The sequence below is a fragment of the Dermacentor albipictus genome, chromosome 1 (genome assembly GCF_038994185.2).
Source record: "Dermacentor albipictus isolate Rhodes 1998 colony chromosome 1, USDA_Dalb.pri_finalv2, whole genome shotgun sequence".
NCBI lineage: Eukaryota > Metazoa > Arthropoda > Arachnida > Ixodida > Ixodidae > Dermacentor > Dermacentor albipictus.
The window spans coordinates 77,062,238-77,189,540 of record NC_091821.1 but is presented as its reverse complement, the minus strand read 5'-3'; the positions used below and the strand labels follow the sequence as shown (position 1 = coordinate 77,189,540).

Sequence of the window (127,303 nt, the reverse complement as noted above, 5' to 3'; positions counted from 1 at the left end):
GCATTGAGTATCTGACAGAGTACGAAAAATATCTAACGACCAAACGTAACAGAAGTGCAGCGATTATGAAGAGTAGGGCACTGTGGAACTACAATAGGTACGAGGGATATGGAAGGGGGTAATGGTACCAGGCCTGACTTTTGCCAATGCGGTTCTATGTATTAGAACAGAGACCCGGCAACAGTTGGAAATTAGGCAACGTGGGGTGGGTAGGCTCGCTCTGGGAGCACATGGCAAGACACCAAATCTTGGAGTGCAGGGGGATCTGGGATGGTCTTCTTTCGAGGGCAGAGAGGCTAGTAGCAAGATAGCCTTTGAGGAGCGATTGAGAAAAATGGGGGAAATTCGGTGGGCTAGGAAGGTTTTCAGTTACTTATACACGAGGAATGTTGACACGAGGTGGAGGAAGCGAACTAGAAAATTGACAAGCAAATACTTGGGCAGTAGCGGGGGAACAAGTAAGGAATCATCTGTCAAGAAAAAGGTTAAGGAGGCAGAGAGGGGTATGTGGAGTACAGAGATGCAAACCAAATCGGCATTGGAGACATACAGGACGTTTAAGCAGGAAATAGCCAAAGAAAATATTTACGATAACTCTAAGGGAAGCTCATTGTTGTTCGAAGCCAGGACAGGTGTACTGAGGACAAAAACGTACCGAGCCAGATACCAGGAGATAGATTTGGTATGCGAGGCGTGTAGAGAGGAGGAGGAAACGGCGGAACACCTGATACTTGCTTGTAAACTTCACCCTGCAGTTGAATCTAACGGGGAACTATTCAAAGCCTTGGGTTTTAAAGACAGTGAAAGTAGAATAGACTTTGAACAGGTAGAAATAACTAATCGGAGGCTATCTGATTGGTGGACAATATCAACGCAGAAGTAAAGGAGTAAATACATAGGTATGCATGCATATAGAACGATTAAAGGCTAGGTGGCGCGCGTCGCCGCCGCCCGATTCAAAGGGTTGAGCCACAATCATCCATCCATCCAATCTCAGCTAGCTATAGAGGCTAGAAGGTTCTAGCCTCTGTAAGCTAGCTCTTCGAAGTGATTTGGCGGACGTGCTCGTTGAGTCTACAGTGTACTGTAGTTGAGTCAGTTCCAGTAGGTCGTGGTTGAGTCTAAGGACGTAGGCCAAGCGATGAAACCAAAGAAAGGGAAGGCCGCGGGGGACGCGTAGCAAGTGCAGTGCGACGAGTGCCTGCGCTGGTGCTCCCTCGACGAGACCAGTTTCCAGAGCTTAGCAGACGCGGAGGAGTCTAGCTTTACGTGCAGGCTGTGCGGAGGGGTCAGGGAAGCAGTCCAAAAACTGGAAGGAAATTGGACAGCCAAGTTCGAAGAGCTTAAAGCAGACCTGAGGGAGAAGCGGGAGAAGCGAGTAGCTTTGCAGGCGAAAGTCGCCGGGTTGGTCAAGGTGGAATCGGTCCAGGCCGCGCAATTAGTAAGAACCGTGGCCGAGCTTGGAGAAGAGAGGGAAAGGAGAGCAGAACTGCATAGGCGGCTCGATACGCTTGAGACGCGGGCAGCGGAGAATGATGGGTCGGGACACCAAGCCGGTGGCAAAAGCACAGAAAGTAGGGTAGACCCTACAGGCGAAGTGGGAGGCAGGGAGCGAGAGCAAGCGGGAGTCGGCTCGCCGCCGGTGACAGCGCAACACGCCCCGAGTGAGGCCACGCTGCAGCCACAGGGGCGCCAGCGAGCGCGAGGAGAGGAGGGGAACAAGCTAACCCCGAGGAATGAGCTCATAGCCAATGATAAGCATAACCTGGAAGTTATTAGGAGGGAGAGAAAGAATGCCCTAGTACTTATCGGTGGGGATTCAAATATGAGGAGGTGCAAAAGAGCTATAATGGAGCGTGCAAAGGGTGATAAGCGGGTAGCAGTCGGGGCGTTCCCAGGCAGGACAATGGACGCAGTACTGAGAGAAACAACAAGCGAGCTTTCTGAGAATGCTGCAGAGCGCAATTTGGTAGTGGTAGCGGCGGGGCTAAATGATGTGTTGAATGGTGAAGCTGCAAAAGTAGTGGAAAGATTAGCGGAGGGAGTTGACGATTTAAGGGCGATAGCACAGCAAGTCCAGATCGTGGTATGCAGAGTGCCGGAGGTGCAAGGAAGGAACGGAGCAATTGCCAAGGACGTTGTGGCTGTAAATTGTGAAATAAGAAAGCTAAGCGAGGAGAAAGGATTTGAAGTGGCAGACATAAACAGAGAAGTGCATAGAGCGGGCTTTGGCGGAGGCTTTACACGAGATGGCATCCACTTTAATGGAAGGCTAGGAGCCGAGATCGGCTGGCGCCTGGCAGGTCGGGCAGTAGCTTTTTTAGGGGGTCCACTGCGCCTCAGGGCGTAGGGGCAGGTAGAAACAGTGTAGAAAGTGCAACAATAGAGGCTGACGCCAATAAAATGGCCACTAGGAGGTCCAGGAAGAAAACTAAAAATAAATTTAACACCAGGATCACGTACATAAACATGCAAGGCGGTAGAAAGAGAGCGAGGTGGTTAGAAATAGAACAGCAGTTAAAGGACGAAGAAATGGGTGTATACGCGCTATGCGAAACACATCTCAGGGATCTAGAAGACCCACCGTGTATTGAAGGCTACGTCTGGGAAGGGAGCAATAGAACAACGGAGAGGAAGGGAGGAGGAGTAGGTATGCCCATACACCAAGGAACAAATTGGCAAAGAATAAAGTTAACTTGCAAAGAACATGTCTGGGTATCAGGTACAATTGCCGGTAAAAAGGCATGGCTAGAAGTATTTTATATAGGGACAGGGGACAAATGCAGGCAAGAGAGCAAAGATCTAGTGAAGTGTCTCGATGACGACATAAAGAAGTTTGGAGAAGGTGCCGATATTTGTCTGCTGGGTGACATGAATGGCCACATCGAGGATCTGGATGGATACACAGATTGTAATGGGAAGTTGATGCTAGACTTCTGTGAGCGACACAACCTAGTTATAGTAAATAGAGAAACTAAGTGTGAGGGACAAATCACGTAAGCGAAGCAAGCATTTTATTTCAGTCCACTGAGAATTAGGCTTTCACCTTTCCACTGTAAAGACGACTGAAAACGAACAAAATTACGCGCTTATAATTTTATTTTTGTGGTTACTGCCTTATATAGAAAACAGGGAAATTTTGAAGTACGACCTATTTGCAGCCTCGCGGATGTGGCTGGCGGTTATGAGGACGTAGGCGGGACTTCACTGCAGACTTGAGTCGTATCCGACTATAGAAATCTCTATTTTACACTTTGACTTATTTATTTGTTTTTTCCTGAGCTTCTTTCATGCGCGAGTCCATTTGATGTGGTTCCTTGTTGGTCCAGTAAAGGAGAGGTGTATCTCACAGGCGTACCTGTAAGATGCACCTTATTTCATTTTTCTTTTGCGGGTTTACGCGTCTTTATGGCGAACGATGGGTATTATTCACATTTGTACTAGTAAAGGTACTCCCCCCTCTTTTGCATAGAAAAATCACCTTGGGTTGGCCCTCCCTCTCCCCCCTTCCCGAAAAAAATCCTGGGTACGCGACTGAGCGAGATATAAGAAAGAAGAAGCGTGTGCTTGCTGCGGTAAAGCTAGGGAAACGATAGGGCAGGTTTTATTAGAATGTGACGATATCTGCCCAGCGGTTGACTAGGCATCTCTGGCCTCCTTGAAGCCCTCGAGTTAAGCGAGAGCAGGAGGAAAGTAGACATGTCCGCAGTAGAGATTAGTAAGCGGCGATTGGAAGATTGGTGGAAGAAAAGTAGGGAAACGACAAATGGGAGTCGTGCAAACACAAAGTTCACAATAGGGGTTCAGGAAGTTTGGTTATGGGAATACATGGTGGGTTTTTTTCCTTTCTTTTTTTATCATAGTAGGACAAACAGGCAATAAGAAGAGCTTGGTGGCGCAACCCACCTAAGGTGTTTTCCAAAGGGGAAGCTCATAGTGTGCATCATCCACCCATGGCGGGTGCGCACCAGTGCGATTAATCGAGGACGCCACAATATAATTTTATCTCGTGGAGTTTTCCTTCCTCCATGCTTTATCTTATTGTAAGATTAGCTTACCTTCCTCCATGACGAATGGTCACGCCAGCACTTCGCTACCGTCTTTGCAGCAAATGTTCACTGTCGTCGCTATATTGGCGCCGACAATACGAGACGGAATGGCGCCACGTACGCGTTTGCCACGCCAGCATGTGTGTTTGTGGTCTGCTCCCTAGACTAATCGAAACCGCAGTGTAGAAATTGTAATTTTCATGCTACACTAGTGCAGAGGTGAGCGCTAAATCTTTTTTCAAACAGGCGGAGCGAAATATTCAGGACCCTGTAGATGTGTTTCATGTGGAAGGTGCTATATTCTGCTACCCGTAAGAGAGCACGTCTCGGCATCAGGGAAGGAGGACAGGGAGATAGAGTAAAGTTAAATTAATCAAAGTATGGGGTTTTAAGTGCTAAAACTACGATTTTATTATGCGGCGCGTCGTAGTGGGGGACTCCGGAAATTTGGACCACCTGGAGTTCTTTAACGTGCACATAAATATAAGTACACGGGTGTTTTCGCATTTCGCCTCCATCGAAATGCGGCCGCCGTGGCCGGGATTCGATCCCGCAACCTCGTGTTCAGCAGACGAACACCATAGCCACTGGTGGGTTAAGAGGGAGATAGAAAAAGAGAGAAAGGAATGAGGTGAGGTAGGTGTCTCATTAAGGTTCAACTGGTTCACCTACAGCATTGTGCCGTGCCAGGAGACCGCAAGGAGCAGGTGGCCGGTGGGGCAACACAGTGGAAAGGGCAGCCGCAGCAGCAAACTCGAGGAAAGCTTGCAATGCTGCTACTGGGTATTAGCGGTAAAACCCAATTCGGGATCGGGATCAAATCCGCAACCTATACCAATGCCATAGCCGTAAAGCTACTGCGACGGACACAGAAGTGTTGATTTGATGGTCGACCGCTTCCATAGTGGTGGTGGAACCACTTCCCTTCTCCTCCGCTCCGCTGCCGCACTCGGCCAACACCTCCTAGTTCTCTAGCGGGCGTTGGTTCGGCACGGCCTCGACAGTGGCGCCGCCTATGTTGTCCTTGCCGTAGCAGACGACGGTAACGCGCGACCGTAGGAAATCCGCGGAAAAGTTCATTCCAGCCCTACGGAGCAGTTTCTGAGGCAAGATATTGCTTCGTCCGTCAGTAACTGGCCATAATAATGTCATGATGGAATTGCGAAAAAAAAAATAGAGAAAAGGACCATTATTGAAGGCGCAAAGCGCCCACACGTTGAGAGTTCGTGTTGCAGAAAACGACGCATGCACACCGTGTGCTCAAACACGCGCGCAATTACCTCAGTTTCAGGTTTTCACTGCGTGGAAGTATATGGAAGTGGATTCGTACATTCATTTACGTACCTGCAGGATCACTTTGTTCGGCCGGCGCGTGAGAGATTGCAACTGTCTGGGGTCAGCAACGCCTAGCAACACGGCCGCTTCTGCTCCGCGCCTTTTACAGATGTGTGTAGCTCATGCACGGGTTGTGGCGGCCATTAGCCACGCTTTCACACGTAGGCAGTAATAATTTGAACAACGTACTATCACATGAAATCGTTTTTTTTTATTCATTACAGTGCAAGTGGTTGGAATTTGATAGCAATAATGACGAACTTGATGGGACAACTGGACAGAGGTACCAAAGTAATGACCCCCGCCCCCCCAGTTATTAGCACCAGTAGCACTTTTGCTGGTGCTCATTTTATGTCTGTATACTACGTGCGTCTGTAATTCTTTTGCGTAGTAAGCTTTCGCAGGGAAGCAGTGTTGCTTTAACTGGAACACTCAGGCACGCAAGACAGAGGAAAAGAAGTTTATTCTTCAGTTTTACGTCCCAAAACCACGATCCGATTCTACGCACGCCGTAATGGAGACTCCGAATTAATTTTGAGTTGCTGGGGTTCGTACCCGCAATGGACGGGACACGGGCATCTTTGCATATCGCCCCCATCGAAATGCGGCCGTCGCGGCCGCGATTCGATTCCGCGACCTCCCGCGATCAATCCGTCTGCCGTACTTTCGTCGCACTGGGCCAGCAATGGCGGTCGGAGCGTGCTGGAAATTAAGAAAAATAAATAAATATACAAAAGCCCGACGCGTCCTTCTACGTGACCAGATTGGGCAATGAGGGAGCGGAGGAGGCTGGGGGACAAGAGGCGTGGAGGAGGAAAGGCCGGGGTACCATAGCCGAGGAGAGCCGTGACCACGGGACAGCGGGGTGGCAGAAAGATGCTACTTTTGGAAAATTGAGGGGCTTTAATTGGCGGAGGAAGGGCATGTCCTCTACTAGAAGGCGAAGGCGTTGATATGTAGTAACGTAATCGCTTCGTGATTGCGTAAGGAGGGCTGGGCAGTGGCATAGGATATGGTCAAGGGTCTCCGGGTAGGCGCATCTCCTACAGGCAAGAGATGAGATGCACCCTACGCTGCATTTTCGGTCGACGGGCCTTGCGCTGCCTGTCCCGAGACGTAGGAGCAGAATTTGCTCTTGCCTGTAAAGGCCTTGCGGTCAGCAGTTTGAGCAGTCGGTGCCGCGTTAACCCTTTGAGGGTCGAATTATTTTGAAGAAAACATTCCCGGGTGGTCAAATTATTTTATTGCAGATATTGAATGTACAAGATGTATAAAGTCGGGAATAAATAGTAAAAAAAATTAGGGAACAGTATTTTGGTGTCGGCATCACTCAGAACTGCAATATGTTCAATGGTATTTTAGAGTGTGGTACTCCTTGAAACACGAGTCTCCGCGCAGCCGCAGAGAGCGAGAATACCTCATGAGCGGCGGTGATAAACGAGCTAAGAGCCGTGCCAATCAAGATAGAAATCAACTTCCGCCGCCCCTGCGATAGCGTGCCGACAAAGATAAAAATCACGTTTCGCGCGCCTCCGTTGCGGCGGAACCGAAACCGCGAAAGCGCGTTGCCGCTGAGAGCGAGAATACCTCGTGAGCGGCGGTTATAAACAAGCTAAGACCAGCGCCAATCAAGATAGAAATCAACTTCCACAGCATTTGCAAGAGAGTGCCGACAAAGAGAAAAATGACGTTTCGCGCGCCTCCGTTGCGATCACGCGGCGAAACCGAAACCGCAAAAGGGGTGTGGCCGCAGTCTGCGCGACGCGCTGAAGCTTGAAGTCATGCAGTTCTGTTTATCTCCCCAAGAAGGTAGCACAAATTTCAAACGCTTCTTGTAAGACCTAAGAGGTGGCAGCACCTCTCAGTAGGCGTGCGTCGTCAATATGGCGCGAAATTTCAAACGGAGGGTCGAAACCGTACCCGTACGGCGAAGACCTTGCGGGACAGAAAACCGCTTCCGTACATGTACGGAAAAACGTCAAAGGGTTAAATCGGATGCCGCTAATGCTGTGGCGACTCTGACAGGGTCATGGTGCGCTACTTTGGCTGCTGCATCCGCCTCTTCGTTTCCGGCGATCCTCACGTGTGAGGGGAGCCAGTGCAGTGATAGGAGGGTGCCACTCCTTTGGATGGCTGAGAGCTTGGCCTGGAGCCGGTAACCGTGAATCCTGCTCGGTCAGGTTGAAGTAGTGCCTGAAGATGTGGTCTAGTGTCCGTGATGATGACCACGGGTACCTTCAGTGGATGTGCGGCGAGGTATATATATCTATAGTCTGCTGCCGTGGAGCTGGCAGCAAAAGGGAGGCGACCCGGCAGGGTCCCTCTAGTTGCAGGAAACGCAGGCTGCTGCTGCCGCGCCATTAATTTGCAGGGATTAGATTAGATTATGGGGTTTTACGTGCCAAAACCACTTTCTGATTATGAGGCACGCCGTAGTGGAGGACTCCGGAAATTTCGACCACCTGGGGTTCTTTAACGTGCACCTAAATCTAAGTACACGGGTGTTTTCGCATTTCGCCCCCAACGAAATGCGGCCGCCGTGGCCGGGATTCGATCCCGCGACCTCGTGCTCAGCAGCCTAACACCATAGCCACTGAGCAACCGCGGCGGGTGATTAGCAAGGAAGACAGACCTATCAGTAAAGAAGTGGAGTTGTCCATCTAGTTCATACAGCTTGGACATGGCTGCCTGCTGGAGTTCGCATGTGGGAGTCCTCTTCTTCGGCGTGCCTTCCAGCTGGATATGGACCTCGAGTGGCTGCTGGTGAGGTGGGGGTGGCGGTACTGCCGTGGGGGGCTGGCCTACCAACTCGTCATATAGTACGCAGATGCTGCCCATCCGGGAGGAGGGTCGGCTTAGCAGTCTGTGCACTAGGGCTTTGCCTTGAGGAGCGTGGTGCAGTCGGTATACTTGGAGGAGCCCCCGCTGCAGCACGAGCAGCGAGAGGGGCTAGGCTTGGAGCCAATCAAAAAAGCAGCCACCGGGGACTGGCGCGGTAGCCCAAGTAGTGTTCGAATGGCTGCCCTGTGATGCAGTGCCAGCTGCTTCTTGCGGGTTGGCGTCAGGTTTGCCAGTGGGAGAGCATAGAGGAACACGGAGGTGGTGGCAGCATGTTACAGTAGGAAGGCCCATCGTGATGTGCAGCCCTTCCCTCGTTGAAGCAGGCTGACTGCTGTGCTTAACCTGCATGCATTGATGGTAGCGGCCTTGACAGCACGTATCGATATAAGGCGGTGGTCAACCTAGAGCCCCAGGTAAGTGACCGCCCATTCCCACGAGATGGACGTACCTCCAAGCACCAGCTTCCCGACAGTGGCACGAGCGGCAGCTTTGAGGTGGATCAGCAGGGCCTGTCGTTCTAGGGGAGACTAGAAGCGCGACGCTCTGGAAGTAGTTAGCCACTGCCTCCAGGGAGCGTTGCAGTGATGACCGCATAGGCTGCAGGTTCCATCAGAGTCCGTGCGTGCATGGCGCAACATCATCTGCATAAACCAAGCACTGGATCGGAAATTCACCTCGGCCCAGCTGGGATTGCTGCGGGAAGTCCAGCGGGGAGTCCAGCCAATGCCGCGTTGAAGAGAAATGGACTCGGGACAGAGCCTTGAGGGACGCCCGTAGCCACCTTACAGGAAGTGCTCAGGGCCCGGGCGACTTTTACACGGAGTGTCCGTCCCGGCCGTCAGGAATGAGGTGAACTGGCGGAGCCCACGATGCCAAATTCATCTAGCGCACTCTCGATGACCACGTGTCGAACGCAATCTGGACACCCAGCTGGAGTATGAGAGTCTCCATTAGCTTGCAACACAAGGAGATCAGCGATACAGAGGCGATAACCGTGATAGCCGAGGTAGTAAGAGGTGACAGCCGTGGCTGGTCGCCCTGGCTTTCACAAGCGTGCGACCACCGCTGTCAGCCAGGTCTCCGGTAGCGAGCCAGTCTGTCAGATGACGTTCATTGCCTCCAGGAGAAAATGTCGAGAACCCTTGTCCAGGCTTCATAGCATATGAAACATGATGCCATCTGCTCCAGGAGCACTGCGGCACTTGGCTTTTGCCAATGCTGTGGCCAGCTCGTGTTCCTGACAAGGAACGGTAATCTAGCCGGTTGTCCATGCTGGATGGAAGCCACCAGGTTGCCGTGGAGAGCGGGGGACGAGATGCTATCGCAGGTTATGCTGCTAGGAGGGCCGTGAGCTGGTCAGCCAGTAGCTAGCTCGGTCAGGGGTGCCTTGCTGATGCCCATACAGATAGCCACTGAGAGCACTGGCTGTCATACCCTTAGGCCAGAGAGCAGGGACAGCAGAAGCCTCCATGCTCAAGGACTGCCACTGGCCTGGCTAATACTTACAAATTTCCTGCCAGCTCTGTTGACGGCGGTGGTTGGCATGTTGCCGGCAGGCAGCGTCGATGCGATTGTGTTCTGTGCAATGGTCTGACTGTCAAGTTCTTAATGCTCGCCTTTCAGCTCGGCGTCTGGCAGCTTGCAGGCTGAGGTGTCGAAAGTCAGGAATGGGCTCAACTTTGGGCATGAAAAAGCGGACGGTAGCAGCCTGAGCTGCCTCAGCCATGCATTGGAAAAAGTCTTGGTCATTTGGGACGCAGTCTGTCTCTTGAAGGTCCCCCAGTCAACTGTGCTGCATCGTCTGGTCCTCAGGTTGCTTCCCTCCTGTCAAGGTGATTGAGATGGGCAGGTGGTCCAAACCCCAGGAGTCTGGCTGCATGGCCCAGCTACAGTGGGTCCCTTCTGGTGACAGGCTGACGTCGAGTCGTGTAGGTCATGCATGCTGCCCTGAGCACGCAGGTGAACGATTCGGAGTTCAGGATCTGCAAGCCCTCGAGGTGAAACACCTCCTCTAGGTTCTTCCTTTGTTTGCAGCATCTGTGGCTTCCGCAGGCCGTATTGTGTGCATTCGCGTCGCCGCAAAGGATGTAGTCATGGCCAAGACACGTGGCCAGCTGCAGGAAGGTTGAAGGGTACCAACGTTGGTTAGGTCGCACGTAGATGGAGGCCACTGTTGTGTCGACCCGTCAGAACCTCATGGTCACGGCTTAGCATTCCAGTGGCTCTCCTGTCAGGTCAGCCACGTCGACCTCTGCTTGTGGCAGTTCGCAGTCTGCATAGATGGCACAGTGGCATAGAAGCTATCCAGACAGGGGGCAGCTATGCACGTAGCCAAGGTGCAGGATGTGGTGCTGGAATGCCCTATGTACCCAGGGAGTCGCAGGTTTTTCTAGCAGCCACATCGACCTCCTGCACAGCGATTACGTCAGTCTTTGCTGTAGATGCATTGAGAGGTCTGCTTGCCGCCACCGCAGCGAGAATGCGTTCCACTGGAGAACAGTGGGGTGATGGCGGCTGGTCCTGCTGGTGCTAGCCATGATGATGACTTGAGTTTGGCAGTCCACACGGAGGCAGATGTAGGATGAAACGGTTGAACACCTGACACTTTTCTGTAAAGGGCTTTGCCCTACAGTTCAAAGCAGTGGGGCTGATCTTTTCAAGGCATTGGGATTTAGGGACAGTGGAAGCAAAACAGAATTTAAGCTGGTAGAAATAACCAAACGGAGGTTATCCAATTGGTAGCTAAAATCAATGCAAGAGTGAAATTTCACTCTCCACTAATTACAAAATATATTACTAGTCACGGCTAAGGGGCGCAAGTTGCCGCCCGATTTATAGGGTTCAGCCTTATCCATTCATTCATCCATCCATTGCCGTACCCCAGCCCAGCCAAGCCAATTGGAACTTCAGCAGCATACGAAATGGAGATGCACTAGGTAGACACTCACAGAATGCGCCCCCTGGAGAGGTTAGTCTAGCGACAAGCTTGGCATGTTACTTCAGGTGAGAGGCAGGTCTATAGTCTCATTAAAGACCAACTAGCATTTATGCTCGCACTAAAGTCCACCCTTTTGCTCACAGTATGTGCCAATGGGATCACAATGAGGCCTGCTTAAAGATGTCAATTACAAGCGAACCTACAATGATGTCCAAATGAACCCAATTTAACAGGCTTTGACAGCACAATAACATCCACCCCATGTTAAAAAACAAGTTTTATTCAGTTTGTCTGCACCGATTTGAGCTTATGAGCTTTTGTACAAAATATATACACATTTTTTATTGATGCACAAGGACAAACCAGTTCGAACGAGTTTCAAACATCATTTTTAATGTCAAAAGCTGGCGAATTGGCTGAACATGTTAATTAGTTTACAAAAATTTAGAACGATCCCTGTACAACATAAAAATTGTATGGTGGCATAGGGAATCGAACTCTTGCTTACACATCTTCAACCCTTTTACTTCTGGGCACATTCCTCAGGCCCTGCAGAATATGCACTAGGAAGGAAAAGGCTTTGGAACGATAGCTATGATGACAGAGGTGTTATCAGTGCATTATGCCACCACGGAAAACTAAACTTGCCACCATACCAGAATGGAGGGCTCCAGCTGGAGCATTCACATTGACTGACCAATGCCTTATGCCCACTAAGAGCATGTGGAGAACAGGCATGTAGGCAGCACTGGCGGTTGATATTGAAGCATACAAAAGCATGCAAAGCGCACATGCTCCCTAAAACCATTCAACAGAGCTATCCTCAAGTGAAGAGTTTTTCAGCGAACCACATCACACGGTGTAGCATATACTGCAAGGAACGTGTTTTCAATATCGCGCTTCACTTGCTTCATCGCAAAAGTCTTTGAAAATTTATATGCAACTTTTAAATCCACATGGAAGACTTTGAAGGTACACTAAAAATTAGGTTAAGCTGTTTTAGCGATCTACTCTTATACAATACCAAGAATGTCCCTCTTACCACGACAGAAGGCTTGGTAAACTAGAAGACTCAAAAACAAAATACAGCTGGCAACAATGCCTTTAAGTTTCTACACCAGCTCCCCATGACACCACGGAGTCTGCTCGGGTCTAGTTTATTGGTAAAGCAGCATCACGTTCTAAAACTGGTACAGCGCAACATAGAAAGGAATAAACAAGCCGAGGCCGGCTCGTTTCTTCCTTTTTCGCTGTATCAGTTTTAGAATGCAATACCAACTTGCCCAATCCTCAACCCTAGTGAGTATCACATTACATTCTGAAGGTATTGAGGACTTCACCTTGCAAGTTGAGAACTACAGCCATAATAATATAAAAAAAAATACTTTGAAGTTTACGTCACCCAATGTATCAGCACTGGGGTTATAGCAGAAAAATTTTTAAGATTATTTAGACTTATTTTCCCTTCTAATAATCACCTCTACTACAAAGCTAATAAGTTTTTTAAGGACTACTTTATCAGTCTAAACTGATTCAAGGTCGCTTTAGAGTAAAAAAGTTGTGGTTTCACCCAAAAGGCGAAGCATAGATTGCGATAGCAAATTAGTAGACAGCTATACTAAGTAAGGATAGTAGTTTTGTCGGCCATATAAATTTGCAAACATTCTCTTACTAACTAAATTAACAAGTATGGTGTCACACGTGCGCAAGTAAACATGAACACATCTAACTCGATGCCTGTGGAAACTGTCATAATGCAGGAGGAAGCGTGGTAGTAGCAGAGCAAAGTGACCTTTGTGCCGCCTCTTGGCTTTAATGCAAACTAAGCATCGAAAGCACAGTGCATATGAAGCTACCAGCACTCGGTGCATTTTTTCCACATTGCAGATCGCTTTGAAGAAACACGGCAGTCCTCAACCTATGTGTGTGCACGTAAGTGCACACAGGCGTACAGACAGCACAAAATTATATAACATGGCCAGCGTTGCTCATAACAACATATGCTTTATTTCACTTGAGTGTCATCGAACTTGCGTAAGTAAAGTCCATATCAAATAAACAGCCTGTGACAACAGTCACCTGAATGAACTTTCATCCATTGTATTTGAACATTACAGGACTGCAGAACCATGGCAACATACCTGGAGTTACTGGCACTTGAAGGCAGCATAAGTAAAAAGGAACATATTAACAGATGCCAGGCACCTATAATATACTCCTGCTGAATGACTACAAGGACTACACAGGTGCCACAATATTGCTACATCTTCTACTGACTGCCAATTGTACCTGAAACAAAGTCATTAGCATATGTGCCTATTTTAGCCAAGTGGTGCCACATTAGTTTTCATGGCATTATTGATTACTAATGCAAAATTCAACCTTAAAAAAAATTCAAAGTCCGTGATATTGAATAAGACATTTTTTACATGAAACATGCACAGATGTGCTATAGCATAATGCGATCACCTAGTCAAGCAGAAATCGGCTAGCATCATACTTTTGTGCTTTGTGCTAAAGTGCTCAATGCTACCTGTCACCTTCCTAATGAGAAGGATAGATATGAATGACTGCATGAGGACTCACAAGAGCAATAATGAGTAAACTCATAAAGTTCAAAACAAACAAACAAGGACAAAAATCAAAGCAAGGGGGGGGGGTGCAACAAGAAAACCAAAATATCTTGCAAGTTAATTAAGGGGAAAGTAGAGGCCTAAATGCACCTACAACAAGCTCAATTGAACAGGATGCCCCTTCCCTCTTTAAATAAAATACAAAATGACTGAATCCCTGTCGTATGCAAACTAGTGGCAGCACTATTTATGGCATTATTGCTGCCATACTTCAAAATATTGGCTCTCCCCATATAAGAAGCTGCAGTTCGCCACTGGCATTAGGAACTGCTTACTGCTGCGCATTTTTGATACACAATAGTACATGTTGCAATTGACCTCATTTCTGCCACTGCTTACAAGTCCTCACAAAGCATGTTGCATACATTTCACCTATGTACGCTAAACACACCACCATGCGAAGCAGCTCTGTTCACAGGACCACCCAACATACTGCAATCTATAAAGGTTCCACACTATAAAGAACCAGGTTGATTGAGCACAAAGCTTTAGCTAAATTTTTAAGCCATGATTAACTCCGAGATGTTATGCAGAAAAACACAAGAGCTATAAAAATGGGCACATCACACTTTTGATTTTGCAATGCAATCTAGTTTTTCACTACCAACAGCCTCAGCCGAGTGTTCCTAGCAATGTCGCAGAAAGTTGTTGCAGGCATTATAAAGCAGCACTGCCTGTATTGCTACACCTCACGTTCTCTGGCATGTTCTGTCTTCCTTCTGGGCAAAAGTAATGTAACCTCTATTTCCAAAGAGTAACAAGCCAGCTTACCTACCTAGTCTGAAAATATTTTCCTTTAGACTCCCTTCAAACTAAGAGAGCAGGCGAATATCACAATGCTATCACAAACAGAGAAATAAGTTGTTCAAGGCATGCAAAAGCATCTTCCAATGGCAGAGAACATCTGTGGCACCAATTGCAAACACTTACAACAGCCGCCGTTAAGTGCACAGCTGACACAGTGTATCAATTGCACGCGACTCCTTACATTGCTAAAGGCAACATGAAACAGTGCTGCTTTCAAAAGCATCACTAACACAAAGCACTTGCTTTTTGCAAGTGCTTCAGCTATAGTGCTACAACAGAACGCTTGGCACCCCGAATTCTTGACTAGTCCTTGAAGATTGCAAAAGTATGGGCTGAAGAACATACCCTGGACACTCAGGCACAGTGTGTGGGACTATGTGACAGGGACTTTCAGCCACAATGTCAACAAATGAGCTGCTCTGAGCATGCTTTGTCATGTCACTTTGGGCAACAGGAAAGAATCCAGCCTCTGGGTCCTATACCGAGGCATTACACATCCACACCTGTAGCTAAAAAACTGCACTCTCATGCTAGCATTTGATTACAGCGACAGATTAAACAGTCAATTCCTCATGCAAGTACTTTACCACTTGTGCTCTTGATACAAGTGTTAGAAATTTTGTACTCTCGAAGTGATAAGCAAAAAAAAAAAGGACTAGTGACCCAAGCATAAGTTTTAAGAGTCCTGTCAACGACAGAATTGACAAGATCTCTGCACAATAATATCATGAGAATGACAGGGCTAATATGTGTGAAACTATATGTAACTCCTACAAGAAAATTTCTGCTTTAGAGACACCTCCAGCAATCTGCCCGCCCATGCTGCTTAAAGGACACTGAGGACAAATAGTATGTCAATGTGGAGTGTTAAAATACAATTCCAGAAACCCTGCAGCCCATGTTTTGCGCCAAGAAAACACTTAGTTTAAGAGAAAATTATGTCTGAAGGGTCTGCATTCCTCTAGCACAATTAAAATAGCCCGCCACAAATGAGGAGGTGCGATGCTGCATAAGCCATCACTACCCTTTACTACCGTTGGCGAGTAAAACGGTGCCTGACAGCCAAAGGCTACATTTTTTTTCCATAAAACTCAACAGCATAGCCAGAAACCAAGCGAAGATACAACTGACAGCATCTCAAAACATCACATGGAGGTGGCATTTTCTGTTCGCAGAAGTCTCGCTTGTCACCCGAAAATTTGCGCAGTGGCTCACTTGTTACCGTGTGACTGCATAACAGAACAGCAACCATTGCGCCCACTATGATTGGAATTTGCTCTTGCTACTTGCTGTCCTCTATGACAGCAAGAAATAAATAGTAAAATAAGCCACCGCTTCACCTCATCTCACACTAATACCACATCTCTGAAATGTGGTATTTAATGTGCCATGGCGGCCATGGCCACCAAATCACGAAAGTGTATTTAGATTTCTAGCTATCACATGGCGCTACAGCATTTGCCATTGGCAGCATGGAATGCATTTTTACTGCCAATGACAGCACATTAAAACTAGATCTAGTACCCTAATGTTAAAATGTTGGTGCCGCAGCACATATGAGATTTTATGACGGGTGTACGATTGATTTGATTCAGACAACAATGAAAGTGTGTTGCTAGTTTTTTTTTTTTCATCTTCGTCCTACAGCAATATGTGAGTGCAACAGGGTCCATCTGTCATGTCGCTTGTCACAGTCATTTGATAATCGCATGCATGTGGTTGCCTCTTTAGTGTGAGCTCTGCAAGCCAGCAAACAAGTACAGCACTATACAATACAGAAACTACCACCCAAAACATGAAAGCGCTGGCCACACGGATTCAAGTGAAAACAAAACTTGTTGACCACTCGTCGCATCGTTATCAAAGGTAACATCAATGAGTTTCCTTTTTCTAAGAATCGAACAGAAGTGGACAAGTATTTAAGGCAGAAAGCTGGGCTAGTTGGTCGTTACTCATATAAGGGGACATAGCACTAGCGCGTAAAAAATGACACGGACAGGAACATGAAAAAAAGACGCACCGAACGCTAGTGGACAAGTAGCAATTTCTTCCATCTTATAATGCAATGCAATTATCTTTTTATTAACTGGTTGAGTGCTAGTGACACAATTATAATGATGAGTTTAGGCATGATCAGACGAGTAGTACTTGATCATTCTGGTAAAGTCAAATCCTGTCCTACATTTATCTTAGTACGTATCTCACTAAAGCCCTGGTCTCGATTTTAGACTTTTGATGCGAAAGCATCAAATTGCCCATCGAGCAAGAAAGCTTCCATTTGTAGTAGCGAAATGGCACTTAAATTACCACTGGCTGCAATGCCATGTCACGGGTGCACCTCGACAGAGCAGTGCGGGCAAAAGGGAACACTTGCTGGCACGCTAGGTGTTGAGTAAGGGATGAGGGCATTGCCACGATGCCACATCACCCTCGCTCTCAGAAGCCAACACGCAGCCATATCTCTCTCTCTCTCTCATCCATACTGGGCATAGCTGCTACCTGCACCTACCGGCCTTGGTCGCTGCTGCTGCTTGTTGGCTCGGGCAGCACGCACCGCTACAGTATGCTACTCACAGTGTAAAACTTGAAGAACCGCTTAGGCGTTCAATTGGACATTAATGGTTTCGCATTCACAACTCGTAAGAAGTGCTTAGGTGTCCTGGGATTTTTTCAAGTAGGTATTATCACTTTAGCTTCACTTAGCATTTGCCTTTAATGTCCCTTTAAAGCACTGCATGGAAAGTAGAGATGCTGACAGTAAAGATATTCCAGTTTTTGACAGCCAAGATATACAGAATGCCCATGTACCACCATTAAACAACAAGGAGGCCACTGATAAAATGCTGTAAACAAATTCAGAAATTTCAAAAAATGAAGCAAGACAGACTGCTAAATACAGGATATTCTTTGAGGCTCGTGCTTTAGGTTTGGGTGCCTTGTACGCAACAGAAGGCAAGATAAATTACAGACAGAAAGGTCAGCTGGCACTAGGAAAGAAAAAAAGCAATTGTTCATACTGACTACCATACAAGGTGAACAGCTAACTTCTTTATGCAGCAAGAAAGTTCTGAAGCATTTCAATTTCACCGTGCACTTTGAAATAGAAGCTGTACAGTAAACAATAGTATAGGTAACCATCAGCTACTCACTGTGCAATTATTAAAGCATATCAAGCTAGTTTGTTTTTCTGCCAGAAAAACAAAAAGGCAATAGAGCAATTTTCTCACTAAATACACACGAACAAAAGCAAAGGCATCTGTTGCTCCTCACGTCTTCAATAAAAACACTGTCACATAGTCCACTTATTTTTGCTACAACGTATGCAAAAGATTTGGTCAGCCTAATAGAGGTTCAAAATAAGGATATGTTTACAGCTTAAAGGTCAGCCCTATTTGTCTGCTTGTTTGTTAACTGAATAAATCTAGTGACTCGGACACTCATTATCCACTTCAAATGTGTGCTCCTCATACAAAGTGGTGGGCTATTCTTTACAAGTAAGCAGCTAAAATCTCCGACTAAACTGCAGCTGCCGACCAAAACTGTTCGCCACACCGCCACTATTGCGGTACTTTCCCCAGGCACCACAGGGCATGACAACTGCCGTAGCATTGTCCTGGGAAGCAAAATGCATGGCCTGGTCAGTGACGAAACCTGCTGCCTCAGCTGGTGAACTGCAGCTGTTGATGGCATCCACAATCTCCTGGTCCGACATGGCACAATTCACACCATCAGTGGTGAGGATCACAAAGGCATCCTTGCCATGTTTAACCTGGGAGCAATGAAGAAATGAGAGTGGCATGCATATCAAGATGAATGTGAAGATCTATGCAATGATTGTGTTACTACACTACTTGTGCAAACTGACATTTATAAGATGCACATCGCCTTCCAAACCATGCCATGTTTCACTTTGCCATGTTTAACGTGGGAGCAATGAAGAAATGAGAGTGGCATGCATATCAAGACGCAAGGTAAAGAGCTATGCAATGATTATTACTGCACTGCTCATGCAAACTGACATTTATAAGATGCACATTCCCTTTCAAACCCAAACACTGGTTTTCATCATGCTCACACTGGTATGTGATAGGCGAAGTGCTGCAGCAGGAGAAGGATAAACATTAGCCTACTTTATGCAAGATAGTCAGGTCAACCCTTTTAGTAACATCCAATAGTACACTTGCATTAACATGAAGAGCAAATTTGCCACTGCATTTTAAAATAAAAATTAAGTGTGCCTTAGTTCACATTATTGGTGGGGTGAATGAGTGGAACAGTACGAAATAAAGTGCTTGCTCCACCTTCCTCCTATTCAACTTTCTTGATGTACAGTCACAAACTGACTTTTCGGGCACTTGGATATAACAAATCATTCAGACATTTCCCTGGCACTACTACTTGCCTCATATATTTATGTACAGTAGGATCTTACTATAATGCAGTTAAAGGGGAAGATGAAATAACCACCGTCGTCCACCGACGCACTCCAAAAGGGAGCACGGAGTAATGTGGATTGGGATGAGGACAAATAGAACGCTTTCCAAGGTCTGAAAACCGCGCCAGTCTTCGCGCACCAGTCTATACCAAGGAATTCATAGTTCAGGGCGACGCAAGCAACATGGGTATGGGCATGGTACTTAGGTCGGCGACGACAATGAGGAACATCCTATCCTCTATGCCAGCCGTAAACTAACTGAAAGAGAGGAAGCCTACGGCGCTTCAGAGAAGGAATGTGCTTGTTTAGTTTGGGCAGCACAGAAGTTGTGTTACTTGTACGGAGCGAGGTTCATCTTCGAGACCGACCAGTTCTCTGACATGGCTCAATCAAATGTCACACAAGAATGGCCGCTTGCTCCGATGGAGCCTCACGTTCCAACAGTAGAACTTTTCCGTTAGATATAAGAAAGGAAATTTGCATAGCAGTGCGGATGGCCCGAGCAGGCTAGTTTGAAACTCGTTCTGCATTTTGGGATCCATACTAACTTTTTTTTATTAAGCTAAGACAATCCCCTTTCATTTAGCAGGACTCCATCCAAGATTGCTACCTTGGTTGGCATGAAATTATTTCGAAATTTGCATAGCAAAATGCAGTATTTTTATTTACACTCATGTTTTCTTTGAAGTCTGGCAAATCTAAAGCCAGAGCCAAGATACTTCATCTCTACGCAGAGCCATGTTGTGGAGTTCACTTTGTTGCAGCCTGTCATTGTGAGATGTTTTAGGGTGTATTTCACCATTTTGCAGCTGGTTGCTGCAAGCCAAGTCATCCCCCTTGCCACCAGCCATTCTCTTCCTGCCCAGCGGTTATCAGCACTGGCCAATTGAGATTTTCTGCGCCATGGAGGAACTGTTACAATCAGCCAGCAGGGATAGCCTCTCCGGCTCCACTGCCACGAATAGTTTCCTGAAGCCAACAATGCGTTCCCTTCAGACAGCCACGCGGCGCCAGTAAGGCGAGACACGTTTGGTGGACCGAGTATTGTTTGTTGCTTCACTGTCACCTTCATGGACCAATAGGAGCAAGAAAACTCCTAGAAAAGGCTGTTCTAAGGAGTTTTCTCACGGACCCCAGTAACCGCCACGGTCATTTGACAAATGCTCTAGCTAGCTGCGTGGTCATCACAGGAACAAGGATGCGCCAGCTTGAGCCAAGCGTGACAACACCTGTCTATGAGGCTCCCTTCGTTTCTGTGTGTGTGCAGTGAAAAAGGTATAGGAAGGTTGGACGGCAGTGTCCCTGGCCTAGGGATCTAGGGCGGACAAAGGGGGTTTAAAGGGCCCCTGAAACGGTTCGGACAAAGTTTGTAAATGCGCAGGGTACAGCTAAAGTTAATCATTCGCACCACAATTTGTGTGAAACGTCTCATATTAAGAGAGCTACTGATTATTACAAGTTGCCCTCCTCCATAGTCGTGCATTTTCTCCTCAACTCGTTCGCCGAGTGATCGGGGCTAAGCTCCGCCTTCACTGGCTCTGCGTCATGATGGCACGTCGTGTCGTTGACTTCCGGTTCTCTAGGAGATAGCGCACAAAGCCTCTCGGAACTCTCCGTAAGTTCCTTGGCAGTCGACCCCAAGTGAGAGCTATAGAAGCAGTGTGCGTTGCGAGCATTCTGTCGCAGTGCCGAATGTGTCTGGTATTCCGGTAACCACAGGCTAGCTGGGCGTTTCGACAGAACAATGGAGGCATAAACTCAAGCTGATGAAGGCACTTTAAAGTAGACATACGTGAGCTGCCTGATTAGTCTCCACGGTCCAGTCACCCGTTGGCGCAGAGTCTAACCAGCTAAACAAAGAACTAATACTGCTCTAACCAAGCGTAAAACATTTTAAACATTTACAAAAACATTGTGTTAACGATTACAATCCTGCAAAAAATTTACACCAGCAGCAAAGAAGAATACATTTCGTTACTGCTACTATGTGTGATTGAGTTCTTTGCCACCAGGTGGCTGCACCGTGCAGACCATTCACATTTGCGCGTCTGCTCATCCTGTCAAATGACACGCAGGGGGACACGGCCAAGCCCTGTGCCCTTGCGCTTGCGTTTACCCTAATACCGGTCTTGCGTAACGCTATTGCATTAGTAATCTTCCGGAGTAAAGTGGCGGCCGCAAACGCGCAAATCCTGGCACCGATCGGATAGCGGCAGTCCGATGTGCTGCAGCCAGTCCGCTCGTCTGCTGCCTTGCAAAGGGACACGATGTCGCAGCTTAACATACTGCCAGTCGCTACATTTGCAGTCCACAACGCAACGAAGTCGAATCAGAGTGCTCGCGAAAAGACAGACCAACTCTGACCACGGAGCTCTAGTCAAAATGGAGCACGTTGTAACACAAGCAGACGACGCTTGCTGTGTGCCGGAAGTGCCCAAGTGTAGTGAGAAATTGTTCTTGTGCATTCTCTTTCTGCTACTTTCTTTCTATAGAAACAAATTAACTAACATTCCAACTATTACAAACATTATTTGTTCACCATAAAGGTGGCAAATTACAGATGACAGACCCTGGGCAGCCAATTGGATAGCTCACCCACATGACGTCAATTGGGTGATTTACATCGTATGGGTAGGGGTGGCTGAAAATTCAGCCGAGCAGTGTGCTGCAATCGGCAGCGATGTACATTTTTAAAACCTTATAATAAATTACACACTTTACATGGAGCACTTAGATGCATCAATTAATGATCAGAAAGACCTACTCTAACGACTCAGTACGCTTGTAGAAAATTGTCAAAATCGTTTCAGGGGCCCTTTAAGCAGGCACTTTTGGTTTCTCGGTGTGCTTCACTTAAGTCATGCTAGACTCACGAGATGCAACGTTCTCCACTTTCCATGTAGATACTCTAAATAAACCCAGCACTCCTTGTTTTCGATAAGAACAAGTTCCTCCCTTCAACAACACCCTTAGCGTGGATGAGTGAGATGACGACATGGGCCAGCTATTCCTTTTTACATGCCCGACCCCGACTCCTACACAGCCTACCATGCCGACACTTAATGAACCATCGGGATTAACCCAGTGATAAACACCGGGGCCGCACGTTTCAGCTTCGCTGGTTAACCATTTGTACGGAGTGCTTGGCCGGCGATTTTTGAGATGGTGCCTCACTAAGCAGCCGCATTCTCAAGACTGACTGACTAGCAACTGAGGTCCTGTTGGCACTATGCAGTTCCTTCATAGTGGCATCCCACGGGAGAAGTACGTTATCTTCAGTTATACATATATTGTTAGCCACCGGCAAAATGTGCATCTGTTTTAAGTGAACCTTATTTCAGTTACTGTCTGCATCTCTGCTTGACCTTTAGAGTCCTGAGCCCATAGACCGAAGCTTGGTATTTTGTTTGTGCGCAGTCTCAAACTTTGAAATGTCTCTTAATAGGTTACCTTGTGTAGCTTGTGCGAGAGTGGTAGCGGCATGTGGAAACACCCATCGCACGGCCGGTCTCTGTCTCCTCGCCCAGCTCTATCTGTCGCTAGGGCAACCCGCCCCAGAGCTCGAACATCTCAAATTTGTGATGGTCCAGCTTAGATGCAGTTTTCCACTCGTGGTAGGGCGTTTTAACCCGATATGCACTCGCACCCTACGCCATGTACTCAACCACATATAACGTAACGGCCTTGCAGTTCCCTTTCCATGTGAACAAGGCTGCCATGCGGGAGCCAAAATCTCATTTTTTAAAATAATCATATACCAAACTCTAGGGTCAGCTTAGATTCTAGGTTTTTAAAAAATGCGCCAGTTTTTAATTGAAATTGATAAATATGGTGCATAGCTATACGTGACAGTCCACGGGTAGCATACGCTGCAGGCTGCAGCGGTGGCGTAGAGGTAGAGTATCCACCTTGTGTGCAAGAAGTAGCACGTTCTGTGCTACCGGGGCTTAGCGGAGAGACGAGAACTACGAGACGGATTCCTAATTAATAAGAATATCGCTCGTAACATACAGGAATTCTATAGCATTAACGAGAGGGTGGCAGGTCTTGTGAAACCTAATAAGAGGTACAAATTGAAAGTCGTACAGGTCTACACCCCTACATCCAGTCATGATGACCAGGAAGTCGAAAGCTTCTATGAAGGCATGGAATCAGTGATGGGTAAAGTCAAAACGAAATACACTATGCTGATGGGCGACTTCAATGCCAGGGTAAGCAAGAAGCAGGCTGGAGACAAGTCAGTGGAGGAATATGGCATAGCCTTTAGGAATAGCAGAGGAGAGTTATTAGTAGAGTTTGCAGAACAGAATAATATGCGGGTAATGAATACCTTCTTACGTAAGTGGGATAGCCGAAAGTGGACGTGGAGGAGCTCGAATGGCGAGACTAGAAATGAAATAGACTTTATACCCTGCGCTAACCTGGCATCATAGAAGATATGGACACGCTAGGCAAGGTGTGCAGCAGTGACCATAGGATGGTAAGAACTCGAATTAGCCTAGACTTGAGGAGGAAACGAAAGAAACGGTACATAAGAAGCCGATCAATGAGTTAGCGGTAAAAGGGAAAATAGAAGAATTCCGGATCAAGCTACAGAACAGGTATTCGACTTTAACTCAGGAAGAGGACCTTGGTGTTGAAGCAATGAACGACAATCTCATGGGAATCGTTAAGGAGTGTGCAATAGAAGTAAGCGGTAACTCCTTTAGACAGGATACCAATAAGCTATCGCAGGAAACAAAAGATCTGATCAAGAAACACCAATGTATGAAAGCCTCTAACCCTACAGCTGGAATAGAACTGGCAGAACTTTCCAAGTTAATCAAAAAGTGTAAGACAGCTGAGATAAGGAAGTATAATATGGATAGAATTGAACATGTCTCAGGAACAGAGGAAGCCTAAAAGCAGTGAAGAAGAAACTAGGAATAGGCAAGAATCAGATGTATGCACTAACAGACAAAGCCGGCAATATCATTACTAATATGGATGAGATAGTTCAAGTGGCTGAGGACTTCTAGAGATTTATACAGTACCAGTGGCACCCACGACGATAATGGAAGAGAGAATAGTCTAGAGGAATTTGAAAAATCCCACAAGTAATGCCGGAAGAAATAAAGAAAGCCTTGGGAGCTATGCAAAGGGAGAAGGCACCTGGGGAGGATCAGGTAACTGCAGATTCATTGAAGGATGATGGGCAGATTGTTCTAGAAAAATTGGCCACCCTGTATACGCAATGCCTCACGACCTCGAGCGTACCGGAATTTTGGAAGAACACGAACATAATCCTAATCCATAAGAAAGGGGACGCCAAAGACTTGAAAAATTATAGACCAATCAGCTTACTGTCCTTTGCCTACAAAGTATTTACTAAGGTAATCGCAAATAGAATCAGGAACACCGACTTCTATCAACCAAAGGACCAGGTAGGATTTCATAAAGGATACTGAACAATAGACCATATTTACACTATCAATCAGGTGATAGCAAAATGTGCGGAATATAACCAACCCTTATATATAGCTTTCATTGGATATGGGAAAGCGTTTGATTCAGTCGAGACCTCAGCAGTCATGCAGGCATTACAGAAACATGGTGTAGACGAGCCGTATGTAAAAATACTGAAAGATATCTATAGCGGTTCCACAGTCACTGTAGTCCTGCATAAAGAAAGCAACAAAATCCCAATAAAGAAAGGCATCAGGCAGGGAGATACAATCTCTCCAATGCTATTCACAGCGTGTTTGCAGGAGGTATTCAGAGACCTGGTGTAGGAAGAATTGGGGATAAGAGTTAATGGAGAATACCTTATTAACTTGAGATTCGCTGATGGTATTGCCTTGCTTAGTAACTCAGGAGACCAATTGCAATGCATGCTCACTGACCTGGAGAGGCAAAGCAGAAGGGTGGGTCTAAAAATTAATCTGCAGAAAACTAAAGTAATGTTTAACAGTCTCGGAAGAGAACAGCAGTTTAGGATAGGTAGTGAAGCACTGGAAGTGGTAAGGGAATACTTCTACTTAGGGCAGGTAGTGACCACGGATCCGGATCATGGGACTGAAATAATCAGAAGAATAAGAATGGGCTGGGGTGCGCTTGGCAGGCATTCTCAGATCATGAACAGCAGGTTGCCACTATCCCTCAAGAGAAAAGTATATAACAGCTGTGTCTTACTGGTACTCATGTATGGGGCAGAAACCTGGAGGCTTATGAAAAGGGTTCTACTTAAATTGAGGACGCAAGGAGCTATGGAAAGAAGAATGATGGGTGTAACGTTAAGGGATAAGAAAAGAGCCGATTGGGTGAGGGAACACGAGTTAAAGGGACCCTGAAACGATTTTGGTTATTTTCTACAAATGCACTGAGTCGTTAGTGTAGGTCCTTTTGATCATTAATTGACACATCTAAGTGCTCTGCGTAAAGCGTGTAATTTATTATAAGGTTTTAAAAATGCACGTCGCTGCTGATCGCAGCACACTGCTCAGCGGAATTTTAAGCCGCCCCTACCCATATGACAGAAATCACCCATATGACGTCAGTGGGGCGAGCTATCCGATTGGCTGACCAGGGCACATGATCGATAATGTTTCCAACTTTATGGTAAATAAATGATCTTCGAAATAGTTGGAATGTTAGTTCATTTGTTTTTATAAAAAGAAAGTAACATAAAGAGAATGCAGAAGAACAATTTTTCAGTACACTTAAGCACTTCCGGCACACAGCAAGTGTCGTGTGCTTGTTTTACAACGTACTCCATTTTGACGAGAGCTCTGCGGTCAGAGTTGGTCTCAGTCTTTTCGCGAGCACTATGATTCGACTTAGTTGCCTTGTGGACTGAAAACGTAGCGCCTCGCAATATGTCAAGCTGCGACATCGTGTCCCTCTGCAAGGCAGCATACAAGCGAACTGGCTGCTGCGCATCGGACTGCCGCTATCCGATCGGCGCCAGGATTTGCACGTTTGTGGCCGTCACTTTACACCGGAAGATTACTAACGCAATGGCGTTTCACAAGTTCGGTATTAGGGCAAACGCAAGCGCAAGGGGACAGGGTCTGGCGGCTTGACTGTGCCGTAACAGGAGGAGCCATGGGATGAGAAGCGCAAATGTGAATGGTCTACACGGTGGAGCCACCTGGTGCAGAGAGCTCAACCATACACAGTAGCAGTAACGAAGTGTATTCTTCTTTGCTGCTGGTGTGTATTTTTCCCAGGACTGTAATCATCAACATGTTTTTATAAATGTTTAAAATGTTTTACACTTGGTTAGAGCAATTTTAGCGCTTTGTTTGGCTGGTTAAGCACTGCGCCAACAAGTGGCTGGACCGTGCAGACCGATCAGGCCGCTCACGTAGTACGTCTACGCTAAAGTTCCTTCATCAGCTTGAGTTTATGCCTCCAGTCATTTGTCGAAATGACCAGCTTGTTTGTGGTTACCGGAATACCAGACACGTTCGGCACTACGACAGAATGCTCATAACGTACACTGCTTTGAAAGCTCTCGCTTGGGGTCGATGGCCAAGCGGCTAGGGGAGAATAAAGCCCCTCCATCCACGCGCCACCGCCGCTTTCTTAAGTAGCGACAACCTTTGTTGTGCGCCGCCTTTTCCCCTCACACTAAATCCGGTTCCGGCATTTCCGGTTTCAAAATTTCCGGTTCCGGCGTTTTCGCTTCCTGGAGTTGCGCTGCGGGAATTTCCACTTTGACTGCTGTTAGACGATGGTGAGACACCCGCGCATGCTTAGCAGAGCTGTGGCAGTCACCATGAGAAGAATGCAAAGGGGCCAAGCTGTTGTATTCCGCTGAAGTAGTAGTTCGCGGTCCCTGTTTTCCAAATGCACGAAAAACTGCAGTGGTCTCCAAGCGGCCAGGCACTACATTCCACTGTATGTTGTCTCTCGTGGCACAACCCGTCGCAGGTTGACGCGAAGCAGCGAACACGATCAGATCGCTGATTACAGTAGGCGGTGGTTCTTGGATGGAATCGCATTCACAGTTTAAACCGCAGCTGGTGCAATTAAAGCCTCTCCATGGACGCGAAAGAAAACAACGCTAAAAAAACATAGCGTCACTTCCACTCGGAACAGGAAGCTGCAGCTACAGAAGTTCCGCTTGACGCCGGAAGCTAAGGGGGTGAGTGGGAGAGGAGCGTGGAGGAGGAGGGTAGGTTGGCGGCACTTAACCTGGTCGGCGGAAACTGTATGGAGGGGCTTTAGTGGAGAGGTTCCGCGCTGGCGGGCTCCAAAACAACCGGAAGTGGATGATGTGACGTCGCATCGTGATGCAGAACCAGTGAAGGCGGAGCTTTGCCGCGATCGCTCGGCGAACGAGTTGAGTAGGAAAAGCATGGCTAGGAAGGAGGGTAACTTGTAATCGCTTATAGCTCCATTAATACGTAACGTTTCACTTAAATTATGGTGCGAATGTTCTACTTAAGCTGTACCCTACGCGTCTACAAAATTTGTCCGAACCGTTTCAGGGGCCCTTTAATGACATCTTAGTTGAAATCAAGAAAAAGAAATGGGCATGGGCAGGACATGTAATCAGGAGGGAAGATAACCGATGGTCATTAAGGGTTACGGACTGGATTCCAAGGGAAGGGAAGCGTAGCAGGGGGCGGCAGAAAGTTAGGTGGGCGGATGACATCAAGAAGTTTGCAGGAACAACATGGCCACAATTAGTACATGACCGGGGTAGCTGGAGAAGTATGGGAGAAGCCTTTGCCCTGCAGTGGGCGTAACCAAGCTGATGATGATGATTATTATTATGATGATCATACACTGCTGTGAACATCTAAGCCAGGTTTTGCTGTCATGCACGGTGCATGGAGCTCGCAAGATCGCGAAGTCGCCTTTCTTTAAAATGCTCTTTTCAACAGAAGGCCCTGTCCTCACTCTCTTCTAGACGCACTATTTTGTCATTCCCTTAGACAGATTATATTGGCCGATAGCTGACATCATGCTGCGGTTGGCTACATGGCGTAGATACCGCAGCCGCCGCGGGGTGCCACCATGAGTTCACTGGCTAAGTGAACTGCGGCTTGCTGAGAACAACCAGTTTGTCTTATGTTTAGCACGTTGTAGGCACCAAAGGTGGAAATCGTGGCATCTACGTTAACATCCAAAATGAAATTTGAACTGCTTGCCACGGTGACATTTAGAAGGCAGAGCATTGTGGGCATGCCCCACTGTGCCGTAGCTTTCACAGTACAAGGCATTGAAGGAATGGGAGCAAAGGAGAGGCCATGTTTGATTGCCAATAACTCTGCTCCTGCTGAATGCACTGAAGTAATTTTTATGGCAAAGTATTCCTGAAATAGCCTATTTTCACTTCAAATGCCTTTTTCCAGTTCGATAAAAAGTGGTTCAGGGCCCGTTTAATCAACACAAGTGTCAGTGCGCGCACATATACTCTGATGAGTTTTCTTCGGCCACTTGAGGAACAAGGTTAGTTGCTAATCAATTGTTGTATTTTTAATCCTAACTATTTGGACTTCTTGTCATTCCACTCAGTTCGAATAATCAGTGACTGCGCATATTGTATTGCAGCACGATGTGGCATATTCTAAAGAAATATGACTCAATTGAGGCAACAATGCTATCTGAAAATAACTTCAGGACAAAAATAAAAATACATGCAGATAAGAATAACAAGAAAATTAGTTCAGCCCTTTGTCTCAAGTTTCACCATGAGCATACTGGTACTATATGTTTTCTGAGGGACCTAGCTAAACCTAGTTTCATTTACACCAATTATTTCATAAAGGCACAGTGTTAGTCAAAAGTTCCCACCTCAATGGATCTGACATCCGGTAGTGCAATGACACCAAACGGCTTAAGGTCCAAGTCACCCAAACTTCTGGTCATGGCCAGACGTCCATTCACAAGATGCCGTCCATGGCTGTCTGAGATAAGCTTGCCGCCAGACATCTTGATCCTCTCCTGATGAAAGAAGGTCAACACCCAAGATTACAAGGGTCCTGCGACCTCTTTTCAGCATTGTAAACAAACCTACCCTCCATGGCATGTAAAAAAAGCTTTAACTCTTTTGTTACTGTGAGAAATTAAATGTACTCATTTTTGGTGCTTTAATGATTTAACATTTTTATTTCAAGACATAGTAGTCACAATGTATACGTGATACATAAAATTATAGCCTGATCACTGGTGTTTTGAATGGATGTATAGCAGTAATAATTGCTCATACAATTTTCGAATTCATATGTGAAACTTCAAGAAAGCATTTCAAGGAAGATGAATGAACGCAACAATATGCCATTTTTAGTTAAAGTTTTTAGTTTAAGTACCAAGAGTAACCAAATCTAAAATATACAAAATTTGCACCTGGTTCCTAGTTTCCAATTTTTATAAGTCAGATCACACAAAATTTTTTTTAATCAAGATTTCTCGGTATAAATACTGCCCATAGTGATGCCTATGCTATGCGGGAAAACCGTAGCTTCGGAAGTGTGAAAACTGGTAAGTTCCTATTGTGCAATAGCATTTATGTTTACTCACTGCAGTAGACACCCAGTTCATTTTTTACTGCATTCTTTAGGCGCACCAAGCAATAGTTGTCAGGTCAGGGAGCATGCAGAACCCTCCTCATACTTGATGAATTCACAAGATAAGCTTTTCTAGGCAGGCAAGGTGGCCTAGTATGCGTTCAAATAGCAGTGGAGCCTCCACATGCATTGTTCAGTACCTGTAGAGGGCTGTACAGCAATGTGGAATGTAGCAAAATATTGTACAGTCATGAATAAGGGAACTTGAACAGGCAGTGTTCAAAATGTAAGAGTTTAGCGTAGTCAAGCTTCAGTCGAAGGTCGGTCTATAATCGACTGCGGGCTATTGTGTGGGTGAAAACCCTACTCTACATAATAGGAAGAATTGCTCTTAATAATTTGTGCATACACTGTCGAAACGTTGACAGATAAAAGTACCTCCCAGGGGATAAAATAAAGTTGCACTTGATATTATATTAACATAATTATCAAAATAAGATGCATTCATGGGCAGCTACTGTTGTTTAAGACATCGTTAAAACGGCGCATATGTTTGATCAGAAAAATGACCAACCGAGAGAAGCTCCTGTCTTCGCTGCTACTGTCATTTAAAAATTATCTTGCCTAGTCAACCAAAGCACAAATTTTGAGTCCTTTTATTGAAGAAGTGCTAGGAGCACCGGAAGCAAATTTCGACGATACCTCCAGTCAAAGTTATTGTTCCAGACTCTCCAATTTGCCAAAGATTGTCAAATCTGGCAAATAGCTAAAGTTCAGTCGTCATTTCAGAGAGTGCATGATGTTGCTAGTAGAAGAATTCCAACAGAAATGAGTAACAACGCATATAAAAACTGTCAATCAAATTGATCAATTTGTATAGGCGCAGTAAAGAAAGAGTTAAGTCAAAAAAATAAATTATTTTTAGAAAGGAACTCTATTGAAGGCCAAACTTCCCAACTTCAGTTTCTCAACTTCTTTTGCACCCATACTACAGCATTGACAATTTTTGTGTCTAAATTTTCAAATATTTTCGTAGATTTTGGCCCTTTTCCGGCACGAAGATACAACAGCTGTCAGGTCCAGTTTTGTTTAAATGCAGAGTAACATTTTTGTAAATGTAACCAACAATAAAATAGGCTTAACCATTTGTCACCATGTACTTTTTTGATGCACTTTTTTCATGTACTTTTTTTTATGTACCCTTTTGTGTAATTATATTCTCGTGCTAGTCACTTCATGTTGTACGCACTCCCCTGCTATAATGCTTCGGCGTTGCAGGGTGTACTGTAAATAAAATAAATAGCCTGTCACACTGTAAGAGAAGCTACTTTGGGAATATAATTACGGTTGCATGACGGCCATTTTGAGCTGACAAGCGCAGTGCATACAATGCGCACTAATGATTGTGTCTGCTAAGTATTATATCGCTACGCGCCATGGAAAGAGCTGAAATTTAAAACCAAACACTGTTTCCCTTTTCCTCGTGGGCACTGCACTCCCAGTCGCAGAGGTGATGTACAGGCACGGTCACTGCTAGTGGGAACATGGTGCCCATGGCATCGTTCTACAGAGTAACTCACCACCGGCGCCTCATGAAGTCTTGCGACGCAGACACAAAGCGATTGGCGAAAACCTCTGGGAGTCGTCTTCCAAGACTTCACGAGACGCCGGTGGTGGCGCTCCGCGGAGCACTGACACGAGCTCTCGCATTCCCTCTAGCAGTGGCCGCACCTGTACCTGCGCAAGTGTGCCTACGTACAGTTAACAGCAAAAGATTGCAGGATGCACAAGCGCGTGGCAAAGCGACCCTCCTCCCCTTCTAGCAGTGACCCCTGGTGTCGAGACCGACGCCTGCACGCATGCGCGTCCCTCCAAGACTGCAAGCGTGCATGTTTCCGCGCTTCCTCTTTACGCGCCGGCGATATCCAAATGTAGCCGCAAGGTAACCCTCTTGCGATTCCGCGCGGCCGCGCCGTAAGCAGCCACTGCCGGAGAGGAACGCCCCAACTCCGCCCTAGCCTCACCCAACATGCCTCACCCCTGCACCTCCCGGGTGACAAAAGAGGGTGCACTTCCACCCCGCCTTTCTCACTCGCACTGCGTTCGTCGACTCACCGTCACACGTTTTCACTCCCACATACAGCATACGGCACGCACCAACGATTTTATCGCCCTTGGGCTTTATACGGAACCTCACGGCAACGTCGATGGTAGAAATGCGCCGGAATTGTCCATATAATTGCTATCACAATAAAAATACAGTGACTGTTCATTCTGTGAATGTGGGTAACGCGCAAGCGTATCAGTGCCATTCCTAAAGAAATGTGATAGCAATGATATGGACATTCCAGGCGCATTTCTGCCGCCGTGGTAGCCGCAATGTTTCGCATAAAGTGCAAGGGCGATAACATCGTCCCGGCGCGCCTCCTGCTATATGTGCGAGTGAAGCCGATCATGGTGTGTGCGACAGTGAGCCGAACTGCACACAAGGAAGGAAAGCGGGGAGGCAGCGCGGGAGGGAGGGGGGGCGGGTGCCTTATACTTTGGTATCAACTGTGTTGTTTGCGCAACGGCGCGCGCCATATCTTGAAAGCGATCTGCTGATGTGACTTCGGAGCTGGTCAACTCGCGGTTGGCCTGCTGCCACCTGCGTTGCTGCTCCGTCCTCACACAACACTTGCAACTCAATCACGAGAACAACCCGGTACCTTCATAGCGCGCACACAACCCGTAGCAACTGCCAGAGGAGGTCAACCCAGCACGCTTCACGTGGCCACAGCATCCAACCTAATTTTGATGCCAGTTCTTTTCAGGAAAAAAGTCGCACCGTTCTGCAAGACGTAGCAGGTCACGGTCAAGAGTGCACAAAACAAGGACAGAGTGAGTAGTCGACAACACAAGCGCTTTCCTACAAAGATAGTAGCCAAAAATAACCAGGATGTTAGGGAGATAATTGAAGCAGACTGCATTAGAAAGGCAGGTGTGTCGTGTGTCAGTGCACCGTCTGTTTTTGTGTCGTCCAAAGAAACTAAGTTTCCGAGCATGGCCACCTGATGTCGGCATCTCAGTCTTGTGACGTCATGAGGGAAAGTGTTGATATGATGCAATCTTGTGAATAAACGATCAAAGCGCTTGTGTTGTCCACTTCCTATTCTGTTCTAGTTTGTGCACGCTTGACCGTGATCTGCTATGCATAACCAACTCAACCAAAACTCTGTGCTCTTGAGCTGCTCTATTATAAGATGCACCGACGAAAAATTCAGAAAAATACCATGACTCATACACCAGAAAATACGGCATTTATGAAGCTCCCTTTTGGAGCAAAGCCTCACTTTCCTTAGCAACCTATGCAATTAAGCTGTGGTTCCTCTTCTGCTCAACTCCATTCCTAAGAGCCTGAATTTTTCACCATGAGTCACAACTGCAATTAACTTGAGTAAGAATTTTTTTGCTCACTTCAAACAAAATTTACTCGAAAAAAAAAATTGCTAAATGGCAAGCTAGAAGGTCAGTGCCTATTATGAGCTACCTGACATATTTTTATCTGGAGGGCCTTAATGTTTAAATTTGGCCTGAATCTCACAAAAAAGTCATTTTTTGACAACTTTGGAGGTGTTCTCCTCAAAAAAAAAATATTTAATAAGTTCGAATTATTTTTAGCATACACTACAGCAACAGGTGAAAAGGGAGAAAATTATTGCAGCTGGAAAGTTAATGCAGTTCATGCAAAAAATTTATGAGAATGCAACTTTTCTTGCTTTTTTTACTGAGCAAAATGTGGAAAGTTCTAAAATGCATTCAATTATGTCATATGAACGAAGGATACCAATAAAATGCTCTAAAGTAAAATTTGATATTGCACCTAGCTTCAGACTAGAACAAAAAAAAAATGGTCTCCAAACAACTTTTGCTTCTTTACGGAAACTTCAGAGTGAGCTCACGTGACCAAAATATTTTTTGACAAGAAACTTTGGTGAAACATTCATGCAATAGCCACTCAGTGCATCTTTTTTCATGAAAATCACTGGTGGTCGCTTTTGGAGTCTGGGATGTTTCGCTTGGTATGACCCTGATGCATACCTGCCAAACTGCGAACTTTAACATTCGTAATAATCTCAAGGATAAGTGGAAGGGGCAGAGGTGATAATATACACGTTTTTTTTTAAAGTTTCACCTGAGTAACACACATTCTGCGGGGTATGTACACGCTTTATTAACTATTTAAATTTAGATGCAGCGCACAAGCAAACACAAACTGGTAAAAGAAGACAATGAAAGCAACACAGATCACAGTGACTACTTCAGCAACCTTGCAGCGGCCAATTTCGCCTGTTTCAGGAACATCCTTGAATAAACTAGCTCGAAGAAAATAGCAGCCTTTTAGTGTGTGGTGTCTTGCATTGCCACAAAAGGGTGGCACGGGTACCATAGTAGTTTTTTTCTTAAACTCGGCTTTTCTGAGGGGGGGGGGGGACATACGCCTTCCCATTCTCTTAACACTTAACACCTTTTAAATGTTTCCGCAAACGGAATCCATTTTTAGTAAAACTGGACGCAACATTCGTAAAACAGGAGCCTTAATTCCTAAACTTCAATATGATAAATTCATGAAAGTTGGCAAATATGGCTGATGTGGTAAACTTGCCTCCTCCAGCTTCAGGCCAGCAGTGTGGTCAGTGGTAAGTCGGCGCGACTCCCCACTGCGGCAGAGCAGGGCACGGCTGTCACCTACATGGGCTACGTACAACTCTGTGCTGCTTCTCAGGAGGCACACCGTAGCAGTTGTTCCAGATGAGGCCTCGTCACCATCTGTTTGTCAAAAGAGAAAAATTGGCACATTATGCATGAGCATGGCTATCAGACACTTTCCGAAGGGATGGCACTTTCAGAAGAGGGGAGAGGAGCCCCTGTGTCTTGCACCTATTCAAAGCAATATATTTCCAAACTGGTATCTTTTATTCCTGCTTCAATTTTGAACAATGCTCCCAAAGATTTTTTACTTCCAAACTAGTGATGTCAACTTCAACTACAGCTCCCATTGCATCATGATGTTGTGCCAAGTCCCATGAAGAAGAAAGCAAAAAACAGTCGCACTAAAAGCACTATGTTTATAAAAAAGACCAACATGAACCATGTGGTTGTGGGCATATATATTACAAAATTACTGCTTCAACTTTTCATGGCACAAAAGTGTGCTCAAAGTTTTGCAGGCCCTGGCACACATAAGCTCGAAAGCATTACATCTTATTTCTAAAAGCAAGCTTAGAATTGTATTGCAGGAAGCAGGTTAATGTATCTTGCCTGCAGTACGTACTCCCGCTTCCTCAGGCCAAGCACGAATGTCACTTGCGATGCATATTTGCTCAACGTCCTTTTATGTTAATTTTTCATTCGTTTTCAAGAAAGTTACAGTAACTTTAAAATATAACCTGCACGGAAATCTTTTCTTTTATTATTTATATTTTGGTAGTAAATTTAACACATCTATGATTTGAGTGGTTTAATCCTCGAACACATTTTTCAGCTTGTAAACTTTGTATGCTCACACAAGGACAGGATATTTATGTGCCTCAGATAGCTTCTCTCCGGAAATGCTCTGTGAACATGGAGATTTCTGGAGCCAATACTGGAAAGAGCGTCCACACAACTCTTCGTGAAGATTTATGTGATTGTTTTACACTGATTTGGTGCAGCTTTTAAAGCTAAGCAGTTCAGTGACACTAACACCAATTAAACTTCCACACTTAGCCATTCGGCAGAACTATCAGTTATGCCCCGTCCTGGTTTACTGCCAAACCGTGAATACTCTCTGTAGTGCTAAACACGTGTATAAAACACAGTCACCTGGCCAATTAAAGGAGACATATTTGGCAAAGGAATTGTTGGTGTCGATGAATGCTGACTGGAGTAGTGCCTGTAGGTCTGTCTGGCCTCTATGAACCCAGTACATAATATGCGCCTCCATATGTTCAGCACAGAAGTCTGCGCATGCTGAACCACCATGTCCATCGAACACCGCGAAGTACAGGAGGTCTGGTGTAAGCTCCTTGACCCTGCATTTATAATGGGATAACGTCAAATAAAAAAAAAGCATTCATCAAACAGCACAGGCTGCAACATGGCTGTCACCGAGTTATACATATGCAAGGCCGTCTAATAAAGCATATCAACTACCATTCATTCAGCCTTGTTGGGACATGCAAAACCGGTTCAAATTATCGGATGTTCAAATGGAGAAGCAAGCTCCAAAATCTGCCACAAAATAAGCTTTTATGTACTAGACACACTTTTCAATTGTAGCATAAGCACTTGCACTCGGAGGCTGGCAGTGTACAGATGACCTCGAAGCGCTCATATACAGAGTAAGGCATGACTGGCATTGCCGTCTCTAAAGAACCATTCTGTGAGTGCATCTAGCTCGGGATTCTGCTATCATAAAGATCCTATTGATCGCTTAAACATTGTCATGATATGAGAATATGGCTTGGAAGAGATTTCTAAAACAAATTTTGAAGTTTAATGTCTCGAAACTGCGCAGGGTGGGTTATTAGGTTTGTGGTAATGGAGGGCTTCAGATTGATTCTGACAACCTGGGGTTCTTTAAGGAGCACGTAGAGTGAAGTACACATGTGTTCTTGAATTTTGTCCACATCAAGATGTGGCCACTGTGGCCAGGAATCGAATCCTAAACGTCATACTCAACAGTAGAATGCCATAGCTAGTGAGCCACTGACTGTTTAGAAAATATTCCCACCTACAAGGCTGCATGTCTGTCAGCACCTGTGCGGGTTGCTGTCATAGTTCCAGGTCTTCAACATGTATTTGCCCGAGTGTCATTTTCAGCTCCCTAGCCTTTGATGCTGATTTTTTGAGGTCACTCTGCTCCTTGCAGCATTCAGCCGGTGAGTGGCAAGTTATACCACATCTCACTGACTCTGTACAGTGCAAAAATAGCTACGGATCAGGGAAAGGTAATGGATGGATTAGTTACAATGGAACATGCAACCTTTGCTACAGTCCATGGAGCTGGTGAAACAGACTACATGCATGTCAATGTCACTGGCCCCACAGCGCTGACAGAAGACACCCCTGCTGATCTGAATGCATTAAAAGGAGGCCCTATGCCCCAAATTATGCATGTTGTTTTTATTGTTTGCTAGGTATAGGAATTGATGCCACAAGCTCCAGCAAAAGTGCAGAAATCAGACCATTTTATTTTTTATTTTCCCCTGAAATCAGTTTCCGCACAGACTGCGAGGCAAAGGAATGTGACCTATGTTCGTTTTTATTTGCTCGGCATGAAGAATATATTGTGCATGTTTATGCTGTAATACAATGATGACTTTAAAAATAAGAATGTGTTTTATGCTTTTTAACGAAGCGAAGAGGACACACACTTATGCATACAAATTAATTATGTCTGTAACTGACACTAGGTACGCTGTCCAATGGTCTACACTAGGGAGCCTACATAGTTCCGTCACATGCGTGTGCAGGCAGCTCTTTAGTCTGCATTCTAAATATAATGCAAAAATAATCATTTCCACATATGAAGAGCGTGTAAAGTTCATTTCGTACATTTCATAAGCGTGTGTTTACAGGTTCCTTAACTAGAAGGCACCGCCATATTCAGCGAAACTCGGTATTGCCTTTGATCAAGCATCTAATCTGTATCACATCTCGCTGTCTGTGCTTGCTGTTGAATTGTACTGAGAACTTTACCTCTACTAGATGCAACAAGCACAGTGCAAAATGGTCAGTAAGTCTTCATTCTGAACTTATAAATAAGATCTGAAAACAGCACCAAGAAATGGGACAAGACAATGAGACAGACACTTCTTGTCTTATTTCCTGGCACTGTTAGAAATTTCAAAATCATGTACAAACTAGCCTAACAGAAAGCTCTCCCAAAAGCAAAAAAAGAAAGGAAAAGAAGAAAAACAAAGATGTTTGTTATATCCATTGAAATAAATTTTTTTTTATTTTATTAAAGCAAGTTTTTAAATACACAGATTTGCCAGCTGCTTTCTTTTTTAAAAATTGTATCCTACTTTAGAATCGCAAGTGCAGGTGGTGGGAGGTGTCTTTCTACGGAGGAACAGAGGAGTCGCCTATTTCTTAAGGACAAGTGTAGCACAGATATGGAACCCAGCTTTCAAATGAGATGTGCCAGGTGTTTCAACAAAGAAGTAATATTTCTGTCTTTTTGTTTCAACGCTACCAACTTTCAACCACTGTTAGTGCACAGATCCATCTATCCTTTCCAGGACATATCAACTTACTTGTGTTGGCCCCAAAAAATGCACCGTACTAGAAAGGTAATACGACAAAGTTATCAAATTAAGAGAACAATAAAAATAATGGCAGTATCGTGAAAACAGTTATATAAAACGTTGCTCAGCCCATTTTCATGCAATTTCAGAAGTGAATAAATTAGGCAGTGTCTATTCTCCCGGCAGCCGGGAGAATTTCTGAAACGAATTTCTCCCGGTACTCGTTCGGTTAGGGCACATCAGCAGACAGACAGTTGGTCACGTGACTTCCGAGTGCCAATAGGAGGTGAGTGCCGGGAGAAATTCGTTTCAGATGTAACTCTGCCAATAAATTAAATTGCAAGATTGAACATCCAGAAACTGCACAGTGGGCTGTGAGGGGCGTTGTATGGTTGTAGAGGGAGGGGGGGGGGGAGTACTAATTTGAGTGTAGCCTGCAGTAATCAGTCAGCACCATGTAAAGGCAAAACGCAGACTGATATTGAATATAAAACTTCGACCATGCAAGTAATCAACGCAGAATAGCTATTTCACAAAAGACTCACAATAGACAATATGAAACAGCAACACTATTCAGTATAACTTCAGCGAAAATGCCGTGCTGTGAAACTGTAGAGACACTTTTTGCTTCGTTCCATTACGTTCTAATTCAACGGGTTCTTTAGTTTCATCCGTCATTACCAAAGGGACATACATTCGACCAGAGAAAAACAACAGTACACAAAATACGACTGTATAAGTACCTGTAGCGGTCTTCGTTGTAGGTTCGCCGTCCGAGAATCGTAGCACAGCCGGCATGTTCAGCCGATATTTTGGGTACGGGCTTGCCGACCTTGATACTCTGCTGCAACAGCAGTGGCAGATCAATTCGGTTGTCCCAAGTTCCTAGCGTGTCAAAATTAATGTGTTGCTGACGCTGTCCAATGTTTTCGGGGTCCGAAAGAACCTGCTTCTCGCGTACATGCAGCCAAAATAACGGTTTTAAGGCATTTCTATTCAAGCGGGACACCCGCGGTAGGTTCGACCTGAGAAGCGACAGAGACATGCAAAGGATGTTGCAGGAAGAACGTCGGATATACGCACTGCCGTCAGGAACTGTCCTCAACTGTACCGCCGTTCTAAATAATTGTTGTGCGCAACCAAAAATTTCGAAGGCCGCACGCAGACGACACAGACCTAAGTTTTAAAATAAGCGACGAACCGAATACACCATAAGCACCGGAGTAGCGCCGGACTGGCCGGACCGATACGACAGCGATTGAGGTCTCCTCGATTTGGCTACACTTTCTGCACTAGTTCCGGGGGTGCAGCTTTCTCTAGGTGCAGTACTCTAGCACTCGATTTGCCAGTGCAGCTAGCGCCACCTGCACTTCGGCACTCGATTTGACGTCGTACTGCACGAGTTCGTGTACACTTTGGCACTAGACTCTCCGCAAGTTCTTTTCTCGTGCACGTAGTGCAAGGCTCTTGATAGCAGACGACACATGCGGTTCCGTGGCCATGCGGGTGTTGGTAGACGGCATCGGCGGCGCCTGTTAATACTAACGCAGCAGGGACGCTAGTTTTCTTCAGGATGTGTACGCAGCATCTTGTTAAGGGCGCTTTCCCGTTTCAGCTGCTGCTAAGTGCACTGAAGGCCGGGATTTTCCCTCAGGTCACAGTCGTTCGTATTAATTTTCACGAGCTTACCGCTACCTCGACGTTAAGTTTACGCGAAACCACATCGGTCCATCGTTTGAAACGCTGTGCCATATATGATTCAGGAAGGTGTGGAAACCGTGCTTGGCCATGCTTTCTGAATAATGATGCCGAAGTTGAACTAATTTCCAGGTACACTAATATATGAGTTCTTTCCACAGGACCAAAAAGGCTGTTGCGCAAACGTTTACGCTCGCGGCACATACCAACAAAAGAAGGCCGGCGCTGGGTGCACGCACGTGGCAGCAGACGACCCCAAGTGGAGTCCGCTGCTGCCACGCATGATGACGTCACAAAAAGAAAACTTAGAAAAAAATACATGAAATGCTAACGTTATTGTTTTGTTGTTAAATACACTACGCCTAAATAAATAAAGCATTTATTTTGTGCAGCGTTTTAAAATCGAAAATGACTGTCGGCGCCTACACGCGTGCACGCAGTGGGAGGACCGTTGCGATTCCTTGTGGCTGTGTGGTGTGTACAAATCACTGAGTAATATCGGCGAGTACGAATAACGTTGCCGCTACGAAGCTACAGAAGCTTCGAACGAACTGTGCTGCATCCACGAAACAGCACGACATGTCGCATCATTTGGACTGTCGGTTTCGAAGAGTCGTGGTAGCACAGCGCCGACTGCATATTGGGTCACTGTGTAATATCGGCGAGTACGAATAACGCTGCCGTTACGAAGCTACAGAAGCTTCGAACGAACTGTGCTGCATCCACGAAACAGCACGACATGTCGCCTCATTTGGACTGTCGGTTTCGAAGAGTCGTGGTAGCACAGCGCCGACTGCATATGGTGCCGACAGGGATCATGCATATTGCAGGGTGTGTCGTATGTAGCGATTCTTTAAGTTGTGTGTACGCCTTCTGGCAAAGTCGGATGCCTATTTGGCCTTGGACACCACGTCGACACACTGCTCTCGAGCTCGAAAACGCAGAAGTGGTGCGCGTCGGCATTGACGTCGATGTAGGGTGCATACACATTTCCAAATCGCTGTGCAAAGTAAGGGCGCCTTTTGTCGATGAGCAAAGTGCGTTCAAACATTTCGCGTCGCCTTACGCACGCAGAAGCCTAGTAACGAAAGCCTGGACGTGAAACGTGAATCTAACAGAAAGGGCTGTTCCCGCCTGAAGGCAATGTCAGCAAGTGTCCGTGACGAGTGTCAAGTGACTCACACGAGGCTGGGCTTTGAAAAGTGTCTCTCGAGTGCCGCTGCTTCAGTCTGGCCAGGGCCCAATCCGCTTTCATGAACCATTTGAAATGCCCAGTGTATTAGTTGCTATAGATTGTGGTGCAGCGAGACAGCCATTCCATAGCAGCCATGAAAATTACCTGTGGAAGTAATAGTAATGCGATAGGCTTTCGTGGTGATTGTCATTATGTATCACATGCATCGGAGTGCGATCATTTACACCCTGTGCTTGTGTTTAGATGAATGCTTTATCTTCTGAAGATACGGTACAGCACCTGGATCTTGAGTGGATCTTTCACTGTGCAGGCTATACCAAAACCTCTCTACCTTTGTGTGCTTCATTTTTGCCAACTGTCTTTGCTCCACAAAGAAGGCCAAGTTTCTTTCACTGAGTTTCACTCACTAAGGGAACAGGCTTGTGCGACTTGCAATCAACAGGGGTCAAACACATGTGGTAGAGCTTTAGTTGTACAATATTCACTTGGGTGCCATTGTACATGCGCCCCTAGGAAATCATTTGCTATGGCAAATACTAACGTAGTGGCATTTCTTTTTAAAATTTGTATGCCTTAATAATATTGTTAAAATATAGAAGTATGTCTGCAAATTTAATAAATTTGGAGATCCTGCCGTAATTCCTAATGCATGTTGGTACATTATATTATTCCCAATGGACTCCTCAGTATCGCTGTTATTTCTCAGCATTCTCCCACAACAGGTATTCTTTCATCTCTGAAACAAACGAAAGTCCTCCCGCTTTTCAAATCTGGTGACTAAGGCATTTGTAGCTATATATAGATTGATCTTCTTAGCACCTTATTCAAGTAAAATGTTAGAATACATAGGTTATAAGCATACTGTTGAATTCATTGAATCGCATAATGCCCATGTAAGTTCTAACATGGTTTTTTGCATGGATTTAGTATGATGTCGCAGTTAACTCACGACGTCACTCATGCTTGTGTTTTCTAGCAATGTCAATCATGATTAATAGTTTGCACTTCATTTGCTTGCTTTTTTTCACATTGCATGGTGTGTGCATATTATTCTTGTATGTATACCTGAATAAAAAATTCAGTTGCAAGTCAGTGCTCCTGTTGTGTTTTCACTGTCCTTCATACTTTGTGCACTGCTTCTACTCTTTCAAAAACGCACTAACTCGTCCAGCTCTCAGTATGGAAGCTTAAAGTCAGCTGTTAAAATGAGAATCCAATAAACATGGAAACTGTCTGTAGGACAATAGCAATGATTTTGCTGTTTGCAACATGCAGTTTGTACATGTTGGTACAAGAAGATTTCAGAGAGATATACAGAGTGTTACAGTGCGTAAGGTTGAATGGTCCCGTCCCTGCCATGAATACTGCAATATCATCATAAGTGTGCACAGGTCTTGCACTGCAAGCCAGAGACTTGCTCCAGGGCTTTCTTATTTTATTAAGTGTCAGCTGCTTGCATTGATAATGTGGTTGGTAAATTGCTTACCTATTTCCCACCTAAGTTCTCTGCATTTCATTCTGCTGTATTTATCGAATTGTTTTCAGCACTGTTCTTTCAATGACATCAAGGGTTACATTCATTTTGTGTCAAGGTGTTTTCTAATGCACCAAGATTAAAGATTCTGACAAGTTTTCAAAGCTGACACAATGGCAAAAATATTCTCAGCCATAAAGTGTGCTCATTGAGACACCAGGCACCCTGTCCCACAAAACATCAATCAATTCTATTTTTAGATAAAAGCACATCAGTTTCTTACTTGTCAAGCTACATCTCTAGGCACCACATGGTCTTTCCAAAAAGAAGGTTGCACAAGTATTTAAATGCACTGTTTAAAAGTTTACTGTTAAGACTTGTGTTTCCTTCATTTCAGTTGCAGTATGTGAAGTAGGTAGCAAGAGTGTTCAGCTTTAGTGCATCTGCTGTTGACAGAGCTAAGCTTACATGAAGGTGAAAGGGCATCCCTGCATATATCAACCCAATGTAAAGGTATGGCTTGATAAAGACATGTTGTGCTGGAAAGGTTAATTAAAGGTCAGCAGGATTCTCTGGTAATGTGGCATGCACAATACAGCTGGGATACAATATGCAGATCACTTTGCAATTACTCATTCGCTTCTTGCTTTCTTTCTGCAGCATAAGTCTGCATGCTATGGTGTTATTTATCTTCATAACATCATAAAAAAAATTGCAATTCATTGCTCCACCAAAGGCACCATCAGCCGGCTAAGCCATTCTTGACATAAAGCTTCTCAGTCTGGTCTCTACATATGTTAGCTTTGAGAATGTCTTTTCACACAAACTTATCACAGGAACTCTGGAAAGGAGGTCAAGAACGTAACATAAATCTTTGGAAACTGATTTGTCCAGCCCAGTATCATTTTACAGCCCTGGCTTTCTTGATGCCAGTTTGGGACTTAAGAAGCTGCAGCTTAGCATGCAAGGTGTCGAATTATATATATTTCAGAGGAGCTAGACTTGAAAAGCCATTTTATTATCCCCCACATAAAGGTCCAAAAGGCTCTACATGAAAACTATGAGATAAACTTGCGTAAATCCCACGCAATGTGAAAATTGATGTTATGTGAAGTATTTTACAGGTAGTTGGCTATGCCAAGGTGAGGTATTGCTATCGGTGATTCGAAATGAACACTCGTGTGAAACTTCCTTTTGAATTTCAAATGGAGGTGACCAACAACGGGTGGGTGTGCTGCTGCTGAGACACCTGAATCTTTTCATGTGAGCCATCTGGTTCCAACGCAGGTAGCGTGAGAGTCGCATGACAAAGCTGGAATGACGACAACGCAGCGAACACGATGGCATCACAAACATAACACATCCACACATCTAGTGGCACAAGCTAATATACAACTTGGGCTACTGGGTTGGCATAAAAACATGTAAGAGTAACAACCCCATTATTGAAATATTTCAATACAAACTATAACAAAAAATTTTGTGCTTTGTTGCACCTATAAAACTACATAAAAAAAACGTATACTAACATAAGCAAATACACAATAAAAAGTCCATTACAGCAAAAGCAATATTGTATTACTTATGCGTATTACTTTATTGATGAGGCCATGAAAGTAGAAATGCCAGGTGATAACACTTGCCAAAGCTCAAGCAAATGTCTCGTTTAGTCCACTTCCTGTTTGGTGGACTTTAATTTGCTGGTCATTGATGCTTGTACACGTTGACATAGCTCCTGCCAGTCATGGCAAAAGCTGATATTATTGTGATTATGGCATGCAGTTTTTAAACTCCAAGCCCAGCTGCTGCTCTTTTTTTTAAGCATAGCTTCCTTCAGCTGCAGCAATAATATAAAATTAATATGTGCTGGGCCAATGTAAAGATATTTCTGTACTCTTGCATGTCATCCTATCTTTTTACTTCTCCCATTTCTGCCCAGAATGATGCAGTTGATTCGATTTCCAAGGTTGCTTTTGCATTGCTTGTAATTAAGCTTGGAAGGCAGCATTCTCCACTCTTTTTCTGTCCTTGCTGGATTAAGCAACAAGCGAGAATACTGCTTCATGTGGCCCAGTGGTTGCTTTATTTTGTCCTCCAGTGTAATAGCAGTTGCTACGAACTTAGCAAGAACCTGGTCCAGATGCCAGCAATCCTTTCTGCACCTTCGTCACAGATGTCTGACAATGCAAATTATTGGCAGAAAATTTGCAGATCATGCACTTGAACTTGCTCACCAGCTTCAATGCATGTTGCTATGCAACACTTGCAGCAGTTTGTCTAGTAACATATTCCACTGCCAAAAAAACTTGTGTGTCTGTATCAGCATCACTCTTTTCTCTGGTGTTTGGTCGGATGAAGTTCTGCAAGAGAAGAATCTGCCAGTCATCGCACGAATTCTTGGGTATACATTAACCAAAATATTAATTGAATTGGTTTAAGCAATGTAGGTAGTTGGGCGAGTTGGTTCAGCATTGCAGGCTTGGAAATGTATATAAGATACAAGGACAATTAAAAGAAAGCACAAGAATCAGTAGTGCATGTGCTACATGTGTGTTGTCCTTTCTTTTGTACTTGTATTTTAGGTGCATTTACATGTCTGAAATTGTTTAAGCATGTCGCATCTTAGTTTCAACAGGTATGGCTGACTAGATATTGTGTGGTTTTTGGTTTTTCTGCATGGGGTTTACATCTGAGAGAGAAAGAAAGGAACAAGGAAGGCCGGGTAAGTTAACCAGACGTACATCCAGTTGGCTATCCCTGCATGGGGGTGAGGGTATGAGGGTTTAAAAGAAAAAAAGGAGGCAAGTCGAGACAGTTCACTCGCACAAAAGACAGATGGTGTCTATAAGTATCTTTTCAGATTCGTTTATTTTAGAAAGTCATAAGAGCATGTATGCATAGCTTTCTTCATTAATATGGCCAAGCACCCAGGATCCTAGCCTCTGTGAAAGGTCGACTATCCAGTTGTGTGGGTAAACTCTAAAAGGGCTGACATTGGATATCAAAGACTGACAGGGGAGGTGTTCAATGGTCTTTTTGCAGTTACAGTGGTCACATTTAATAACGAAGGACAGTGAATTTGTAAAGGCACTTGATCAAGTATGCCTCTAATTACCAGGGGTTACAAAGAAGGCCCAGATGTCATAAACAGTTCTAATAGAGCTTTCTCTCACCCCGAAGGGGAAATGGTGATGTTGCAGCACGTGCAAACATCTTTGAAAGTGGAGGCTAGTGAGTAACAATGGTTCTTTAAAATGTAGCCTGAGAGCTCACCACTTTCAAGCAAATGAGATGGTACTCAAGCAAGATGGTGGAATGTTGCATATGTGCTCTGAGCCCTTTAGTATGTATAGCTATGTAGACCAAGATTAGGTCTCTCTGCTGATTGCAATTGTAACAATTCAACTGTCAACAATCGTGAGTGTGTTTTACACACAGTAGATTCAAGAAAATGCTACCTCGAGACGTACCATGGCTGTATCACCAATTTAACCACTTCAGAGCTAAACTTGCATTTCAAAATGCTAAAGGTCTCGTTAACGGCCATGTGCTCAAGAGGGATTTATTTAGAATTATTTGTCTAGCATATGCCATACATGTACCCGCCTGTTGTGTTAACTAGGACAGGGACCATTGATTTATATTTGCAGAGGCTTTGTAACAGTGAGGGCTGTCTTTAGGAATTCAGTAGCCACACAATACACGATTTGTGGTGCAACCAAAAATATATGTGAGCTGTGCTCCACAAAGGCAATGAGAAAATCACTTTTGCGATAGTGCATTTCGCACGGATGTAAGTGTAAGTCAGTGTGCTTTTTTTCTTTTTTTGCTCACTTCCTTTCTTTAGTCCCTTGCCGTCTAACATGGAGAATAGTTTTCCAAGCCTGGGGCTGGGGCTTCTCTAGACGCAATTAAATTTTATCTCGAAAGAGAGAGAAGAGCTAGACGTTGAAGATTTCACAGCCACTGACAGTCCACAGTACACTCTAAAAAAAGTTTACATCCTTTAGGGCTTGTCTTGTCCTACAGCGATAATCGTCATATCTGCCTTACTTGCATATTTCCTTTCTTGAAAACTCGGTGCTCGATACTTTACTGTTGAGACTGCTGTGTCAAGCTGATTACGCACAAGCCGTTCGTGACTAGGAAGTCCCGGCCTCACAGCATTAAAGAAAGGAAATGTGGGCAAGATAAATGACGATTATTGTTTGGGGACAAAATACAACCCACAGGGGGCAAACTTGACTGCAACATAGACATCTTGTGGGCTAAATTGTACAAAATGCAGTGCAGAGGAGCATATGTGCTAATATATATATATATATATATATATATATATATACACACACACACACACACACACGTGGGCAAAGGTCTTGTATGTGTTTCTTAATGGTTGTTTTTTTGCTTTATCTTCACCACAATACAGACAAGTTATGTGGTGAGTTATACAAACTAACTGCATTGCTGTGAAGCATACTGAGATTGAAAGGGGGCTCAGTTCAACTCTCACGGGGACTATAATAAGAGTCCCTAATTACACACGTGCGTACACGTCGTCTCCGGTCACAGTATGAGCACAGAACCATCTTATATGTGTACCGACATGCATTCAGAGGTGTTTCTGGTGTGGTGTTTTAAACCGTTTTTTTGCCCTCAGGATTCCTCTCTGTTTGCGCCCTCTTTACACAACCGCTCGCGAACAACAATAAAGCCAACTAATAAACCCAGCTATTCGCTGCAATGCATAATTGTTGTCTGCAAATGGGCTTTGCAGCAGCATTAAGTATTATGCAGTGAAGCGCTATCGTAAAAATTTTAAACTCCGGTAAACACATGGCGCTTCATCATGTTTTCGCAATGTTCAGTGTCTCGCAGGTAGCCAGTCTCGCAGGTAGCCAGTATATATATATATATATATATATATATATATATATATATATATATATATATAGTTCATCGCAGCCACTGCAACTGCTGAGAACATATCGTAAAAACTTGATTTGCACACACACACACACACACACACACACACACACACACACACACACACACACACATATATATGTGTGTGTGTGTGTGTGTGTGTGTGTGTGCAAATCAAGTTTTTATATATATATATATACATACATATATATATATATATATATGTGTGTGTGTGTGTGTGTGTGTGTGTGTGTGTGTGTGTGCAAATCAAGTTTTTACGATATGTTCTCAGCAGTTGCAGTGGCTGCGACGAACTAGCTTTTACACCAAAATCTATCGGCTTCATCGCATAAAATTTTTGCTGCAGTGAAAATGTATTCGACGTGTACCATACATATCCGACTGCACTGGTACAATAAACCATCCACAAAATTAAGCCAATAGCTGTTTAGCTTGAGTTTCGTAGTTTTAATGTCTTCGTGCGAGTGAGATGTTTCCAACTTTCTAGTTTTTTGTCAGTGAGGTTCATTATTACGTTGTACTGCAAAGAAGCTGCATGTCAGAAGTACATATTCTTTACTTGTTGCACAGTGACTAACAAATTAGTGGTTCTCGCCATGAACTGCTGTCCATATTCACAATGGTCACAGTGATCTCACAGTTCCTGCAAATTAGTACTCATTCAGCTCATACTACGTGTCTTTTGGTGTGTGCTACCAATCAGTGATTCATTCTGTCTGCTGTTTGCAGTCGTCCATTAAAGCTGTATGTGTTAGTACTTAGAAACTGGGACAATATGCAATGATTTACTCATTTTTATGTGCTGTATTTACATTTTTTAATTTTTTCCTTTCTTATTTCCAATGCAATACAAGGCGTTGTGCAGGCTAACGATACGGTACTTGTAAATTTATTAAGATAGCTCTGTTTTTTGAACACTCTAAACATGCATGGTTTTGAATTTGTCTTCGGTTATATGTGTAAACGGCAGGAACTCCTTTCTGGTATAACGTTCTTGGTTGCAGTGAAGGATGTATAAATATAGCTGATTTCGTAATAGCTTCACGATTTTTTTGCGCCGCAGTTCTTTGATAGCGCACTACCAATACATACAGAATACACTATAAAAATGTCTTTCCGCACTACACATTAGAATTTTTGGCGAGGTGTTTGCACCTGTGAAATTCAGGAGCCGTTGTGTTGTGGCTGCCCAATTTACGTGTCCGACATTTGTGGCACGTTCGCTAGTATAGGAAACAAAGGTGGCAGTCAGGAACTGCTCTGCTTCCTTTTTACCCAATCATGTTGGTGTTCTGATGGTCTATCTTTTAGGTAGTCAGAGTTGTCAGTTGATAGTTCTGTATCTACTGTCATCGAAAGCTTCATAGTTAGCCTTTGCAAAACATGAAATAGATTATCATATCTTGGAGGTGAAGCAGTGCACTGACAAGGACAAGGTGAAGACACCTAAGAATTTATGACACTAGCTGCAAGGTATGATGATTAATCAGCAACTAGCCCAGCTTTCCACATTAATGAAATATATCATTTACTTGTAGCGTGAAAGAATGACGCAATAGAAATGTCAGCTTTTCATATGAAAGTATGCATGCACGTGATTCATGCATGTGTGCTTTTTTGATCCAGCGATTCCACAAAGGCAGCCCTGTCAGAATAACTTATTCTTATGTGAGAATGAACCAAAGTTATTGTTGAAATGTTCTTTCCCATACTCACTTGAATGACTGAGATGCCCTTGTACTTAACTAGGGATAGCTAGTTGGTCAGCACACTTGGTCAGGCAATGGCCTGGCCAACTAAGGTACCACTTTGCCAGAAATTAATGGTGGTTTTAAATTACACCTTATTGTGCAAGGTTTTGTGTAGAGAAAGTAGATCACCACACAATAAGTTAAATGACTGACAGTCACTGAACAAAAGAATCTTCTGCCTGGAGTCAATGTTTGGACAAAGGGACTTGCCTTATTAAAAACTGATCTCCACATAGCTCATCGCTCGCAAGGGTCGAGGAGGATATCAGGTGCGTAAGAGTAAAATGAAGGCTGTGGAAAGGGGAAGTGGAAGGCTTTGAAGGCAAGGATTAGTTTGCAATAGTAAAAGGGGTGTGCTAAGGGTTCTTCCAAGTGGAGTGACGAAAACAACCCACAAAACTTCAAATGAACCATTACATACAAGTAGGCGTCAACCTACTGTGGCAGCCTTTTAGGGAAACCTAATTAAGGTAAGGCTTGCACTGTCAACTCTGTGGACAGCTGAAAGTCTCATAATCATTTCACGTTATGTCCTGGCCATGACCAAATATAATCTGGAGCTCCTACTGTTCCACTTGCCCTTTGTATTTACTATGATATAGTGTTACCTGAAAACACATCTTTCTTGATGGACAGCTCTTAAACTTGCAAAGCCTTTGCTCACTTTCACATACTCGGGCTTCTTAAGCACAATGTCAATTTTATTAGCTTTTTGTCAATGGGTAACTGTTTTAAGACCTGTGGTGTACAAAAATTATTTATCTTCCGATGGTGCTTACTTGTTCAACATCTCCCAATATTGCCCACCATTTAATATTTAAGACAACAGCAGTTATAGTGGACTAAGGATGACTGTATTGACTGATACCCACATAAAAATATTTCACTTTTAGTACTCTTAAGAGTTCAGCATTTGAATTGTTGAAACATTCAAATGTGGTCAAGTACACTGGGTTACAATTATTGGATTGTGTCTACATTAGAAAGAAAAGAATGAAACTGCTGCCATGTCATGTATGGAACACCTGGCTTATAAATTAAGTCATGAACTCAAACCCTAGCAGGAACACGGATTTTGTTTTTTCTACAACAATGGTTTTTTTGTAGGATAATTTCTGATCACTAACTCAGCCACGCTAGCACCTATGAGTGGTATACATGACGGCTAAATTAATATTTGGTACATTATATTTTAAGCTTGTTTTTTTAACTAGTATATGCACTTGAACTGATTTGACTAATGGTTGTGCAGCTTTGCTAAGGTTCCCTTCTTTATATATTGGATATGCATTTAACGGGTTCACGGCAACTCCATTTTTATTAATCACTCTGTTGTGGCAATCTAAATGTACTGACAACCATCATCTTGCACTCATTTCTCTCCTTCCAAGTTGAAAAAGAAACACAAAAGAAAGAACCATGGTCACTAAGAAAAATGTTTTGCCTTTAGTGTACTTATCTGACTAAACCTGTATTCCATACATACTAATACAACTAGGAAGACGTTACAGCATGGAGCCCCTCTGGTTGCTTGAAAGTTCCGAGATTCATGCAGCTCTAATTAATATCAATATAAGTGACCTTTCCTCTGCATATGTTCCAAGTAGTACTTAATGAACAGGATTGTGGAAGTATATGCCTAATGCTGATGCTATTAAGCCAATTTGTCAAAAGACATTGCTACCCGATTTGTGTGAAGCCTGTCTGCAGCTCCTTTTTATAAGTTTAGGTTATAAAAAAGGGTAATATTATAAACCTAATGATAATTAAAGCAGTCATTGTAGAGAGAATCTGGTTCATATTTTAATGTCTGGAACAGGAGCCAGAAATATCACCTATCTCATCTGCCATTGTTAATGATGTGTGGGCATATCCTACATACATCATTCTTAATCTGCTTCTGAGCCCCCCACCCGGGCCGGGCCCCTTGCTTTAAATCATTGTCCAAACAAAAAGAGCATGTAGGTGGCTGTGCTAAGACTTGTTCTTCATTATTGCCTTTCACTGAAAGCCATATGACCCCAAGCTCTTAACAGTATTCCTTTGTCTAAGCAATGCAAATTTGTGTCATCAAGCTTATTAAAAAGAACTGGTCTGCCAAAGGCATTTTCATAGTAGCCTAATAATTTACCCGCAGTTTCTTTGCAAAAGCTACCCAACATCTTTCACCGCATGCCTTGCATTCTTAGACTTTTGTCCTTGCTGTCTAGTTTTGGAATTGCTGACGTGCATCATTTCAGGCGTGCTTTCTAGCAAGATTGGTAGACTTAGCTTTCCGTCAATTGTACAAGCAATACTTGCCAGGTGTGCAGCTTGTGTTCCCCTACTTGATTCTGAAATGAAATACTTGTACACATAGTGGTATGTTTAACATTTTCCGTGCCTTCGACGAGCTAGGTTCGTCCGTGGCTTTTTGCTAAAAACGGCCAAAAACAAGCTCAGCTCATAAACAGTATTTCGCATTCTCTAGCATTGCCATGGACAAGCCAAGATGTGTCTCAATGCTTAGTCAGGCTTTTGATCGAAGGCAATGCATAATCCATGGGACAGCACAAGAAGAAGCAAATTTATTCTTTCTGAGCAGGTAAAACATGTTGTCAACTGAGGTTTTAAAAATACATTAGCCACTTCTCATCAGAATGAAATGAATTATGGGGTTTTACATGCCAAAACCATGATATGATTACGAGGCACACCGTAGTGGGGGATTCCGCATTAATTATGACAATCTGGGTTTCCTTAATATGCGCCAAATGCACAATACATGGGTGCCTTTTCATTTCGCCTCCATCGGGGTAACAGTGCGACATGGAAGGGGATAAAAAAGCGCTTGGTAGTACATACTGCACGAGTGTGCTTAACTGAGCTGGTTAGTGCACGTTTATAATTGAATTTACCAGTGCTGAAGAGTGGCGGAGAGAAGATGACAGACAGCGTTTGATGGGTGAAGCCTCAAAACACCGTAAATAATTCAATATAGTAGCTTCTTTACGGCCACTTTTGTTTTCCAGGAGGATACTATGCCTTGATGTCACGACACAGTATATGGTCATGTGGGAGCAAGACATTACGATGTTATGACACTCGCTCTAGCTCATTCAGTCGTCCACTGTGCTGCTACATTGACCTTCAAAATTTGCAGTGCACAAGTCGACTGAGCTAGCCGGAGGCCTCAAGAGAGTGTCAAAACATTGCAATGTCCTTTTCTCACATGACCACATACTGTGTTGTGATGTCACTACATAGTATCCTCCCAGAAAACAAAACTGAAACCGGCTCCAGGAAAGCTATTATACTAAATCACGCCACTCCAAGGCTTGTTATTATATTTTCAGAGCTCGAAAGCCTTAATTTAATGAGAGAAAAAAAGGAATAATTGAAGATATCATGTCAGTACCTCTTCAAATGGAACTTTGCAGACAATGTTCGGCCTAAAGTGTATTGGGTGCTTTGAATAAGCATTTATGGTCTTAGGATGTGTTGTAAATGCCAAAGAAAAGTCGAAGGGGGACAGCCCCCGGGCATAGTTTTGTTGGTAAAGTACTTTATTTAAAAAACCTGAAGGAGCTAAGTAACATCTTTTTGGTGCAAATATTGGCTTGCATAGCTGTAACTGACACAACAATTGTTGAAGCTTGAAGCAGCATCGACTGTGTCACGGGCACTCAAGCAGTGGGCATTCCTTCTCTGGACAAAGACCTAGAGTGAGGGGGCAGGGTAGAATTGAAAAATATTGCCGTCCATTATGAATGCAAGGACATACTTTATGTTATGCACAACATACGGTATCTGTCAACAATAAACTTGCGCACAGTCATAAAATACAGATATGCCTTCTCGTGGATAGAAATACATGGCTGCCTTATACATGACATTTAGCATGACAGCTATTTGGCTTTGCCAAAGTATGCAGTAGTCTAACAGCCATGCAAGACTGTATGGCAAAATCTATGCAAATTAAAGGGCAGGCTATTGCTTCATGTCAAGATAACTTGATTCAGTACAATACCAGTGCAATTTATATCTCGGTATATCTGCCCAAAATAGACCCTATTTACACATTGCACTTCTGCCCACGTTAACTCTCACACTACTGCACACAAATGTTAATGTTCTTTTCTTTCCCATTGCCGAACTCCTATTTTGTTCACCACTATAGAAGTTTAACTAATTAATAACCTTTCTGCTAAGCAAAAACTGCACACATTCAGCTTATGCAAGCCACAATCCCGATTTTCTCACAAGGAACAAATTCTATTCCATCTATTTCAGGCCGAGTTTGCACAGTTATGCAATTTTGAAGCTGTGTATAATGTTTGATGTATCGTACAGTGGGGCAGTGTTATATTAATATTGTGTTCAAAAGGAAATCCTTTTTCTTTAACATAACGTATTATTTTCACTCTTTTCTTGCATTCGGGTGCTTGAGTTGTTTCCCGCAATTTTTCTGCATTCAATTGCGTGACTGTCTTTCCAAGCTGCCAAGTGCCTTTGCTTCATCCTTGTGCTCCTCTTGACGCCTTCAGTATGATGCCTGTCCGTTTGATCACACACGAAAGTGCAAAAACTCTCCTTTGACTTATCGTTCTGGTTCTGATCATGACTGCCACACCTTATCTCAAAGAATCCGTCTCGTTTTTCTGCAAGCTTCATCCCCCCCTCCCTCTTGCTTTGTTTTGCGTTTTTGTCTTTAGGATAAATGTTTAACATTACTTTAGCAGTGGTGCTAGATGGGCTATCAGTCCCAGTTAAAGGTAAGCTGTCGCCGTCTTCAGGGCAGACACAGCACCCATTGACCGACACAGCATAGCAGACCTGCTGACAGAGAACAGAATGGCTTTTGTGGCACAAATTCAGATTCGCCTCCGAGTTTCTGTGCTTCTGGAGCTATGACTGTTGCTTCTGCAACGCATCTGTTTGCTGTGAGAATATCGCTACTAAAGTAGTGTTAAATTCTTGCAGCATTCTTTAGACCGAGTTACTTAGCTTTATCAATGGGCATCCTCTAGTCATGTGAACAAACCCAGCTCTATGGCCTGCTTATTAAAATCCCTGTTGGCTTGGCGGATGTGTAACGCGCTTTTTTGTCAAATTTGGTCAATCGGACCTCGAGCTTCACTTTACTGCAGCAGATGTCCAATTCAAAGTATTCACAAGCCTCTACGTCACTCTTGTTGAAAGCAAACTAAGTTGAACTTAACAACTATTTGTGACATAGATGTAAGTATTCTATTACTTTTCTTTGATGTCAGTGTGCAAGAATATTCCCATAATTCTCAGCCACTCAATGTCCCATATTTCAGTCTTTTAGGTCCCTAGAGCACTTGTGAGTGCACAGACAAGGATGCTACATAATTGTTAGTAAACACTAATGATCCTTGCAGTTCCATCTTTAATACTGCCATGGTGGTACTGGGTGCTTGAAGGGCAAAGCATAGGCAAAGCTTCCAAATTTCAGATGGGATGACCTCAGCGTTTCAGCCTTGCAGACCTTGGAGAGCCCATCACGATGAAGGCACAGATTATTGGCAGACACACAGCTGGTGGTTTCAAGGGCTAGGCCTGCACGATCAGCCTTCCGATGAGACTTGCTATCCCAGCCTTGTGAGCTATGGAGCAGTCATCGTTGTGGTGGCAAGATAAGTCTGCACTCTATGCGCCATTCACTTCAAGGACTAGGCCTTCAAGATGGATGTCACTGAAGAAATTTATCGTCCCAGCCTTGCAAGCTTTGCAGTTGTCATTGCAGTTGTCCTTCGCATCGATAGGCAGGTCATTGGCTGCTCCAAGGGCTGGGCTGACAGGTTGTGTCATTCACCTCCGGGGGCATCCTGGCTTTGTGAACTTTAGACTGTTGTGCTGAAGGGCAAGGTCAGACAGGAGCTGAAGCAAGCAGAAGGTGCTCCCACCTCCCAAACTTACAGATGACGCCTGCAGCCACAGTACGAGTCCTGGGTATTATGGCACAAAATGTAAAGAATCGAGACAGATGCCATGGATACCCTGATCTTGCTCCTTTAATGGAACTCTAATGTGAACGATCATGATAGAAGAGTGGTGCTATCTTCCTTTTCTGTTTGCAGTAGGTATGAGGGCATTCAAGGCAAGAAAACAGGAAAATTAAAGGACCTATTTGTACATATTAAGTAAGGGGCTAATCACTGCGGACCACGAAGCCCCGGGTGACAAAAATGAAGGGAATAGCTGGAACATGGATGAAAGCCACCTAGGAAGGTTGCCCCATGGATTGTGCTGAAGACATGCAGTCAAGACTTCACTGGACCAGGGCAACCAGTCAAAACCTGGCCAACACATCGCTACAAGAGTACGGTTTGTAACTTCACCAGGCTACAGAATTCTAACACAAGGCCTGTGAGCTCCCGCTTCTGTGGCCAGAACACAAGCTTCTCGATATGGTTCCCGCTTCTTTGGCCAAGTGTGGACATTATGTTCGAGATGTCTTGGACCCTTCGGTCAAGCCTGTAGTTGCTGGGGTGAGTGCAGGGCTGCTTCCCTCTTCTCACCTTGCAGCAACAGTGAAATGTTTTTATTGGCTGAACAATACTTTTTTCATTCGCTTTGTTTTGTGCCACTGCTTTATTTGTTGTAGTCTGCTGTTCACGTCGAAATACCATCTTACTCTCAGCTTCTAACTTAAATCTTTACGATTTACTTCCCCTTCTATGGGTGCATTAAACTTTTATTGCATGTATGCGATGGATTTTTTTTTGGGGGGGGGAGGGGGAGGTACTATGAGGTTTTTGGAAAGTCACCAATTCCAAATATAAATAACCGACATGATATCTACTGATTATTGGTAGCCATGTGGAAAACAGGCAAACGCAATGAATATGTAATGGCTAAAAAATCACTCCACATAGTTAGATGGTCTGTTGAGATTTTTAGGCCTGCCAAAGTTATAAGAACACAGTGCAAGCCATAAAGTACTTAAATTTAGAATATACAAAATAGTATTCGGTTATTCACTATGTTGACTGTTTATTAAATAAAGACTGGCAGATTTTATTCCGTAATGATGCTGCGAACAGCCATGCAGCTCAGTATAGTTGCAGCCGCAATGGGTCTGTGCTGCGCAGAAATGTAAATGAAGTTTATTAATTAAATATTCACATAACATCTGACGAGAACTTAGTTGCCATATACATGCAGCCGTGCAGGTAGGTCTCCATGATCAATGAGCGCAAAAATTAGGCCATAAAAATAGCTGGGTGGCTTGTTTTATTCGAAATTGATTTTGCCCAAACTACACACAAACGAAAAATCATCACATAATATCTATCTCAATAAGACAAACATAAATGAGGGGGGAAATGGTACGACGAGGAGGACAATAAAGCCAGAAAGATTGGGCTTGGTTCGAAACCTGACAGCAGCTTCAAAGCATGGCCAGAAGGTTGGCCCAGGATGCTAGAAAATATATGTATGTTGGGAAGAGTTCGAGGGCATTGTGGTCAGCTTCATGCTTGATCCATAGTACTATCTGCAATGCGTGTCAATAATTGGCCTCCTGAAAGTTGTTTCCTATGTAAGCATGGCTGTGTATGTTTCAGCTCAAGAACAGGACCTGCTTCTGTGCCTGAATTGACAGGTGAGCACGCTTAATAAACCAGAGCGTGTCAATAGTGTACTGAGCAGATGTATGTTAGCAGGCTAGGATTTTATTTGTCTTTAGTTATATTTCTCATCATTTTACCTGTTGCACAATGCAGACCAATGAAGGCCCAAGCACAAGAGGGAAGATGAAAAAGTGAATGCATACATGACTTTCTTTAATGACAAAATGAATGTTTTCTGCACCAATGTCATAATACATACCTGCCAACTTTTGCAATTTCATCACAACAAGTCAGATTTTTAGAGGTTGCTTATAATTCTTCTATTGACACAAATAATTATAATGTGGGCATTTCTTAGGCACTTCATCATCTGCACATGACCATCATCACATCGTGTTCTTCATCTCTTGTGGGGACCCAGCTTAAGATTGAACTGCGCCTTCAGTGTGATCGGTCCACCATGTCTTCGGGACGTATTAAGTCATGCTAAATGCTACATCACAGTGACATTTTTTCATTTGCATCTTAGCAAAGGCAAAAACTGATCTTAACGGAATGCAAATATTATCAATGGGCAATTTTCAGAGCCAGACTACTCAGACCCACTCAGGTATTCAGGCTTACTGGCAGCAGTGCCACAATAAAACGGCAGGTAATATTTTGGCTGACGTTACATGAATATTTTGCGAATAGACATCACAAACATTTCTTTTTCTATGACGCAGATTATGTTTGCTGCGAATATAGAGCAGCGTGCCTTTTCCTAGAGCCTCTACAGAATGAAGCCATGTAAGGTTCCCAGAAATGTTGCATAATTCAGTTTCCTAAAATCAGCTTCGCCACAATACGGGCTTGTTATGCAGTGAAGCATATGCAATGTACGACGGCGAAGCATATTATAAAAGTGGAAAGGGGCCACTGTCAGGGACATATAATGTGTTCCTTAAAGTGACAATAAAGAGAAAAATTATTTCTTCTGCATTAGTAAATTACCTTTCTACAACACCAAAAACACCACTCTTACCAGTATAAGATGCTTGGTAGACCAGAAAAAGTGCAAAAACAAAAGACGGGTGGCGACTCCTCCTTGAAGTTCCCAGACCTGGTCGCTGTGACGTCATGGATTTGGATGGTATCTTCTAGGGCCTACTTAAGTACATAGCGGTACAGACTGTCTACATTGTGTTCTAAAGGAACCAAATATGAAGTTTCTGGAATTTTTACTCAGCCAACGCTGCCCAAATGCAAAAATATACTTTGAAATCCCTGACGTCACACTGACGCAGCTGTGTCGAGGTTTTGGCGTGAATTTCAAATACTGATACTTCGAACTTCATTTTCACATCTAATAACCAAACTATTGTTTTAAAATGACTGCCTGCAGGGTTCTAAAACAATGCTTTATTAGTCTAAACTGATTTATTGTTTTGCTTTAGTGTCCCCTTAATGATACGTCTGTGCACCCTCCGTCTCCTGTCAGTAAAAGCACCAATACACCTATTTATTGTACTAGCAGGCGATCAGAGCTACTTTGGACATGGCTGGGGCAATTTGAGCTGTTATTTCAACTACCTTGCAAGGATGTAGCTATTATTCTAGAAATATTAAACACTTAAAAAACGTGAACACTATAAACTTTGGCTTGATAAACAAAACGTTACTTTCTTACAGCTAGGGCCGCACTTTTCACGCCAGAACATGGGCCTTAAATCTCCACACAAACAGCTTTGAATGGCTGCCAGTAGTTATTACATGTGTCGGTATTTGTAGTATGACAGGAGACAGCAGGTGCGTGCATGTGTAATTAAGGAACACGCATGTCCTGTGACAACAGCCTCTTTTCATTTTTGACATGCTTCACCGCGTAACACAGCTGTATTACGGAAAATCTGACTTTAGGAAACGGACTTACACAACATTTTTGGACCCTTGCCCAAAGTCAACCGAATTTCTTGTGCAGAAAACAATTCCCAGAATTTTTTACCATATTTTAGTATTTTATGTCTGCAATGGTAGTACTTTTTGGATTTAAAGTTGAAGAGTCAGTAATACAAATGGTTTGTTTGTGTGTAAAATGTCTATCGGGGTATCTTAAGCACATGTGTAAGCACATGTGGTGCGCACGTCTGTAATTAAGGAACACACATGTCCTGTGACTACAGCTGTATTACGGAAAAACTGACTTTAGGAAACCAAATTATGCAACATTTTTAGACCCTTGCCCAAAGCCAACCAAATTTCTTGCGCGGAAAACAATTCTCAGAATTACTATATTTCAGTGTTTTCTGTCTGCAATGGCAATACTTTTTGCATATAAAGTTGAAGAGTCTGTAATACAAATGGTTTGTTTGTGCGTAAATTGTCTATTAAGCGCCAAGTAGAACACAAAAGCAAGATGACATACAACACAGAAAAGCTTAAATTTGGCCTGACAGCACAAGATAGCACGAATTTTAGTTCTTGTGTAAATGTCTTTTGACCATAAGTTGAAAAACCCTGTTCACTTAATGTTGAAGATAAAAGCTATAAGGAAAAGTACACAAATTCTTAAGGAATGAAAATGCACAAGGTAGGCTCATCAGAAAGTATAAGCTGTGCCTTTTAGTTAGAGTTTCTTGCAAATTTAAATGTGGTTTGTAATGAGAGCTAAATTTGAATGCTGATAATTGTAAAAATTCTATCACACTGAAGTCGTTTAATAAGGATCTAGCTTCGCTTTTTCCTCCAAGTTTGGCGTCGGCATCTAACCAAGTAGACGTAGCAGGATACAGCTGTACAATGGACAGGGAAAACGTGAATATTTACAGGACAAAATACTCCTGCCAGATAGACTTAGCGGAAGGGCTCTGCACTTGTGTGATGGGTGTATTTAATAGCTCATGCAATTCAGAGATGCTCAAACAGTAAACATGTTTAGTACCTCGTAGCGGCATGACTGTCACCTCTAACGCAGGCGAAAAAGATGAGCTCACATGCAGGTAGTGCGAGAATAGATCAGGCTAGCGCACTTGCCCAAAGCGGCCGCGGTGTCAGCCTGCCCCGAGATCCCGTGGCACCATGGCTGGCTTAAACAAACAGTGGCTACGGCAGCTACTTCTTCGCTGTGCCTCCCTCAAAGTGATGACACAGCTGACCGAGCCCAGCCTTCCCACAACTTGGTGACCAGGACGACTGAGCCCTGCCATGCCAGCATCAGCGCACCGACTTTACCAAGGCGAGTAGTGACGTGGCCTCGCACGGTTTGGCAGAAGTCTTGCGATTGTAGGGGGCATGGGAATTCTACATTGACATGCTGGACATCTGGTTCATCCCGCTAAACAACCATTTCCTTCTTAACAAGGTTCCAGGCTCCGGCTCTCAGCCCCTGCTCTGACTTGTACAAGGACTCGTGGGCAGCCGTCCTTGCTCACTATGTCACCTCGAGCACTCACTCTCCTCCAGCTGGTGCTCCATCACAACAGCTCTCGCCATCTATCGTGTCATTCTGAATATGGTCGTCCCACATCACCTGCTTCCACCCGTGCCGGTCGTCGGCATGCGCCGACCCCAGCATCAAACCTCTACGTGGTCCATGAGCTTCCTCCCCCAGCTCAAAGGCAGCTGCTCGACGATTCTTTCCAAGAAATACACTGGGCTAAACGCAAGCGCCTTCGGCTACTTTACAGCTCGTCGCTGTTCTTCCTTAGACGTCCCCACAAGCTGCCCGCTTTCCACTCGGGGCAACTCACTCATCGCCAATTCAGAGGCTCAGCCATTGACTCAACAAGGTGCAAATTTCACTCTCGCTGGCGCGGCGTTGCCACAAGCACAACCTTCGTGATGCATTGAGTGACCACTGCAACCCTGATGCTATCGGCATTCGAGATTCCACTGAAAGCAGCAGCAGGCAAGCTTTCCGATGTTGTGCTCACATCTTCCGCAGATGCATGGCCTACCGAAATTTTGCAGGAGCAACTTTGCCATCTGGTTTCTTCAGCTCGAGAATCACTTCTAAGTCAACAACATGAGTGACCAACACTTGCGCTATCTCCAAGCAAGTCCCAAGCTGCCAGATGGTCTACTTTTGGAGCTCCGACTTCTACAGGCCCGTGCATCTACGAGTGCCTGTGGCAGGTTGCGATTTCTCACTTTGGTATCATATGTGGCTGCGCTTCACTCACAACCTATGCTGCCGGTGCTGCCTGGTGTATATCTCTCAGATTGCGAGAACCCGACACTACCAATGACGACACCGTCTGCACACTTTACCTGGGGGCTTTACCATTGGACTTTATTTCAATTGCACTTCGCACTAGGAGATGGGCTCTGTAGCCGCGCGGCTATCACTTCCAACATAGGCAAAGAAGATGGGCTCACGCACAGGCAGAGCAAGAATGGAACATGCTAGTGCACGCGACCTGAACGGCTGCTCCCAAGATCCCCTGACACCATGGCTGGCTGGCTTGAATAAGCCTAGTTACCTCTTCATGCTGCCTCCCATAAATTGGTGACCAGGACGACCAAACCTAGCCTTCGCACAACTTCTTTGTACATACACCTCTGCTCACAGTGCTTCCGTCGCAAGTCTGAAAACATTGCCTTAGCCTGCAAGTCATTATTGCATTCATGTAATTAACAATGAGGACTTGTTAATTTGAATTCCAGCAAAAGGGTTAAACAACTACACAAGTCGGAAATCAAAATGGAGCGACTCCCATGCATTATGGGAACCAATGTTATGGTAACATTTTGCTGGTAACCCAACATTGTTATGATTAACGTGAAGTGTTGCTAGGCGGACCAACATGTTTGTGTAAAATGAACTATGTGTGTAACAAAAGCAAAAAGACGTCAGTGACTATGATTGTGTGACACTGACAGCATGATTTCTACTCCGGCCATTTGAAGTCAGCTTACAACATGCAGACTGTTCCGTTCTACATGTGTACTGGACGAGCATATGAAAGAGAAGCATGGATTCTCAAGTTATCAGTGATTATGTGTTATACAATCGTACGTACCCATGGCTATGTCATGTGATGTATGTTAAAACAATGATGGCTTCATAGGTTTCTCAGCCCGAAGCAGTTTTTTAAAAACCCATAAGGGATTTCTTCGAAAAAAAAAAGTTTCATAGCTGAAAAAAAATTTTCTCCAGGTCCTGGGATGGAACCCAGGACATTGTACTAAAGTCAGGTTGATGAGAATTTTCCTTTTCGTGAACCCTCCTTGATTTTGCGGGCTTCCGCAGAACTGATTTGCCATTAATCGGTCTTAGGAGCAGGCAAATGGTCGACGGCCCTAACTTTGACCGCCTAAATGCCTTGGGGTAGCATACAACAGTTTATTGGCTACTAGCCTGCTTCTAAGGTCACATGCAATTAAAATGAATTATATTAACTAACACATGCAGGATTGTTTTAATAACATATGCCTCCATGAACTCATGCACTGCCCAAGATCATAACACGCAAAAAGCACAGTTCACATTAGTAGGCCTTGCAAAGTGTGCCAAGATGCACACCATGAAATTTATTTGAATTGTTTGAGTGCTTCCTATTATGGCCATTTAATGGGACACTAAAGGCAAATACTAAGTAGATGTTGCCTATTAAAGTAGCATTCCATAAACCTCACAGTGCTTCGTCCATGCCAAGAAGAGATAGTTTACGAGAAAATTGCATCTGAAGGGTTCGCATACCTAGAGAGCAATTCAATTTGCCTGCTCCTGAGGACAGAGTGGCGATGTTGTGCCATCACTGCCCTTCACTTCCATTGGTGAGTAAAACAGTACCCTACAGACGGTGCTACAGTTTTCTGTGCAAAATGCGTAAGCCCGGCCATGTAGCAACCGAGCCAAGACAGAACGTTGGACTCGCCGCTGCAACTGCTCTTGATCAAGTAGCACGGACTGTTCGGGAATCCCGCAACATCACATAAACATCGAATTCTCTGTAACTTGCAGTTTGTGCGAGTTTCGCGAGCCAGAAAATCCAGCTCAGCACTATGTGATAACGAAACTACTAAAATATGTAAGCCTGGGCGATGCTTTCAAGGGTAACCTCAATGGGTTCTTTTTTCTAAATATCAAATAGAACTAGACGAATAGCATTTTCTTTCATCTTATAATGCAATGCAGCAATCTTTTTATTACTAGTAGATAAGTCCTAGCGACAGAACTTTAATGAGGAGTGCCTTCATCATCGGGCTGGTACTTTAATGTGCTGGGGCAGCCTCTAATTGTGTATTGCAGTTACTTCCGTTCATCAATTACTGAAGCTCTGTTCGCAATAACAGTGATGCCTTCGACGTTCTCGAGCACTAATCTATTACTTTAGCTTGACTTAATAATTGCCTTTAGTGTCCCTTTAGACACTAGTCCCTCTGACCTGCATAGGACTTGCCACAGCAGAGAGGTATTGCGCTGATAACCCCCACAGCACAACACACAAAGTGCTTGGCATGGTTCTTTGTACATCCTTGTCTCTCAGTACTCGTGTTACAAAGACACAATTGGGCTAATCACTTCGGTGCGGGAGAAACCATTGGGGCACCATATCTACTAGTCAAGTTTTTCAATTTGTGGCTAATTCTGAGCACATATGGCACGAAGTCATATCTAGTGATATCTGTTCTTCTTATGTCCGATGGTGTGTCCTAGTGAGGAACGCTTCACCTTTCAAAGAACAGATTTGGTAACAGCATGTACAACCAATTGAGTAAGTGGGATTTCAAATGCCTGTTCATTTGATCAAATCACATCAACAGGCCACTTGCCCCAATTGGGCAAATGGCCAATAAACCATCATACCCTGTCTTAGGGCATCAAGGGGCAGCCGAAGTCAGAGCCCTTGAACAGTTGCCTGCTGATGTATTTTATGATGCCTGCAGTTAAGACGTCTGCTGCTGTGGCTGTGAGTGGTAGTGGCTTATGCCAAGGGGATGGGAGGGTGAGTGCCACAGTAGCTGAATTGGTAAGGCACTACATGCCTAATGAAGGTGGTGTGGATTCAGCTCCTACCTACAGCAAACTATCTTTTCGTCCACTTTCATTTCCCTTATCCATACTATGTATAAATTCCAAAAATGCACATTTAATTTACCCTATGCTTTCTCCGAGTTCATTACCTATTTTCATCATCTGGTCAAACAATTATGGCTCAGCTCAATAAAGGCTAATTCAGCTTGGAAGATAAGAACATCCGAGGAGGCCAAAGGAAGTGACTTGGTCGGCAATTGTGGATACTGTTCAGAATCAGCTTTAAAAACATAGAAGGTTTTCAGCTAAGCGCATAGCAAAGACAGTCAACTTGTCATAAAGGTGCTTAGAGTAACTACTCACTAGTGCACTAAACATGAAAGTTTTAGCTAAGTGTGCCCAAATTGCTGACAAGAAATGCGGAAATAAGGTTACTTGTCAATCTAGTATATGCTCCTGACAGAGCACCTTGGTGGCGAGCGTCGCAACACCCGTCACAGCAGAAGCGCAACTAGCGAACAGGTGGGGGAATTAGGTCATGCGTGCCATGGCCGAATCCATTTCCCGAAAGCTGAAGAGCAGCTCGACAAGGACTTGCTAATCAAATGTAAGCGGAACAGACGCCACTAGGCCTGAGGTGTACAAATTGTACACCTCATGTACAAATATGCACACAAATTTACCCACAGCTTCAAGAACATGCCTGCTAGATACAATGTCCCATTTGTTCCTTTATACACCTGTCAAATTAGCCCAATTGTGTTCTCGTACCTAAAGACAAGGGTGTATGAAAAATCACGCCAACCATATTGAGCATTGTGCTGTGGGTTGGTCATAAGATATCTCTCAGCTGTGGCAAGTTCTACGTGGACCAAACGGCCCAATGCCTGAATGACTATTTGAGGGAGCATTCAAACAATTTAAATAAACCGGATGGTGCAGCACACATTGCAAGGCCTGCTCATATGAGCCGTGCTTTCGCACATTATGATCCTGTGCAGGAGTAGCAACAAAACATCGCATGAGCTCACGAAGGTATATTTTATCAGAGAGTGCACATGTTAGTAGCACTTCAATTGCCTTAATTCCCCAGAGGTGCACTTGTTTAATGGCTATTTGTAGCATTAAAATACAAACTAGCACTGTCACAACATTCACCTCTTGCCTGTGCACAAAATTTGTACACTATGTTTCATCCTTTGAATCATTAAATCAGTTAGTAGTTCGCACTTTCATGTGTCCTTCCTCTGTAAATAAATTTTCGCACACAAAAACAATGTGCAGCAGACTTCACCAATTTGCCCAAGACGAAGTCCTAGTCAGACTCAAAAATCTCCTTCAAAGATTTTCTTACTGTGATCAGAATTTCTGTCACTGCATGGCACTCTGTTTGAACAAGGCCTTCACTGATAAGATGGGAGAAAAAAAAGGTATAGAGGCAAAAATTGTCACATTGGCACTCAGATATATTCCCTAATGCAATGCCTAAAAGATTTTTTTTTTGTTGGACAAGAGGATCAGGGTAAGGCTCATGACTAATGAGCATTCTATTGCACAGATGAAGGGATTAACCAAACAAGCCCTGCGAAGTCAAGGAAGATTCATACAATAGAAACTTGGCATTTGCTTGAGAGTGGCATGCAGGGACCCGCAAACCCACACCGGTCATATTAGCGTGCATCTCACATCTATAACCTAATGCAGGTTGCTGCAATGAACCTACATCATGTTTGTAAACAAGTTGCGAGGAACATTTGTGCAAACCTGGTACCTCGCATAGCGCCATCACAAGAAGCAATACTAAATAGCAGCTTAGCAAACTAGCTGGAAGAAATTTAAGAAAATTTCTTGGTCTTCAAGACAGCCAAGCTTTAGAACAAAATTGAGCCAAAGTAGAACTATGAGCGGCTGGGCCACGTTCTGCAATATTTGTCTTCATAGTTTACATTGTGGTTGCTCAACGTGTTCCTTTAGAACTGTGGCGAGCAGGTGCTCAAGCAAGTCGCGATTCGCTAGCCGCCAAAATCCGATAAACAAGGGAACAGTATGAACATGCAAGACAAGAAACAGTACAGGTAAATGCGACATCGAGTGCCATATAAAAATTGCAACAGCTCACTTACTTAGGCAATATCTGCAACAGCAATCCTACAAAGGATGAAACTTTTTTTTTTCGCGATCGATGCACAACACTAAGCGGCAACTGCAGCAACAAGCATTTGGAACGAGTTTAAACGTTTTTTACCATAAGAGCAAAAAGTTCTGCCAAACTGAGAGCCCACATATGCTCCATTCACATCAGTAAATTCAACAAACAAGAGCAACAGCACTGAAAAACGTAACAGGAGCTGCACAAGACCACACTACCAACCATAAACGCGCTCCAAGGCATAACGAAACGAGCTGCTCCAGCGTTGCACCCAAGTGTGGCTCGAGATCGCAAGCTCGAACACCATCCCGTTCTTCCAGCGCAACTAACTAGAACAACATTCTATCACACAACACAGTAAGAAACCGTAAAATTCTGTTTTAGCTAAGCTGAAAAGCTGAAGCAGCTCCAGCAGCGCGCGCAAAACTATAAACCGGAACACGCCATACTTGTTTAAACAACGTCATCATAACTGTGACGTCACTTCCGTGCGTGGCAGCAGCGTTTTAGTACGGCATTTCGCTCCTACCACGTGCGTGTCAGCAGTTTACGCCACAAAAGAAAAGCCACAGCCGCCCAGTCGCGGCAGACGAAGGCCTGTACGCTTACAACGAATGCGCCAAATAAAAATTTAACAACGGCCGAAGGAAGGAGACACGAGACAACCACGTAGGCGCACTGACAACTGAGCATTTTATTTCTTGACACAGGAATAAATACCTGCTGCCAAGGTGTCTGCACTTTTGTCCTCGATTTGACCGCTGCACCGAAAGCGCTAGTATCGCGCTACACTCGCACTTCAAGAACTGGCGCTGCACTGGCACGACACTTTTCTGAACTAGTGCAAAAACCAGGTCACAGCAGACGAAAGGTGCTACGTTAACCTATGACGTCACCGCCGCTATAATTTATGATGTCACATCCGATCATTTGCATGGCGTCTGTCATTCAGGACTTGCGTCGCCGTCGCTGTCCAAACATTGCTTGCAGAATCCAAACGAATGCCCTGCTAAATTCTAGTTTTTTTTTACTTTTGTGTTAATTATTACTCATTCGATATGACTTTCCTGATTTTATTTTAACAGATAATACTAGGGGTTTTGTGATTCTACGCTATTCAATGCCATTGTCAATGCTAACTCCATAGATATTCGAAAATTTATGCTCCATATTAATTTAGAATAATCCACCTATTTCTTGGCCAATCCCCCATCGTGAGTAGGAACCACACACGTGAGGCATTGGTGGGACACGTGATAGGTAACGACAATCCGACAACGACCGAATGCTCAGCGAAGCGGTCCGTATTCCGTGCCCACTTACAGCGTGAGTAATTCATATTTCCACTCTGTATGCGCGTAATAAAATGTTCGAGCTGTCAGCTGTTTGATGCGTTACCGTTAGGTACCTTGCGCGCATATTTTGCCCTCCTGGCCGCGTCAAATGAAGCCTGTGTGAGTGGTATTGCCTCCGTCAGGATCGTCAGTGTGTGCACAGAACCATTCAGTAGTCTGGTTCAGGGAAGGATGCGCGAAAGGACGAGGACCTAAGAAAACACTAGCATGGCGAGCTGTTCCGTCAGATCGTGTTAAGACCATCTCACTCAAGCGAGATGGTCTTAGAACAATTTCGTACTGTTTTTTTTTTTGCAGCTTTGCTGCCGCTCATTTAATCATCACCTTGTATTCTTTTTAATAAGACAAATGGCATCACTGCGCTGAAGAGCGTTACTTGAAGTTTACCAACAGCCAGTGCCGCCGTGCCTGCTGCATACAAGCACGCGGTTCACGCTTTCCTGACGCAAATAAAAGGATTAAGACCATTAAGACGCGGCATCAGCCCTGCTACTGCGTGATGCAGTATCATTATGATAAGAAACTTGAAAAGAACAAAAGAAATTAATGCAGTAAGTGTGGTCAAATGTTTCCAAGCGTGATAAGCGGACCTGCCACGCAACATAGAATGAATAAATCGGCTTCCTGAAGTCAGCTTCGCCGCAATAGACTTGTGTTGCGCGGTGAAGCGCACATAACAGTATTGCAGTGAAGCATGTCAAAAGTGACGAGGGGCCACTGTCATGGGACATATATAATGTGTTCTTTAATGATGTACGCGCGCACCCACCGCCTCCTGTTACATTACGCGCGCCGAGTCGCCTAATAAGTGTACTGGCAAGCCTTAAGAGCTATTTCGGCTGTGGCTGTGACGCTTTGAACCGTTGTTTTGCCGACCTCGTAAGCCGATATTTACACGGTCATTTTTTTCTGGACTTGATTTCTTCCTTCAGTAATAGCTACGTAATTTCGTAGTTTCCTGTCCAACTGCTTTGGTCATATGCAAGTCAAGGTGTTCTTTTTAGCCGAGCGCAGTTGTCGAAAGCAAAGCGACGCTTTTGCACCAGTAGTGCTGTCACTGGGAGACCACCGAATGCGGGGTACTAGCACGCGTGGAACTGCATAACTAGCCGCGAGGTATATTTCCACCAGCAAACATATGCACTAGCCTGTTTGACCACTGTTATCACCGCAACATATTCGTGTGTCGCGGTGAAGCTTGCAGATAGTGGGAAGGGTTCACGCGAATCGGGAATGTAGGGTTTCAGTCAGCGAGGAACCTAATGTTCTAGTCTCAACAAAGCAGATTTTCGCGGCAGGATGATGTTTTTACAACTTTTGTTGGCTAAAGCCATACATGCCAGGTGAGCTTTTGTCACTATTAACATGCTTTACCGCAATACAGAACATGCCTTACTGCAGGACACGTCCGCCGTAGATGTCCGAAACCCTACGTGACCGTTCACTGCAAAACACGTGTATTGCGGTGAAACATACTAAAGCACAATTGTCACTTTAGAATGTAAAGACCCTTCTCCTTCGCTTTTGTGATATTATGACATTCAGTACAATGAGAACATATTCACAGCTAAAAGCATCCACATTGAAATGCAGATATGAACATTGATAGGCAGCATGTGTGGTGTTTTATCTTCTTGCTTTGTTGTGTATCTTTCATACTGCCATTCTTAAATTTTCCTATACTTTGTAAGGCGCTGACATGCATAACATTACATTGCAAGGAGTCACTCTGTTATTAGTGTTCAAAGACCAGTGTGATGGCTTTTCTCAAGAGAGGTTGGGGTTAAGTTGCTGTGAAGGTTTTTTATGCGAAGCATATTACGAGGGCTCAACCCAGCTCCTCAGGCGCGGCGGTGACCATGAAATCACGTGACACCGTGACGTCACGACAGAGGAGAAGTGGCTTTGGCTCAACTCTTGCAAGACGGGCTGGGTGGGAATCGAACCAGGGTCTCCGGAGTGTGGGACGGAGACGCTACCACTGAGCCACGAGTACAACGCTTCAAAGCGGTACAAAAGCGCCTCTAGTGAATGCGGTGTTGCCTTAGAAACGCGCTGTTTCTAAGGCGTGCGTCTCTTGCTCAGGCGCACATTTCGTTGCCGCGCCGAACGCTGCTTTGCTCGACGCTCACCGCGTCCAATGCGGGGCGCGTAGTCGCTGCCCTGTAGCCCATTGTCTTACACCCCTTGGCGGGTCGACGGGAACGCTGTCGCGTTCCACTCTTGAAGGCGAAGAAGTAATGCATGAGTTGTTTCTTCGTCTAGCCGAACCAAATATAGCCAAGCAACAGCAGTTCACCAGGCTAAACAGTGGTTCAACAACTAAAATAAAGGCTAGTATGCTTCGCATCCTGGGCTTAACCTTACCTAAGCCACAGCCATTTTTTTTAGAGGGGTAGTTTTCCGGAGAAGAAATCAGATGTCAGAAAATAGACCTGTCATACCCTTGGTTTGAGTATTTAATGGTGGAAAGGATGCAGAATACATGAACATTTCTTGCCTGAAACCAAGAACTAGCTGAAATATATAAAATATTTTAAATAGCATCCATGAGCAACTGAATGCTGTGCACACTTAGGCCCAAAACACACTTGTCATGCTTCAGTCCATGCAGGCTTCCCGCTACTTTGTTGAAGCCTCAGTTACATTCTCAGTCGTGCAGTAATTTTGGCCGCCTTTTGCTCAAGTGTGCTGTAGACATAATTGAAAGATTTGCTCTTGCAACTGGACAGCAGCCTTAGCTTGGGAGACCAGTGTTAGGGCATATTTTATAAAACTAGATGACTGCAGTTGCACTCAACTTCTGTTCAAATGGGAAAGCACTTCTGCATAGCTCATCAGAGAACATTCTTGTTTACATGCCTTCTTTTTCTTTATCTCACCTGCAATCAAGTTAGAATGTATATAGCACATGAATGTGCTATACATCAACCTTACACTGCCATGTTCAACGGCAGAGTTCATATAGCTGGTCTTGGTTCATTCAAGCTAAGCACTACTACAGCCTTTAACCGTAGGTATCGTGGTATGAGAGCAGAGTAATCGATATGCAAAGACAGTTGGGCACATTGAGATGACACCTTTTTGTGTGTGAAAAGAAGAGACGCACAAAATGGGAGAGAACACGTGCGCTTTCATCTTTTTGCGCACACACAAAAAAGTCGTGAGAATAAGTTTTCTTCACTGTGCCATAGAAACTGCGTGTTTGCTCTCAAAGGTAATTCTGATTCATTGGATTTGTTCTTGTGCTGTGTTTATTTTCTTGGGTGTGCTTTAGTTTTTACATGTTAGTGTTTCAAAGTGTTTTTATTTTCACAGACTGAACATCTCGTGTCTTGGTTTGACTTCTTGGTACAGGATACTTGCACTCGGCATAGAGTGATGAAGTAGAGCGGTGTGCTTTTATTAAAAGCGCAGATTTTAGCAGTGTAACAGCAGTTAATAAAAAAGGAATGTGTGCTGATAATAAAGTGTTCCTACCCACAATCCTCACTGTCTAATTATGCTTGTATTCCTGTATTCTCTTCAGCTAAACCACTTATATGGGGAATTGATCGTGATAACTGCTCATGAGTGTTTTAAAGAACAGCCTTGAACCATTTCTGCTGGTGCACTGGTAAAATGTACACATGCAGTAAAATTGAAACAGAATGCAAAATAGCAACAAACACCAATGCTTGATGCGGTATTTGTCAGGCTTGTACATCAGCAATTTGCGCACAAAACAATATACTAAGACATAGCATACTAGCACTACAAATCACCCATTTTTCATGCTAGGCACACATTACCACAAGATCTTTAAAGGTGGTCACGAGAGAAAGGCTGGCTTTAATGAGAAACTACAAATGTTAAAAGCAGCTGTGAAAATGTATTGAGAAATTATGTGATGTGTAGCATTTACTCAGTTCAGAGAACTTCCAAAGTTGCCGTAAGGCCTTGATAGCTGTGGGTGAGCGAACTGTGGTAGCCCTAGTTGGAGTATGAGAAATGTACATTAAGATGGAAACATGAGTATCAGCTCGTAATGCCATTAAAAAATCTTGCTATACCTTTAAAAAGGAGAGAGTGAGATGAAATTAGTGTCATAATTTCTTTTTTTTTCACTTCATTTGGGTTGAATATATTGATTGTAATAACACAAGAAAGGAGAGGGGGTGAGGCGCATTAGAAAAATGCTAGTCTGTTTTTATATACTGCCTTCTCTACATTCAAAGTTCAGTAAAGCTAACTTGGAAAGCTATGGTGAAGCCATTGGTTGAGCCTGTATGGTGCATAACAGTGGCAATTGCCAACCTAGCTGCATGGCTCTACAGTGCCTTATTGTAGTGCATACCTATTTAAGTGCTGAGCTATTGGAAAATTGATTATAGTGACCAACATCCCTAACAAGTAGTTTCCTGAGTAAAATACGTATAGAAGGACGGAGAGATAGGACAGAGCACAGGGGGTGTATTCTGTAAGTGTCCACCTAGTGGAAATGTTCATTTCATCTGCTGCTGAAGTTCTGATTGACTGGGCTGGGGTATGGCATGAGAAGGGAGACAGGCGCCCCCAACTAATCAGCACTTCAGCAGAAGATGAAATGGACATGTTTGCTAGGTGAATACTTACTGAGACCCCCTTCCCCCTCTCCAGCATTTAATAGAATACTTCTGTAACCAACATGCCTACTATGCCATCCTTGCTTTCAATGTCTGTCTTTGTCAGCAAACGTGTGCATGAAAACTTTCCTGGGGGTGTGTGCCTTGAAGCCCATAGTGGTAATCACAGGAAATAGGGGTGGATCCAGAGTAGCACCGAAGGGCAAGCCTTCATTGAAACAAACATGGAGGGGGGTGACTGCGTGCTCAAACTTGCCAGCTCGCAAGTTTGCCAAGACTGAGTCCTGTCAGAAGTTGATGAAGCGTACATTGTTGATGAATAATCATATAGGCTAAAATTGTTTAGGTACTGTTTATGAGGACTGCATATTTACTGGAAATCTCAAAATAATTATGCTGGTACAGAAGAATACCCTCTGCTAGTGGTGACGTCCTTGAAAGAATGAAAATGTATGAGTTGAACTTGTGTGGTGCATGAAGTTACATTTAAAAAAAAACCCTCAGCAATGGAAACAAAATGCAAAGAGTAGTACTCCAAATATATTACCACCTCTTTAGGACTAGATGAATGCAAATAATAATAGTAAGCAGTTGAAAATAAAAGATACAAGATGTTTCGGCTCCCACATGAGAGCCTTGTTCACAGTGATTGTGAACAAAGCTCCAGTTGAACCATCTCTTAGTTTTCATTTTTGTGGTTGGCCTCCAATTTAAATTGAGACTACTTGCCATGCCTGTTTCGACCAGAGCAGACGAGCTGCCATCAAACTCTCCACTACTTCAACGCAAATAATTGGAGGTTGGCAAATATCACATTTTTCTAATAGGAGTAGTAAGTATTGAATAGTCAAACACAAGTGCACACATTTACAGTAGGCACATTTATCTTGGAATTAAGTGCCATGCCTTTTGCGCCCCCCCCCCCCTTCAGCCCCACAGGGCTTAGCTGCTGCGCGTGCCTGCCGGCCTTGGCCACTGTTGCTTCCTCAGTCTCTGGTCGTGCAGGACGACGGTGGCATGCGGCATTGGCACTGCAGGCTGCTGCTGCTTGCTGGCTCAGGCACAACATAGCTCTAGGGTACATTACTCGCAGCGCAAAACTTGAAGGACTGCTCTGCGGCGTCCATTTGGACATTAATGCTTTCTCAATCACAATTCTCACTACTCAAATAAGACGTGCTTAGCTGTCCTCAGATTCTTTTCTTTAGTTGCCAAGTGGACGCACAATTGTTCACCCTTCGCAGTCTTCAATCTGCCGTCAGAATTGCATTGTAACTTCAAATTAGTTGTAATATCATGCCGTCGGATGCTGCCGCCTACACGCTGTATAGTAGATACGCAATCATTGCCATGCATGCATTCATCATCCCACAGTTGTTATGCCTCAATTGTCATGACTCCAGAATTGTCATCCCATCATCAATCACACCATCATTGTCACTCCATCAGCATTATACTGTTGTCGGCATTCAACAGATGCATTACACTGATTAGCATTTCCTTTTAAGCTTCTAGAACAGAATGCATGTGGTGATCTACAGCAGTGATATTGTGAGAGACACTCAGGTGGAACAATTGCTGGCCTCGATCACCAAGCCAAACCTCCCTCCCTACCACATCATTTATTTAAATCTCCACAATAATCCTAAATTGTGTCACAAAACTTCTACAGTAAATGTCAACATGGTTGCCATAAGACCTTCTCTCTCATGCAAAACACAACTACTGTCATGTTCACTAACTTGATCTCCTCTCTTGAACTTGGTTCTTGCATTGAATGTATGCTTTTAGCATTTTAAATTCTGATACTTTGTGCCACTGTCTCCTTCCCCTGAATAAGCGAACTTAATATTGATCCACATGCAATTACTAAAGTTCACTGAATGCTTTCTTCGTGACCAAGCACAACTTGTATATGTTAACAACTCCAATTCACAAACCTGTCTTTTGTCACTTCTGGCATGCCACAATTCTGAGTGTTTGGGCCCTTGATTTCTCTTATTTTAGATCTCTGAAACAACCTAACGTATAAAATTAAACTTTCTGTTGATGACTGTGTGTCTTGTCGTGAAACAACCAAACCCTGGCAGGTCCGCTTCAGTTCAAACAGACTAATGTCTCGTCAGAGTGTCATCACTAGTTAAAAACACAACATCAGTAAAGGTAAAATGAAGACATTTTCACATTATAGCTAGTCCTTTTAGCACATTTACCTATAAAATTAAACAGTCTGTTCTTATTAAACACCTTGTACATAGGTATTCATATTACTAATATTCTTTTAATGCAAATGCATATCAATTATATGACTAATGCTGATAACTGAACACTTGGCTTTTTGTGCTGTAAGTTAGACTCCCGTTTCCCTTAAACTTATACTGTATAATATATTTGCAAGATCAGAGACTGGAGTATGCTTCATCAATCCGGAATATACTTGCAAAAAAGAACTCTCATATTTACTTGAAGCCATGCAAAACCAACCTGTACATTTTATTGTACCTGCTTATTCCTATCCTGCAAGCATATCCACAACTAAAACTTGCCTTGATTGGCCAGACTTGTCAACAAGAAAACTTGCCCGTTTATTTCACATTGTCTCACTTGAAACGTGATATGTTTTTATTACCTCCTTGTACCTCATTGAGAATGAACCACAACCTCAAGGTACAGATGCCAACTTGCCGAACCACTCTTTGTTATTCCTGTCAAAGGCAGGAATATATATATATATATATATATATATATATATATATATATATATATATATATATATATATATATATATATATATATATATATATTCCATGGCACCCATTCTGTAACTCTAATGGTCCATTAGTTATCTGCCCTAAGCTCAATAAGATGGAAAATCGGGCAAGTTGGTGAAGTTTCATGGTAGCTACTGTGCGACAGACGCGGACAAAAGGAACAGAACGGGACACGATACAGCACTGACTGACAGATGAAGTTTATTGAAAGAAAGCAACCAATATATAACACGCATCATGTGACCAACACCCGGCCCCCCAGCGCATGCAGATACATATCAAAACAACCTTCACATCACAGAATGCACGTTTCGACGGCAACACACGTCACGGCTGATTACTCAACATAAACAAATTACTAAGGCACGAGGCAGCTCAGTGGCTTTATCCAAGATCTAACAAGACGATCTCGCTATCTTGCAGCAAAATGGATGGCTGGCTAACACATAGTGAGCCTTTCTTCCTAATGTGGTAAGCCTCCATTAATTCATGTTAGAGCTTTTCACAGTGTCTGAACAGCAGAATAGTACTTTCAAAAACTGGATGACACCCACAGTTGCAACAATACACAGAAAGGTGCAAACCCTTCAAAGAACTATGGTACTCCCTTAGTCGAATGTTCAAGCATCTTCCAGTCTTACCGATATAATATTTTATAGGCCGCAAGAAAAGGGAATTGAGAAAACAACATTTCATGTAGAAGGGACAAACTGTATGCTATGTTTCAATTTGCAGTCCACCATGTTCGACACTCCTTGTGAAGAATGCGCTTGTTTATTGCTTCACATATTCCCTTCAGCTTATTTTTGCCCGAAAACCCAATCCTGACCTGGAACTTAGAAGCACACCTTTATCAGCCTGTGATGACAATGAATAGAGGGGATAATGGCAACTTTGTTCCACTCTTGCTCCTTAAGCTTCCTCCACCCTGGTTGCGCTTTAAGTTCCTTAATGAACTTGTCGTAAGATAAAGAAATCCCTGAAACTGGACAAGCTGCCTCATTAAGCCTTGTCACCAGATTCCACACACTTTCAAGCATAAGGTGAGGACAGCTCTTGGTTAGGCCGTCTCTAATTGCATGGGTGGCAATACTGTAAAGTTTCGAATGGCTATAGACCTATAATCAAGAAGGGACTGAGAAGTTCTCGCCTGATATCCCCAGCACACGTGATCCCTCATAAAAGTAAGCCTGATGTAAGAAGTTGCAGCAAATTTTATTCTGGAACTTCAAAAGTGAAGTTGAAACGTTGCTCTTGTTCTCTAAATAGCTTCAGTACTTCGATGACAGCTCTGCAAAAGTTACGTTTGCTCACAAAAATCAAATAATCATCGACGTATGTGAAAATCTTAGGAGCAAGCCCACTCAGGTTTTGATTCATTTGCTGGTCAGTGTAACTTAAAAAGATATTACTGAGCACTGGTGCAAACAGGAACATATGCAGATGCCAGATTTCTGGACAAATATTTTACCTTCCTGCCAGACCAAAATTGACTTTAAATAGAAATCAAGAAGCTACAGAAAACTTGCAACCAGAATTTTACGACTTTCAGCAAATTCCAGCTAATTCGTTTGGTCGTGTATGCAGTCTTTAACAACTGCGGGAGATGCACCTGCGGCAAAGAATAGTATAGATCTTCTACATCTATACTAAAGCCTGTGTGTTTCCCCAGACTATGCTCCTGCAGGAAGTGTACAACACTCTGAGAGCTGGGAGCAAGGAATGAGTCCTTGATTTTCAGCCTGTTAAGGTGTGTCTGCAGAAATTCTGAAACAACACGAAGCTGCGATTTATATTCCGACACAATGGTTTTGAAATGGATTCCCTAGATTGTGTGTTTTTACACTGAAGAAGGCAGATAAAAGAAGACCTCTTTCCACCTTAACAGCATTTGAGACCGTTGGCAAACCAAACTGATCCAGTTTCACGACAGCTCAAGATTTTATTCTAGCTAGATTGGCATACATTTCATTAAAATTCCTGTCAATGGCTGACACACACCCCTCCAGGAAAGTGCCTTCCTTAATGCCCTTCTTTGTCTCCAAGAAACCTCCAAGATTCTGCCCCATATGTTAACACAGGTAGAATGCAATGATTGTATACTTGATTATACACAATAATATATATATATATATATATAGTTTGTATTCATCATCCAGGGAACAAGAGAAGCCAGACAACATCATTGCCCAATTTCCTTGACTGAAGGAAAGGAATTCATTTTTGATCTCGTACATATGGGTTTTACTGAACATATCCCTCGCCTCTATCCAGGTTCCCAACATTTTGATCTAAAAAATTTGTCTGTCACCACGTACACATACCTTGAAAGTGTGTGTGTTGAAAGCATTTTCAACAAAACAGCCTTTTCTCTGTAAACCACTTAGTTTGAAACTATTCTGTGTGGTTTATTTTTCTAACTTCTGCAGAGTTGCATCTGCATCTTCCATAATTAACTGGCCCCATTTTCTTTCTTGCTTGTCAAAAATATGCTCTCACGTGATGCTAATTTGAAAGGCCTTCTGTTAGCAATGGGTATTGTGCTTCAAGACAATCAGTGCAATATTGCACAAAGAAAACTATTGGATTCTTGGGTGTCCCCTTGTATGAAGGCAAAGTGAACATCAGTAAATTATTGAAATTTTGTTCAGCTTGATATCATGTTATTGCCACATGGCTGTTATTTAACTCTGCAAGAGACTGGTCTTGTGGTCATACCAAGAGTGTATTTCATGGGTATTATTCTCTTTCTTTTGGCATTAGTTTATGAGGCTCACATATATATGTGTCAACAATAACACCTGACATGGTCTCCTAATTTTGTGCAACATACACTACATTTAATCAGATAAAAGTTGCATGTTTTGTCTCTGGACAAGTCTGCTCAAAACCACAATAGGAGATGGCTGGCCAAGGTCTATGGTGTCTGTCCTGTGTTATGCATCTGACAAGATTTCGTGGTGGCAAGAAGACATGTCAGACATCATGTGATCTTTCTAATTATTGTGCACAGAGTTATCAGCACGATAATATCCTTGACGCTATAAAGAATACCTCCAGCAAGCAGTTTATATGCTTACGCCTTTTTGTTGCTTATGGCAACAAGAACGTACATCCTTTGAAGCATGCTCACTCGCTGAACCAGACACCCAACATATGTGTTACATGTTACTCAAGTATGCACATTCAACCTGAGTTAGAGAGATAGACGGTTGACTCCCGCATTCCTGTGCATGCATCTGGATATGTTAAGGCTGAGCTACTTTTTGTGTATCATATATCTATCCCCATGTTTGTGTAATCTGATGCACAACGGTAAGAACGACGATGGCTTGACAGGTGGTTCACCTTTCGAGGAGTTATGTTCTATACAGAGGATGTGTCAACTCTTCCGGCCAATGTACACATTACCACGTGAAAGCAGCAGCTTATAAACAACACAACACTACACAACACAAATTATATACTTGCCACATGTTATTAAAGCTACATCATTAAAGTACATCAGAATTGTTGCTAAGGCTGGTGCACAATATGTGCATTTACACTAAACAATCGTAAATAAGGCAGGAGCTTGGAATATGATTGAATATTTTTGTAACCGCTTTGATAACACAGAAGTCAAGGCTTTCTTTTCGGCGTCACTCACACCAATTCGTTTCCTTTTTTTTCCAAGTGATGCATCTGCAAGGTTCGTGTCATGCGCTTAGACCGCGATTCCTCCTTGTTCGCGCCTTTTAAAAGCGCACGGCCATGACCATAAAACAATAAAATCGCTACAGTAACGCAGCGACCCCTGTCCATTTTTTTCGTATACTTCACCGCAATACATTACGTATGCTTCACCGCACAGCATGACTGTATTGCGGCAAAGCTGATTTTATGGAACTGACATTATGTAATGAACTTTTTGTCATTCTGCTGCTCGCACAACCACAAAACGCAGGCTTGACTTGCTACCGGTTGGTTTTCTAGTTAACATTTCGAGACCTCCACGTTCTTTACACAAAAACCGGTGAAGTTTCTCGTGCTCGTACGCGCTTCTAAAGGCAGCGTCACCTATAATTAAGGCAACGAGATCCACACAAGGTACATCAACTTCCACAAAGCTACTGGCAACGCCATCAATCACTAGCACAGGCGCCACCCAGGTACTGGCAAACGCTGCGACGGCATCCACACGAACCATGTCACATTCCACAAAGCTATTGGGCAACATATGATCAGTCACGGATACAGGTGAAGTCCGCTAAACACTACATATGGGCAGAATTACTACGGTCACACTCGATCACTTCGCCACAAGCTCTCATATATTTAAGGATATCAAACAGCCACAATCACTTCACCACAGTTACGGACATAGGCGAAGTCCGCACAGGCAGAACGAAAGCCATGAGGGAATTAAGCACAGTACACTGTAACGGAAGCATTGCCCTTGGCACTGACATGCATCTATACAGACATGGATTCAGACCTCTCGTCGCGTTCATCACTTTAGCGTCACCTATTTAAATATAATATACGAAAATGAGCCAAGTCAAATTGTTATTTAGCGTCTATTTATAGGTGAACGTAGCGCCTATATGTACGTAGCGCTTTCGGGGTCCTAAGCGCTAGAACGACCACCTCAGGGCACAATTTGCCGCAAAAGCAGTCAGCAGTGTAGCAACGCAGCGCACCTTTCGGAGAGGCCTGCAACATTTGCCTTCAACTTTCGACACGCTTGAGAGGCATTCTCCCTGATGCGACTCGCCGAACGGACACGCATAGCGCAACACTGCGATTCGATGCCACAATCCAGAAACTTGAGCGCGGCATAAAGCGAAAGTGCCGCGGTGGTAGCCATGTTTTTGTTTACTTGAATAGATTCGAATGATTTAGAACATTGATTTAGAATGTGTATCGAAAGAAAAAAAAATCAACCAGGAGTACTAAAACCTACCGTGCACCCTGACGTTTTGATGACATGTTGGGCCGCCACAACGGATTCAATCGCGTTGCGGCACTCTACTTTGCGCCTCCAATCAGCTCGCCGGAGCAGGTAGGCGCGAGGGAGGAGGAGGAGGAATAAACTTTTATTGCAGAACCAGCACTTTATGGTGGCCGGGCCTACGCCTCCCACGAAGGGACGTCGAGGGCTTGCCTCGCCGCCGCCTCGCGGGCGTGCTGGGTCGCCCAGGTTTGGTCGTCGAGGGTGGAGCTCCGCAGAGCCTCATGCAACCTCGACGAGAGAGTCGTGGTGTTAGTCTGTGCGTACTGTGCTGGGCACTCCCATAGCATATGCGAAAGCGTAGCCGGGTGAATTCCACAGCACCGGCAGTTGGGGGTAGTGTAGACGTCCGGAAATATAAGGTGGAGGCGGGCGGGTGAAGGGTACGTGTTTGTTTGTAGTAGACGCAGGGTGGTAGCCTGCGCCCGGCTGAACTTTGGGTGAGGCGGGGGGAAGATTCGGCGACTCAGGTAAAAGGCCTTAACAAGATCGTTATAAGTTGTCAGACTGTCCCTGGTGTCCAACTCATCTCCAGTGACTCCGGCGCGGTTGACTAGGCCTCGCGCAATGGAGTGGGTGACCTCGTTGAGATTGGGGAGGTGTGGGTGGACAGGGCCCGCATGGGCCGGGATCCATGTTAGGGAGATGATGCTGTCTTCAGAATGTGGTGCCTGGCAGAGGATGCGAAGAGCTTGGGGACAAATACGCCCTTTGCTGAAGTAATAACGGCTGAGCGAGAGTCACACACTATGGTGTGACAAGTGGGATCTAAAGTGGCCAGGGCGATGGCCACTTCAGCCGTCTCTGCAGTGGGGGTAGTGACGCTGCAGGCATGGTGTAGGGCTCCATCACGTGTGGCAACGGCCACAAATCGTGTGCCATGGGAGTATCGGGCTGCATCAACAAATGTGACGCCAGGTACGTTGGCAAGGGCTTTTATGATAGCTCCGGCCCGAGCTTGGCGCCGGGCCCTGTTATATTCAGGGTGCATATTCCTAGGGATAGGGTCTATGTAGATCCAGCTACGGATGTCGGTCGGGATCGGTTGTTTGGGGCCCTGTTGCTGATGGTAGGTGAAGCCAAGCGTGGACAGAATAAAGCGCCCCGTTTCAGTATGGGTGAGCCGTTCAAGCTGAGAGCGTTGTTGGGCTTCAATGAGTTCGGAAAGGTTGTTGTGAACTCCCAGTTGGTTGAAGAGTTCAGTGCTGGTGCAATGTGGGAGACCAAGTGCTTGCTTGTAGACCCCTCGTATGAGGGTGTCGAGCTTGTTCTGCTCAGCCCGATACCAGTTGAGGTAAGCAGCAACGTAGGTGATGTGGCATATGACAAAGGATTGGACGAGTCGGAGAAGGCTTTCTTCTTTGAGTCCTCCTCGACGGTTAGATATACGTTTAAGAAGTCGTAGGGTGTTTTGAGATTGGGCACAGATCTTGTTGAGAGCCAAGGCGTTGGAGCCGTTGGTAGAGATGGTGAGACCAAGAACCCGGATACTAGGGACGTTTGGGATAGGACTGCCATCTTGAAGGCGTAGGGTGATGGCGTCACAGGGTCGGTGATCAGATTGGTGTTTGGGAGGGCGACCCCGCTGAATGGGCTTGTATAGCAGAAGCTCCGATTTAGCCGGCGAACAGCGCAGTCCAGTCCCTTGGAGATAGGCTTCAACCGTGTCAATCGCCGTTTGGAGGGCCGATTCCACTTGACCATCACTGCCTCGGTACGACCAGATGGTGATGTCGTCGGCGTAGATGGTATGGTTGATATTGTCGACTTGCTGTAGCTGCTTGGCAAGGCCAATCATGACTAAGTTAAAGAGCATGGGAGAGATAACGGAACCTTGCGGGGTGCCTTTGCTGCCAAGGGGAAGCTGGTCTGATCGTAAATCCCCGGCCGAGAGGGTAGCCGTGCGATTGGAGAGAAAGTCACGGATGTAATTGTAGGCTCGCTCTCCCAGCTGGAGGTTGGAGACCTGATCAAGGATAGCTGCATGGGAAATGTTATCAAAGGCTTGAGTGAGGTCGAGTCCGAGAATGGCTTTCATGTTACGAGAACGATCGTTGAGCACTTGATGTTTGAGCTGCAGCATAGCGTCTTGAGTAGAAAGGTGAGGGCGAAATCCAATGATGGTGTGGGGATAGAGAGAGTTGTCCTCGAGGTGACTGTTGATGCGTGCTAAGAAGGCGTGTTCCATCACCTTGCCTACGCATGAAGTGAGGGAGATGGGCCTTAAGTTATTGAGGCTAGATGGTTTGCCAGGCTTTGGGATTAAGATAACGTTGGCAGTCTTCCAGGCGGCTGGAAGGGCACCACTGCGCCAGCAATCGTTGATGTAGTCAGTCAGATGGGACACGGACTCGTCATCGAGATTGCGAAGGCTTTTGTTAGTGACCCCGTCTGGCCCTGGAGCAGAACGACCGTTAAGCTTGCGTAGAGCGGCGTGTATTTCAGATACGCTGAAATCGGCGTCTAGTGTTGGGTTGGGTCTACCGATGTAATTGCTGTGTGGACTGACTTGTCCCCTGGAGATATATCTGGTGCAGAGGTAGTCAAGCACCTGTTGTGGACCTTGCTTAAGGGTCTCCGTATAAAGGAGCTTCTGCAGCCGATCCTGTTGGGTGGTGCGGGTGGTGGTATTATCAAGCAGATGTTTGAGGAGTTGCCACGAGGAAGGGCGATGAAGTTGTCCATCCACCGTGTTACACAGCTCAGTCCATTGTTGCCGGCTGAGGATTTGACAATGCTCCTCGATGGCTGTGTTCAGTTTCGAGATCTTGCTTCTGAGGCGACGGTTTAGGCGCTGCCCCTTCCATCGAGCTAGGATGGAGGCTTTAGCCTCCAGAAGATGGGCGAGGCGGCTATCCATGCGTTCAACTGAGGCATCTGTAGTTACCACCCGAGTGGCCGTTTGAACATCAGTGCGTAGAGCTTGCATCCAGGTGTTAATGTCGGTAATGCCTTCTGCTGAGGTAGAACCTATGCGTATTTTTCGAAAAACATCCCAGTCGGTAATGGTGAATTCTTTAGTGGGGGCAGGGGCGGCAGCGAGTTGGGGTAAAGAGAGAGCAAGGATATAATGGTCGCTGCCCAGGTCTTGCTGGGTATTGGTCCAGTGTGCATTGGTGATATGTTTGATGAAGGTGAGGTCGGGGGTAGAGTCCCGGGTAGTGGAAGTACCGAGGCGTGTAGGAAAGGAGGGATCCGTGATGAGCGTAAGGCCTAAGTCGTGGTAATCTTGCCAGAGGTTGCGAGCTGCAGCTTCCGTGCGAACGTAGCCCCAGCCTGTATGGGCGAGGTTGAAATCACCGCCGATGAGTAGGGGGTGCGCTCCAGCTACGTGAAGAGCCTTCTTAAAGAGGGTGAGGAAGCGACACCTTGCTTTATCCTTGGGGCTATTGTATATGTTCAGAAGGAAGATGCATTCTTTCCGTTTACGATTGGGAATTAATTCGAGGAATAGATGTTCGATGTGAGGACTATTGAGATCATGTTCAATAACAGGAATACGACGCCGTACTAGGGTGGAGACCCGGCGAAGAGGGTGGGTGGTATGGAAGGTTTGATAACCGGGGAGCGTGGTCGGGGCGTTGTTGGTTTCTTGAAGTAGGATAGCATCCGGGCGGCGGGTATGTTGGCGTAGGTATTGATTGAGCACTGGTTGTTTTTGATGAAAGCCTCGGCAGTTCCACTGCCAAATGAGGGCGTCTTGATTAGTGTGAGCCATGGTGGGAGATGGTGGATGTCGCCATCGGCGTACCGGAAGGGTCGCAGACGGGGGCGGCATGGCTAGGAGGCGTGAGAATATGAGTTTCCAGGTTGGTCACGCGTTGGACAATACCAATGAAGGCTTGCTGGATGGAGTCCAGAGCATGTTGGAAAGTGCTAATAGTTGTTTGAAGTGAGATGAGCATGTCTTTAACTTCAGAGCGGACCTGTCCCGTGGCTCCATCTTGCAGGGCTCTCTTCTTGGGGGCGGGAGTCGAGGGGGCCTCCTGACTAGCGGCAGGGACGTTCTGTGCGATAGGTGTAGGGGCTGGTGTTTGGGCCTGTTTGAGGTCTCTAACCTCCTGCGAGAGTTTAGTTAGGAGATCACGTAGGATGGCGTTCTCGCGCTTAAGCTGAGCTATTTCTGGGTTTTCTGGTGAAAGAGGAGGGTAGGTGACTTGTGTGTTGTCGATCTTACGACCCTCTCGCGAGGTGCCCATGAGAGCGTCTGCGAAGCTCACCTTGCTGTTGTTGGTAGATGTGATGCGTGAAGCCGATGCAGACCGGGATCTTGAGCGTTGTTGCCTGGATCGAGATGGAGTTCTGGAGCGGGAACGGCTCCCCCTTGACGGTGTGCGGGAGCGTGGCCTGGTTCTGGTGCTGAGGGTGGAGGGGCCGGCTTGTTTATAGGTGGCTTGGCTGGTTGTTCGTCGTTCTCCGATACGCTTGCGGATGACGTACGGGGTTTTATATCGAGCGGCACAGCTTTTGTCCGCGGTGAGATGGGGACCACCACAGAGCGAGCACTTAGGGTTACAGTTATGGTCGGCGGGGGGGTTGCGGACACCGCAGCCCCGGCATATCTTGTTATTTGGGTAGGGACAAACGTCCATACGGTGTCCGAGGCGGCCACACTGGTAACAAATGTCAATTTGCTTCCGATATAGCGAACATGGGAGTAACGTGGAACCGTAGCAGACCTGATAAGGCACATCCAGTCCGTCAAAAGCGACGATCACTGTTGTAGTTGAAGCGATGCGCTTGGCTGCCAAGGCTGTCGGGTTTCGGGCAGTGACAATTTTGTTGTGGATCTGCTGGGGAGTCTCCGTGAGTGGGATCCCACGGATGACCCCCTTCGTCGTGTGCTCAGCTGCGGTTTCGTATGCATTGACCTCGTGGTTGACGCCGTTCACATGGATAGAGCGGATGCGAGCGTACCGGTCTGCATGGTCCGGGCGAAGTGTACTGACGACAACGATGTTTTGTTGCGTATTCGGGCAGACAGTGTCTTCTGAGCTTTCTTCGTCCGTGAGGTTCGCTGCTCGGAGAATTGCGGTGGTTACCACGGGACTGCCGATCTTGGCTATATGAAGGGCGCCCTTGGGGCGGATGACAATCTTGATGTCCTCCGTCGGAAGCGGCGGCATGCGGCCCGCCTTCAAAACTTGAGCTTTAACGGGCTGCCTCGCCCGAGAGCGGGGCCGGCTACTTGGGGCTTGAGATGATCCATTGGCCTGGGTCAAGTTGTCGGTGCCGCGTTTTGAGCGGCGGGATCGTGCAGTGACCCAGCCAGACTGGGCGGTCACTTCATCTGGCGAAATATCCTGGCCGGCGACCTGGATCTCCATAGCGAAGACAGAGGTGCGGGATCACTCTGGTAGGAGTTGTAAACGCCGCGCGCCGAGGCGCGACACGCCGCCGAGACCCAATCGGTGCAGTCGGAGGCTGAACGACCGGCCAGCTAGGCTTAGCGCGGCGGCGACGTGGCGGGTGGAGAAAAGGTGCGGTTCCCAGGAAAATGGAATGTCCCACCTGAAAGCGAGGTGTCCACAGAGTCCGGAGAACTTCAAGAATTGTTTGGTGAAAACTTTAGGTCGCTAAGCACAGAGAAATCCGCGATAACATTTGAGAAAGCCGGAGCCGACATGAAAACATCCGCACTCCTCGGCCAGGTAGGCGCGAGCTTCGAAATTTTAAAATGTGGGGGTTTTACGTGCCAAAACCACGATTTGATTATGGGGCACGCCGTAGTGGGCATGGTAGTGGGGGACTACAGAATAATTTGGACCACCAGGGGTTCTTTAACGTGCACCTTCGCATTTCGCCCCCATCGGAATGCGGCCGCCTCGAATGTGTGCTGTCGGGTAACAGTTTTAGTGGAGCAGACGCGCTCCTGTGTTTTTGCGTGACACGTTGAAGAAGACGTATAAGACCCGCGCCGTGATTGCTTGCGTGTCTCTGTTGCTGGCTGACACTCACACTCACAGACCCAACTTTCAAGCTTACACCCCAACTCCAAAGTCAGCTTGCCTTGCGAACAGAACGGGCTGCGAGAAAAGCACGGGCCGAAAAATTTAATCTTACTTTTCAGAGGCCGAACAGCGAGAGCTTTAGGAACGCGTTTTCTATGGCAACGTTGATGGTTGGCATACCAGTCTCAGTGCTCCTTTGCGGAAAACACTACGTGACTTCCGCCACATACACTTCAACAGACCCGAGCCGTCCGAGCTAGCCGGGGCCTCTACTAGTCCGGAGCAGATAGGCTATGGTGTACTGGAATGGTAGTGTGTCGTCCGTATAGCAAAACAGTGGGAGAACCGGGACGCTTCAGATGAAGAAGCGATCGACCGGTGTACTTACCTAGCGTGCGAGATTGAAACATGTGCAAAGCCTTTGTCATTTATTTACTAAAACTCTCTCAAAACACAATTGATTATAATTTGCAAAAAAATAAATATACAAACTGTTAGGATACACCAAGACGCCATCTAAGCTTACACGTTTCCAACCACAAATCATGCACTGTTCCTGATTGTCTGCTCAGCGTTTAGGTTGCAGAAGACAAACACTTGTATGCTCGTTCCGTTCGGTAAGCTCACGTATGTTTTTGTTATCAAATTATTTCGAAACACACAAGGATGAGAAGCCCGGAAGGAGCACCTGCACTGTACCTGATGGTTTGCACGGGATCCCTTTCATGTTTCATCAGCCAGAAAAAGCGGTCGCCAGTTTTCATTGAGAAGAAAGAATAAACTCTTATTTTGAGCAAGCGCAGTCTGCACCCTATAGGTGGGCGGCCTCCTTATTCCAGGTAGCCGCGGGCCGTGGCCATCTCCCGTGTCCGTTCGATGAGGCTGCGCTGTTTCTTCGGGTCCTCCCACGTGTGCTCTTCGGTTAGTGTCTGGATGTCTACGGTGTCATTTTTTTTTTTCGACACATCCACATACCGTATGGCATAGGGTGTCTGGGACATTACAGTACGTGCAGAAGTATGAATGCTGAGTAGGTGAGATTCGGTGCAGTAGGACAACGTGGACGTATAGCTGTTGGTTTGTAATTTCCCGATGGTTAATTGCTACCTCTTCCATATTTAGGTTGGGTGAAGTGGCGGGTAAGTTCTTCAGTATAGCCTGTAGTGTTGCAGAATATCGCTGTAGTTTTTCGAGACTTCATCCGTTTTGCTTGACCTTGGCGCGTCCTGTGAGAAAGCCCGGTGAATGTGAGCTCAGGCGGAGGCGTCGGCTGCATCATTCCCCAGCAGTGACTCGTGCCCCGATCGGAGTCCAAACGATGTATATTTCTGGTTGTTCCTCTTTGCCGTTTCCTCGAGGATTTGTCCGGCTTGCCTGGAGATTCTCCCTTTCTGAAGGAAAAAAAAAAATAATCCTCTGTGACGAATGCAGCCACCAGGACCCGCCGTGGTTACTTAGTGGCTGTGTTGGGCTGCTAAGCACGAAGTCGCGGGATGGAATCCCGGCCGCGGCGGCCGCATTTCGATGGGAGTGAAATGGGAAAACACCCGTGTACTTATTTGCGTGACGTTAAAGAACCCCTGATGCTCGAAATTTCCGGAGTCCCCCACTGCGGCGTGCCTCATAATCAGAAAGTGGTTTTGGCACGTAAAACCCCATATTTTAGTTTAATTTTTTAATGCAGCTTTCGATTGGATATTTCGCTCCGTAAAAGGGCAACGTATGGCAAGAATACAGCCAATGTTGTTAATGTACCAGATGTGACGAAGCCCGAAGTTGTTCAGAAAGCGTGAACACGGGAACGCGTGGCGCCAGGCGTACGCGTTGGGTCCACACGCGCCGCGCTCACTTGACGTCGCGTCGCGCCCGCGGCGGAGGAAGAGGGCGCGCACCCAAACGATGCAGTAGTTGCCGCGCGCTCGTCGCCGCGCGTTTCGTCGCGGCGATTCAAGGCAGTTCGGCCTACGCTTAACGGTCACGTTAAGCAATGTGCTAAAGATGGCAATAACACGCAATAAGTTTTACCTTGAAATGTGTTTTTATATTTTAAAAAAATATTGCAGGACTCCTAGTGGTTCAGTCAGCTCTACTGTCAGTATTTCGTGAACTCGGTGAAACCTGCACCAGCGTCGGCATCACTCGCGTGCTCTGTGCCTTGTACGCGCTGGTACGCGGCCGCACGCGCAGCGCGGCGTCTGAACGTACGGCGTCAGGTGCGGAGGCTGCATCGCATGTTGATGCGCGGCGGCGTGGAGACCTTGCACTGCTAGGTTTCTTGCGCCCGCGCCGGAAGCTGCCGCTCGCGTCACCCGCCCGATGCACTTCACGTGACGACGGCGAACCAAGGTGACTTCAAGTGTCGTCACTCCAAAAGTGTGCATTATGCAAATTTACCTGAGCGTTTCTGTGAAAATGAGCTTCATCTGTGCACATGATGCTGCTCAAAAATTTCGGTGACTCATTGGCTTTGTGAGGACCCAATTCGAGAAAGCTAGACGATTCTAGAGTTCCCTATATTCCAAGCATTGGTGCTGGTTAAGGTGGGGCAGTCGAAAGGCCGTCGTTTAGAATCCTCCTGTGATGCAAGGTTCTTGTACTCAAAGGTTCTGACGGTTCTCTGAGGCGGAGCCTCCGAGAACCCTATTGAGGACAAAGCCGTTGGTTTCGAAAACACACACACAAACTTTTAATGAAACTACAAAGAGGCTTAAAATAAATAGAAGGAAATAGAAAGCATAAAATAAACACTCAAACAGACATCACGGCAGTAAGAAACACACTTGGGGCTAGTATGACGTTAACAATACGCGTGTCCGGGCTTGCCACGACAGCAGGGACGCAAAACAGTCTCGACGTGGACGCGCGGCGACAAGTTGATGAAAGGGTCCGGGTATAGGATGGTTGACCAGGCGACCGGAGCGCCCTAGCTCTGGCTTGGAGATAAGGGCAGGCGGCACGAGCAGACGGCGGCGGCGTTCTGGCCGGGCAGCTGGGCGTAGAGCTCGGGCCCGTAGCCCGACTGCTCTCGTCCTGCCCACGGGGGCAGAAGCTCGCCGGCCTTGAGCAGCTGGCGGCACGCTCGGGTAGACAGACGACGCACAGGAACGGGTTGGCAGGAGGCCCCGGTCGGGTGAAGTCCTGGTGGCTCGGGTCCAGAACCCGACGGCCCGTCTTCAACTCCCGGTCCGGTGGCCGACCTTCTCCTGGCGTCGCTTCCTGGAACCCTGCCGGCGCCTCCCCCTTTCCGCCAGCGCGCCACCCTTTTTCTTCGCTCTGGCCGATTAGTCGTTTTCTGATTGGCTGTTGGACGCTCCGTGGTTTCTCCTAATTGGTTGGCAGTTTCTTCTTGTTTTCTTTTTTTTTTTGCGCCGCGCGTTCACGTGCCGGACGCTCTTCGGCGTTGTCGTTTTTGGTGTCTCTTCGGCCAAAGCCACCTAGAAAAAAAATGTAGGCCTCCGCACGCCGGTGTGACGTCACGCTAGTCGGATGGGCCGGACAGTCGACGCCATCGGCGTCTCCGCACCTAGGTTCCTTGCGCTCGCAGGGCGTCTCTGCGCGTCGCGGATACTATGGCATGGGAAAATTAGTGCTGTCCTTAAAGTGACAGCAACCTATAAATACATATGCTTCGGTTCCAAAGCAAAACACGTATAGCTGACGCAAAAAATAAGGGGGAGCCGCTGGTTCACTGCAGTCAACACCACCATAGAAAGCAACATTATTTCATACCTTCCTTACATTACTTGACTGGCGACTATTTTTTTTTTTTTGCATGTATCGCAACACGACCTGCCTTATTGCGCTTGTGATGTTTGGTCGGGACTAAGACAAGCAAACTGCATGCTGCTTAGTCACTTTACCCTTAGATGGAAAGAGGAAAACTGCATATTGAAGACACAGAATATAATTTATTCACAAATGATAAGAACTGCATTCAGAAACAAACATTTTAAATCTTCCATATACAATTATCATTCTCACTATTGCATTGCGTAAAACAGTCCTCGCTGGACACATGAATATCGAGGTTCATTTTATTGTGAAAATTTTATTATTATAGGGTCACGCACAAGTGTCAAATAGAATAAGCTTCCGTCTTTGTTGTACCATTTCTAGTGGTTCTTTTATTTCCACCCGCCTTGTTTGCAGGCCTTTTTGGTCTTCATAAAATGCTGAGGTAGTGGTGAAAAGTAAGTCAAAAACGACAGGCCTACTCTCAGTCCTGAAGGAAAACATACAATTAATGGATTGTGGTAGCATGGGGAGTTCGAATCATAAACAGGTAGCACAATACACTCAAACGCTAAGATCTGAATTCACCAAAATGCAGGGTTTAAATTTTGATAATGTAGGCAAATAAGTCCTAGCTACGCCACAGGGTTTTTTTTTTTAACCAATCAACGTAGATGTCAACACAAACATACGTAGATGTTCAACAAAACAGAGCTTCATGAATAAAAAATAAATAATGAGGAACATATCTCAGGCCTTCAAGGTCTGCAATTTTTGGTCGTTCTTGGCGTTGCGTAATTTGTCATTTTCTGTGCGGCACAAGTTGTTCAGCAGTGTATTCGCTGCAGCACTTACAACATGCCCATTACCTCCTGTGCAGGATGACCGAAATCACACACATCTACATCCTCAAAGTCATGAAGCGTAGCGAACACAAGGCCAACAAGAGTATCTTTCGGCCTAGGAAGGCAGAAAAATCGTACGGCATATTCTGGTGTCCTGAGCTTGTCCAATATAATTTCATACAGCATTAACTACAACTGCTCGTGGAAACTTCAGGCCACCCCTCGTCATTTTCGTGATTAATGCATTCTCAGGGTCATCTAGATCGACGTCTTGCATCACAAGGCTTTCACAGCGAGATGCGCATGTCAACTTTTTTAGAGCTGCATGGGCACAATAGCCGGCGACATATGTTAGTGCCAGTAGCCTTGAAGCTTTTTTTCTCAATGTCAGAGTCAGTCACAGTGACATGAAACTGGCCGTTTCCTGAATTTACACTTGTCTCCAACGTGCTCGCCCTCGGTGTTAGTAGCATGTCCAAATCTGGCAGGTCCAGAACCTTCTGCAAACGCAATTTTTCAGATTCATATATCTGCCTTACAGACACGTGGTAATTGGCACCAGACAATTGCCGATACTTTCCTAAGCGATCCTTCAAGCTATCGGTTTGAAATTTGCCCAAAAGAACATACTCGAAATGAAGCTCTTCGAGACAGTATATGGCAAGATCGTGCAAGGCGTGGGTAGTGTGGCTGAAAGCTGTGTGCGTTTCACGTGTCAGGCGGCCATTGTCATGTTTGAGGCTTCCTCATGCATTGATCAAGCCATTGAACTCTAAGAATTCTAGTTGAGGACATGACGATGAAACTATTGGACCTTGCAACTGATCTCGCAACCGCTGTCCTTTTCTTGGCGTCTTGACGTTAATAATGTTCCACCAAGTCAAAATGGTGTCGACATATTGAGATGTTTCCTTTGCATGCTGGAACGTTGCGACACTGAGAGCATGCAGCAACAGTAGATGAGTTAAAAATCTTTAAGGCCAGTTTAACGTTCTGCCGTTCCATGTTCGAGGGGTTCAGTGCCTTCAAAGTGAGCGTTGGCGCTAGCTTCATGAGCTCGTGCTTTTCAGCTTCGTGCAACTGGCATAATACCTTGAAAGATGCTGTAAGTATCTTTGGTTCAGCCTCATCACTCTTCGGTTCAGGAAAGTACATGCATTTGCCAATGTTTCTTTGATTCAGCCAGTTATTTCTTATACACTTTAGTGTGTGAACTGGGTCCACCACGTAAAACAGGGGTCGTGGTGGGTGAGCAGGATGCTGGTAAACAATGCTGACACTTGCCGTCTTAGCGAAGTAGGACATGGCTTTTCTGTTTATAAAGTTATTGTCCGAGATCACTGCGATTATTCTAAAACCAGATGCCTCTAGATCAAGAACAATCTTCCGAAGGAAGTCGTGCAGCGCCTTAGCATCTATTTGTGCCATAGGAAGAATGTGTACAACATCCTTGTTTGAAGAAAGCAGGCTCTGTATCATAAATACGTGGGCAGTTTTTCCTGCAGTCGATGAATTTACCGCAGCACCAGTCACAAAGCCAGCCTTGTAATAAAAAAAATGATTGAAGGTGAATCTCATCAATCATTAACGTTACAGTCTTTTCACGCTCTTTATATGTGCTTACAATACGCTATGCATAGGAAAGAAAGCTACATTATTGCTGCTCCGTTTCAGGGCGTACATCGTACGATGAACACAGTCTTCTGATCGTATCAGGATGCGGCATCTTAAGCTTCATCGAACTTCTCAGGAATCTGTGTGCATGAGGTGAAATTGTGAACAAAAGGCTAGCAAAAACCAATAAATCGTGGGGATATGGGCCGTCATTATTCAAAACAAGATCAACTTGACTCTTCAAGAATTTAAGCACTTCAAAATGCCATTCTTGCAACTCGCGTGCAAAATGTTTTCCACTTACTTCCTCTAGCGATGTCGAAACCAGTGTCAGTAGATGACGGGCCTTTTCAGAACGCTCAGTGCTGATATCCTTATGTGTCTGTTCGATCATGTGTAACACACTTTTCAAATCTCTCAAGTCGCACAGCTTTTCAGGAACTAACACATCACCACACTTCCTCACACGCGTTTCACGAAAAAATACTTCGACGCGCAGCTCTGTGGACACGATCACCGAAGTATGGACTGCAGGAGCAAATTGAAATGACAAGTCCAAAAAGGAAACCTTGGAGCCCTTGTTCAAAACTGTCCAGAAGTCCCGCCGCTCTCCGCGAACGCGCAGTGGTGCGGCGTCAAGGGAGGACGTACCTTTACGCTGCGCACGTTTTCGGCACCGCACCGACACCGAGCTGGAAGTGTATGCAGCAGCGCGCGTCCGATCGGGCCTCGCGGCCGCGCGCGCGACCCTTCCAACACGTTGCGCAACGCTAGTGCAGCGCGCATGCGCCGCTTCGCGCGCCGTGAAAAAGGCGGGTTGTGCACAGTCGACATCTGACTTTGGTTTCCGCGCATATTTGAAATAATCATTGGTCAAAAGTGATTATAGAGTGCCTTGGACCTATGTTTTTTTTTAATTCGATCGGTGCATGATGGACTTGCCGCGAGGCATATGCAGAAAGGATTTAGCAAAAGGAGTCAAAGTACCGTGGATCACTTTACACATTTCGCAACTTATAGGGGGTATAGGCATGTCCGGGGCAACCGGTGTCACCGCATACGAATAATTTCGGAGAGGATGTGTGCAAAGAAAAGGTAAACTAAATCTCCGTTTACAAGCCTGCAGCTTCTCGTGCTTTAATTGTACACAGTGATAAGCTCCCAAGCTTGGACAGTTCTAGAGTAATACCGGTTGTGACTGCGGTGGAGATCGCCAGCGATTGCCTTTACGTTCGTATTTCGTTCGCTGTCCACGTAGTTGGTTCTACCTCGTGTACATTACCTTGGTTCTGTCCACCTAGCTGGACAGAACCAAGGTTTGCATTCCGCCTAATTAAATAATTAGTCCTAATTGATTAGTCAACTTCTCAAACGTTATAATTAGATGGAAAATGTCAATGAGAAAATGGTAGAGCAACATGAAAAACTCCCGATACAGGTTTCTGTTGCTCAATACGCGCGACATACAAGTGTTTTTCCGAGCGTGATGCCCTCGAATACACGCGGCTGGCCGCTCGAAGCGGTGGGCCGGGTGAGGTGGGTCTCCACCGCAAGAACTAGGAGACGGCGACGACGACCTCTTCTCCTTCGTGTCTTCTCATTGGGTCCTGCCCTTTGTGTCTGCTCAGGGCGTGAGGGGTGACGCTTTTTCGGGACGAGCGCAATTATCTAGACATGGGAAATAACGCTGTAATACCGCCTTTGTGGAATCGAGCTAATCGCTTCCTCCCCACCTCCAATTTCGCCCCGTCAGAGAGTTAAATAAGCAGGGTCATCAGCGCGGCAGCAAGGCGGGAGCGAATTCCCTACTCCCTCCTTTATACTCAGAGACACGTGCTCCCTTGCTCCACACTGCTTTGTTAGGTGCTGGCTACTTTCCTGTCGAGAACGCTGTGTCAAGCTGATAACGCGCGAGCCGTTCGTGGCTATAGGAAGTACCGGGCTCGCAGCGTTAAAGAAACGAAATGCGGGCAAGACGCATGACGATTATCGTTTGGTAACAAAATGCAACCCGAAAGGTGTAAACTTTTTTTTAGAGTGCAGCTTTACACGCTTTCACCAGTCAAGTGAAGCTGTGTTAGGCCTACGAGTCATGGAATCGACAATCGAATTCGGAATCAGCGGCGTCTAAGGAATCAATGTTCATTACACAAGTAAGCTGAGAGAAAGCGATCACCGCGTTCACTTCTCCTAGCTTACGAACTTAATTCATACGTTACCACGAATCGAGCCCAGTTTGGTGCCAGGTTAGAGCCGTCGCTTCGATGGATGCCGCCATGTTTGATGGCGCAAAGGTTTTGGAGCATAGAGTTTAATGCATTAGTTACGATAGGGAAGGCTTGCGCTGGTATCTGCGGGAAGCTCTGTTGAACGCTGTTGAAAACATTTTAAAAGATAGGCAAAGTAGAATGAATTTAATTTATAAAGGTAAGGGGAAAAGGAATTCACTCATATAGACCATTGACCATTAAATTGATAATATACAGGTTAGCAATGCAGGCGATTAAATTAAAGCTGCAAGCATGGGCAGAGAATAATGGCATTCTGGGAGAACTTCAGAATACCTTCAGAATAGGTAGGCGCGTCTGGGTGATAACTTATTTGTCTTTACTCAGTCTACTGAAATATCCAGAGTAGAAAGGAGACCCTTATATGTGCCCTTTTTGGACATTACAGGAGCGCATGACAACGTAGACCGCGACATCTTGTGGGATATTCCGGAAAGGGAAAGCTTGGGTGACGATTGTATGCAGCTTTTGGGAGATATATTTACCTAGAAAATACTGCTTGCATTGAATGGGAAAAGATGAGCGAGGAGAAAGTTGGTATCAACAAGGGACTGAGGCAGGGGTGCCCTTTATCCCCACTGCTGCTTATGATGTACATACATGCTGAGGATGGGAAGGGCGTCAGAGGAAAGGCGAGTACAGTATTCGGGAGCATCAGCTTCCAGGTTTGTTTTATGCGGATGACATTGCGTTGCTAGCTCTGGTAAAAGAATACCTCTGGTAAAAGAACATAAATAACTTGGTATATGAATAAACGAGGGCGATAGATATCTGGAAACACAGGAAAATAAATAATAACAAAGGGGAAGGGCAAAAGCGTAGCAGTTTGGGCGGGTTGGTATTGGTAAACAGAGTGAGCGCTCACTCTGTTTTCCGTTCCCTTTGATTACCCCTACCTTCTTCCTTTTTTTTTTTGATCTTTCTGAGCTGCACTACAAGCCTAAAACAGTCATAAAAAAAAGGGAAGGGAAATGCGGCCATAATGAAACACAGCGCTATGGGGATACAATAGGTACGAGGTGCTCCGAGGTATGTGGAAAGGTGTAAGGGTTCCAGGCCTTACATTTGGAAATGCCGTTGTTTGCTTGAAATCAGGGGTACAATCAGGACTAAATGGCAACCAAAGGTGAGTGGGACGCGGTGCATTGGGCGCTCACGGGAAGACTACAAATGAAGCTGTGCAGGGTGACATGGGCTGGACTAGACTTGAAGTGAGGGAAGCTCACAGTGAAATTGATTATGAAGAGCGACTGTGGGAATATGGAAGGAAGTAAATGGGTCGGGAGAGTTTTCAGGTATTTGTACAGGAAAAAACATTGATTCACTGTGGAGGAAAACAACTAGGACGCTTACCAGCAAGTATATGCGACCTGTATGGTGAGCAACGTGCCAACAAAGAACATCAAGCGGAAAGTCAGAGAGGCTGAGATAATCTCATGGGTGGCGGCAATTGAAAAGAAACCTGCTATGAGTAACTACTTAAGAGGAAAAACGAAATCAGGAAATAATTAATTTATGCTCACTCAAAGGCATCCAAGCTCATTACTTTTAGAATCAAGATCAGGATGCCTTAGAAGACGCTGGATGAAGAAGCATGCGCTTGCTGCGGTAAAGCTAGGGAAACGATAGAGCATGTTTTATTAGAATGTGAAGATATCTGCCCAGTGGCCGATTTAGGCATCTCTGGCCTCCCTAAACCCTTGAGTTCAGCGAAAGCAGGGAAAAGTAAACATGTCCGCAGTAGAGATTAGTAGGCGGAGATTGGAAGATTGGTGGAAGAAAAGTAGGGAAACGACAAACAACGGAGGCGTGCAAAAACAAAGTTCGCAATAGAGGTTCAGAAGATTTGGTTATGGGAATTCATCGTGGTTTTGTTCTCCCTTTCTTTTTATTTTTTTCTTTCTTTAACATAGGTAAGACATTAGGCAATATAATAACAAGAGCTTGCTGGCGCAACCCACCACCCCGCTCCAAAGGGGACTCTCATACCATCCATCCATCTACGGGAGCTGCTATGGGATCGGCTGTACCTAAAGCCCCTTTAGTTGTACCAGCATGGAAATTATGGTAAGTGCATGGATATGCCTAAACTTCGTCCTTCTGGCTTCAAACGGCTTTGTGACTTTGTAAACTCGTCATTTTCAACAATGTACTACGTATTAAATAAGCACCATTATTAAAATTGTCCGACGGCAAGATTTGAACGCAAGACCTCTAGCACAGAGGCCTGCTGTTGAGGCCATTAAGCCGCGGACTCATACACCGAGAAGCGATGTGAAACGCTCTTGAAACGCCCGATGTGAAACGATCCCGTACCACGTCATTTGTGCGCTACTGTTCTAAACAATGCTTTCATACATTTTCAGTCTTAACACCAAGTTACGTACTGCCCTCCCTACCATTTGGCAACCTTTTTCCAATAGATCAGCTATTATCATAATTATTTTTACTCTTTTGTCGTTAAAAATAATTCACAACCTATAATTTAGCTCATCCTGTGGAATTGATGACATCACTACCAAATTTCTTAAAAATTCCGCGTATATTCCTAGATCATATTAGAACGTATTTTTTTCACAGTCATAACAATTTGCTTGCTTGCCGGACGATTGTAGAACCGCCAAGAGTGTACCACGGCCGGTCTCTAGGGGAGCGCGCGCTTTCCTTCGAAGAGCGCGCACCCCTCGAGACCGGCCGTGAGTGTACCATTACACAAATCTTGTGCCACTCATGATCTATTTAATTACAAGCCGATCTTTTACTTCAGTACCTTGCAGATATCGGAACATATGTATTTTTCACATATATTTAACTTTCTTGATGGTAACGGCTTTTTTTCCATCCAATTCTCAATATGGGTTCCGAGAATCCTTCTCCTGTGATACTCAGTTACTAACGTCCACTCAAGATTTACATTAATAGCTTGACAGCGTATTTTATAATCGACCGCATATTTCTTGATTTTTCTAAAGCCTTTCTCAAAGTTAACCATTCATTACTCTTGGACAATCTAAGCGTTCCTAATGTGTATACGTGAATAATCAACTGTATTCGTGCGTTCCTGCCATCTTACGTCCGAATTGTTTGTACTAAGGGATCTGTATACAGAGGGTTCCCCAAGGTTCGGTTCTTGGTCCTCTTTTATTTTTAATATACTTAAATGATTTACCTAACAACATAGCTTCACATATGTTTGTTTATCCGCAGATGACTGCATTATTTATTTGCACTTCTCATGTCGTAGGCTTCAGGCTGACATAAGTAACGTCCACGACTGATGTCAATCTCGGCAGATAGAATTTTACGTTAACAAATGCAAAGCTGTGCCGATATCCTGTAGTAACACGACTTGCCCAATCTACGTATTGATTGATGTCCCACCGCAGTCTGTAACATGGTACCGTTACGTTGGCATCCACGTAGCTATCAACCTGCCCTGGAAACGACACGTACAAGTTACAACACGCAGTATTTAAAGCGAACCGCACCCTAGGCTACCTAAAAAGAAATTTTTACTTCGCTCCAATTTCATTAAAGCTACTGCTATACACCACTTGCGTCCATCCACAACACGAATAGGCTTCATCTACATGGGACCCACATCTGGCCACATTGATCGACGCACTCGGAGCACTACAGAATCGTTCCATTCGCTTCATCTTGTCGATTTGCCGTCGAACTGAGAGTGGGAGTGTCACACAAATGAAGGACTCCCTTAGCGTTCCATTACTTTCCGTTCTTCGCAAGCAATCCCGTAGTTATTTTTCACAGCGAAGCTGTTAGCCTCTAGTTGGTCGGGATTTTTCGTGTCCGTCAGAGAGAGAAAAAAAAAAAAAACTTGAACCGAAAAAGAGTGCATATCTCCTTTGGAATCAGGCATACAACACACAGTTCAGTATTCATTTCAATAAAGAAAAGCACAAAACAAGTGTAAAAACCGCATGATGGATGATAAGGCGTCTGTGAACAATGCTAAGCACGTTCCTTCTCACCGCGTGTGTTTCCCGGTAAAGATTACGGTTAATTGCATAAGCTGCTCCACTGGAGAAGGGGCTACAGCATCATACGAATCAGTGAGTGACGTCACCAAACTTCCTATCCCTCTTTTGCCTAACAACTTGTTCAGTTTATTGCGACACCGCTATGGGTAGATCACGCAAAGTTAAGACTCCCGAAGAGCAGCGTGAATACGATGAGCGTCGAAGAGTGCAAAATCTTAATGCTCAACAAAGATGTCGTGCTAAGACTAGGCAGAACTATAAAACATTTCATATCCCCATCGACGGCATTTGAGTGGTTTTCTAACAGCTTCGCAGGCCATCCACTTTCGCAGGGTCGGGATGGCGAGCCAATTTTTTTAGAAGATATGCTATCATAACACAACTCTTCGCTCCATATGGATTCACCCAGCGCCATTTCTTTCAGACGGCCGAGAACACCAGCATAGTATGAATACCCCAAGATAACACTGTCACATGGTTATCATCATCATCAAACGGAGGGGCCTCAGAAGAAAAGCCCAAGGAACCTATCGCGTGATAGGGTCTGTGCCCCGTTTACAAGGCAAAAGAGCAGTCGGGTAATACAATGAACTCCGACATAATTCTTGAACACACATATATATGGTAATATGCAACTTAACGTATCTAAATATTGGGATACTATTGGGATATTATATTGGGATACTAAATATTGGCATACTAGTGGCTATGGTGTTGGGCTGCTGAGCGCGAGGTCGCGGGATCGAATCCCGGCCACGGCTGCCAGATTTCGATGGAGGCGAAATGCGGATACACCCGTGTACTTAGATTTAGGTGCAGGTTAAAGAACCCCAGGTGGTCAAAATTTACGGAGTCCTCCACTACGGCGTTCTTCATAATCAGAAAGTGGTTTTGGCACGTAAAACCCCATAATTTTTTTACTCGTATTATCTATACAAATGGCAATAAAGCAGAACAAAATACATTCATCGCATGTACAAATAAATAAATAAATAAATAAATAAATAAATAAATAAATAAATAAATAAATAAATAAATAAATAAAAAGTTCACTTTTCTTTGCAGCCATATAATAAAAACTGAAGATAGCAAGACTAGTTCAAAATAAAATGAATATATTCACAGACAAAAACGAAACAACAAAAATCGCTCTTTTGCACTTTTACCTCAAAAAAATTAAATTTTGGGGTTTTACGTGCGGAAACCACGATAAGATTATGAAGTGCGCCGTAGTTTTAATTTTTACCACCTGGAATTCTTTAACATGCACCCACTGCAGAGTCCGTGTGTGTATTTGCACTTCGCCCCATCCAAATGTTGCTCCTCGCTTTCCCTTTCCTGTTAACTGTGTATATGTTCAAAACAAATAATCCAAATGCGGCCGCCGCGGCCGGGATTTGATCCCGCAACCTCGGGCTCAAACAGCGCAACACCAAAGCCATGGTGGCTAGCCACTACGCCACCATGTATCTACCTGAAATCATCTATAAGAAAAAAATTAATAAAAAAAGACCGTAACATAGAGGCAGATGTTTTTCTTTTGGGGGGGGGGGGCGATTCGACGTCATGTTTATGAAGGTTGTGAAGGGTACTTATAACTTCTGGTCGTTAATTTTGCAAGTGAACTATATTACAGTTCAAACCGCGCGCCCCGCGCGCCGAACAAGCAGACGACAAACATGAGCGACGCTCGCAGCGCCATAATAATCCCGCCGTTGCATTGGCCATATTATTTTTTAAAATATATTTTTCAATGAAATGTAGGATAATTTTTTTTTGCCGAAAATAGACAGTCTTACTTGAAAAGTATTGTATTATGGCAAAAAGGCAAATATTTTAGTTCACTCAAAGCTGACGTTCGGGAGCCACTTTAGCAACCCTGTGGCGCCGATAGAGGGTCCCTCGCCCCTCTCGCGTTCTGGGAGGCAATTTCTTTTTGTCCCCACGTGCTGTTCGCGTCGGTGGTTGGAGCGCTTGACGTCCTGGTATTCGATTCTGTCGGGACGGTTTTCGTGAAGTTTCGACCATGCCTCCCAAGAAGACGGCGGCCAAGGCACAGCCTACGCCGACGAAGGCCAGTGTAAGTTGAAACGTTTGCCGAATACATTTTTTTTTTTTTTAATGTAAGGGCTTTTCGTCGGTACACGTGTGTCGGCCAGCGCGCCGGGATTGCCGGCGCACAATTTTTCTTATGCACCTGTTCTTTCCTCACAGGGCAAAAAAGCCGTGAAGAAGGTGGTTCCCGTCGAAGAAGTTGAGGAGGAGGACGACAAGATGGAGGACGATGAAGAGGCAGAAGACGCAGATGCCGGTGAGCGAGACGTAACGTGGCGGTTACTTTGCGCGATCGCCGGCGGCCGTGGCGGCGCCAAGCTCTTGGCGTGGCTTCTAGGACTACTTTTGTCGTGAAGTGAACGTTGCTGTTTCTTGGCCATTTTCGCTGTTCCTTAGCGTCTGATGTGTTGCAGGCAAATTTCAGAAGCTGCGTATATTTATGCGCTTACTAAATATGTTTTATTTGTCTCATATTTTTAATTTACATTTGCCGATCGTCACTGGCGCGAAATGGCGCCCTAGGGGTAGCAAGTGCGCCGACGGCTTTCGCGTCTTCTCATCTCATCTCCGCTGGTCTATTGTTTTCGGAGTCCTATTTGCTTTTTTACAGTTACTATTTTGCCGATCGTAAATTTGTCGATCAGATGAGACTTGGCCTCGTGGTCTTTGTGGCTTAATCCCGGTGCATGTGCGGTAGACAGGGGCAAGCCTTTACGCGCGTCACGCGAACTCTGTTCGTAGGCACAATGGAGCCGCGGATCGCAGAGATGCGTGAATGCGTTTTTCTCTGCAGATTGGGAGTTGGAACGTAATATTGACGCACCTGGTGAACACGTGCGAAGGAAACGCACTGGCGTTGTGTATCGTATGAAAAAGGCGGCAGCCGCGTTCGGTAGCCGGTGGGAACTCGATGGCTAATGCAAATACCATTTTATGAGTTGTGGCCGCATCTCCGGCAATGCTGCGGCCTACCGCGCGCAACTTTTCTTTGTTACTAGAGCCACGCACACGTGGCTGTTTTTAAGTCGAACAAATAGTCTGCTGTAGGGTTACAGAATGTAAACTATAACAGTGTATGTTGATATAAACCGGCATGCTTGGCTAGCTAGCTAGCGCACCTTTTTTTTTTGCTTTGTGGATTCTTGCATCCATCTTGCGTCCTGTGTTTGTGGTCGAAAGAAGCGTGGCGTCATTCATTTTTCGTGTGCCGATGCTTGGACGGCGCTTTGATTGATTTTATTTTTATGCATGGGTTAGTCCGTTTAGCGCCGCATGTGCTGTACGTTTAGAGAAGCCAGGCATAGCTCTTATTGACGCTTCTACTTAGTTGAAACTTTCGAGAGCATTTTCAGCACGCAGCTCTGAAAATGCTCTCCTACTGCGAAGGCTAGTACTTATCAGATTTTTAAAAACTTTTAGATAGGAGTGCTGGTAAAACGTGTTACTTGTACTATAAGCTTTTTGTTTTGTCTTGATGGCGGTTGTATATGAATTCTAGGAGTAAATTTGCATGAAGAACAGCCGTTAATTTCGTTGCTATGGACATTTATTTCGCAAAAAAGCTTGAACTCAACCATCTCCTCAGCAAATTGAACAATTGGGCGAGTAATTTTCATTTTTGAAACGGTGCAAATGGCCTAAAGACACGAAAAAAATGCACACATGGCAGGCGCTGAGAAAGAAAATTAATGTCAAATACGTGATTGGCCCACCACTATCCGTAGTAAGTGATCGTACACGTGTCGCAGGATTTATAAGCCAGTAAAGACAAATGTTTGCATCTACTGTGAAATCTCGAGTCTAAAGCAGGGCGCGCTTGTGCGCTGATGCTTTTGCTAATCTAGCACAGTCCCAGTGCAGTGTAAGTCGTTTAACAAATGGACTTTTGGGAAGAACCATGAACGCAACGTCTGTCGGAATGGTTGGCTCTTTTTGTGCGGCGATTAACTGAACCTTTGGTCGTAGCGTTGCGGCTACCACTTTACTGGAGAATGTAGCTGTTAGAGCGAAGCACAGCTCGCGCATATTGGTACGTGTTGTTGCTGCAGAAATGTTTGATCAAATTGTGCGTGTTGTGCGATCGCGTATGCCGCTTCTGCGTAAACATGGATAGCGATTCGACTTTTGGTTGGAGATGTGTGCATGCGAGGGCGTTGTTGCCGACGCGTGTGTAACGCCGGTGTCTCAGGAGGTAGTCACGTGGGCGGCGTTCGCAGGAGTGCGCGGATCGGTAGGGGGAGAGGGCCGCTCACGCCTGCGTGGTGAAGACTGCGTCGGTTGAGGAGCGAGGAGTAATGTTTGCGCGGCAGATTTGAAGCGCAGACCACTATTCGCAGGCAGTCTCTCTCGCAATGCGATCTCAGAATTCTCATGCATGCCTGTAACAAGACCGGTGTATCTGCGAGATGTCTCGCAGCTACAATTAATCGTTCGTCATAGGTGGCTAATAAGCGCATGGTCTTTCACTGGGGCGGATGTGATGTTGCCCAAGCTAAATATGCTCGTAGCGTTTGGCTGCAAAATTGTGCCCCCAGCAGAGGTAGCCTGCGGAATAATGTAAAATCTGGCATTCGATGTTCATTATTTCATGGCCTCGTAATTTGCACTGTTTCTTGGCTTATCGTCTGCAGAGTACAAAGGCTTGCATTTATGTCTGTGGCAGCTTTTTATGAGTAACATTAGGGTAACAGGCCAATCTAATCAAATGATCTCTATCTAGCATTGTAGCTGTGAATTTGATGTCAATGAGGTATCCCATGAAATGTGAAGTGGAAAAATATTCCTTGTCTAGGAGCTTCTTGTGCTTTTTTTGGCTGTGTTCCCTGAAATTAAGGTATTGGTATTGAAATAACCTCTTGTTCAAGAATGTAGAGCAACTTGATTGGTGCTCCACTGCCATGTTAAGCTTAGGTCAATAATAATTAGCAGTTGAAATTTCTGCCGACACTGACCAGTGGCAACATTCTCGGAAATATATTACCTGCTATTTTATAGTGCCCTTCGTTGAGCATCAACCAGTGTGGCATATTGTTGCATAGGGCTGAACACAATGTACATGTGATTGTATTATGAAATGAACCATGCCCCGTTTCGTTCTAAGCACACATTGTTCATTAGTGTTTTGCATTCCTGTTGCAAGGAGTGCATGAACTCATGCAAAGCATGCACTGTGATTATGAATTTACCATGGCATCATCTTGCACAGATGCTTTAATAGTTTGTGAACTGTAGCATAGCCATAGTTTCAAAAAGTGAAATGTCGGCAACCTTCCTGTCAGATTCTCATTGAGCAAGTCGCATCTGATGGGGTGAATTGATGAGAACCCTAATGAGATACGGGCTATAATTAGGAAGAGGTTAGGCATTTATAACTGCTGCATTGCAAAATACCGAATGTGAGCTGGTTTTACTTTCTGCAACTTAAGTAATTTGTTTTTGTCTCATCAAAGTTGCAAAACTGGTGTAGTATACAGTTTTGAGTTGGCAAATCTGAGCCTTACTTGTGCTGCATGGCTGACCAAAATGGTTTCTGCTGAGTGTATAGTGTCGCTTTCATCTCTCTAAGTACATTAAAGTCATTATTAATAGTTACACTGTAGCGTTCTCTAATATTTTTTACTAGTGAAAATTATCCCTCGTACTATGGGACTGCTTCATTCCTTGCCAGCCGTAACTATGCGGTTGTGCCACCAGTCACTAGGGGGCACTTGGCAAGCAGCGTAGCAGCTGGGTGTTGTGTTCGCATGGTGCTATCAAGACATTAGACACTACTTTTTGTCTTGTACGGGAAATTTGAATGGTCATTACAAAGCCAGAGTAGAAGGTCGGTGCTTTACATATAACCTAAGCCATGCCAGTTTGTGCACAGTTCGAGATCTTGGCGAAACTACACTAAGCACTCCCTTGTGCGCTAGTGTGCAGTAACGACCATGCTCCGCAGCGCTTATTCTTAACTATTCAGCCTTTGAGAACAACTTTAAGCCTTACGAATGTTATGGTGAACATTGTTCTAGACTGTGCTTCGGAGCTGTATTAATATTGTGAAATATGAGAGATAGTGCGACTGTACTCTATCTGAAGTAGTTCACAGCACTGTGGAAGCAGCAGGACACCCTTAGCCAATAGGAAGGCCGAATGCCCCTCGAAATGTAATCTGTGCTGCTTTGTCGGCCCAGCGGCTGCTACCTTCACAGTATATGACGTGCATGCATAAAGAACGTAACATGTCATGTAATCGCTGTAACATACTGTGTACCAAGCAAAAATAAAATTCTAATCTGGCCATTAAACAGACAGTTACTCAGAACTTTATCCACTGCGGAAGGATATTGCCTGTGTACACCTCGTACCATTGTCAGTGCTGCGAACGACTTGTTAAATAGAGTATAGTGACAAGCACAGTCATTTTGTAAAACCCAGGTAGAGATGCCTTTGGCGTACATGCCGTGCCGACGGCAGCTGAAGTGCTGTAATTTGTCACCTTCATCTGTAAATCCATAGCGACACAGAGATTGTGCTGTGCAGTTGCTTTCAGCAGAGTTTAGCTGTGACGCAACAGAGCATTCAAAAGTAAACTTTGTAAAGTAAAATTTGTCGGAAATATTTAGGTGCTGTTCAGCAGAGCACTTTAGGACAAGGATTCTTTCACACCGCCAAAAGCGTCTTATCACTCCTGTGCTCTGGAAGCTATGAATTCACCGTAAAGCTTTGCTTATATATTTGTTCTACGAAAGTTTTGGTAAGACCAAAATGTGAAATAGCTCTAAAAGGTGTCTGCCAAACAATGTGGGCAAGTTAAAATCAGCTACAATTGTCCAGATTGTAGCCGATTGTAAGTCATGATTTATTGGCCTCTTCTTTGAAAGAGGGCAGTGACAAATTGTCCAATCCAGCGTTTTGTCTACTGCTCCTTAATCTTTTTTTTTCCTTAAACCTCTGCCTGTCTTGTATAATTACCTATGCCTGTAACGGATCCAGTCTTGTCGATCTCTTCCCTGCTTTATTTCCACCAATACTCCAAACGTCTCGCTTATCTCAACTGCTGACTGGTTAATGCTTCCATCTGCTTTAAACCCCAGCGCTTCTGGAAGGTAGGGTGGACTTTACCAAAGGGTCTCGCTTGGTGAACACCTTCAGATTTCATTAGAACGAGCTGATTTGTCACTGGATCTTTGTTGCAGCAGACATGTGCGTCATCCTGTTGTGAATATTTGCTGTGGCATGTTTTGGAGCGCACCTCTTAGGTGTCCGTTCCTGCGGTGGGCATCTGGTAATCTAGTGGGCGACCAAAGGATGGAAGAGCGAATGCGGAGCACAGCGGGGGATGAGACGCAGAGAAAAGGAGAGGAGGGTGTGGCAAAAGCATGAGAAGAAAAGCATAGTGCGGCGATGATTGCTAGGAGCTGGCACCAGAGTAGCGCGCGTAGTCTAATCTGCGGCGGCTGCTGTGAACGGTGCCCACGCGTTGCCTCTCGCGATCTCCACATTACCGAAGAAGTCGCCTCACACTTCGCTCTATTTGCAACGTGCCCGTACGAGACAGATAATCCGCGCCAGTCAATATATTGGGAAATAAAAACGCATATAGAGCTGTGCTCTTAATTTCGCATTAAGGAGTATAATAATTGTCGGTGATTTTTGACCTTAGGCAACCATCTAGGACCTCAAATACCGTATTGAGTTGATTGTAAGGGGAAGGTACCAGGTAGAGGGACCAAGAAAATATCGCCTTGTGTAGCTTCACGGCATTGCAGCACGCGCTGCCGTAAAGCCATGCTGTAAGGTGAACGTTGCGCTGCTGTGAAGCCACACTATGCGGTGAAATTCACGTATGTGGCGGGGGGGCTTCAAGGCTAAAGATTCTGGGGGAAAACCTCTGCTTATATTTGATTAAATATGGTAGCAAGGCACTGTCTTCGTGTTTTATAGATTCTTTAAATTTCTCTCTTGTTACTGTCTTGTTCCAACCCGTTGCATACAAAATACTGTCCATTTCTCACTTTCTTTTTGATGACTCGTGCTGGTAGGTTTACAGTTCATTTACCTCGTACTTGGTTGCAAACTTTCTTGATCTCTTTGTGCTCATTAGCCACAAGTTTATTTTTATCCATAATACTGAGTCCACTTTCTTCAATTGTGTTTTACCGTGCGTCTCCGATTTCAAGATTCCAAACTGATGTCGCCCTGCACTGCCTGATTTGTGATTCTATCATGGGCCCCCAAAGCCAACCAGCCTCTCAACTTCCAACCCAGACAGGGTGCCTAGTTTTAAGCACAGAGTAGCATTTACGAATGTCAGCACTGGCACTATTCCTTTTTGCCTGCAGTGGGGGGTCTCTAGCGGCAGCTTCTATGCCTATGGCAAACGTGGCCTGAAGTTTCGTGCCAAGTAAGAAAAAAAAAGGGGGTAGTATAGGGCTTACGTTCCTGTACTGCTTGGCGTGATATCTTTTTGCATTTGAAAGGGCTAATGCACAATAACTGGACAGACTACTGGTGTTAAAGGGACAACTAAAGGTTACCAGAAAGTCAAGTTAAAGTGATAAAGCAATGGTCTAGAACGTCTAAGGCGTCAATATAATCGCGAACAGAGCTTTAGTAACTGAGAAATTGAAGTAAATGCACGACACGATTTGAGACCCCCCAGCGACATTCCGGTACTAGCCCGATGACGAAATCACTCCTCATCATAATTTAGGTCACTAGTACTCAACTACTCGTATTAAAAAGATAATTTCATTAGATTATAAGATGGAAGAAAATGCTACTTGTCTACTTCTATTAGTTTTTTACGTTACCCTTGAGTAGTATGGGTGATCGAAAGGTTTTGTTTTCGCTCGACTCTGCGCTCTCGACTTTGCACCGCACGCGCTTTGGAGTTTCAGTTTTCTTTATCGCGTCGTGCTGCGGTGGTCCTGCTGGCTCACGAAACTTTCATTTGGAACAAGAAGCGAGAATGCCATGTCCATGTGATGTTGTGGGATGCGCGAACGGTCTGCGGAACTTGGCCAAGGGCAGTTGCAGTGGCGAATCCAACGTTACTTATCACTGTGTGCCAACGAGTTAACCTCTCTATTTGAAGTGGTTAAGTGCCGTACCTCTGCCACAGCGCGCTGGCAAAGAGGCGAAAAATCACGTAGTGTGCTCGCTGCACTTCGTCCAGAGGATTAAGAGTTCAACGCCGACCTACTGAAGTCACGTGAAGTGCCTTTCAAAGCACGCCGTCATCGTAGTAGTACGCAATGACGCCGGCAACGAGCCCTAAACAGCAGGTCACGTTCATCAGTGCTTAAATCGCTGAACTCGAGCCCAGCATCGCGAGCTAATGTCATTGTCAGGGTCATCCATTGCAACGAGCGTCGAAGTGTGCGTCATAAAATAAAGAACCAGCTTATCGTCGTGCGCTTTCCCTTCAGCTAGCCACTGTAGTTCCGCTTTCGTGCTGCTGTTGGCTCTCTTAGCTCTGTTTCTGGCCGCGCATTTGTGTTTTGCGCAGAAAAGCCGTAGCGCTGTCTGCGGGAGCCGTTTTACTCACCGACGGCGCAACGTCACTATGAGATCATGACGTCGATACTCCTCGATCGGAGGGCGGGTGATTTGAACTGCGCTAGAGGTACGCGGACGCTTCAGAACCCATTTTCTCTTAAAATAAGTCTCTTCTTCGCACGAAACAAGCGTTTCGATGTTTCTGGGATGGTATTTCAAAAGTCCACGTTGACTTAATATTAATGTTTAGTGTCCCTTTAATAACTGAAAAAAGTTTTGGGAATGTCTGGCAGGCAGTTCTAGATCTAGGCGTCTTCATTATTTAAGCAGTGCTGAAACCTTTTGTCCCATTTCTATTGCGTTTTGGATAGTTGTCAATCTAATATATACTGTATGGAATTTCAACTACCCTGCAGCACAAAAAACATTAACTTCTGATGTGACGATTTCAAAATTTATGCCAAGTACAGAGTGGCTTCGGATGTGTAATTGAAACTTGATGCAGTTTACATATATTGAAGCAATTGTGGCTGCTATAAGGTTGTAACATATATAGCAGGACAGTCTCAATACTTCTTTAAATGGAAATCTCCAGGAATAAACCACATTTTAGTATTTTCTGGCCCTGACCCTAGTAGCGTCGAATTTCAAAGTTATTTCTGCATGTAGAATGGTCAGTGGCAATAGAAGTGCAATGGGGGCTATGATTTTAAAGCTGTGTTAGCTCTACAGTCAGTATGTCACAGTGCTGCCATGTACCTTCTGTCCATCAGTTCTTGATAGCAATGTGCAAGGTAGTAAAAGAAGTTTTATACCTACACCTACCAACTCCCCAATTTTTTCGTTAAGTGTATCACGCTTGGCTTTCTATAAGACTATGAATGAAGACTATAACCAAGAATTATAGAAAAGGAATTTGGTACACATGAACATTTCTATCATTGGTCCTCAAACCTTCTGTTGTGCCAGACAGGCACTTGCTTTGAGCAAGTCTATACATACAAGTTTCTGAAGCAGGCAAAATCTGCAACAAAAATGTTGCTGAAAAAGGTCGATGCAATGAATGCTATCCCCCCCCCCCCCCCACAGTGTCGTGTTCACGGGATTTCTACAACTTTTACAACTCACTGCTATTTATGAATAAATTTTATATTTTCACCTGTTAGCTTAGGCCTGTTGCTTCTTACCACAATTCAGGGATCCAACGACACTAAGAAAGCAAGCAGTAGATGCTGATAACTAGACTGGATGTTTGGGCACCATAAATTGTGGTTTTAGGCATATATAGGCACCAGTTAGTGTCATTTAGGTATGTATTGGTTCAATTAATAACTTACACTGTGCACCTGAAGATAAATTATGATTCTCTAATGAACACAGCCCACTAAACCCCTTTTTTGCGAAATTTGTTATGTCCTCAATAAAATGGAATGAGGCCAGTTCTGTAGGTTAAAAAATTATCTGAAATGCAGTTAAATAAACGCCACAGGAACAGTTGTGAAAGCAGTGACAGAAGCACCATTCCAAAATTTTCTGGTTTCATATTGTGCTTTTTGTACTGAGTATTATGGAGAAAAGGAACACTCCAAGACCCACCGGAGTTAGCAGCACATAGGTGTACTTTGGAACGTTTGATGATCCAATGCCCTCTGAAATTGCAGAACAATTCTTTCAGTACCAAAAACTTGCAATTTTTATCCGAGACAGATTGAAGCTTTAATCTATCAGCAACAGGTCCCGTTGGGGATAGTGGCGAACCTTTTCTAAATGTGCAAGGTGCACCTTACACTTTGGTCAGAGTTGCATACAAGTATATATATATAAGATGGCAAAAAACAAGTAACCGTACAAGTATGTCAAGTTAGCTTCAAGTGTATAGTCGCATGGAGCAGTTCGAGCTGCCCTGACAGGAATGGGCTAGTCTGCTGCAAAGCTGTTAAAACGCCCATTGCTGAAGATGTTCATCTTCAGTAATGGTTGACATTGAGACTTTCACAACAGCAGTGTTATTTTTGGGAGCAGGATTAGTGGCATTGGCTATATGCATTTTTTTTTTTTCAGGCATGGATGATGCTGGAAATGAGGAGGAAGAGGAGGTCGCTGCCAATGAGGAAGAGGAGGAGGAGGAAGAGGAGGAGGAGGAAGCAGCCCCTGCTCCAGCTAAGTCCAAAGCCAAGAACGGCCTCCAGGTCAAGGCTAATGCAGCCCAGGAAGAGGAGGACGAAGAGGATGAGGTTGAAGAAGTAGATGCTGAGGAGGAGGAGGAAGAACAAGAGGAGGATGAGCAGGAAGAGGAGGAACAGGAAGAGCAGGAAGAGGATGAGGAGGAAGGTGAAGGTGAAGGTAAGCTCCTCCACAGCATCTATAGAAGTGTTGCCTGCTGCTGTTTATGTATGCCCATCGTAGCATTGCCTGCTATGTTTAAGAGGCAGGGCATTGAAAAATATTAGGATATGCAAGTTAAGTGTTTTACCAATTAGAGCAGCCTGACATGCTTGCAATGTTTTTGATAAATGGTAGTGCTTCATTGTGTGGTTGGAAGTGTGGCTTGCAGTTGTCAGCGTCTGGCTGTGCAATGTTAAGTGATGGTACTGCACTGGTGCATACATGGCAACTCATTAGTACTTTGTGCCACAATGGAGCAAATTCTTTTTTTTTTTTAATTGGCAAGATTGGGAAAGTGAGGGGGGGGAAGCTCATTGAGTCTCAAAGAATAAAGGTTAAACATAGCCATGAATGAAACCTTGAACTGGCCTGGTAAATGAAGTAGCTGAAATGGACGTAACCTCAGAGCTGTAGTCTGTACGCCTAAGTGCTACCCACCAGTTGGTGAAACGGCACAGGATTTCCAGAAATGAGGCAGTTTTGATCTTGGATCTTGATTTGGCAGGTGGGCACCTGTCGATCATGTGGGGTACAGGCTGCTTAAGTAGCCTGTGAAGCTTGTCACTGTGCACAGCTGCATGTAGTGGCATGAATGACTGGGCACAGTGTCATACATGCACAAATAAGCAGTATGGTACAAATGTGCACGGTGGAGGAGCAATCTAAAGGAGGCAGCATTGAGGTGCAATTTTGTCCTTTGTATGCAACAGCATAAATACCAAAGTTGACATTTTCACTTGCCAACATATGGTGCAGATATTTGAACTTGGAATGCATGTTGCACCTTAGAGTTTTCCTTTTATTCTTCCTAGCAGAGTGCCATGTCCACAACTATTTTAAGAAATGCTAAATTCCTCTTTATCAAGAACACACCTCAGTCCTTCAAGGCAAGGCACTACAATTGTGTGTAAAGTAAGTTGACAAGCAGGTGGCCCTGTACCTGTTGCAGGGTTTAAAAATCTGCAAAGAGATAATTTGAAATAAATTTCCTAAAGGTGCATCTCATTTTAGGTTTTTGTTTTCTGCCTTCTTTTTTGAGCACAAACTTGACAATAAATAACTTGTCACATTTGTGCGGCCAAAAAAAAATGCTATGCTTTTTGAGCAGTTTTGAGCACTAGTTGCCGAATTTCTCTTGATTTTTGCTCTGTGACAGTACCAGTTGAACCATATGGATGCGCCAGATATAGTGGCTTATCCCATAGTTGTATATGAATGGAGTTGGCTGTTTTCTTTATCTCTTACTAATTAGAAAGTTTTTCTTTAGGTGACACTCCAAAAAAGCAGGCCAAGAAGACTGCTGCTAAAGGTGATTATTGATCTTATAGTTTCTTAGATTATGTAGTGTAGGTAGAGCTCCTGCTTTTTTGTTCATGGCAGATTTTCTGCATTCAGTGAAGCTAGAAACGCTTAGGCATCACTTAGACAGAACAAAATAATTTCCGTTATAGGAAGCCTGTGTACCTCCAGTCAACTTGAATTGGCCAATTACTGTTTGTGATTGAAGAGTTCTAGCCATACTTAAAGTGCGTAATGATTAGTAATCTAACAAATGTATGTGTAATATGGTTGTAACTTTTCGTAACTTTCATGTGAAAATAAATTTTTAGGCATATCCTTTTTAGTAAATCCAGATTCATCTCCTACATCACAAAGTGTCAACTCTACAGAAAGTGTGGAGAGTAACTTTGTGACCAACCTCCAGATTGAAGGTCTATGATAAATGTATGCTCTTTATTACTTCAGCTTGCTCTAATCTAACAATTTTTATGATTATGTGCATAGTGGAATGCAATTTCTAGTGCTGACTAATGGTGCAGGGTTTTAAAGGTGTGCATTGATAAGCTAAGCTGATATCGAAGCGTATAGAGTTCTGTGCTTGTCTTATGCATAAAGGTGTAGGATAGTTGCATACTCAAGATTTGCTCTATGGCCTTGTCAGTCTGTAAACTGATATTTTTTCTGTGCATCTAAGAAGCCCATAGAGCATTTATTGCAATTTGTAGCACACTTGTTGCTGGCGCTTGGCCTTTTTCTCGCATGACGTGACTGGTAATATGTGCTCTCTCTACAGACAAGAAGGCTGCGAAAAGTGGCAAACGGAAGGCAGCCGATGACGAGCACAGTGCTGGAGGCAGCGACGCCAAGAAACTGAAGCTAGAAGGTGCAGTTATGTCTTTTAAAGCTTGCTGATCCGTAGCTTCAGGCACTTGTCCCAAGTTTTTGTTCAAGTATTCGTGAAGAATGGCGTTTCTTAGTAAACCCAATTGTAAAACTAATGCCATTTGCTCGCGTGTCGCTTATGTAGCTCTCAGGGCTCTTATAAGGGCTATGTAGAGTTTTAGCAGTGCCACATTACCGTATAGAAAGTGCGGTATACGGTGTGGTATTACTGTTCAATACGAACCTACCGCACTGACCGAAGACGGTTTAACTGCATGTGTGGCTCAATGCGTATGTTAATATGTTGATGATAGTGGCTAACATTCAGGCCTTGCAGAATAAAGAATTATATGCCGAGTGCGAAATATTCATTTTGGCAAATAGTAAACCGCTTTAGCTCGTCCACATGCACATATTATTCTTATAGAAGGGCCCAGTTACGGCAAATGTGGATGCCAGTCAGAAAGCTGGTAGGCGCTCTGTCCCGTTTCCTTTTGTTACTGTGTGTGTTCGCGCCTATACCTAAGATGATTTTGTAACACTTTGTCATATTTGTCATACAAGAGGTGAAACTTTTTTCTCCTAGGTGTTTTTGTCTCGGCATTATATATATGTGTGTGTGTGTGTGTGTATGTGTGTGTGTGTGTGTAGTCATATTGCTACGGAGCAGCTGCCACAGTGGCTGCACTTAGGAGAAAGATGACGTGGCCCCGCTTGATATAGCGTCGCCACCGTTGGTCTGCGTATAAATATATTGTAAATACACTTGTACATCAGCTACACGTAACATTAATTTGGTGCTACATGTAACATCATGAGAAGCCAACAAACGCTGACACCAAGGAGAGCATAGGGGAAATTACTTGTGCTAAATAAATGAAATAGACTGTAAATTAATGGAAATGAAAGTGGATGAAAAAACGAGTTTCTGCGGCTGGGGAACGATCCCACAACCTTCTTATGCTTCTTATGATATGACTAATAAAAATGGGGCCCCTCAGTTAACCCCCTTTCTTCTCGTTTACATTTATTTTTATTCAAAAATGTCCTTACAGGCCTCGTATGAGGCATTAGGTTAGGGGGGCGTTACAGAAGAATTAAGAGTACAGTCGCCGACCGTTTATTCGGACCTCATGGGGACTGCGGAAATGTCCGAATAAACAGGGGTCCGAAAAAGCAGATTAAGAAAAAAAACAATGAAATCCTTTATTTCCACGCACTTATTCAGGCTCGGCAGTAGGTAGGGTTGAAGAAATCATGAGTGCGCCGTTGCACGCTGTTCCGTTTACGCGCAATCAGATAAGCCTGAATCTCGGAGAGGGTCGTATGGTCACTATTAGCGGCTGAAAGCAGTCACTGCTTGTGCACGCTCCGCATGCGACGGCAGCGTAGCACATGGTGCGTCATCTTCCGACTCGGAGTCATCGTCCGGCGGTGCAGCAGAAACCTGACGAATGATCTCGCCGTCGTTGAGTTCTGCGCATGTCAGTACAGCAGTGTCAGCACCTGTTAAACTGTCAAATGAGACGGTGTCCGGAATCGCAATGCAACCACTGTGCAGGTCTCGGCAGAACATTTTCCGTGTCAGTAGGGAGCACATCGGAAGGCGACAAATCTTAGGCCTCCCGGCACCCGCTTGCCGGCATTCCCCAGCGCAGTGTGTGCGGGCACTGTCGGCGCCATTAGCCACTTGACGCGATGTTTCCGTACGCCGCGTTGGATCACCGAAACCTCGACACAGCACACAAACACCACCGTGCCGACACCAGTCGCGCAAACGAAAAACGTGTCCTGCTCGCAGCGTCGTGCGCGAAAGAAACAAATCAGCTGCTGGATTGTCTTGACGTGGCTTACTAAGCTGAAACCGGAACTGCTGTACGGCCACTCTATCGAACCAGGAGAAACGATGATGATGAGCGGGGATTTCCAGTAGCGCCACTTCGTGGGGCAGCAAGGAGGCTCCGTTCAAAACAAAAACGGCGTTCAGGAAGTCGAACTAAGCGCCGTACAGAGTCGGTGCATGATGCCCTCGATCGAGTTGGCTCAAGAAGTGTCCGAAAAATCAGACAAGAGGTTGCGAGGTGTCCGAACTTTCGGCAGTTGTTATACATTATGGTCTATGGGGAGAATGGCGGTGCCGCGAAGCTGACCGAATAATCGGGCATTTCCGAATTTTTGGAGTCCGGAAAATCGGTCGGCGACTGTATATGGGACATATATATACGCACATATACAAGGACTTTTAAATTTTGCTGCTGCTGACACTTCACACCAGCAGATAAGTAAAATATAGTTACTGCAATAAAAACTCTCTAGATGACGCCACCAACCCGAAGGTTTTTCCAAGGCTTTTTTTGTTTTGTTTTAGTTGATATTAGCTTTTTTTTAAATGGTTTTTCTCATTCGACCTGAGTATATTTCTCTCCTGTTATGAAGGGTATAGCCAGAAGTTCAGCTCAGGTTTATGCTTCTGGTTAGAAGGGCTGTCATACCTGCTGTCATTTCGTTGTAGAAGGTATTAGCTTGTGCCTTGGTCTTACCATGGTGAAAAACACATGCGAGACGCAGACAGCACGGCATCGACTCTGGCTGACACCAGTTTTTTGCTGTTTTGCGATGGTACGGCTTGGCTCGCAAAACAATGCGAACTGAGCTTTACAGACTCATCGTTTAGTATGCCATACGGAAAGTCTTTCCATATGGTAAAGTGCGTTCCATAGTGGTAAAGTGCGCAGTCCCTGGCCAGTACAGTATTACTTCTCTTGTGTATTCAACATTAGCTTCAGACATTCAGCTTGCTTAAAAAAGGTTTGCCTCTTTTTAATTCCTTGTATTTCTCATTTACAGACTATGTTCCAGAGTCTTGCATCGACAGCCAAGGTGAGTAGATTTGGCAGTCCTAGGTCTACTAAGTCGTGTGGCCTGTTTTCTCCAATTTGTGAACATAGAAACTAAAGCAGAGGTTGAGTGTAGTTGTACTCTGCATTAATGTAATCACTTAGGAAAGTGAAAGCACTTGATTTTTTGATAGTTTTGTTTGCGCATTGAGACAGCAAAGATGAGAACAAATGCAATGCCAAACTATAGTACGCTGCAAAAAATTCATTCTGAAGTCCATCCAGAACTGCATAATGACAGGAAAAAGGTTGCCCGAAATTGTTTGTTGGCAGTGGCATGGAGTAGCATTCTAGCTCTTGCTTTTGATGATCTCTCGCCTTTTGCGTGACTGCGACGAATGTGTCAGTGTCTACGAGCTGCAGCATACCTCTGGTGTTATGCACATTGTTTTTGCATGAAGCTGGGAATGCTGTCACCTGTAGATGCTGCGATGCCTGGCGGCATTTGAAATCTTGCAAGTGAATGTACCCCCCGAAAGTAATCTGCCGAGAATACGACCCATGAACTGCCTCTTCAAGCAAATCTTCGTCTGGCAGTGTTGAAACCACGCAACATTGGTGATGACTGCTGTGTCCCAGTGAAAACAATTTGTTCTTAGGACACTTGAATCGTGTTACAATGTCTGTGCGCCATTTTGGATTCCAATAGGACATCTGCTGGTCATGCAGTGCGCTTGGTAAAAAGCCTAGAAGAATGAGTATGCTGCCCTTCCGCACATGTACCTGAAGGCATAACCTGTGCACGCACTGCATCTGTTCTTTGCATGAGCGCTCTTCCCATTGCACCTGCTGCACTGTGTGTGCTGCGACCTTAATTGATGTTATGGCAGAATTTAAGACCTTGGCACATGTCCATGAAATGTGTGCAGCATGTCCTTATAATGTCCCTGGCGCACATGCAATGGATGTCTGCAGGACACTGAAAGTGCAGCCGAACAGTCATGTGAGGAACATCCGCAGGACGTATTTGCCACATCCCTAGGATATTCGTGTCCTGGCAGTAGATGTCCGTAGGATATCCATGGGACATCATTGTTGTCGCTGGGGTGTTGCCAAAACCAGTGTGCTTGAAGCAGGGACCATATCCTCGGACGAAAACATTGTTTCACTCCCAGCCTTACTGTTTACGCTGTGATCTTTCTATAGAAGTGCTCATGTGCGACGGTGCAATTAAAGATTTCGTTTTAAAATGTTATTTTTTTTCCATTTTGCATTACTTTCTTAACAGAAAAAAGAGACAGCTGTAGCCTCGTCATCACCATGGCACGGGGAGCTCGGCCAGGTGACATCACAGAACTGTCAGGAGACATCATCAACCTCGTCATTAAGGGAGAGTGAGTTGGCTTGGGATTTCTTCCCTAAAGTAGATGTGGCTTCTGATGAGTATGTGTGTGCTATTCTGCAGAAGCACGAACACATGGGTTAGGGTAAATTGATGTTAAAAAGTAAAAAAAAAAAATGGTGTGAACATGATGTGGCCAGAATGCATTGTAATGGGTATAAGCTAGGTGCTTGAAGTAACTCGTATTATATGACTAAAGCTGTGAACACCTGTGGGACAAAGGGCAGATACATGCAGGTGTTTGTAGTAAGAAATTGCCCCTAGTGCACGTAGTAAGACATTTAGGAGGTGAAACTCCCATCAGTGCGAGCGACCAGATAAGGTCACAATTGTTGTATGCGCCGACGGGGCCATATACAGTGGTGGCGCCATGCAATGCGTCGTAGAAGCTGCAGCGAAAAAAAAAAAAAGTGCAGCGCCCGGGCAGGCGGCTCCGGCCACTCTGGCGCGCTCTCAACGGTGGTAATTTCTTTCCAGCCCGCCAGGGGCCGCCAGCACGATAACGGCTCCGCGGGCTTCTGACCTTTTCTGGTCGCCGCAAACAGCGGAGTTTCCACTCCTAAATGTTTCTTGCTCCGTGCCCTAGTGCTATGCAAGTTCTGTTAGGACCGCAATGGTCTTACTGGAGCGGCCAGATGTCTGCAGCTGTATTTGCAAGTGAGGATATTTCCATGTAGCTGATGCAGCTCTTAGTTTCCTAGTTTTGTGCCATGGCCGAATGCATTCCTTGTAGCACTGAGTTGTGCAAAGAGCTCTGTTTACCGTATCGGGCAGCGAAAGTTACTGTCCAAGCAAAAAGCTCCAACCTGAACATGCCCAACTCTGTCTTAAAGGTGGGAGGCCTGGGTCTCGGACAGAAAAATTGCGGGGAAAAAAATCACCTTTTTGAAAACATTTTTGGATTCTACTGTGTCTGATGCATTATCCCAGAAATTTTCCCTCATCTTGGACCAACATTTTGGCTGTAATAGCCGTTTATATCATGTCAGCAAGCTGTATTTTTTACTGATAAACGTGCAAAAAAAAGGGCCTTTTTCCGTGACGCTCGATTGCCGTTCTAAGTTTCTATCGTAGCAATCTGTCTTGTTGCAGCATACACACGAGGGCATGAGCCAGGGGCATTCCAATTGGTAACATGTAAATACTTTATTGAATAAATAGAGTGGTCTGTTTTTTGCAATTTTCTCAAAACAAACCTTTTGCTCAGCCTGCTTTTTGCTGCAACAATATATTTGGACTTACGATAGCTAGAGCTTTTTTATTTGCAGCGCAAAGCTAAATGTGTTGGGAAGGCAATGCTGAGAGCAGATTTTTCATTTTTAAAGTGCACAAAGCAGTGCATGCCACCCTTATTACTGTCGCTCTAAGCATCACGCGCCATAAACAGCATCTTCAAGCAAAGGAAATGTGGGACGCTCAAAAGCTTTTTGCAAGCATGTCACAAGTCACTTGTGCTGAGGAAGTCTTGGATATACCATTTGTAATGCTAAACCTCAATGCCCACATTTCTCAACATGCAGTGGTGCCCCCTGAGCATCGAAGTGATTGTCGTGCGTTTTTATTTAGGAAGAATAGGAACTGGACATTGCGGTAGTAAAGCAGCCTGTACTGAAACTGCCGTGCCGACGCCAACATGCCTGGACCACAAATCATGCGTGAATGCACCTCGTATGTCGGTTAAGATGTGGCATTCAGTGGTCAATATCATTATACACTGGCAACATGAGTCGACCAGGCAGGCGTTGCTAAATTTGTACATGGCTCTCAGCTTGCAGAACTTGGGGCTGTACGAGTTGGTTCCAGCTCACGTGTTACAAACTGCTCACAAGCACAAAATGTGCTCAGTGCTGCCGCCCTAGGGTGGCAGATCGCACTGTGCTTAGTACTGTGCATCACTGCCACATACGTCTCTTCCAGACTGCCAAATTGTAAATGTGGCGTGCAATAGGTTGGTCAAATCCAAAATGCAATGCAAAATATATTCTCAAGTGAATTGTGGAAGTGAATGCGGAAAAAAAATTGTTGTTCGTGACATCCAGCCGACGTACCATACTTGCTACGGGGGGGGGGGGGGGGGCGTCTTTGAGACCCTCTGCTGATGCATAACTTTGCCAATTTTCATGGATCCTAGATCGGTATTTTAGCCATAGCAACATGTTATATTGCATCAGGATGGAAGTGAAAATAACGGGCTTTCTCAGCACAGTGCTGCTGCCGTTCTACGTTCAATATTGCAGCCATGTTGGTCTCATTCGAAAGAGCTGCATTTGTTTCCACCCCTCAGAATTCACGTAAACAATCTGCACAAAAAAAAAAAGTCGCACCCTGTAAGCCTATTCGCGGAGTAAGCGCACATGACTGAATTACGCCTTCCGATTCACAGACCTTCTGCGCAGTCTGCTGTGCACGCTTGACGGCGAGTTGATGTCGCCATCTTGATCGCTACTCCACAGAAGTTCGGCAAAAAAAAAAAAAAACTGAAGATTACATTCGAAAATGGCTTCTTCTGTCCGTAAAGACTGCATTGTGGCAGCGTATTGGCATGGTACCAAGCCATGAGAAGTGCACTGCAGCCGTCAAGAGCGAATCGAGGCTGGGTTCTCAGCACCATTCTGAAGATTCTGCAGTGTACATACATTCGGGAAGAAGAGCAAAAAACTAGCGGGAACCGAGGTCAAGGCTCGGGTTCATCACAAGTGTTCCAAGCCCAAGACAGCGTGGCTACAGAATAATAGGTTGAAATGCCAATTTCTGCACTCGTTATGGTGGCCACCTCGGACAACGTCAGTGATCAGCAAGGTTGCACAAAATCGACAAAACATTCTTTGACGAGCACCATTGCACACTACAGCGGGAACAGACTGAAGTTTATAATGATCTGCAGCTTGTCAGCTTTGCAAGTGAGTGCAAAATACGACTGTGCGCAAGTACTCTGACTCGGAGGTTTTAGCCATTTTCTCAGTTTCGTTTACTCTGACCCACAGAGGTTTTAGCAGTTTTCTCAGTTTCGTTTTTTTTTTGTAGCCTTACAACCTTCTGGCAAGCTTTTTTCAGCTTTAATACACTCAATTTTGATCATTTTAAAATCTTGATCACTAGGCCTAACACGCCATCGGGATCTCCGGCGGCGCTCGTCTGTGGGAGCGGGCGGGCTAAATATAGTCCGACGTAGCGTGAGCATGCGCTATGCGTTATGTCGCGTTGGCAAGAACAGCATCTATCCTTGGACCAATGGTTTGACACACTGGTGCAGCCAGCGTAACCGGATGCTGCCAACGGACTCCGACGCGCCGAGCGATGCTCGCCCCTGCGCCGATAACGTCGGGGCTGTTAAACGTGCCTTATCGATGTCATCGGGAAGCTGTGCGGTGGAGTGTCAATTTTCAACGTTGTATGCCGACTTCCTGTTTTTTTTTTTTTTTTTTTTTTTTCTAAATTTGAACTTTGCAGCGAACTTCAGAGTCAAGGTCGGCATAGCTGTCAGCGTAGGAAACCTCATTGGCACGCACGGCGTGTGCAGTGGTGACGTGATCGCGGAGTCTAGCCAATGGCGTGGATAGCTGAGGGTGGCATGCCTTCCGACCAATTACAGCACGCACTGGGTCCTCTTTTTGAGGCGTAATTTCTTCACGTCCAATGTGCGGACGGAGCCAGTCGTGGCGGGAAAAGGAAGACGAGAGACTGCTCTTTCAAATGATATACGGGTCGGCGCGACTAAACGACTGCGGGGGCCGTCACGCATCGTGAAAAGAGCGTTTTATCATGGCGAAAATATTGATTTAGAATGCGCAAAATTTTGTGAAGTGGTAGAATAATTCCGAAAATACCGTTTTCAATATAGATTTTTTTGGTGACTAAACCCCGTGTCCTCCCTTAAGTGAGTGCAAAAGGATGTCAAATGTTACTTTGGAAAGTTAGAAATTTTTAGAAAGCGTGAAATATGAAAAGTGGTTCTTCTCAGTCTATGCAAATGAGAACTTTGAAGCTTCATAACTTTTGTTCTAGGAAAGCTAGAACCATAAAATACTCTTGATGCGCTCTTTGATATCTAGAATCCAATGACATTCAATTCAGCAGGATCTGTGCAGACAGTTTACTAAAAATGATCAGATGACATCTTCGTAAATAAATAATTAAAAAATTAATGGCATGGTGTCCATAAAAACTGCTTCAGAATTGAAACGAGCACATTAAAATGCAGTCACTGAAGTTTTCATCGCCCTAACTTAAATGGTAAAACACAGTCGCCGACCGTTTATTCGGACCTCACGGGGACTGCGGAAATGTCGAAATAAACGGGGGTCCGGAAAAGCATATTAAGAAAAAAAGAAATTCTTTATTTCCACACACTTATTCGGGCTCGGCAGTAGGCTTGAAGAAATTATGAATGCGCCGTTGCATGCTGTTCAGTTTACGCGCAATCAGATAAGCCTGAATCTCTGAGACGGTCGTACGGTCACTATAGGTGGCTGAAAGCAGTCACTGCTTGTACATGCTCCACATACGACGGCAGCATAGCACATGGTGCATCATCTTCAGACTTGGAGTTATCGTCCGGCGCTGCAGCAGAAACCTGACGAATGATCTCGCCATCGTGGAGTTCTGCGCATGTCAGTACAGCAATGTCGGCACCTGTGAAACTCAAATGAGTGTCCGAAATCGCAATGCAACCACTGCGCAGCTCTCGGCAGAACATTTTCGATGTCAGTAGGGAGCACATTGGAAGGCGACAAATCCTAGGCCTCCCGGCACTCACTTGCCGGCATTCCTGAGCTCAGTCTGCGTGGGCACTGTCGGCACCATTAGACACTTGACGCGATGTTTCCGTATGCCGCGTTGGATCACCGGAACCTCGACACAGCATACAAAGCAAACACCACCATGCCGACACCAGTCGCACAAATGAAAAATGTGGCCTACTTACGCGTCGTGCGCAAAGAAACAAATCAGCTGCTGGATTGTCTTGACATGGCTTACTAAGCTGAAACCGGAACTGCTGTAGAACCACTCTATCGAACAAGGCAGAAACAATGATGATGAGCAGGGATTTGCAGTAGCGCCACTTCGTGAGGCAGCAAGGAGTCTCCATTCAAAACAAAAATGGCGTTCAGCAAGTCGAACCATCCACCGGTCAGAGTCAGTGCATGGTGCTCTCGATTGAGTTGGCTCAAGGAGTGTCCGAACTTTCGGCAGTTTGTGTACATTATGGTCTAAGGGGGGAATGGCGGTGCCGCGAAGCAGACCGAATAATCGAGCATGTCTGAATTTTTGGAGTCAGAAAAATCAGTCGCTGACTGTACTGAAATATGAGTAAAACTGAGTGTTAAATACCAGTGGGGTATTTTTGCAAGCTTATAGGCAAAGGTTAAACTGTGTTTTGAGTATGGTTCTGGAACTGTAGTTTTTTTAAGCGGATACTATACCTAAAAAATTTCGCACGTTTTGTTTCTTACAAATGCTTTGTAGCCTTCACAACGCTCTTTTGCAAAAATAGCTAGTTCACACTAGCCGTGTTTATTCCATTGGTGCTATTCAGAGTGTTGCCATTGTTCCATGCATAATAGTGTTTCATGTGTTGTGCACCTGTGTGAAGTTAAACATTTTGTTGATCAATTACGTTCCATTTGCTAGTGTTGTATAGATATTGAGGTCTGTGAAATGGTCCTTGGAGAAAATTTCTCACTCCGTGTATGGGGTATCTGCAGGAAAGCCTTTGCACGCTATGTGGATGCCGAAGCAGCAGCAGCCAACCTGAAGCTGCTGGAGAAGGAAGTTGGGAATGGCAAAGTGACACGGGTTGAGAAGTGCACATCGCATGAGACAGAGACACAAGACAACCTGCTGGATGTGTTCCGAGTGCCTTTTGAGTGCACTGTGAGTCGGCTCAAGGAACTCTTTCCTGGTGCCAAGGTCTATGTGCTCAATGATGGGTGAGTTTCTACCATTTTAACATTCTTTGATGGGGCACAAGCCAACAACTGTAATTTATGCTGATATCGAATCTGAAATTAGTTCAGTTATCCGTTATTGTTTTTGATTTACAACAGGCGGCATCCTCCAATTGTCTCCCACAATTTTGTGCTTTAAAGTTGGTGTATATTTTCCTGCGCAGTACACGTAAGAAAAACTTGTGCATATTGCCTTACAAATGGCTTTTATAGAAGGCGAACTTAAAGGGACAGTAAAGGGACAGTAAAGGCAAATATTAAGTCAAACTATAGGGATAGATTAGAGAATCGCCAAGGTGCCAATATTATCGCGGACAGAGCCTTCATAATCGTCAAATTGAGGTAAATGCAGGACATGATTAGAGACTCCCCCGGATCATCTTGCCCGATCACGAAAGCACTCCTCAGTTAAATTCTTTCACTAGTGCTGAACCACTTGTTGCAAAAAACATCCTTGAATTGCAAGACGAAATAAAGGGCTACTTGTCCAGTTCTATTTCATATTTAAAGAAAGAACTCGTTGAAATTACCCTTGACAAAGACGCGGGCGGTCAATGTTTCAGTTTCGTGTTTCAGTAGTTTTGTTATCGTGTAGTGCTGCGCTGGTTTTGCTGCCTCACAAAACTCGCACAAACTGCAAGGAGCAGAGAATTCAACTTCCATGTGATGTCGCATGATGCTCGAACAGTCTAGCCACTTGACCAAAAAGTAGCTGCAGCGACAAATCCACCTGTAGCTGATGGTCCGTTGTAGCAAGGTCCGTTAAAAGCCTACTTCGTTGCATTAGTAAAATAGGTAGAACAAACTAAGGCTGAAATATGGTCAGTTATATTCGAAAGTGTTGTACGCGGGTCCGTTGTAACGAGCGTAGACTGTATTGGTATGCCGCAGTAGTTTCAGATGCTAATGCATCAGGCCAACTAGAACACGCTATCTTGTGCAGAACACGGTCATGTCCTGCTGGGGGGAAAATCAAAATGGTGGCTGTGCTTGCAGTTTCAAAAATAACAGGTGATCGGAACCGGGTGTCGTTTTGAAAGCTATATGCGGCATTGCATTTCATTCTTTAGGCGGAAGTTTACAACAGAAATTTGTGGCTAGATGCAGAAACGCACCACGAGCAAAAGTGAAACTGAAAATCTAGTATTCAGACCAAAGTGCTGCCGCATTGTAAATACTGACGCCAGCTTGATTGCTGTTGACTTTTGAGGGGTTTTAAGGGTGTTTGTTTTATCAGTACTTTGTTTATACTATACACTCACTTTTTTCTGAACTATTGGGCTGGTTGAGGTTCGACTTTGTTTCATTTTGCAAAGTGCAAGTTTCAATCCCAACCAAGACCTGGGTTATTGCCAGTATCTTCCGAAATTTAACTCGTCTTTTTTTTTTCTCTTCGCTTTTAGGTTTGCACGGTTGCATTTTGACTCCTCTGAAGACCTGCTAAATGCAGTGCAGAACCCTGCATGCCATACCATTGATGGCAGCAGCATCCGTTTCAGCCTTGTTAAAAAGTTTGGACAAGGTATGTCCCCTCTAGTTTGACGTAGCTGTGCCATGTTAGTTCTTAGACCCAGGGTATAGCATACATAATCATCGTAGAACCTGTTAAATCTGATTGACTTGCACCTTATGCTTTACAGGTGGGGGCTTTAGGGGTGGAAACCAGTCCCGAGGTGGCAACTCCCGGGGAGGACGGGGTGGCAATTCCTTTGGCCGTGGACGAGGCGGTGGAGGCGGCGGCGGCGGAGGCGGCGGCTGGGGCAATAACAGCTGGGGTGGCGGCGGTGGCCGTGGGGGCTGGGGCAGCAGTGGCGGCAGTTGGGGTCGTGGCGGGGGTGGGGGCCGTGGAGGGGGCAAGTTCGGCGGAGGCCGAGGAGATTTTGGTGGCCGTGGTGGACGAGGGGGCGGCGGACGCTTCGGAGGCCGTGGTGGCGGCGGCCGGGGCCGGGGAGGCCGTGGGGGAGGACGTTTTGGGGGGGTGAGTGATAGTTGGCTGGAGTGCCTGCCTGCCTTCTGATTTCTCTTTTTCTTCTCCTGACAGTGCTAGTCATTGCGTGTGTGCATCATGTGTGTGCATGGCGCGTTTGGTGTGACAGTGTAGAAATTAGCACGTCACTGCAACATAGTATACCGTATTGCAAAAAAAAAAATGCAGCTGTCAGTAGTGGCAAGTTTAGTCCTTGCATTTTTGCAATAGGATGTGCATTATAACAGTATGGCACGAATTGGTAAGTCAAGGTCCTGTATTCTGAAGCAAGGCAACAGCTGTGCCAATTGCACCAAACGATAAGCTCGCTCATTTGGGCTATTTGATTACATTGGCAATCATTTTTTATAGTTTCCGCATGATTTCTTCACTGTTAAACTGCTCCAAATTTGGAATTGTGTGCTTCAAAATGTAGTTACCTCGTAACCTGCGCTAAATGCTAATTCAGCTGTTGCTCCCCTGATTATGTTAATGTCACTGCATAAAGAGCAGCTGCAGTTGAATGAAATGGGAGAAGCAATTTTTAATGGTTTTTCATTTACAATGCAGGGGCTGCTTTAGGAGTACATACATGGTGCCAGTTTCATTATGCTGTAGTGGTCAGCATAAACAAACTAGTATGCAGTCTTAAACGTAATTTCCCTATGTTTGATGCAAAAGTTTTCCTCTTTATTTTAACTATGCCATATTGCTCTTTTTACTCGCATTGTAGGAGTATTGAGGTGTGCAGAGGAAATTTCATTTACGAAAGCTGGTCTAAATGTGGCCTAATGCTTGTTTGGTTGATGAAACCTAAATGTATCTTTTGGCTTGGGCTTGGATCAGTTCTCCCAGCACCTTTAATGCAGTACACTGTTTTACATTGCTTGTCAGATATCCGTGCCATTGCTAGTAGTGTCACTGAGATTTTTGGCTGCAGCATCTGCATGCTGCTAATTTTCCAGGGCAATCTAAATGATTGAAATGTTTCATGCCAGTATGGGCTGACAGCAACATGCCAAGTTGAACTTGGCCTGCTTGAAGTACTTGCTCTGCCAGTGCACGTTAGGCGGTGTGCAAGCAATTCAACAACCAATAAGTTATAAAAGTGCATGCCTGCACTCATTACTATTTTTTTTTTCGGCATTATGCAATGGTTTTCCTTCTCTGGTCTGATTTAGTTGGGCAGACTTTGGGCATGTTTTAATGTTAGTGCATGTGCTTCAGTCTTCAATCTTTTTACTGCTATTGTATTGTGAAAGCAGCATAACCTGAATGCTGCTTTGTGCATAATTGAATTGTGGCTGGGACTTGCTTCTTTGCATTTTCGTTTTGGTCCTGCATAAGCAGTCATAGCTTCTGTAGACATGGTCAGTTATTTCTGTGTAGAGTTTTCTCTGTGTGCATACTTGTTTGCTTGTGTGAACTGAAAGCATGCTGGCACTTTTTCCTACTCCGTTCAGTCCTCTGTGATCTGGTTTCTATGATCTAACCTCTAGTTAGTTGCTTGGATTTAGTGCTTCCTTGTAGCAATGTGCATGGCTGTCTTTCTCTTTCACTAAGGCACTGTAAAACCAGCGTTTTCACCAATGCTGTAAGAATTAACATTCAAGATTTTAAGATACTTCTTTGAAGAGAGGCCAATGCAAATGGCATATTACCATTCCATTGAAAAGTGGGCCAATGCGAACTGCACATTAATTCAGCACTGTTGGCCATTTGTCAAAGGTTCAGTGCTAAGTGCTGTGAAGTGCTGTGAATGAAATGTGACTGATGAAGAAACTTTTCTAGGATTCATGTCCTGTGGAGTCCATTCAATGAATGCAATAAGTCCACAATGAAACTGACGTGGACTATGCCAGTGCAATGAAACCTGCCTGTGCCTGACATGGTTGACTCGCCATAACTTTAATCTTTACAGTTTTATTATTGAAGGGCCAAGTCTCCGCTGCTTGGACGGCAAGGTGCATGTAAGATTTCCTTGTTAACACAGCTTTCTTCGCGTTTTTCCTTCCTTGTGGCTGGTTGTGTGTGTGTGGAAAGTAAATGACGGGTTAGGTCTGTGTGTTTGCCGCTCGGTGGTGTGTGTCTGAGTGGTCATGTTTGTCAAGAGGTGGGGCACAGAGTGGCCAGCAGCTGAAAAATTAGTACATCGTTTTGACAACGCTTTAGTAGCACTGTAATTTGGGCCTCTGTAGCAGGGCAGTGTTGCATACCTCAATGGGTGTATGCTATGGAAGACAAGTGCGTTTACTTAATACGCGATGCACTGCCAATGTGCACTGCAGTGAGCTCATTTGAAAACTGATGTACTTGATGGGAGCCTGTGTGTCCTGTCCAAAGTGTGATGCAAGAGTCACCAAGGAAAGAAAATCCTCAGTGTGGCCATAGGGGGCGGTAATGAGGCCAAGATCTGTTATGCTGCATGTTCACTGTGACGTGACACATTAGCACACAATTGGCTCTGAGCGTGCATGCGCAGCCATTGTGAAATGTGTGAGAGTGCCTGTTGATTGTAATTGTTTCCAGACCCGAATTTATATTTATGGCTGCAAGTATAGCGCCTTCATGAAACTTTGCTAACATTTAAATTTTGTTGGCTGGCTGGTGACTCTGTGCCTTTAACGAGAAGCTTTGTGTCAAGTGTACTGATCCTGTATGCCACTAATGTGTGGCTTTTTCAATCCTATTTTCAGGGTGAAGATTAGACATTGAAGACAACCACTACATCACCATAACCACCACCACCACCACCACCACCACATCTGTGACTAGCGTTCCTTGTTTTCATCGGCGCCATTTGTTTGTTTCAGTCTTCATTGAATTTCACATTGACCACTGCATGCACTGAACGCAAATGCCAATGCATGGCGCTTTCATGCTTGGCGTCATCCATGTGGTGTTATTAAAGGACTAAATAAGAACTGGTAGCACTCTTAGTTCTATTTGTCTTTGAAGATGTTGGGTTGGAGGCTTCTGAAATTATGCCCTTGTAATTGGTGATGGAAAAATTTTCACCACCTGACATCTTTGGTTTTTGTTTTCATGCATTTTAAAAATGAAGCAACTGACTTTCTCGCAGTAGTGGAGCTGCATTGTTGCAATTGTGTGGCGCTGTCTGCCAGATGCAGAAGTCAAGGCTAATATATAAGGAAACTGGTGTTTTTCGGAAGTAACTTCCAAAAGTAATATTGGCTTTGAGATTTGTTGTAGTGGAGGGTACCAAAGGTGTCCACAGTCGCCGGGGTGTTGCAACAATACTGACCCAGCATTTGTGTTAAAGCTTAAAGCAGATGCAGAAGCCACCCATCCTAGACATCGCCCGTAAAATTACCCAAAAGCAGGATTA

The 127,303-nt window shown here is 44.9% G+C and overlaps 2 protein-coding genes and 1 long non-coding RNA gene across 5 annotated transcripts; 2 read left to right on the top strand and 1 right to left on the bottom strand.

Annotated features, from left to right (window-relative positions):
• Nucleotides 1–13,147: 13,147 nt before the first annotated feature.
• Nucleotides 13,148–39,733, bottom strand: LOC135917635 (protein phosphatase Mn(2+)-dependent 1K-like). Its single transcript, XM_065451209.2, has 5 exons — nucleotides 38,554–39,733; nucleotides 35,382–35,590; nucleotides 34,183–34,346; nucleotides 28,825–28,974; nucleotides 13,148–18,372 (listed from the first exon to the last, which is right to left on the bottom strand). Exons 1-5 carry the CDS (start codon nucleotides 38,853–38,855, stop codon nucleotides 18,106–18,108), a joined length of 1,092 nt encoding a protein of 363 aa, XP_065307281.1. The 5' UTR covers nucleotides 38,856–39,733; the 3' UTR covers nucleotides 13,148–18,105.
• Nucleotides 39,734–66,514: 26,781 nt separating this feature from the next.
• On the top strand, nucleotides 66,515–98,230 carry LOC139055336 (uncharacterized). The gene is made up of 3 exons (XR_011511682.1): nucleotides 66,515–66,885; nucleotides 95,626–95,779; nucleotides 98,138–98,230. It is a non-coding gene; the product is annotated as an uncharacterized lncRNA (long non-coding RNA).
• Nucleotides 98,231–99,613: 1,383 nt separating this feature from the next.
• Nucleotides 99,614–126,884, top strand: LOC139048132 (nucleolin-like). 3 transcript variants are annotated; one of them, XM_070522657.1, is made up of 12 exons: nucleotides 99,614–99,793; nucleotides 99,928–100,024; nucleotides 109,315–109,596; nucleotides 110,906–110,947; nucleotides 111,713–111,802; nucleotides 114,649–114,681; nucleotides 115,927–116,032; nucleotides 121,746–121,970; nucleotides 123,392–123,510; nucleotides 123,629–123,966; nucleotides 125,876–125,920; nucleotides 126,651–126,884. In XM_070522657.1, exons 1-11 carry the CDS (start codon nucleotides 99,740–99,742, stop codon nucleotides 125,885–125,887), a joined length of 1,398 nt encoding a protein of 465 aa, XP_070378758.1. In that variant the 5' UTR covers nucleotides 99,614–99,739; the 3' UTR covers nucleotides 125,888–125,920; nucleotides 126,651–126,884. The 3 variants fall into 3 exon arrangements, with proteins under 3 accessions (XP_070378758.1, XP_070378745.1, XP_070378751.1); XM_070522644.1 differs by having other exon boundaries at nucleotides 125,876–125,924; XM_070522650.1 differs by lacking the exon at nucleotides 125,876–125,920.
• Nucleotides 126,885–127,303: the final 419 nt, after the last annotated feature.

Coding starts and splice junctions, on each gene's coding strand:
- LOC135917635 (XM_065451209.2), bottom strand. CDS start 38,855: ATGTCTCTGTCGCTTCTCAGGTCGAACCTACCGCGGGTGTCCCGCTTG. Junction 34,347..35,381: donor TGTCTCCTTTAATTGGCCAG/GTGACTGTGTTT, acceptor TTTGACAAACAG/ATGGTGACGAGGCCTCATCT. Junction 18,373..28,824: donor CGGATGTCAGATCCATTGAG/GTGGGAACTTTT, acceptor CATTGCTCCCAG/GTTAAACATGGCAAGGATGC.
- LOC139048132 (XM_070522650.1), top strand. CDS start 99,740: ATGCCTCCCAAGAAGACGGCGGCCAAGGCACAGCCTACGCCGACGAAG. Junction 111,803..114,648: donor CAAGAAACTGAAGCTAGAAG/GTGCAGTTATGT, acceptor TCTCATTTACAG/ACTATGTTCCAGAGTCTTGC. Junction 116,033..121,745: donor AACCTCGTCATTAAGGGAGA/GTGAGTTGGCTT, acceptor GGGTATCTGCAG/GAAAGCCTTTGCACGCTATG.